The sequence below is a fragment of the Camarhynchus parvulus genome, chromosome 21 (assembly GCF_901933205.1).
Source record: "Camarhynchus parvulus chromosome 21, STF_HiC, whole genome shotgun sequence".
Taxonomy (NCBI): Eukaryota; Metazoa; Chordata; class Aves; order Passeriformes; family Thraupidae; genus Camarhynchus; species Camarhynchus parvulus.
In genome coordinates, this window is record NC_044591.1 from 2308344 (window position 1) to 2433147 (window position 124804).

General features: G+C 51.5%; 1 protein-coding gene across 1 annotated transcript; it reads right to left on the minus strand.

Annotated features, from left to right (window-relative positions):
- Window positions 1-10006: 10006 nt before the first annotated feature.
- EPHA8 (EPH receptor A8) lies at window positions 10007-64861 on the minus strand. Its single transcript, XM_030963880.1, has 17 exons — window positions 64691-64861; window positions 51496-51560; window positions 41287-41950; window positions 28762-28917; window positions 26491-26826; window positions 22675-22799; window positions 22387-22549; window positions 21532-21628; window positions 20826-20893; window positions 20227-20352; window positions 19294-19479; window positions 18624-18685; window positions 18040-18249; window positions 15943-16092; window positions 14015-14205; window positions 12879-13034; window positions 10007-11559 (listed from the first exon to the last, which is right to left on the minus strand). Exons 1-17 carry the CDS (start codon window positions 64773-64775, stop codon window positions 11445-11447), a joined length of 2955 nt encoding a protein of 984 aa, XP_030819740.1. The 5' UTR covers window positions 64776-64861; the 3' UTR covers window positions 10007-11444.
- Window positions 64862-124804: the final 59943 nt, after the last annotated feature.

Sequence of the window (124804 nt, forward strand, 5' to 3'; positions counted from 1 at the left end):
TATGGCCCAACCTGAGGCTGTTTCCTCTTGTCATATCCTGTCCTTCCATATGGCTCAGGGATGCCATGGAGATGGTGTGGAGAAGCAGCTGATTTTGGTGGAAATATCACTGGTGCTGGCCCAGAGCAGCCCGTGGTTGTCTGCAGGACATTCCGTCCATTCCACCACTGTAGGAATGTGCCCCCCGTTGGCAGAGTGAGTAAATTATTCTTTGTCTGCTTAAAAAGGCAAAAAGCCCAGAAGTTTCTCTCCCAGTTTGGTACAAAGACACCTCATAGGACCTTTGGGACTTCACCTCAGACCTGGGGCTGTCAATTGGACAGAGGCCAAGAGGTCCCACCTAGGTAATTCACTAGAAAATGAGGCAAACAGAGGAAATTGGTTTTGTGGGGTGTTTTAGCAGGAGCAAGAGCCTCTTGCCCCTGGCTCAGTTTTCCTCTGTAAGAGCTTTGTTATTTTTTCTTTTATTAAACCTTTTTCTGTTTCCAACACTACCTCAGAATCCATCCTGCTAACTTTATGCCATTTGGGGTGGGTGGGCTATCTCGGGTGTGATGGGTTCTCTGAGAGCTCATAGGCCCTGTCTCAAGGAGAAACCCATCACAGCCCCTTCCAGCCCTGCCTTACTTCCACTCCTACTCCAAGCCTCTGTCAGGAGCACAAAAAGCAGCAGAGATCCTCCTGCAGTTCAGTGGCAGCTGGTGGATCCTGCCCTCCCCAAGGTGTGTCCTGGCCACCAGCCAGGTGTCCTGAGCCCTCCAGCTGTGCTCCAGGGGTGACCAGGCTCCTTGCTGTGGCCAGATATGCGGTGGAAGCTCCAAGAGTAGAGTGCAGGCACGTGCCAGTGGAAAACCTGGGGACCCCTGCACAAGACTGCTGTCTCCCTGGGACTGCACCTGCTTTCAGCCAGAAGGCACCTCCTAGGCTCCCAAAGCTTTCCATCCAAAACTGATGACTCCTTTTGGCACCAAGGGCACTGTCAGGCAGCTCCCCCCAGCTCTGTGGTGCCAGTGGGTCAGTGGCAGGAAAGACAGATCAGATCAGTCTTGCATCAGGAAGACACTGAGGCAGGAACTTTGCCAGGCAGGGGTACCAGAGCTGTGCAGGGGCAGGGAGACACCATCAGGGGGAAGAGCAAAGGAAGGACTGGCAGGGGCAGCCACCGAGGCTGGGGCTTACCAGGGTTTGCCACGAGGCTGTGGCATCCCTCACGCTCCTCCCAGGGCCACAGAGGTTGCTAAAATGTTCAGGGGTAGTGGCTGAAAAGGTGACTGAACCCTCCAGACTCCAGGCCTCCCGCTGGTCTAGGGTGTTAGGCAGCATCCCACACTGTGACCTGTGCACAGGGAGAGGGCTGGAACTGAGAACCAACAACCCCACATGTAGCAGGGGGCTCACTTGAGGGCAAACCCAACCTCCCGGAGGTGACCAGGGCAGGGTGTACCTGTCTTGGCCCCGTAAGCTGCAGGCTTGCATCCCCAGCTCTGCCCCAAGGGAAGATACTGAAACCACAACAGGGAAAAGGAGGAGTCAGGGCAAACAAACAAAAATACCAGCAATTTCCTGCATGGCCTCTCCAGATGGAGCCTTCCCTACCTCCTCTTCCCACTGAGTGTAAACTCACGATGTGTCTGCTCTCATGTCCTACACTTGTGCTTCCAAACCCACACAAACACACAGGCACAGGGAGAGAGAGCCACAGCAAGGTCTGTGGGCAGTCAGCACAGGTGCCTCCCATGGACACTGAACATTCTTTAAAAGCTGTGAATGTCACCCCAGCTATGATGCTGGCCCTTGAAAACCTGACCTAGGTGCCAGCCCATGTACCAGTGTACCCTTTCCACTGCTCTTAAATTCCACAGTGTCCCCCAAGCCCCCCAACAACCCTTGCAAAGCTCTGGGATGTAGAGAGGCTTGAAAAGTAAATGTGGATATAGACATGGTGGTGGACCTGGAAAATTGAAACAAATGATGCAGGACTAGAGAGTAGCAGCTGGTACAGAGCCTCTTGTCTTCCAAGGCTGTTTTGTCAGGCTGGTGGAGAAATGGGCCTGGTGCTGCTCATCCTTGAGTTGCTTCTTTTCACCCCAACAGCTTGATCCTCAACACTGGCCCTCCCCATCGAATCACAGAACCAACGAGAAGTTTGGGTTGGAAAATACCTTGAAGTTCATTCCATTCCACTCCCCACTGTGGACAGGGACACCTTGACTGTCCCAGGCTGCTCCAGCCCCGTCCAGCCTGGCCTTGGACACTTCCAGGGATCCAGGGACAGCCACAGCTTCTCTGGGCACCCTGTGCCAGGGCCTGCCCACCCTCACAAGGAAGAATTTTTTCCCAATATGCCATTTAAACCTAGTCTCTTTCAGTTTGAAGTTTTTCCCCTTTGTCCCGTCACTCTCTGCCCATGAAAAAAGTTAAAACCCCTCTTTTTTTTTAAGCCACCTTTGAGTACTGGAAGGCCACAATGAGATGTCCCAGTTACAGGCTGTGAGAATAAAGGTTTTTTCAGACTGCACTGGAGCTCTGGAACAGAACAGGATCCAGCTGTGGATTCTCAGCAAGGGCAGGGCGGGCAGGGAGGGCTCAGTCCCTGTTCCAAAGCCGTCATGTCAGGGGAAATGAGGGTGTGTACAGGCTGAGGATGAGATTTTGTCAGTGGTGGGGAGAGGATCAGACTGAAGGCACAGCTTTGCAGGGGCAGGGAGCTGTCAACTGTCAGCTCTGGAGGGCTCATCAAAGCTCCCGAGCTCCCAAAGCACACCCTGAGCATTGCTCAGCCCAGCCACGTCTGTCTGTCCATCCTGTCCTCCCAGAGGGGGGCGTCTCTGACAGGCTATCTGCAGAGAGAAAACAAAACCCAGCTTCCCCCAGCCCAGGCCCCTCCTGAATACATGTGCAGGGAATTTCAAATGTGCTGCAGCTCTGCTTTTGCCAGGAAGGAACTCTGTGCTGCCATCCTCTTGCAGGCAGTGTATTGTCCCTGTCACAGCTGTCCTCCCTGGGCACTGCCCTGCTCACAGGGCACTCTCAGGGAGGTGGAACAGGACTCACAGAGTCTGAGACTGGGAGAGATCCTGCCATGGGCAGGGACACCTTCCACTGGCCCAGGCTGCTCCAAGCCCCATCCAGCCTGGCCTGGGACACTGCCAGGGATGGAGCAGCCGCAGCTGCTCTGGGCACCCTGTGCCAGGGCCTCCCCACCCTCAGAGGGGAGAATTTATTTCCAATATCTAATTCTAATATCCTAGTATCTATCAGAATGTCTAAAATCACAGAATCACAGAATTTCTAGGTTGGAAGAGACCTTTAAGATCATCGAGTCCAACCCATCTTCTAACACCTCAACTAGATCATGGAACCAAGTGCCAGATCCAGTCTTTTTTTAAACACATCAAGGGATGGTGGGAGCAGGACTCAGAAAGCACCAGGAAACAGAGGCAGGAACAGCACTGAGGAGATTCACACCTCCCGTCAGGCTGGATGTCCCTTATCCTGACAAAGCCTGAGAGGGGCTGTGCTGGGAATGACAAACCATGTCTGTGCCCCTTCCCTGAAGTACCAGAGCGTTGATAAATGAAAGGGCCTGGAAAAGCAAGGATTCAGAGAGGAAGGTCAGGTATTGATAGGAACAAGGGCTAGGGTTTTTTTGCTTGGTGAGACATGCACAGGAATGTGCCCATGGGCAGAGAAGGGGCCACACACCAGCAAGTCCCATCCTGTTTTCATCTCTCTGAGCAGAGACATCAGAGATTTCACTAGAGCTTTTGTTTCCTTTGCAAAGCCTGTGCTCAATAAACTTTTGCCTCTACTTATGAAAAGCCCTTTTCCACACCAGGCACAGCTTGCCCTGGGCTCTTATTTCAGCTACTGCCCCACTCAGGCCTACCTTGACTTCCTGTGTTCCTCGTCTCCCTTTCCTCCTCCTGCCTCAGCCACATCCTGCTTCACCTGAATCTGTCCTATCCACCTTCCTGTTCCCACCACCCATCCCTCCATCTCTCCTGAAAAACTCCGCTCCCTGAGCAAGGTGCTTCCATGCAATGTTTCCACCTCTCAGTGACAGGACTGCAGCAATGGAGCTGCTGGTGGACTTGTGTCTCCTCTGAAGTATCTGGAGTTAAGGAGGCTGCTGCTCTGCTCCTGAGACGCTGCAGAGCCCAGAGATTTCCAGGTCCCCAGCAGTGGGAACCTCTCCCCACAGCCCAGCAGTGTCACATCAAGGAGCACAGCATTTTTGTTTAGGCCCTGTTTGAAGTTTGCTGCTAATTTTTGGTATGCACAGAGTGGTGTTTGGCTCCTGCTTGTTCCTGGAATAAATGCTCATTGCATTGCTCTTAAATGATTGGAGACCTCTGTCACAGACATTTCTTTTATGAAAAATCCTCTCTTAGGATTTTCCTGCTGAAGCTGAGAAGTTCAGCAACCAGACATAAACAATAGGTTATCTGCTTCTGTGGAATGCAGCAGGTCAGTTCTGGATTGGCCCAGATTGAGTGTTTGGAGGTAATGGCCAATCCAGAACTGAGCTCTCTCGGACACAGTCCGAGAGAGCAAGGTTTGTTGATCATTCTTTACTTTCTATTCTTAGGTAGCTAGCAGCTTCTGGAAACTCTCCTTTTCTTTTTCTTTTTAGTATAGTTATAATAGATGTATATATCATAACTTAATAAATCAAGCCTTCTGATCATGGAGCCCATCTCGTCTCTTCCTTCACCCCGAAAACCTTGTGTCCAACCGACGACAGACCTCCAATTTTAATCTTTTATTCATAATCTTCTTCCAGCTCAGATACAGAAAAAACATGTAAATTCAAGACCTGCAAGAATTGAAAATTTCATAAGTGCTGCTGACCCTTCACTGGCAGCTCTGAATGTGAGAGAAATAAAGGAATTGTAATGAGAAACCTCATTTTTGATAACAGGTTTAGAGGACCCAGGCATTAAATGGGGTTTCACATGTTCCTGCTGTGTGTCCATGAGAGATGTCATCAGTCCTGCTGGGCAGGGACTGTAGTCCTGCTGCTCCTGCCTCTCTGTCATCTCCTGCCTCTCCCTCTCATCACCTCTGCACTGAGGTGTGAGCTCGCCTGGTGATCACTTGGTGACTTTGGGACATCCCTGCCTGTGTTGCCTCACCTGCTGGTCGCCAAGCTCACGACCCAAAGGTCACCAAAGCCCATCCACCCAAACTGCCTTGGTCCTGCCATGTTCCCTCAGCTCCTGTTCAGGCACGAGGGCCACTGCTCCACATCCCTCACCTCTCCTTAGAATCATGGAATGACAGAATCATGGAACATTCTCAGTTGGGAGGGACCCACAGGAATCATCCAGCTCAGCTCCTGGCCCTGCCCAGGACACCCCAACAATCTCACCCCATACCTCAGAGCTTTGTCCAAAGGCTCCTGGAGCTCTGGCAGCACCGGGGCTGTGCCCATGCCCTGGGGAGCCTGGGCAGTGCCTGCTCCCTCTGGGGAAGAACCTTTCCTGATCTCCAGCCTGAACCTCCCCAAGCACATCTTCTGCCATTCCTTTGGGTCCTTGGTTCACCCATCCTCTGCACCATTCTGTGCTTGGGAAGAAATATTACCTGAATATTACCTGTTGTTAACTGCTCAGTGCCACCCCCTGCCCACTCCCTGCAAGGACCACTTTTCAGCACAGCTTTGTGAGAGGAGGTTTGGAAGGCAGGGAGGAAATGAGAGACATGATGAGTAATAAGAAATCTTTAAGAGTAAAAGACTCTGGCATCAGGCAGACAACAGTGAGTGCTGGGAACAATTTCACCTTTTTTCAGCATTAGCAAAATAAAAAACTTGTCATGGCTGGGATTCAATATCCACAAGTTCCAAAGCCTTTACCCTTTCCACAAATTTCCCATGTGGCGTGCAACCCCTTTGTCCTTTTAACTCAGTAAACAAATTCTTCCTTTTTGTTTTTTTCTTCCTGAAATGAGGATGGTGTGTAGGGAAGTACTTCCAGCTCTGTATCCAGAAACTTTTCTGGCACTTGCAGATTATCTGCACTTCTATTCTAGAAAGACCATCATAAGCAGGAGATGTGCACTGGAGTTTCCCAAAACACAACTGCCAGGAGTTTTCACCCAGGAAAGTGAAGAGGCTTTGTTGTTTGACTGCATACTGGAGATTTTTGACAGCCTGTTCAGAAGAGGTTTCTGTATGAGGGCCCAACAAACTGCTGAGGGTGCAGAGATGAGGATCCTGCTCACAGGCACAGCAAACCCTGCCATGCCAGGCTGGGACACTGGTCCCTGAGGAGCTGGGCTGTTGGGCTGCCCCTGCACTCCCTGAGGAGTGGATGCTTCAGGGAGCAGTGGGGCTGCCTGGGCTGTGCATCCTGTGCCTGCACGCTCAGCCAGGCTCCTTAGTCCCGGGTTACACCCACAGGAGAGGGGATGAAGGGCCATTGCCTTCGTCCTTTTTCCTGTCACAGCAGGTGACTGCTCTGAGACGTGAGACCTGCTCTCCTGATGTGAGACCTGCCTCTCTGCTCTGAGTCCTGCCCACATTCCAGGCCTGCAGCAGAAGTCAGGGGAGCTGCAGTCCCTGCTCATCTCTCCCCAAGCCTGGCTGGCTTGAGGTGGGGAGACATTGGGCTGGTGGCAGAGCAGGCACTTCTGTCATCCTGGGATGAGCTATGATGGAATCTTAGTCTTTAATGGTGGTTTTCAAGATATGACCTATAGGACACTTCAAAACCCATGCAGAACTTGACCCATAGTCCTTCCACGAGTTAAAGCAGCAGTTGGGGCTGATATTTCTATCTTATATCAAATTATCCTGAGTAATTTATTTGGACATGATGCTAAATGACTATTCTAAAAGCAAGGAGAGAAGGTGGTTTGGGAATACAGCCTTCTTGGCAGAGGAGGCTGGTGTGTGATCAGACAGGAATCGTATCAGGAAATCCAAAGCCGAGTTCACCATCTGTTCCTGCAGCCCCGGAACGCGTCTGACCCTGCAAACCTGCGCAGGGCTGGCAGCGGCCGGAGCGCGGGGAGAGCCGGGCAGGGCTCAGCAGGGCTCGGCAGGGGCTCCGCAGGTCCAGAGTGCCACCTCCAGGCACACGGAGCTCACAGAGCCTCCCTGCTAATGACACAGCCAAACCGGGCGGGCAGCGGCCAAGGATATGCTTCCCAGAGGAGTTACTGGAAGCCTGAGGTAATGCTGGTGTGAGTAGTAAAGAAAAGCTGTTTTACCAGGGAAAGACCAGCTCCCAGTGTGCAAGATGGGATGAAATCCTCTTGGGGGACGTTTAAGTAGGTGTGAAAATCCTGAGGTCTCTTTTGGTACAGGAAGGGGTTTGTTCGCTGGTGTATGTGAACCAGGGTGTCCATCACCTCTCCTTGGATGGAGGACTTTGCCTCTGGACCAGCCCTTTCCCCAGGATCCTCTTCCCAAGGGGATTCCTGCTGAGCCAGTTTCTCTCATCCATCAGGATCCTGATGCAGCCCTGGCCCCAGCCTGGCCAGATGGGAGTGCAGGAGGTCTGAAAACATGGTTCTGTGTCCTGGAGAAGTGTCTCCAGTGATGGACCTTCGCCAGGATGGCAATTTCTTTTAAAATGACACAACTGTGCCTCATCTTCCTGAGGCTGTGAGCAGAGTGATGCCTGGGCATGATGCTCACAGGCTTTGGCAAAGTGACGCTGCAGTGGCCAGGCCCCTCCCTACACAAAGCCATGCACAGCAGCCTGGCTGAGTGCCCCTGCCCCTGCCCAGGGAAGGAGCCAGGCACCAGCATCATCCACCCTCCCAAATGTTTGATCTAAGAAATGTAAGAAAATCTTGCACGTTTTGCACAATGTGGACACTGGCTTTATTAATAACTGAAATACAGCAGTGAAATGTGTGTCCTCAGTGCACAGTAACAGGTTCCAGCATGCCCAGGCTGTCCCACTGTGCACAGTGACAGCACTGGACCATGAGCAAGGGATGATGCAGCTGCTGCCCCTGTCTGCATGATGTGATGAGGCTCTGAGCAGAACCTGCACAGGTGTGTGCGCTGCACAGGCACCTGGAGGGGTGGGATGAGGTGACCTTCAGAGATTCCATCTAACCATATTTATCACAGAATGGTTTGGGTTGGAAGGGACTTGAAAGCCCTTGCTCCCCACCACGTGCCATGGGCTGGGACACCTTCCATAATTCCAGGCTGCTCCAAGCCCTGTCCAGCCTGGCCTTGGACACTTCCAGGGATGGGGCAGCCACAGCTGCTCTGGGTGCAGGAGAAGGGTCTGGGAGAGAGTCAGGGTTATAGTGATGGGAAATGCAAATACAGAAATGGGATAGGTGAAGGGGAGTGCAGAGCATAGGACTTGTAAGCTCAGCCTCAGCACAGGGGACACTGACCAGGAGCAGCTTGTCCAGCCTGGGGCCTGTGCTTCTGTAAAGGGGCACCAGAGAGGGCAGTGGGAGGGGGCCTGTGAGGAAGGCAGCTCTGGATGGGCTGGCAGGATAACCTGACAGTGTGCAGGCAGGCTGGGCTAGGACAGAGCCCTGGGCTGGGGAGCAGAGCTGGGGGCAGTGAACAGTCACCTCTGTCCTTGAAGTGTGGCAAAGGCTGGGAGCACATGAGCAGGCAGTGGCAGCTTCAGAGCCAACCCCACCCTGTGCTGTGGGGCCCTTTTGCTTTTATAGAGCATTTCCTGAAAATGGTGCTTTCTTTGTCCTGCAACTCATTTGCTGGTAAATCCTTCTCTGAAGGGCAGCTGGAACACAGCTAAACACCTTCAGGAAGAGTTTTGCAGGCAGACCTACAATATACTTCAGCTCAGACTTCAGGCGATGAGGGCTGAGGTTTTACTGGTTTGGTTTTTTTGGTGTTAATTTTTTTTTTTGGTGTTAATTTTGGTGTTCTTTCTAAAAAAAAAAAAATCTGCATCTCCAGAAGAAGGTAAGGCTGAGTCTAGGAAAACCTGTAAGACACCCCCGAGGTTGAGAGGAGCACACAAGATATTTTGTTCTTGCATCATGTCCTGCATGAGATGTTCCTACATAGCAATGACTTGGTGGTTTTGGGGTGTCCTCTTCCAGCCCACAGCACCCCTCCCTGGGAGCCTACAAACATCCTCTAGGCTGTTCCTGTCCCTGTGGGCCCATCCCATGGATGCTCCTGCTTCGCAGGGAAGCATCCTTCACTTGTGGGAGGCTTTTCTGGAGCAAGGGAGGTGGTGACTAGCTGAGCATCTCAGTGCTGGTCCCCCCGAAGCAGCTGGGGTGTCCCCTATCCTCACTGCAAGTGGTGACAGCCCAGCGACAATAACAGGCAAGGAGATGGATCACGGAAAGAGGGATTTTTATTGTCCAGGGGGAAGCACACACTCTGAACATAAAAGGAAAACCCTGCCCCACCATCCCCACAGCCAGGAGCAGCCCAGGGACCCCACACTGCAGGATCTGACTCATGAAGCACCTGGAAAGGGGCCACTGGCAGCTCCCGGCCTCAGATCCTGCAGCCCACCTGGCTGGGGTTGCCCAGCAAACCCCAAGGACACAGGTGTGGCACTGCTCTGACCTCTGCTCTCACCAGCGTGTCCATGACAGAGTCCCAAATGTTGGGAAGAGAGGACAGGACCAGCACTAGCCCCGTGTGCTGCAGGGCTTGGATGCGCTTCATCACATGCTGGCTGTGGGGAGGGAGTGTGCCAGGGCTGAGTGCAGGATGCAGGGTGCAATACAAATGAAACAACACATTGCATCTGTCCCCCTCACAAAAAGCTTCCATAGGAAGAAGTAAAATACCCGCCATAGTCAGAGAATCCATCAGCACACAAGTGCTCTGCATGGAAAGCCAAGCCAGCCCCGGACAGGCTGGTTTAGCCAGGATTATTGCAGCTGAGAAATGGCTTTAACCCACCCCCCACCCCCCTTGTGCCCCAACAGGCCTGGCAGGAGCAGCCCTCAGGCCACATTCCACCAGCACCTGCACTGGAGTGATGCTGGGTTTGCTGTGCCGTGGGAAGGACAGGCTGCTGTGGGTCAGGCTGGACCCTGCAGGCAGTGAGGCTCCTCTCCAGTCTCTCTCCCCTCCTGCCACCCCCACCCCAGCCATGCTCCCAGCAGGTGTTTTTTTGCAGTGAGTTCAGCCCCACAACTGAGGCTTCTGTGCTTTGAGACCATTTTGTGTACCTAACATCCTACTTCAGTAAAACAGCTCCCAAACCCATAGAAAACTGTATTTACACCAAAAGGAAACTCCCAGCCCACAGCCTGCCCCACTCTCCAGTCATCTGCACCTCTGCACCCAGCTCAGCCTCTTGGACCAGCTCCACACATCTTTGGAGGCCACTCCTCAGCACCAGGCAAGCTCACCCAGAGAGATGCTCCTGTGGAGGACAGACCACTCTCCCAGACACTGGGGTCACCAGCAGGGAGATCCTGTGCCCAGAGCCTCTGTCCCCAGCCACAGGATGCTGTGATTGCAGCTGGAAACATGGCCAGGACCCCTCCTGCAGGTGATCCAGCAGCCCTGGGCATGGCAGCCAGGTAATGGCACAGCTCCTGGGTTTCTCTAGGACAGTATAAGAACAAAGAAGAGCTGTTTCTCTGTCCCTCTGTCATGTGACATGGGAGCACACTGTCCCATTCCTCTCTGTTCTGGGGGAGGCCAGGACGATTCTGCTGGCAGAGAAACCTGAGCTTGTGGCCCTAGAAAATATGCCTGGGCTGCCTGGAGGGCTGTGCTGGATCCATGGAGTAGTGCTGGTGGCTTAAAGAGGTGGAGAGTGTCCTGCAGCACTCCAGGGCTTCTTGAGTCTCCAGGCAGAAGGCCCTGGACAACTCTCCTCCCAGCTGGGAAGGATGGTCTGAAGGCAGAGCCAGTTGCTCCTGGCACTGCCACCTTGTTTTCTGTCCCCTGGCCTCCTGCTCTTGGTGGAGGTGGAGCATGAAGTCACCTTCAGGCTGGTGCAGTTTGGGAGGCCCAGGCTGGAGTGTGCTGGGAGGTACAGGGAGCAGGGCTGTCCCTGCTGTGTGCAGTGTGTGGAGCCTGCTCAGTTCAGAGGTCCCAGGAGCTCCCCAGCTGCCTGATCCAAAGGAGCTGTGTGGCACGGCAAGCCCAGCCCACTGCTCCTGGTTATTGCTGATGTGTCTGAGGCCCCTGCACCTGCAGGAGCAGCTGGACCATCCCACTGGGTGAAGGGGTTGTCTCCTGTCCTGCACAGCTGTGGGGAGACCCCCAGTTCCACAAGGAAATAGCAGAATCATGATGTGTCTGCTTGGAAGGCTGCTCCCCCTTCACCTGGGGGAAGGAAGCAGCAGGACCACCAAGGTATCTGGAATGCCACGTTTCCACCAATGCTGAAATCACAGAGATGCTGGCAGGGCTCCAGCTCCTGGCGCCCCTGTTCCTGCTCACCACCCTGCAGCCCCTTTGCCAGGGTAAGTGTTAAGGAATGCCTGATGCAGCTCTGCAGAGCTTTTGGTCAGAGATGCCTCCTGGGGCCATTTGTGTTCAGCAGCTGGGATCTCATGGCCTGGATGCTGCTCAAGATCTTCTTCTGGTGGCCCATCATGGTGATGCCCAGACTCCGAACATCCCTGGAGAACAAAGACACTGTCAAAGACACCTGAGCCAGGCCCCAGGGAGACAACTGCACCCATGGAGCAGCCCAGGGCCTGTGCCTGGCTCTGCTCCACGTGCACATCAGCACAAGGCTGGTCCTGCCGAGGGGCCATGGACATTCTCCCAGGGACAGACAGACTGCCATTCTCTTGGACATGTCCTCCTGACAGGCCGCTGTGACAGCCCTGTGGGAGCAGCAGCAGGAGCAGGATCACTCCTGACAGGCTCGTAGGTGACAAGATCGATGCTGTGAAATTGGATTCAGTTTTAGTGAGATGCCCTCAGATAACCCAGTCAGAAGGATGAATGATGAGCCTTCCCCATTCAAAAGATTCTCTGATGTGCATGACAAACAAGGATCACTATCAGCTCAATCCCAGAGCAAAGGCCCCATGTACAGCCCCAATCAATGCACATGACAACTCTCTGTGTCTCTCTGCCTTCCCTTTCACTGCCACAGGAACCACTGTCCAGCAGCTCCCTGCCTTTGGACAGGGAACAAGGCTCCTTAGAGGCTGAACAGGCTGTCACTCCTGGTAACAGCAAGGGATGAGAGATGTAAGCAAATATAAGGGCATGAGCTGGCATAGTTGCCTTCTTTTCTGGTACTGCTTGGATGCTCCGCCTTGGAAACTCCCTAGACAGGTGGGAAATCAAGTTCTTTACAGCAGGAGGGTGATGAGACAGATCTTCTCCAGCTCTATCTACTTAACCCACCCTTGGTAATGTGTGAATGACCTTCCAGTGATGTCTCCCTCCTGGCTGCACTGAGCAGGGAGCCAGTCCTGTGCACAGGGGTCTGACAAAGCTCCAAGGTAATGCCCAGCTAAGGTTGTTTCCCAGTGATCCTAGAGAAGTTGTGCAGAATAGCACAGCCACAGTCTAGTCCAGAGGTGCCTTTGGCAGGGAAAACAAAGATGAGAAGCACAAGGAGACAGCAACCTCCTGCCTGACCCTGCTCTAACCAGGAGGCTGGGTCAGCAACCCAACCTGGAGCACCTTGCAACCTGAATTACCTCCTACGGGCCTATGGTGACATTGGAGAGCCACCACAGAGCACTGGAGGTGACTTGGAGCTCACGGCCTCTCAGTACAACTCGCACACCTTCCCTCAAAGCTCAGTGCAGCCTTGGACATTGTCCCAGGTCTCACCACCGTGTGCCTGGAGATACCTCTCCAGCACCAGGGACCAACCAGGTTGAGCCAGCAGAGGCAGGAGGTCACTGTTTGGGGCTGGCAGGTTGGTGTGGGCCTGGGCACACCCAGACAGCGCTGTTTGCTCCGTGCTACTCACTCGATGTTCATGTGCATCACCATGCCCAGGGAGGAGTACCCAGCCGTGGCGAAGTTGTCCCGGTAGTGCCCCAGGCGGATGGAGTCCAGCCAGTCCTCCACAGTCAAGCAGCTGGTCAGGTCCAGCAGACCCCTGTCCAGACGTGTCTGGGTGAACCTGGGAGCAGAACGGAAGGGGTTAGATGACAAATGTTGGTCCAAGGTGAGCAAGCTGTGAGGGCCACCTGAATGCACCTATATAATCAGGAAAATATTAAGGTTGGAAAAGCCCTCTAACATCATCAACTCCAACTGTTGACTCAGCACTGCAAGGGCTACCACTAAACCATGTCCCCAAGTGCCACATCCACACCTCCAGGGATGATGACTTCACCACTGCCCAGGGCAGCCTGTGCCAGGACCTGACCACCCTTTGTGTGAAAAAATTTTCCCTAATATCAAACCTAAACCTCCTGTGGCACAACTTGAGGCCATTTTCTCTTTTCCTGTCTCTCATTCCCTGGGACCAGAGGCCAACTGCTGCCTGGCTGCCCCCTCCTGTTGGGGAGTTGTGGAGAGCCAGAAGGTCCCCCTGAGCCTCCTTTTCCCCAAGCTGAGCCCCTCCCAGCTCCCTGTCTGGAGCCAGCATGCTCCAAACCCTTCCCCAGCTCTGAACATACTCTACCCCTCCATTTTTGTCTTGTCATCAAGAGCCCAGAACTGACCCCAGGATTCAAGGTGGGGCCTCACCAGTGCCCAGCACAGGGGGGAAATCACTGCCCTGGTCCTGCTGGCCACATTACTCCAGATGCCATTGTTCTCCTGCCCACGTGGGCACACAGCTGTGACACAGCTGATCTGCAGATCGTGCAGAGCAGGACACAGAGAGCCCTAGCAGGCAGGTAAAGGCAGGGATGCTGCTGCATGGGCACTGCTGCACTTCCTTGGCCTTGGCATGGGGATGCCGTGGTGGGAGCAAGGGGATGAAGTGCAGGAAGTTCCTCCCTACCCACCACAAGCTCTGTCCACGGGCCCCGTGCATGTCCGTGCTCCCAAGGGCAGCCACTGGCACTACAGCCAGTCAGAACTGCAGCCCACGTGCTCTGAGCGGTATCAAGTCCTTAGGCCCTGCTCACACAGGGGCCAGGGAGCCCTCACCTGTTGATGGTGCCTGTGCACTTGAGGCTGTCGGGGTTGCGGATCAGCTTGTCCAGGATGCCGACAATGTGGGAAAAGCGAGGCCGCTCGCTGCGCTCCTTCTGCCAGCAGTCCAGCATCAGCTGGTGCAGGGGGCTGGGGCAGCCCATGGGGGCAGGCAGGCGGTAGCCTTCCTCCACTGAGGTGATGACCTGCAAGGAAGCCACAACTGCAGTGGGGCTGCACCCCCATCCCACTCCAGCCCCACTGATGGGAAGATCCATGGAAGCTGCTGGGGCCGCGGAATGGGAAGCAGAGGGATGTGCATAAGCTCCATGCTAAACAAGTGAATGGCTGCCTGCAGGCTCTGTGCAGAGCTGGCAGCGGGCTGGACTGTAGCAGACCCCATAGAATTGTCTAAGACCCCGTGGAGGGCTGAGACTTAACAGTAGGAACTGCTGAGTCATGATGAGATAGCAAAATAAGCTCCTGTCTTCCGCCACTCGGACCCCAGCTTATCTCTGTAACTTCATAGGCCACTTTCCCCTAACCCTTACTATTGGGCAAGTTTGGATCCCTCTGTACCCCATAAAAAGGGGGTTTTAGTCCATTCGGCAGAAGAAGAGCTGTCGCTGGAACCCTTCACAGACCCCTCAATAAAACCATCACTGTGGAACCACCAGGACCTCTCCTTCTCCTCTCTCTTGTCTGCTTCTCCCCCTAGCCGTCCGGCACCTTAGCAAGCAAAGAGCTGAAATCATAAGAGAGCTGATAATCACTAAAGAGCTGAAATCCACTAAGCTTGCTTAAAGTAGCCTCGGCTACGAGCGGCCTGGGTATTTGGGATAACTCTGTGTCCAAGAGGGATTGAGCTATCCGGATAGGACTGACTTGCTGGGAGGCAAAGCCTGCTCTGCAGGCAGGGGAGACCTTTACTGGACATCACACACACACAGGAAATGAGTGCTATGACAAAAGAGTTGTTTAGTGATCTAGTGGCCTAAAATACAGCACCTTCCCTCCAGCAGAGAAGCCATGAGGGCTGCACTCACACAGTTTTTCTACAGCTGGGGTGTGGCACTGGTCAGCAAGGCTGGAGGAAATGCTGCTTGAAGAAATTTTGTGGAGGAGGTAGTGTAAGCCACTGCATTCATGCCCTACTGTCACCAAAGCTACCACAAAAAAAAAAAAAAAAGAGGAAGAGAGGGGGCTCCCAGCACAGGGGGACATTTATAGTACTCATAGGTAAAAAAAGGAGTCCTGTGGTTCTGCAGAGCCAAAATACTCATTTTACTGCCTCCTTTGAAAATTTTGCCCTCAGGTTGTGGTCAGGATTATAACCTACATTTCCCTTCAGATTTTATGCCACTCTTGAGGTGAGAGTGGTTCCACACAACTCAGACAAGCCCAAAGCCTACAGCTGGGTGGTGCTAGCCTGAGGCTCTCAGCAGCCTCATTTGGACAGTGGAAGGGATGGACGCCCAGCATTGGAACTGGCAGGCTGGTCCAGTGGGGCTGCAATGATCCTAGGAAGCCCTGACCCCTCTCAGGGACTGGGAAATGTGGCACAACATGAGCTGACTCTCTCCAGCCAGCAGAAAGGCAGGATTGTGGACAGCCACAGAGCACACAGACAGCGTGGCAGCGATCTCCCTGCCTGCATCTGTACTGGGAACTTAAGTCAGTGTCCCCAGGAATGGGGCAGGATTGGGAAGGGCCAGCAGGTAGGTCAATATATGAGCTCTGGTCACTCCTGGGTGCCACGGGACTGCAACGGCAAAGGCTGTGCAGTGCAGGGATGGAGCGCCGTCGGCACAGAGGGGACATGCACCCTGCGCACGCCCTGGGGGGATGTGAAGAGAGGCAAGAGCTGATCCCTGGGCCCCTGTTGCCAGCCCCCACCAGGCTGGCTGGGAGGGCAGGAGGAGGGGCAGCCTGGCAGCACTCACGTCACGGTTGGTCATGTTCCAGTAGGGCCGCTCGCCGTAGGCCAGCACCTCCCACATGACGATCCCGTAGCTCCACACGTCGCTGGCCGAGGAGAACTTGCGGTACGCAATGGCCTCGGGAGCTGTCCAGCGGATCGGGATCTTCCCACCCTGGAAAAGGAGTGAGAGTGGAGGCTCAGAGCAGGCAGGGCTCAGCATCCCGAGCTCTGCAGCTGGGAGAGCTCTTGGACAAGCTGGCGTGGCATCTTCTAAAAAGGACTGAGGAGGTAATCTGCCCAAAAGAAGCCCAGAGGTGTATGTGAAGGACAACTTCAAGGTGTTTCCAGCAGAGCGTGCTCTTTCACAAGGTCTTCATGCACAATTTGTTTCCCCTGTGCTCAAGAGACAAGGAATTCAAAGTGATGAAGAGGAGCCCTGGGCTACCAAAGCACACAAGCAGAGACCTGACTCTGTGTGCAAGCAGAGAGCCTGACCTGAGCAGACAGGGAGAGTGATGGGATGTGCTCCCTGTCCTTCCCTGCTTTGACAGGCAAGGACTGAAAAGGCAGATGCATTCAATTAAAGGACCATGCAGACAAAAATCAGCAATATATGGACTAAGAATGCTTTTAGGTTGGAAATGTGGTTGCCAGCCATCAGAAGAAGAAAGTTGCAGTGTAGGGGACATTGGGGACATTGGGTGGGCTTCCCAGAGCCCTGGGACAAGAATGGTGTGCCACCACCATTCAGGGTTACCTGTGTAGGGAGAGCTGCCTCTACCCAGCTGAGTCCTGCCTGCTCTGGCACATGCCTTGGTAAGGACTGAAGATGAACAATGTGTCTTTTGGGAGAGTTCCTTGGGTGAACCAATCTCCTGAGCACGTTGAAGACAACACAGGACGAATACAAGTTTCTGAACACAACAGAAACCGCATTTGCGGGGTACCCTGACTGAGGCCTCACCAGACATCTGACTCTGGCACTGCATCCTTGTGGTTCAGCTCTGCCCACACTATGCACTATCTAATCTTCCTTCCACTGCACCAAGGTACCTCAAAGCACCAGAAACCAAGCAGCAGGAACCTTGCCCAAAGTTAGATTATCTGGAATGACATGCTGTTTCTTGAGACACCAGAAGGGGCAGATGAATGCACAGACACACACACAGGGAGCCCCTCTGGCTCAGCTTCTCCACTTTGCTGAAGCCAAGCAAAGACCATGAAAGGCCATGTTCTTTAGACTGGGCCATGGTGCACTCATCCCTCAGAGCTACAGCTGCTCTGGGACAGGCTCAGCATCAGCTAACCCAAAGGAGCCTGAAGCTCTTTCTGCTTCTGTAGTCTTGGTCCTTCTGAGAAATGATGCCCGGACTCCTCTGCTACAGCTCCAAAGTGGCCTCCATCAGGAACAGTCTGTCCACCAGATGTGTTCCAGGGGAGCACACTAATTCTTTTCATGGCTAGAGAAGAGTAAAGAGAGCTTGATTTATTTAACATATTCTATGTATTTCGTGAAAATGTATTTCATTTTGCTCCTAATGACCTCCCATGGAGGAGGACATCAAGAAACAGAGCTGCCAGGTTGGCCAGAAAAATCTCAACAGGGCTTCACAGACAAAAGTGTCCTGCATGAAATAAAACCACAGGTTGCAAAATCAATTCCCACCTTTTCCACATCCATGAATGAAGCAGGGTCACATGGAAAAACCAGTGTGTGGCCACAATGCTGAAGGGTAGACCAGAACACCCCCCTATGGATTGATGGCTCTAGGACAACTGCGGAGTGGATGGAGCTACACAGCCTATGGAAGGACTCCAGTGGGGACAGAGGCCACACACACCCATGGGAGCAGTTGGTTGGGGATGTTTGATAACTCCCTGTCCTGCCATCCTGCTGCTCTTTGTTCACTGCACACTCGTTCTGGGATGTCCCTGTGTCAAGGACAACGCTTTAAGGCTCAGGAGCTCTTTGGGTTTGAACTGTTGGCTCAGATACCAGCAGGAAGTGACACTGCCATTCCTGCCCTACCTATTCTGACTTGAGAGTCTCTGACTTTTCCATGTGTCAGAGGCCTGGGGCAGCAACCAGCAGCAGGGACCAGCTCTGTGAGCCACCCACCGTGGTGGTGTAGGCAGCGTCGGGGTCGTCCTCCAGGATGCGGGAGAGGCCGAAGTCAGACACCTTGCACACCAGGTTGCTGTTGACCAGGATGTTGCGGGCAGCCAGGTCCCGGTGCACGTAGCCCAGGTCAGACAGGTACCTCATGCCTGCCCCAATGCCCCGCAGCATCCCCACCAGCTGGATGATGGTGAATTGCCCATCGTGTTTCTGGAAAGGAAATAACCCAGAGTTCGCTTGTGGTGCTCACCACCATCCTGTTGGTGCTGCTGTCATTAAACCAGCTCCCAGTGCCTCTCATCTTTGGCTTTGTACCTTCTCTGACCCCTCTGCCTCCTGCTTGTGCCCCTGCCCACTTCCTGCCCTCTCAGTGCCTGTGACACGTGCTCAGGCTGTTGTCCCTGCTTTTGCAGTGTCACTTCAGGCAGCCAGACACAATGCCTGGAGCCTGTGTCTGCTGGAGAGGTGAGAGCCCAGCACCCACAGCTCTCTCTAAAACAGGGGTTTCACTGGCTGTGAGGCTGAGGAGCAGGAACCAGCCCCAGGGGATGTGCAGTGAATGAAAATACAAACTCGCTCCTTACCCTGAGGAAGGTGTCTAGCGAACCGTTCTCCATGTATTCAGTAACAATCATTACCAATTTGCCTGCAGAAGACAAGGGAGGTCAAGTTAGCAGAGAAGTCACCTTCCTCCAGGAAGCCCAGTGCCAGGTTTTCACTTGGAGAGACATGAATTCAGGTCTGTGGGTCTTCTGCAGCCCCTCAGACTGGTGTCACCCCTGCACTGGGCAGGACTGGCCCAATGATGGGGATGTGGCAACAACCCAGACAGGTATGCCTCCCTCCAGGTGCTATTGACATGGCTAGGTCAGTTTCGTTACCCTGCTGAAATTTGCATGCCATTAGTGTGAGGCTTTGCATCAGAATGTGCCTTTTTGGAGGAAGACTTCAAATTATGATTCAGTACAGGCAGCCTTTAAAATAAATGCCTTTGAGTAGGACATCTCCCAAACCAACAATGATCTGGAGCACGCTGCAGAGCATGGTGTGGAACTGCCATGGGGAACTTTGTTCTGGAAGAGAAGGCAAGGGGGTGGTTGTCCCAGGTAAATGCACAAATCTGAAAAGCCACTGGGGCAGTGAAGGATGGAGTGCACCCAAAGTGATCCCTGACCCACATCTCCCAGGTTGCCCGCAGGGAGATGCATCCCAGCTCTGCTCCGCCATACACTCCCTCCCCTGCCAGCCACGTACTCCTGGTGACCACCCCCTCCAGGTGGATGACGTTGGGGTGGTCGAACTGTGCCATGATGCTGGCCTCACTCAGGAAGTCCCGCCTCTGCTTCTCTGTGTAGCCTGCCTTCAGGGCTTTGATGGCCACGGGAATCTCCCTCTTCCCTGGCAGCTTCAGGCGGCCGTAGCACACCTCTCCAGACTCCCCTGCAAGGCAAGGGAAAGTGGGGGCATGGAGAGCTCCTCAGCTTCTTGTGCTCACCCACCAACACCATGAAGCATCCAGTCTGTCAGCATACTCACAGCATGCCTCAGCCCCTCTGGGTTTCAGTCTGGATTTCGATCCCCTCCAACCCCTCCAGGATTCAATCCTCTGAAAGGATTGATCAGCTCTTGTTTCTAGTTCAGCAAGGGTGGGAACATCTGAAACCACCTCTCTCTGGTGCCTGTCACTGAAGGCAATGGGCCAAGGGCAGTGATTACAGTGGCATCATTCCTCTGGGTTTAGCCCTCAGGGTACTTCTGGTGAAGTTCCAGCTCCAGCTCTGCACTGTGTTTCCCCAAAAGTCCCTGTTCCTATGCAAAATTCCCCTTTGTTCTGAAAATGTGCCATTTTGCTTGCAATTTCATTTGCATCTTGTCACCCAGGTTTTTTCATAGGTGCATGCTGGGACACCCATGGGGACAGGCTGAGCCATCTGCTGTGTCAGCCTGAGCCGCCAGTCCCCCACCTGCTGACGAGCAACCCCCTGCACCAGGCTGGTCCAAAGGGTTTATTTCACTCCCCCAAACCCCCACTCTGTCCAAGGTTTTGATCTCACAAGGCTCAGGAGCAGACGAAGCCGTGCTGAGCACGGCTCTGATCCCAGCGGGCCAGGGGCACAGCTCAACCTCAGAGCATGGATTTCCCTGAGCAGACACCAAGCAAAGGGGCAGCTGGGCACCAGCACTCACCAGACCCGATGACCTTCTCAATCTTGATCCGGGAGGCCTCTATTTCACGGGTGAACTCATGCACAGCTTGGCAGGGGTCCTCGTATGTGTGGGGGTCCACATAGAACTTGGACTCGGGGAACTTCACTGCCGGGTTGCAAAGTGGAGAGAGGAGATCAGCACTCTCAGGCAGCCCTGCTGGGAGGAGGGACACCAGCCACAGGGCAGAGGGTGGGCAGGGGCAGGACAGGCTGAGGAGCCATGGAGATGCAGCACAAGGAACCCTAAGTCACGCTTTGGTGCAGCAGTGTCCTCAGAGCAGTTCAGGACCTGGCTGCCCAGGTGTTCTCCACATGATTGTCCCACTCCCCCACTCCTGCCCCTGGCCTGCTGCTCTCTGGGATGATCCTGCTGCACTCTCAGTGCACAGTGTTCAACATTTCAACCCCATTACCAGGATGCCCCTGGGATCAGATTGCCCTCTCAAGTCTCCTAAGACACGTTCCCAGAAGGAGGCAAGATACAAAGACCTTCCTCCTGGAAACCACAGCACTGTCAGGGGGTAACAGTCTATCTCTGTCAATCCATGGGGCTGGAGTTCTTCCCAGAGAGTGTCCTACCTTGCCCATTCTGATAATGCATCTTCTCCTCATCAGAGTCCTGGAAAGCCTTGCTGTACCCACAGTGCCTGCCACAGGAGGACAAGGGTCAGAATAGAAGCCCCCATCCCTCACTCCCACAAGCATTCCAAAAGCAGGGTAGAAGGCAGTGCATGCTGGGGCTGTAGGCAGGCAGAGAAAACACTTGGCCATCCACCAGCTGCATCCCTGCATCTCACTGCACTGACACTTTGGTACTCTCCAGGTGCTCTCCAAGGCTTGGCAGTGCTAAAAGCATGTGTGCTCCACGTGCCTGGTTCAGCATGCTCATACAAAGCACACAGTCTCCCTTGGATCTGTCTGCTGTAGAAAAGATTTCTCCACCCCTGACCTACCCACCAGTGCATCCAGTCAGCTCTTGTACTGGGAGTAGTTCTGGTACTGGTATTGCTATTGCTCATGCTACTGATATTCTGTATAACATATATTACAATACATACACTGATTTATTACTATTCAGCCTGCTGGCATGAGGGGAAGATCTGGAGACTGGCTCTGCCTCAGGGAAAGTGGTGACCCTTAAAAGTCTCTTGGCTGCTTATTAACCCTGGACCAATAGATGCTGTGGACAAACTGAAAGGAGAAAAGTTGTGCCCAAGTTCTCCCCTCCCTCCTGTCCCTGCTGGAGACCTCAAGGAAACCTCAATAGCCTTGACAAAACTCTTACCTCTTCTTGCAGATCAGAACCACCAGCAGGGTGACAAGGCCAGTGATGAGTGACAGGCAAATCCAGACAATCGTCATTGTGTCGTACTGGAGAGACACTGGAAAAAGCAGGGTAGGAAGGGGGTGAGCTGGAATTCACTGCTGAGCTCAGGGTCACATACCCACCCCATGGTCTTCAAAGACAAAATCTTGGGCTGACAATGCAGTAATGGTCTTCAAAGACGAAGCACTATCCCACCTATTCCCAGTTTTGAGCCTCTCCCCGTGTACAGGGACTATTTACATATGGGGAAATCAAGGAGAGATCTGAGAAAGCCATGGTGACACAGCAAACCAGTACAGAGAGGAGACTGGAGCCTCAGGACCTCTCCAGGTCTTCCCTGCCCTAACTGCTGCATCCTTCCTCCCTTTTCTTTCTAATGTATAAGCATAGAATCACAGAATCATTAAGGTTAAAAAAGACCTCTAAGATCACTGAGTCCAACCATTAACCCAGCATGGCCAAGGCCATCACTTAAACATGTCCCCAGGTGCCATATCAACAGATTGATCGAGCACTTCCAGGCATGGTGACTCTACCACTGTCCTGGGCAGCCTGTTCCAGTATCTTCTTTCAGTGAAGAAATATTTCCTATTATCCAACCTGAACCCTATTTCAACTTAAGTCCATTTCTTCTTGTTCCAAACGTGTCAGGAACGCAACCTGTAGCAATCCCTGCAGGCTGAAACACTGGGGGGATGTGCTTTCAGGTCCCCTCCCTGTGTGGCAGAGGAACAGTGGCCATGGAGAAGGGCATCACCAGGCCCCAGGCTCCCTGCCCCACATTTCCCACACCCCACACCTGCACACACTCACCCGGCTTCCCCGTTTCCACCTCCACAGTCTGACTGAACCTCCCGCAGCCAGCAGAGGTGCGAGCCCGCACCTGGAAAATGTAGCGGGTTGCAGGCTTGAGCCCAGAGATGGTGGCAGTGGTGCTCTTGGATTTCAGAGTTGAGTAGCTCTGCATTTCCTTGTCCTGGGGAAAATCAACAACAAAACCTTCTCTGCATTAGCACAACAACCACGCGGTCTTCCAAAGAAGCCCCTTGTGCAAGGCTGGCTGATAGCAGGGGGCTCTCTGAGAAACAAGCTCAGTGTTACCTTCTCATAGTACTTGATCTCATACTCCAGGATGATGCCGTTGGGCTGGTCCGGCTCTTGCCACAGCAAGGTGACACTGTTCTGGCCTGTGCTCTCCTGATGCACCACCACCACCTGTGATGGGGCTGGGGACCAGACAGGGGTTAGGTGCCTGCTGAGGGGGGCAGCAGGAGACAGCAACAGAGAAGGGTGGAACCAGAGCCCCAGACAGGACTCCTGGCTTAAACCATGTTTCTGGTTTAATTAAAGCCATGTGGAGATGAGTGCTGTGATGGGGATTGCAAACAGGCTTTTCCTTGTTTTGGCTGCATCAGTCTCTTTCCCATGGAGTAAGGCAGCTCTGAGAAGATGAGAGAGGAGGGCACTGTCCCAGCACAGGTAGGAGGGGACACGGGTGATTTGCTGTGATCTGCAGCCAGAAAGGAGAAGGACCAGTGTGGTTGCAGGTCATGGAGACTGTGGAGGCCAGTGGGCCTACACAAAAAGGGTCCATTACGGTTCCTTGGACAGACAGACCCTAAGTTGGAAAAATCTCCTCTGTTCAAGGCAACTGAGCAAAGCCCATGCCAGGATGCTTTGCTGTGTATGCAAATGTGCCCCAGTTCTACCACCCTGGTTGGCCCACTGGCCTCTCCACCCCTTTTTCCTTATGTGTATATGCCCTAGAATGTTCTCCCTTCCCTGCTTACCCATTGGCCCCATATTGCCACAGTGCCCCGCCCCCTTTACCCTATTGGCTGCCACCCCTTGTCCTGCCTCCGCACTGCCCTGAGCCCTCAGCCCATTGGCCCTGATGCTCTGCTCTGCCCCCCTTGTCCCCTGTATTTAAACCTGGACTCCGTAACGTCGTTTTCTCTTTGTTCCTGGACCCCTTCATGCATGGTTGGAGTAAACAGCCTCCTCAGAGCTCCATACACAGACCCTTTCCACTTCTTTGTCATTGGTGATTCTACAAGAGCCACCTGAAGTGTGTGCTGGAGTGACGGGGGGAGGTGTGTGTGTGTGTGTGTGCGCACGCTGGAGTGACTGTGTGTGTGCTGGAGTGACGGGGTGTGTGTGTGTGTGTGTGTGCCGGAGTGATGGTGTGTGCGTGCTGGAGTGACTCTGTGTTTGTGTGCTGGAGTGACTGTGTGTTTGTGTGCTGGAGTGATGGTGTATGTGTGTGCTGGAGTGACTGTGTGTGTGCTAGAATGACGGGGTGTGTGTGCTGCAGTGACTGTGTGTGCTGGAGTGACTGTGTGTGTGTGTGCTGGAGTGATGGTGTGTGCGTGCTGGAGTGATGGTGTATGTGTGTGCTGGAGTGACTGTGTGTGTGTGTGCTGGAGTGATGGTGTATGTGTGTGCTGGAGTGACTGTGTGTGTGTGTGCTGGAGTGATGGTGTATGTGTGTGCAGGAGTGATGGTGTATGTGTGTGCTGGAGTGACTGTGTGTGTGTGTGCTGGAGTGATGGTGTATGTGTGTGCTGGAGTGACTGTGTGTGTGTGTGTCTGGAGTGATGGTGTATGTGTGTGCTGGAGTGACTCTGTGTTTGTGTGCTGGAGTGATGGTGTATGTGTGTGCTGGAGTGACTGTGTGTGTGTGTGCTGGAGTGATGGTGTATGTGTGTGCTGGAGTGATGGTGTATGTGTGTGCTGGAGTGACTGTGTGTGTGTGTGCTGGAGTGATGGTGTATGTGTGTGCTGGAGTGACTGTGTGTGTGCTAGAATGACGGGGTGTGTGTGCTGCAGTGACTGTGTGTGCTGGAGTGACTGTGTGTGTGTGTGTGTGCTGGAGTGATTATGTGTGTTTGCTGGGGTGATGGTGCGTGCGTGTGTGTGCTGGACTGACGGGGTATGTGTGTGCACTGGAGTGACGGTGTATGTGTGTGTGCTGCAGTGACTCTGTGTGTGCCTGTGCCACCGAGTGAGCGGCTCCGTTACTGGAGACGTTTCTGGAAGGTCGGGCACTGCTGCCTCTCGCGCCACTGCCAACGGGCCAGCGGCTCACAGCAGGAGATCCCTACTGCACAGTCCCCTCTTGTTCTACCTGTGGTAAAGGGAGAAGGGCAGGGGAAGAGGGAAAGGGGAGATGATAAGCGTGGTCAGGGTCTGAGCAGCAGTCTAAAAGTGCCTGGGGGTGCTCTACTGCCCTGGGATATTTGTCATCTTCCCAGTCCTGAGCTGGGAGCCTGTGAATCTGTTCTTGTACCTGTAGGCATGCCTGAACTGTAGCTGTCCCAGCTGAAGGAACCAACTCTCCAGCCTCTTTTCCTACTGAGAAAATATCCACTGGGAGTTCCCCAGAGTGTAGTGGGTGCTGTGATGGCCAGGTGCAGCCATAGGGTCTGACTCATGGGAAGGTTTCAGGCCCCACTTGTGAGCTTCATTGTCAGGTGAAAAATGGGATGTGGCAGCTCTGGGGAAGACAGAGCTGCAGTGGCCATGGCTGCAGTGCAGGGGTGTCACCAGAGCAGCACAGAGACCAAAAGAGGCCACAGGGACTGCAGCAGCAATTTTAGTTCTTTGGGGCTGGCTCCTCTGAGAAGCAGAAAATGCTACTGATACAGAGCACCCTGTACCAGATGGGGAGATGGGACAGGGTGGGATGGTGGGAATCAGTTAAACTGCATGAGCATGGGCAATGCCTTTCCTCCAAACAGCCCAGAGAATCTGTGCTGCACCTGCCTCAGCCATTGGGGCTGGGGGGGACAAGGGTGACAGCAGCCAGGAGGCCCCCTCACACAGTGTTGGGGTCCCTCAGTCCCCTGGAGGGCAGGGGGCTCTGTCATGTGCAGCAGCTGGAACACAGAGCTGAACTACTAAATTCCCAACCCCGCTGCTTTCACAGCACCTGCTCAGAATCCATTTTGCAGCTGAATGGTCAAAATAGGAATACTCAGCACTTCCTGAGAGCATATCTGTCTGAGACATCAGGCTGAGGCAGCTCATCAGCACTTGGAGGGATTGTGAGGGATCAAGCCAGCAGGACTGAGCCATTTCCACATGCTGCTGAAGTGCTACAGGCTGGCATTAGTGACAAAGGAACCTGTTCTCATGGCAGCCATGAACTAACCAGCAAGTTTCTCCCACTGATACCCCTCTCATGAGACCAGAAGGGGCTCAGCATCACGGGAAGTTCTTGTGGGCTCATTTCAAACTGGGAAGACTGACAAGGAGGGTCAGTCCCTGCCCTGATCTCTCTGCTGACAGTGTGCTCCATGGAACAAAGTCCTGTCCTACCTGGGCTAGAGCACTGCTCAGAGGAATTTCCTGAGGAAAGATCATTTTGCAGTGAGGGATTTGCAAAGGTGAAACATGCATGAGAGAGACTTTTCCCAGCAAACATTGCTGTCATTTGCCAGGGGCTGGCATTGGTGTGAAATAAGAGCAGAGTATGAACTGCTGCCTGGCCCTTTGGGAAGGGACAAAAGGCTGGAGGATCAGCCTGAAACATTCAAACTCCCCTTAGTGTCCCTGTCAATAAACAAGTGTTCTCTGTGTCCCCTGTCTCTTGCAGAAAAGGAGCCTCCAACAGTGTCTGCAAGCTGAAGTGAAGGGAACGGAGAAGGGAAAAGGACCCCATGAAGCAGAAGCAGAGTAGGGTAAGAGTTATCTTGGGCAGTAATTTATCCCCAGCCCATTCCAGTTCCCAGAACCCACCTCCAGCAGCATAGAGGACATGGGTCCCATTTCTTGGCTGTCTGAAGCCCATCACCAAATCAGCCCTTCACTGCTAGAGCAGGTTCTGGCTCCTGCAGACACTGCCTGGAGCAATGTCGGAGCAACATCAGCATCACCCCCACAGGCCAAGTCTGGGGGTGGGTCTGCTCCTCCTACCTGCCTGGTTTGTGGTGATGTTGGCCACCGCAGCTCTCCTGGACTCCAGGCTGAGGTCGGAGACGCCGTTGACGGCCTCCACCCAGAAGGAGTAGTTGGTGTGTGCCAGCAGGTTGGTGACGGTCAGCGCTCCCTGCACCAGGCTCATCTGCTGCGGCACGAAGCGGATGCCGCTGCCGCAGGCCTCGCACGGCCCCGCGGCGCCCGTGCAGCGCCGGCACCGCACGTTGTACACGACATCCGCACGGCCGCCCTTGTCCAGCGGCGGGCCCCACTCCAGCGTCACCGAGGTGCCGTTCACACTGGAGATCAGGTTCACCGGAGCAGAGGGGGGCCCTGCAAGAGAGGCGGGGATTCAGGCAGAGCGAGCGCTGCTGGAGTATTGAAATGGTGGAGCGTGGGACCAATGGATGTCGGAACCCAGGAAATTCCTCTGGCTGCCCTGGAGGACTCCAGACCCTGGCAGGGGGCTCAGAGACCTTGGCACAGAGTCAAAGACACCCGTGCCTTTGATTTTAGGCCATGGAAACAATTACCAACTTTGTGTGAAGATGCACAAGCCACAAGAGTTTGAGTAGAATGATAGTGAATTTACCACAGGGTGGAAAAGTAGAATTTTGGGGTTTTTAGAATGGAGTTCAAGAGGCAAGATGGAGGAATCTGAGTGTGTTCTTTCTTTCTCCTTCTTCTTCTTCTTAGCCTCCATCTTCTGCTGTGATGGTGGCACTTTTGGATTGGTTTAGAGACAGACTGTCTAACATAGGTGATAGGTATTGGAAAATTATTGTAAATAAAGTACACGTAGTTTTTAGTATAAAAAGATAACACCGGCCTGAGGGCGGTCAGTGTGCCACAAACTGACCTGCCAGACAGACCTCAGCGGGTCAGATAAAGAATGTTATAGATAAGGAAAAATAAACAACCTTGAGAATGAGACCCAAGGAATCCCGTCTTCTTCTTTGGTCTCGGGGCTGGGAAAAAGAGACTTTCTGACACCTTGGGGTCATCTCGACACCAGAGACCCTGTCAAATGGAGATGTGCCTTGGGCAGCAGGACCTGAGCTCACAAACACTGCTGCAAGGGACACAGAACTGCCCAGAGCAGCGAATGTGCTGGACACGAGACAGCAAAGACACAAGCAGGGCACAGGGTGAAATGCCCTGGAGGTAAAACAGTCAGGATCAGGATGCCAAATGCCAGACAGCAAGAGCTGGTGTTAGCTATGGGGGAAGCAGGAAGCAATGGTGAAGCATGAAGATTTGTGGGGAGAGCCACAGTTGATGAGCTGGATATGTTCACCTAAAGGGAAAGGTGAACTCACATTTCCTTGGCAGATTAATAAACTTGGGTGGATATTCCTTAGGGAAACACAAATCAGGTGCTGCTTATCCCTCCTTCACCCTGGCCTCAGCTAGCAATGCCACACCTGTCTGTGCTCCTGGACCAACTGCAGAAAGGAGGACTCCCCCTGGGATGTCCTTGTCCCCTTTTAATAGCACTTGGCCCCTCGCAGCAGCATATTGCAAAGCTGAGCTGAGACCGTATGACAAACCCTGGTGTCACCCACAGAGGAGGAGAGCACAGCAACACTTGCACTGACCCCATGGCTTCCCAGGGGTGTCTGACCACCCAGTTCTGGGAAAGGAAAGCTGGGGTGGGGGTCAATCACTTCTCCCAGGTAATAAGTGACAGGGTAAGAGGAAATGGCCTCAGGCTGTCCCACAAGAGGGTTAGATTGGGTATTAGAGAAAATTGCCTCAAAGAAAGGACGGTCAGGCATTGGAACAGGCTGTCCAGGGAAATGGTGGAGTTACCATCCCTGGAAATGTTCAAAAAAATGTGTGGATGTGGCACTTGGGGGCATGGTTTAGGGGTGAGCATGGTGGTGATGCTGGGCTGATGGATGGACTTGACAAACAAAGAGGCTTTTCCAACCTTAATGATTCTGTGACTCTCTGACCCTGGTCAGTGGCGTTTGGAGAGCAGCAGGATGGGGCTGACACAGAGGCAGTGAGGGAGTGCAGCTAAGGAGGGCTCTCAGCTCACATGCCAGACAGCTACTCGGGGTTGTAGGGCTGGTGGAGCCCCTTGGGCAGCAGGTACAGGGCCAGGGGAGAGTGCTGGGCTCAGCCAGGAGCAGCAGCCGAGGATGTGACACTGCCCCAGTGCAGCACAGTGGGCACACGACAGCCAGGGGTGTTCAGGGGGTACTCAGGGGATTCTCAGAGGGTACTCAGGGGGTACTCAGGGGACACTCAGGGGGTACTCACGTGTGCAGGCGGCCGAGGGGGGATCCTGCACGGCGCGGTAGAAGCTGCTGTCACAGTGGCACACACGAGCTGCCCGGCTCTCCGAGTGGCTGTGCAGGGGACATTTGGCACACAGCTGGTCCCCAGGGGCTGATTTGTAAAATCCCAGCTGGCAGGCTGCAGGGAGAAGGGCACAGGTCAGAGGGATGTGCCTGGATGAGGATCATCCCACAGCTCAGCAGATTGCACCAGCACAAAGCTCAGCTCTGCCCTCATGTAGTGCACAGCAAACCAGCCTTTGTCCCCTGCACCTGGGCGAGTCCCCTCCAGCTGCTTGTCTGGAAACTGGGCTCTGTGGAAGCTTCTGTTCCCCCAGCTGCACTTACTACCATCCTGACACCCGTTCCCCACTGCTTCACAAGCAAACTTGGGTGCCTCTGCTGTTCAGGAGCTGCCTGCAAAGCTCCAGGTATTCTTGCCCCTGTGCCTGCTGTCAGCCACTGTCTGCCCTCAGGACAGAGAGCATTGCAAGGATCAAACCATGGAAGCACTGGAAATCTATTGGCAACTACTCCAAAATACCATTTATGGGGCAAATTTACAACACAGTCCTCACTTCACGGTGGTTGCCACAAACACTGGCTATGCCCAGGTTCCCAAAAGCATCTATGTGGGAAGTTTCAGAAATTAAATTTCCACATCTGGAACATGGTACATGTCCCTCTGCAAGACCCTGGGGTGCTGCCACACAGAGCAACAAGTTTTCTTACACCAAAGGATAGAGAAAGAGCCTCTCTTGTTGCACAGTACAGCAAAAAGGCACTGCACACCTGCTGCCCTCCCTCTGGAGGCAGAGGGACATTCAGACCAAATGAGACAGCCTTGGAAAAAAGTTTTTTCTGACAATACAACCTGCCTGCAGTTCCTCTGCCTCCTCCTGATGCAGGAGCTCATCCCACACCCATTGCTCTGCTTCATCCTACCCCTTCTCCCAGCAGCCCCTCAGGTAGATCATTTGTCACACAAACAAACAGCTTGTCTCTCGTTAAAAATCGATTTCTTCAAGAGTGACATGTGGCATGTCAGGTATCTGTCTGGGGGTGGAAGGATCTGCCCTCTCCTGCAGACTTAGATTCCAAATAAAGGAAAGCAAGCTCTGTCTGGGTCCCTGTACTCGTGAGGTACTTTTAGGACCAGTTCTAGTGATTCAAGGATTATTCCTGACTCTGACTCATCTCTGTTTTTTCCCACTGAGGTAGTAATACCTTCATTTTCTCATCTTTACTTCCAGTGGCCAGATTTGCATACAGCCTCAATCTTTGCTTTCAGGCATGTAAAAGGGTTTTTTGTGATCCAGCATCCTCACTGGGCTGTGTCCCTCCATGCTGTTTGCTCTGTTTCAAGGTGCTGATTTGTTTTCTTATTAATAACACTCCTTTCCTTGCCACACATCTCCCTGGACTGATGCTACCAGCACATTCCACCTCTCACACACTGTACAGTGACACAAGGGCCTTTTTATAACTGAGCTACTCTAGCAATGGCAGCTGAAGGCAGTGCTCCAGTCGTGTATCCCTGGTGTGGGGAGCACTTGCTGGTCCCTCTCTGGGCTCTGTCACCAGTTTCTGTGGCACTTTTACACCAAATGCTCTGTTAACAGCAGGAGTGATACCCCTGGCAGGACGGACATGTGCTGCATGTGCCAGAGGTGGTGGCACAGGCTGGTGTCACATCTTGGTACAGCAAAGGCCAGCAGTTCCAGACTTTGTTCCTAAATTTCTGCTTCTCCACTCCCCAAAGGGCATCAGGGCAAGGAGCAGAAATGCCCAGAATCGGGGATGCAAGGGAAGGCAGATGTGACATTGCAGCATCTTGGGGCTGGTTTTGTTCCCCAGCTCTTCTGGCACCTTTCACCTCCTCAAGGGCATCAGGAGAGGAGAGAACACAGAGGATGCAGATTTTCAGGGGATTTCATGTCCTCCCAAGGACAGCCCGAGACATTTGGCAGGCTCTGGTGCTGACTGGTCCTGAGGATACCAAGGGATTCAGGGACTCTGCCCTTGCCAAGTGCCCCCTGATGCAGCACCCTCCAGTCTGCATCATGTGAGCACAGACACACCCTGTTCTCATGTGGGGACAAATCTGGGACGCAGCCAGCTGGTGAAAAAAACCCCAACCAAACTCCCAAAATAAATCATAAGAAAGAAAATTTCCCAGTTTTCCTGTGTGGGAAAGGATGAAGACACTGCATGAGCACGGATGGGAGCTGAGCAATGGGACGGCCCAGTCGGTGCTGGGCAGGTGCAGGACAGGAACTGCTGCCTTTAACTTGTGTGAATGTCCCTTGGACCTGCAAACCATCATCTCCACCCATGCAGCAACCAGCCACTTGTGGCTCCAGAGGCACTGGAGTGCTTCCCTCCACCACTATTTAATTAAGGGCAGAGAAATCAGTGCTACCTCAGGTAGGAAAAGACAGGCAGCAGGAAGGATGGGAACATGAAGCACAGCAGATTTGCAGGGAGCAATTGTAATCACTTAGCATTTAATGCTGTAAAAAACCCATTAATTACCTCTAGCAATGAGTCACAATTATTTTAGATGCACTCAAGGGGAAAATTATACTAAATGACAAATTACAGGTGAATTTGTGCACCAGGGCAGAGCCATCAGGAGCCAGCTCCCAGCACATGGACAGCATGAGCACCCAGGGAGGGCTGGGGAGCCCCTGGTTCTGGGACAGGCACTGCTCAGGGGGTCATGCACCTCCGAGTGTCCCAGTGCCCACTTTCGAGGGAAGCAGGACATGTGCAAAGCCTTCACGGGAGAGGGCACCAGCTCCAACCTGCACACAGTATGAGACACCTTCAGTACAGGATGCCAGGCATGTCCTGTTCTGGACTGAGCTCTCTCATGCCATGCCAGTGACATGTGAAAGGCCAGGACCTCCCAGGTCAGCTCAGGGAAGAGCAAACAGCAGAGCGGTAGGAAAAATTCAATCAAATGCACCAGGTCTAAAACACACTGGGCTCCACAGTCGTGGCTGTGGCACACACAGAAGCCTCCCAAGTCTGCAGCCATCCAGCAGAGAGGCGCAGAGTGGTTGTTCTGCTGTTTTCATGGCAGTCAACTATGGCCACCTGCCAGAAGTGCCCTCCCTGGAGCCCTGGGGAAGGTGAGGGTTTCTTTTATTCCTATTATTTTATGTAGTTGACACCCTTGCTCTGAATCTGAGGATCTCAGGTCCTGCCTCTTTGTGAGCCACCAGAAATGCTGCAATGCCCCAGTGCCAGCCCCAGCTGCCTGTCCCTGCAGTTTGATCTCACATGCACAGTGGGACAGGAGCAGCCCTTCACCTGCCACTCAGCCCAGGACTTGTACACCTGCATTCTTCCTGCAGCCGACACCTGGGTGATCCTGGTGCCACCAGCAGAGCCTTCAAACCCCAGGGCTGAACCTGTGCTGGGCAGAGCACATCTCTAGCCCTGTATTGCACAGGTGAGTGCCCCGTGATCACTGCAGATCTGCCTGGGACTATCCCATGGGGCTTGCAGTGATCCCCCCACCCTGCACTGCACACCTTGCCTGTTTTCCCAGCCCACCAGCCCCACTGTCACATGTCACCTGCCCAAAGGACCCTGCAGCAGCAGGTTTGTCTCAGGAACAGTGAACGTGGAGGGCCCTGCCAGCCATCTGGAGTTCGGTCCATTTGTTTCACTCCCCCTCCATCCTCTGGGGACAGGACAACATCTGCTAATAAGCTGGCAGAGCTCAAGAGATGATGGATGGACCTGTCAAGGATCCGCTAGCAGGGAATGAGCTGCTCCTCTCCCTCTCAAGTGCTGCCTGGAAGCAGAGCTCTGCAGGTGGCCCTGGTGGGACCACCAAGGGCTGCTCCAGCAGGGCTGCAAATGCGAGCACTGCCCTCATGTCAGTCTCTCCTGGCTCTGTCCTCTGCCCAGGAGCTCTGGGCAGGGTGAGGGCATGGCTGAGCGTGACATGGGGCAGCTCTGTGACACTGGTGCCATCCTTCCTGACCCTTCAACAGATCTGGGCATCTGCAAGCAGCAGAAGAGCAGCCATGTGTCTCCCTTTGGCCATGCTGGGAAGAGATAGAGATGGAAATAAAGGTGTCACAGCCACTGTGACAGCCAGAGACAGGCACCCGTCCCAGAGCCCCCCAGGCTGCACAAGCCAGCACAGAAAATCCCAGCCTCCTTTCAATCCAGCTTCAGCATGATGCCTCAAATCTCAGCTCCCATATGACACAGACACTGAAACAGAAGCCAGTTATTCTCAGTCATGTCTTAAAATGACACATTTGCCTCATTGCCCAAAATCTTCTGTTTTAGCAGGGCTGTGCTCCCCTTTCCCTGCAATCCCAGGTCAGCCCAGGCTCTGTAGCCTGGAGGGAGTTTGGGGGCCTGGCTGGGCTGGTGCTCTCAGTGATCTCCTGGTCCAGAGGTCATGCCTTGCCCTAGGGCCCTGCTGGTGCTCACACACCCTCCTTGTGCTGCTTGTATCCACTCTGCCTCAGCCCTGGTCACCTCTGGCCCCTGGGCACCACATTAGCCTGTCCACAGCCCCAGTCCACCTTGCAGCCCCTTTGCATAGATCACAGATCCTCCCACCCCCAATACAACCCATCTCACTACTACACACCCCTGAACTTGTCTCCTGTTGCCCCAGACTCCAGCTCACATCACTTCCCCACTTCTTGGCCCTTCTTCCCAACCTACCCCAAGTTAACCCACTTCACACCCCACTGTACCCCTGAATCTTTCAGAGTGGGAAACAGGAGGAAGTTTTACCCATGAAAGCTTTGCAAAGCCAGCAAGACCCTGTGCTTGGGGGTCCCAGCAAAGGACACTCTGCATCCTTCTTGGTGACACCCAGATTTCACTGCCACCAGAATAAGTTGTATTTAGGAGGGTCCTGGCCTTCCAAGTGGAGTAATTCCACTTGTAGTGCTGGGAAAACTGGAACTGCAGTTGTACAGACTGGCTGCATCCCAAACTGGAAATCTGCATGATGCTGCCATAGAAAAATCAGCAGGTCTTAGAGTCACAGAATCACTTAGAAGCACACCTCTAGCATAGAATTCCAGAATCCCAGAGCGGTTTGGTTTGGAAGGGACCTCAAAGATCATCCAGCTCCCCTGCCCTGCTATGGGCAGGGACACCTTCCACTAGACCAGACTGCTCACATTCCCATTCAGCCTGATTTTAGTACTGTTGGACACACACCTGACACTCTTCTCTTTCCCACATCTAAAAAAAAAAAGAAAAATAAAAGCAGGAAACACCCAAGTCCCAGTTTGCTATGAGTGCTGCTCTGCTGCCTGGTGCAGACATCCTTCTGTGGGAGTGGAGGTGAGGCTTTGAAGACTTGTGTAGGTGAGACACCCTGACGTGCTCAGAGCAAAGGCTTTTTTATAAAGCTTATCCAGGGAAAGGCTACAGCTTGCTGGAGTAGGATGGAAACAGGCAGCTTAGTGCCAGAATTAGAAAAAAGCTGTTTCCCAAACTCAGTCTTGTCAAAGAGTTTTAGACAGAAGTATCCAAAGCTTCTGAAAAAAACCCACAGATTTCACCAAAGCAGAAGCAAACCCAGAAAACCCAGTCTAGAGGAAGGGGTGTCACGCCTGAAGGTGACAGTGCTGGAGGTAACTCCGTGTCCATTGCAAGGCATGAAAGAGGAAAGGACACACAGAACACCCAGAGCTCCATCCCATCCCCGGCAGGAGCTGCAGTGCAGTTTGGGGGGCATGTGAGGAGCACATCCATATGGCTGTGGATGTGTAGAGGGGCTGAGCTGTAAAATGAGGGTGCCCAAACATGCCAGGGCCAGCACAGCCCTCGCCCCCCACTGCTGAGCTCCACCAGCCTTTGGATCTTTCTCCTTCCTGCAGAAGTGGCAGCAGCTTGTTTTCAGAAGGGGAAGAAGCCCTGACACAAACAGTGACACAAGCGGCATCTGGAGCTCCTGCCAAGGGCAGAACAAGTTTCTGGCAGGGCCCTCTCCTGCTCTGCGGGATGAGGAGAATCTTCTCCACGCAAGGCAATCTCCCCAAGCCTTTGAATGTGCTGCTGGGGAATTTGAGATCCCCGCCCCGCACTGTGTTACACTATCCTCAGTGTAAGGACTGGTGCAAAATTCCAGGTCTTTCTTGTGTTCTGTGTCCTAACTCCCTAACAACAGCTTCCCAGGCACCTGCACACTGGAAATCCAGAGGAACAGCCTGTGTTCACCACCCAAAGGCAGCCAAGTTTTATGGAAGAGCTCAAAATAAAAATCCCCTGCAAAAAACCCACATTCCCGAACTGGTGAATGTCCTCATCCATCATAGCCCAGCTGCTCCTCACCACTTCTCAGAGGGACACAGAGACCTGCTAAGCACAAATAAAATTTGATTAATCCCCATCACTACCCTGAACTCCAGCTCACTATAATTCTCACCCTTCATTTCTGTCAGCACCAAAACACAGAAAACTCAGAGGAAAAGTGGCACACAGAATATTCAGCCAAGGACAAACCCTATATTGTTGTGTTGCTGAGATATAGTGGAGCTCTGCAGGCAGCTCCATCCTTTTGGTTTGTTCCTTAGCAGAGAAATAAGTAAATGGGTTCAGGTGTTGGAGTTCTGCTTTGTTTTGTTTTCCAAGCAAATGCAATTAGCCACTGCATTTTAGAGGTGGGACTGATGCTGGAGATCCTGGGATCACCCTGTCCTGCCTCCTGCCTTCTCCAGTGATCTCACTGGGCTGTGCACACACACAGCCCAGCACCCCTGAGCTCCAAGCCTGAAGCCAGGTCTGTGACAGTGAGCTGGAGGTCCTGGTATGAGACAAGTGTGAACCCAAGGGTCCCACCCCGAGGCTGGATAAGCCTCTAGAGGAAGAAGTCTTTCCTAATGAGAAAAAAAAAAGAGAGCAGGTTTAGATGGCATATTGGGAGAAATTCTTCCCTGTGAGGGTGGGCAGCCCTGGCACATGGTGCCCAGAGTAGCTGTGACTGCCCCTGGATCCCTGGCAGTGCCCAAGGCCAGGCTGGACAGGGCTTGGAGCAACCTGGGGTACTGGAAGGTGTCCCTGCCCATGGCAGGGGCTTGGAAGGAGATGAGCTTTAAGGTGCCTTCCAGCCCAAACCTTTCTATGATTCTGTGCTCCTAGATAGTCACAGCTTATGTGTCTTGGAAGACAAACTGGCTTTTTTCTTTCTTTCTTTTTTTAGGAGGATACAGAGCTTTGGGATAACCAGGGGGTGACATGATCTCACCAGCCAGTATTCCCTGTATTTTACAGAGCAGCTGATGGCCTTGCAAACCACAATGAAAATCTTGCAAGTCACCAACTTTTTTTGATTCTGTTGTCTGGCATCACCGGAAGTTTGCATAACTCCCACAGCACCACTTTGGAACTGTTTCTGCTCCTGGCCTTGGAAGCTTTGTCTTGGTAGGCTCATGGCAGAGCCCCTCTGTGTGGGACACCTGGGCCATTGGTGCCACCAGCTGTAGGTACCAGGTACAGCCTGATACCAGACAGCTGGCAGAGGATGCTGCAGGCAGGTAAGGCTGTGGCTTGGGCCTGCCATGTTTGTGCTGGGACTTGCACAGAAATTCCTCTCGAAATCCACACCAAGAAAACTGAAACATCTGCCAAGATGTTTGCTTGGAGCTGCCATAACAGGGTATTCTCATAGAATCATGGAATCACCAAATGGTTTGGATTGGAAGGGACCTTAAAGCCCATCTCATTCCACCTATGGCTGGGACACCTTCCAGTAGACCAGGCTGCTCCAATCACCATCCAGTGCCTTCTTCTGGCATGTTTCTCCTCAGGTGTTTCCAGGGCTTTCCCTGCCCCTGTTCCAGGCTTTGCCCCCAGCACAGCACATGGGGTGCAGCTGGATAGGGTTTCCTTTCACACAGCTCTGCTCCCCCCTTGCCCCACCAGCTGTGGGACTTCCTTCATAAATGTCTATGGATACAAAACTGTATTCACAAGCACATAATTACCAAGCTGGGTATTTTCTCCTCTTAATTAGCAATGCCGTGGTGCTTTAATTGCTCGATTAAAGTTGCCCACAAGGAAGTTTTAAGGTACATTAAATCTGCTGATTGGTTCATCAGCATGAATCCCACCAACTGGAAAAAATTAACTGGCTTCCAGATTGCTAACCAGACCCTCCAGATCTATTTCCACCAGCTGTGTACCACAGGAGGCACGAGAGAGCTCAGCAGTCCTTCGTCTGTTCCCTCCTCTCCTTCATTTTGCGGGCTGGAGGGGAAAGGGTCCCAGCAGTGGCAGTATCCCTCTCCTTTGCCCAGAGGAACAAGGCCATTTTCTTGCTGAAGCAGAGCTCGGTAAAATCTAACCCAGGGCCAGATCCTCATTCAGCCACACACATCAGACCTGTGTTTGGTGGCTGTTCTCACTCAGGCTACAAACACCCATCCTCATGCACAAATGGGCTGCTGGAGCAGGAATTAGGAATTGCTCAGCTCCTGCTCCCTCATCACCATTTTCCATCTAAAGGGAACAGCCAAACTGAAGGTCCCATGAATGGAGGGAAAGCAGCCAGAGCAACCAGAACACCCAGAGGATAAGATGCCTGTTTCCAAACTTCAGACAGAAATGTCTGAACAGCTCCTGAAAGCCATGGATATTCAACAAAGAAGCTCTTTGGGAGTGGCATTTCTGCCACAGGCTCATCCACCCACTCTGACAACAGGAAAGAGGGCCTGCCCTCTGTTCCACTTGATTATTAACAAAAATCCTTCCTGAGAGATTCTGTGCTCCTGGGGGTCCCCTATGGCTGGATGCTGGATGGGTTTGTGTCAACTCCCAGAGAGCAGCACCATGATCTGTAGCCATGGCACTGCTGCTGATGCTGCAAACAAACTCCCTCTGCGTGTACAACCTGTGAGCAGCCGAACAGATTTTAGCCCAACTTGAAGTTTTGCTCACTGATAGCTGGTGAGAGATGGAGCCCAAGAAATAATTGGGACTTGACTCAAAAGGGGGAGCCTGATGCAAGGACCATGGATTTACATGGTCAAGGACCAAGGTCTGTCCACCAAGGACCACCACCAAGGGCCATCACCAAAACCCAAGGTCTTGGTGGCTCAGAAGCCTGACAGCCCTCCCCAAAGAGGGGCTGACCAAGGGTGGTAGGAGGGATGTGGCTGAAGAGCCACTGCCCCCACCTGCCTGACCCTCTGTGTCCACCTCTCCATCCATCCACACAGGACAGGGTACCAATGCCCCAGCTCTCAGCCTTTGGGGAGGTGGATTATGTACCCTTCCCTGCCCAAAGAAGCACAACCAGGCTCCCCTTTCCCATCCCTCTAATTGCACTGACCTTATTGAAATGGGTATCTATGTGTCCTGCACAGTAGTTGCATATCAATAAGGCGAATTATGCTGATTGTCTCCTTATCTGATAAATTGCTGGGACAGATCCCTTTCCCTCCTGCTCTTGCTTATTCTGCTGTTTAGGCAGAGCAGTTGTTATTTGCTGTGTGTGAGAGATGTTAATGTGTTGTGTGTGGACTGTTGCATTTCAAGGAGGAAAGAGCAGTCCGAGGCTGTGGGTTAGGGGGCGAGGGAAGAAAAGTCCTTCAGAACCTTGAAAACAGAGGGAAAAACAAGTGGGCTGTTCTGTGCCAGGAGGAGTTTTATCCTTGGGGTGGCTGTGGCACAAGATACTGTGGGGCTAAATGCTGGGAATGTTAGGAGCTGGCAGACCCCAGGATGTCATCAACAGATGTAGGAATTCCAGTTCAAATCCCATTTCTGTCCAGTAAGGTACTGTAGCACGTGTGCCCAGTCCCAGTTGGAGAAGGGGGTTCTCTGGAGAGGAAGCTGGCAGAGGCATTAGGCACAGATTTGGGGACAAATGTCTGGTGTGTGGGGGCTGTGATTCAATGCCAAGCCAGCTGGCATCCTCAGACAATCCTGATCCCAGTGCCCCTCACATCCTTATTGCAAACAGCAGGACATCAAAGCAAGGCAAAATGTGGATCCTGCTGGGATAAGTGCAGGAGTCAGAGAACCCAGCCACCATCCCCCCACCCCAAAAAAGGGCAGTGAAGGATCCAACATGATAGATGACAGCAAAGCCCCATCCCTGCAAGGCCAGGCTGGACAGGGCTTGGAGCAACCTGGTCAAGTGGAAGATGTCCCTGCCCATGGCAGATGGTGGAACAGGATAAGCTTTAAGATCCCTTTCAACCCAAACCAGTCTGGGATTCTACAACTCTGTAATGGGGATGAAAGGCAAAGAAGTTCCCGATGTTTCTATACACCATTCACCATGTCTCACCTCACCTCTTCCTTCCCAGGTCTATGGCACTGCCTTACTTCTCCTCTGAAGGGCTGGGAACAGCCCTGGCAATGGTCTGGTTTCCTGAGCTGTCTTCCATCACTCTGGCAGGCCCTTAGGAAAATGAATGTTAAAGAGGAGGGGAAGAAACCTCCACTGTTCAAATATCTTTAGCTTTGACAAATAAGGCGTCTGGCTGTGAAAGGCAGAAGGAAATTAATTTGGAATCATATTTTAAACACTGCCATAGAGGCAAAGTATCTTCTCTAATTTCTCCCCCTCCACACCTCCTCTCCCCAAGCAAAAAATGAATTTCCCTGATATTTATAGAAAGATTATTAGGGCCACAAGGAGTGATTTATACCATCTCATCCCTGTGACCGAGAATGAAAAATTGCTGGGGCGACAGCCACTGGAATCCTGCTTTTATCCGCCTGACAATTAAAACGGCTAATTTCCAACTCCAACAGATCTGCTGGGCTTATAAATCATCCCCAAAAGGCACTTTTCAGCCTGAGAAATGAACTCTGCCCCAATCAGGCACAAGACCGGAGATTTGCATCTGTTTGCCTTCATGTGTAAATACATGTCCTGCTGCCCCACCAAAGGAGATGCAGGAAAGGAGGTGCTGCCCCTGTTCACTTGATGTCGGGTCATCAAACTGTGCTGGAACCAGAAAAATGGTACAGGGAAGGCAGGAGGGTGAGACAACACCCATGTCAGAGAAAGTCCAGTGACATTTCTGTCCTGTTTCTGATGCCACAAGGCTTGGAGAGTTTTACCAGAGAGCATTGCTGGGTCTGAGCCATCTGCAGAGCCACCTGGGGACCCATGCTGGACCACACTTCCTCCTGTGCCATGCCTGTGGTAGGAGCAATCCCACCAGAAACAGGCAGGAGGGCAGAAAAGGGGCTCTGCCATAACTTCGCTGCCAGGAGAGAGCAAACCTATCCAGGGAATCACATGCAAATGAGGCAGGCAGAGCCCAGCACCAATGCCAGAGCCTTGCTCAGCCTCCTGCCTTTGGGGTGGGGATGTCCTGGGGCAGAGTGTGCAGTACAGCACTGCTGGAGGGGAACAGTAGGAGGGGCTGTTTTGTCTGTCTGAGCCAACTTGCAGCTCCTTGTAGTGGTGGGGCTGGCACAGCCAACCAGGAGGCCCATGCCAGTGCCCTCTCCTGCAGTAGCACACGCCTGGCCCCACATACATCTTGCACCCACCCTTTAACATGATGGAAGACCTTTTCTGAGTTATTAGATCTATCCCAGGACAACTTTCAAATCGACTGTCACAGACAGAAGGAGTTTCAGATAAAAACATTTATTCTGCCCATCCTTCCCACTCTGTAACTGGAGACCTGCAGGAGCCAACGTGGGTCCCAGCAGCCCCTGGATCCATTCCAGTCTGGTGTTGGACGCCCTGACCTTGAGCCAAGCCTCCCTAACTTGACGTTACCGTGAAACTCAAACAAAGGCCCCGCACTCATATTTGTGCTGCTCCCCCTCAACACATCCCATGAAGAAACAGAGAGCAAACAAATCTGTGTGGAGGGCTCTCCCGGGGAGCCCGTGCTCTGTATGCACACATCCCTGTGCTGCTGCTGGTCACCCCACTTCCTTATCACAGTTTGTTCAGTTGGCAGCTCAAAGCTGCCCAGTGGCACTGAGGGCCCCTGGGAAGGCTCTCCACACCCTGCATGAGGGGCTCTGCAGCAGCCCTGGGAGGTGAGAGATGGAGGCAATGACCTTGTTCCATGAAAGCTCAGTGTTTTCCTTTTTGCTTTTCTCCCTTTTAAACCCATTCCAGCAGTGGGTGTTTTGGAGAGGCCAAGTAGTGCCTTGCTGGAGCACACCAGAGATCTCAGCACCAGTCAGAGCTGCTGGGGGCACTGAGCTGGGATCTCTGGGCCAGTGATCCATGGTACAGAAAGATGGAACCAGAGCAGCCCCTGTCCTGATGCCAGCCAGTCCCCATCCCAAAGCCCTGCCCTGTGCACCAGGACCTGTCAGAGCCACAGGAACTCCCAGGGAGTTTGTCAGTCATACCAGCCACATATTTTGGAAGCATGAAGCCAGCCAGCAAAGGCATGGACAGCCCTGGGCCTCCACAGAGACTGGCTGTCCCAGTTTCTGTGAGCAGGCTTCTCTCTTCAGCCCTTCCCCAAAGAGGCAAGAGCCCCTTGCAGCCACCCCTTCCCTTGCAGGCACTGCAGGCACTCACCCATGCAGGAATCACGCTGCTCTTCATAGCCAGCGCTGCACACACACTTCCCGATGGGCACCAGCCACTCTCCCTCGGCACTGCAGTACATCTTGGGGGTGTCCCTCTCCTCGGAATGGCCCACGCACTCTCCCCGCACTTCCACCAAGGAGGACGAGTCTGCCCCGGTCACGGCCTCGGAGAAGGACGCCAAGTTCCTCACAGTGGCCGGGCACTTCTTGTAGTACACACGCACCGAGACTATGGCAATGCAGGCCCCGATGTCCTGGAAGGCCAGGTAGAAGCCCCTCTTGCTCAGCGGCCCCACGCCCCGCACCTCCGTGTTCAGCTTCAGGCGCCGCACGCCCAGGTCCACGTTGGTGAAGCTCTCGTCTGCTGCGATCGTGTCGATCTTCAGGAACTGGCTCTCACGGGTGCTGGTGCCCAGGTCCCGGTCAGACTCCATGTAGTAGAGGTTGAAGGTCTCCTTGCAGGTGCCCAGCACGCCTGGCATGCTGTTACAGTCCCTCAGCGTGAATTTGATCTCTGCGTAGACCCGCCGCGCTCCATCCCGCTGCACCCAGTTGGTCCGGAGCCAGTTGTTCTGGTTGGGGGTCATGACGTTACAGACCTGGTAGGTGTGGATGGGGCTGAAAAACTCATCCATTTCATTGATCGAATCCCACTGCAGGACAGAGAAAATGGGTCATTCCAGATGTTCCCAACCCCTGGGGGAGCAGGGAGCATGCAGGGGTGTGTCCCATCTCTGCTCCTGTGTCTGGATGGGAGGTCACTGCTGCCAGAGAGCAAAGGGAAATGAGGAGCACTCATTAGCTGCACTAATTTGGGCGGTGACACCCAGTTGTAGCACTGGGGGAGGTGCAGCCCTGCTTGAAGAAAGGAACACTAGCTGAGGTCCTGGCAGAAGCTGATGGCAGTGTGTGTTTGGGAGGGCTCCAAACCCTCCAGGTCATGTCTGCGAGTCCCTTTCCTTGGTGCTCAGCCTGTCATTTCCAGCAGCAGCAGGAACCACCTGCCTTGTGCTCACCTGGATCTCCACTGGCTCGTGCACTGTCCATGCACAAACTAAACTGTGTGCTTTCCATCTGGAGAAGGAGTTTCTGGGTGGATACCAGAGGGTGAAGGGGAAGCGTGTACTGAACACAGGACTGTCAGCAAGAAATGTGGACTCATGGGGGCTCACAGGTCTCTTCTTCCCTGCAAGGTGGTGCCAGTGTGGCTCCTCAGTGTGAGCCCACAGTGCCCAACCCAGCTGAGAGGCTGGATCAGGGCTGGCTCTGGGAACCAGAATGTTCATGGCTTGATAGCTCCAGGGTGAAAATTCCAGGTACTTGTGGCTGCAGGGCAAACCTGGGGAAGAGATACTGGCAAAAGCAGGTTGCAGCAAGCAGGATTGCAATGGACGGTGGTCTGGATAAGTTCAGAGGGACGGGCGTCACACAAGGGAGGGATGCTAAATGGGTTTAAGTTATTGGAAATGAGAAGAAGTAGTGATATTTTGGATATCAGTTCCATAGGTGAGGAACAAGTAGAACTTAGCTGTTGGGAGCTACATGACACTTCTGGGGGCTCAGTCTTGCCTGGCATCTCCCTCTCCACTCTCACCAAATGCCTCACCAGCACACACAGACTTTTGCTGCACTGGGGGGCTTCTCATGACATCTTTAGCTCACATAACTGCTCAAACCAGGTACTCCAATCATACCCCCATGGATGGCTCTGGGACCCCTGAATTCTTAGGAGAGAAAGGGAGGAGAAAGAGGAGCAGAGGAGAACTTCAAACCATCTGGCTTTCCCCCAAACTTAGAAACAGGCTTTGAAGTTCCACCCCCATGCCCAAGTCCAGCTGTAAGGGACAGCCTCCGATGCAATGCTGCAGAAACTGGGGAAGGCTCTGGCACTCCTGCTCCTTTGCCTTCCAAATGATCCCCACCATTCCACCGTCAGCATCAGCATCCCCCTCCAACACCTTCCTGGGATCCTGGCTCTACCCCGAAGCTGGCAGGGAGAAGCCCCCACCTCAGCACCTGTGTGTACCCAGCTGTCTGTGGGGGCTGGGGGAGCCAGGTAAATCCCCTGCACAGAGCAGGAAAACAAATCTTTTAGGCAGCATTTTAAGTACTTTAAAATAAACCTCTAGGCTTGTTCTGACAGGGCAAAAATGGTATTTTCTTATGTGAGTGGTGAATGTGTTTCATTAGACACAAACCAGCAGTCCCAAGAGAAGGATGCTCTGCTCAGAGGAGGTGAACCTGCAGCCTTCACCCCGGTGATGTGGGAGCTGACAAGGATGCAGATCCCTGGGACCTGCACCTGCCAGCCTTGCTGGGTGGCTGCCAGCAGTGCAGGGACAGGGCACAGCTAGGAGAGGGCAGCACCTCCAGAACATAAGAGATACAGGAAAGAGGTATCAGTGATACCTGTAAAACAGTCCACTCCCTTCTCCCCTCTCAGATGGGAATGTCCTTCCTTGTTTGACCTCCCTGACCTGCTACTTCTGGGGACGTGTTGTCATGCCTTCTGCTTGTGTGAGGGTGATCAGAGCACTCAATGCAGTCATGTACATCTTCAGTTTTCTCCAGCATCTCATTTTCTCCTGCATTTAGGAGAAAACTCTGCTTCTCTGTCCTAAAGAGCTTAAAGCAACCTGGAAAAGGCAGCAGCTCCAGGTGCAAACTACAACGGAAGCTCATTTTAAGGGGAATATGCTGACAAAGGGGGTCAAAATCAAACCATTCCCAGGGAAGAAAAATGTTTTGGGATGCATTTAAAAATATTTTCTTCTGCCCAGAAATGCCCAGGTTTGTCCTGGGATCACTGGGAACATGCCCTGCACTCCAGTACTCAGGTGGACAACATGGAAAGGGGCCAGGATACAGGTCTGCTTGGCCAGAGGGATGAGGGCAGCAGCCCTCAGCTTCCCAAGCCCAGGGACGAGCCTGTCAAAGGAGCTGTGACACCCAGGACCCTGCCCTGCTGCTTGGCCGGGGGGCACAGGGGTACTGGCGGTGTGTGCCAGCCCCTGGCAGTGCAGCAGAGCAGAGCAGTCCCCAGTCCCACACCCACTGGTGCTCAGGCTGCTGCGGTGCTTCCGAGGGGGTGGAAGCCACTGTCGAAATTAATTGAGCACAAATTAACACCAACATCTGTTTCCTGTCTTTTCCCTGCTGAGTTTCCCGGGGGAAGGGAAGCAGAGCTGTGCACGGGAGGAGCCACACAGTGTGAGGGCAGAGCTGTGGGGGTGAGCAGGGGTGTCCCCACAATGCATAGCCATCTCCCCTCGGCACTGCCTGGGCGGGCAGGGCTCTCTACGAGGGTCTGGCAAGGGAAAGATGAGGTTATTGTGAGCACCAAAATGCTTTGGATCCAGTTCATCTGGTTGGTTTTGGTCTCCAGACATTCTCTCCTAAATCTGGCAGAGGAGATGGAGCTCACTACTGCCACGTCCCCACATGGCAGTCCCCATGTGGCAGTCCCAGAGCGGGCAGCATCCTCCCTGTTGACAGAGCAGGAGATAAATGCCCACCTCCAAGTACCAGCAACAGTCAGTATCAGCCACACCTCCACCCTCTGGGGTGAATTCGGGGAGTTTGTATATGCACCATCACTCTTTCAAACTTAGTGCTGCTTTGCACAGCAGCTGCACTGTCAGTTCTGTCCCACGGTCCCTTGGGATCCCAGTCTGAGACCAGCCCAAAATGCCACACTTGGCCTGCAGGGAAAGTGTGCTAAGAATGGGGCAGGCAGGCTACCTGAGCTCAGATGCCACAGATTCATCTTCCCAGCGTGTCACAGGTCAACCAAGGTCCCATAGGCCCTACCAGGTCCCAGGAGTTACAGGGTCTTTGGGATCACAGAATCCAAGAAATTATTTGGATTGGAAGTGACCATCTTGTTCCAACCCCCTGCCATGATCAGGGACACCTTCCAGTATCCCAGGCTGCTCCAAGCCCTGCCCAGCCTGGCCTTGGACACTGCCAGGGCTGGGGCAGCCACAGCGTCTCTGGGCACCCTGTGCTAGGGCCTGACCACCCTCACAGGGAAGAATTTTTTTCCCAATATCCAATCCAAATATACGCTCCCTCAGCTTAAAGCCATTATCCCTTATTCTATCACTGCTTAACCTTGCAAAAAGTCCCTCTCCAACCTTCCTGTAGGCCCTTTTAGGTACCAGAAGGGAGATGAAAGGACCTGCTTCAGGAATCCCCATGACTGGAGGGGTTTTTCTGTTTCACCTTAGTTCCAGGCTCTGTGGGCAGGAGGGGACCTCTGTGACACTGGTTACCACTGGTTCAGGAATGCCGGCAGCATGCACACCCCAGGCACTGCTGGCTCTCAGTTCATGGGCTGAGGTGGTTTTCTGAACCAAAGATCAGCTGGGCCCCACCAGTGTGATAAGATCCCCCAGCGAGATGGAAATGAGGACATCATAATTAACGTGGCGAGCGCACGCGCTGGGGGAGGATGTGATTGCATCTGCATTCAGGAGTTTGCCTAATAGTTTAAATTAAAGTCAACACCAGTTATAAAATATTTGCCAGATTATGAAAGGCAAGAGATGCAAACACCAGATATCTGGGCAGCTGAGTAAGGTCTTATAAGTCTCCCAGGGCCTGTGTGGCACAGCAGAGGAGAAGGAGGAGGAGCAGAGGAGAGACTGTGTCCCCCTGGCAGCAGCTCAGCCTCCCTCCATCCTTAGTGCAAAGGAATGAGTGTCCCCAGCCCTGGGACAGCTTCCAGGAGGGATGCCAGGTCTGCCTGGCATAGCAAAGCTTTTGTGGCCACTGAGACATCCAGCACTTTCCTTCCCAGCACGCCATGGCACCTTCTCACACCATTGTCACTGGGAGAGGAAAAAAAGAGAAGGCTGTTATTGAAGCTATAAATCATTAGATGGGAGGCCTTAATGGAGATAATCCCCATGAAATCAGTCACTGCTGTGCCTAAGGAGGGATTTGTCAGGCAGTTAACTACCCTGAGCTTCACTGCAGGTGATTAACTACTGGTAGTGACCAACATCTGGGGAATTAGCAATAACCCAGGATTTACTGAACAAGCACTGGGAGATGAGCTTTTATCTCAATTACCAGTCTAAATCTTTATTTTCCAACGTTCCTTTCCTACGTTTTTTTCCCCAAAGAAAATTAATTTCACTACAGCTTGAGCTGTAACTTGCTGGTACTTCTGGACCCAGGTAGAGGCTCCAGCTTGGAAGAGAAGCCCAAGAAATACAACAGGGACACCAAAGTGAAGGAGAGCAGAGACATGGTCTAGGCCCATGGGAGATCCCCAATATCTCTTGGTGGTCTGAGAAGAAGAGATGAATCTGAAGGGGGGTGGAATAGCAGGGACACAGCACAGCTCACACTGAGGATGGGATTTTACAGAGTGAGCTTGGGGCAAAGGGAGACCCTGCTTCATGACAGATGGAGCTCTTCCCAGCCATGAAGGCTGGGAAGACTGGCTGCTGGCTGCAGGATCAGACCCAGGCAAAAAAAGTCCCCTGGTGTGTAGGCATGGCTCTGCAAATAGCTCAGTCCAAGGGCTGAAATCGCCATTCTTAATGCACAAATACTGCTAGGAGACCATCCTGTGGCCATGTCTGTGCTTTCAGCTGGGGGTTTCAGCAGATCTGGTGCCTTTCTGACAGTGTTCTCTCTGGGTACTAAAGGATGAAGGAGGAGCACCCTTGGCTAACTGTTCCCAGGGGCTTCAGGATACATCTCTTTCTGAGGAGCAAAGGGACAGGGATGGGGAGATCCAAAGCCCTTTGAAGTTCTTTCCTGATTCCCATCAACAAAGCCAACATGGAGCATGCCAGGTGGGATTGCTGGGGATTGTGCAGGGCCAGGAGTTGGACTTGATGACCCTTGTGGCTCCTTCCAGCTCAGGGCAGTCCATGACTCTGTGTTGGGGCAGCTGCCTGGGCGGCAATGCCCAGCAGCTCTCTGGGCTGACCCCAGACCCTGCTGCAAGAGGGAAACTGTAGGGCCACCACAGAAGGTGCTGGTGGGGGTGGATGGGGAGGTCATGGGCAGCATGGGGGGCCTTCCTCCAGCACTCAAGGTGCTCCCATTCTAATTAGCTTTTGCAAGGCATCATTCAAGCTCCTTAGATGCCCTGTGTCTGAACAAAATAATTTCCTGTTTGACTTTGTAAATCAAAGTAGACGATACAATAATTATTAATAATATGTTGACTTATCTCATCAGTGTTTTAATTAGTCAGTAGAAAGGCAATTTGCAAAGGGGCTGATCAGCTCCCTGTGATCCAGCAGGTCACGGGCCAGGCAAGGAGAAGGGAGAGAAGGGCACTGGGGCGTTTTGCTGGGGAGAACTGGGATACAGGAGGCATGGCAAGGGGAGGGGTTGACCACACTGATAAGAGTTTAATTTTCAATGCAAAGGGAATTGTTCTGGGAAGGGAGCGAGCTGCAAAGCTCCTGGGAGCCCTTTGAAGTTATAATTGAGAGGAACCGCAGCCTGCGGGACAGGGATGCTCCCGGTGACCCTTCTGCTTCCTGCACGTGTCTCTGGGGTGACGGTGAGGGGGGGGATGCAATTAAACCCCTGAGCAGCAATTACAGCCAATTACCCCTCAGTTAATTGTCTGTCAAGAGAAAATGTCAAAACAGGCTAGGCATGGGTCCCTGATGGCCTGACATTCCCCAGGGCCCACGGCACTGCTGACCCTCACTGTGCCCGTTGCTCCCAGCTCCTGCTCCTCTGCTCTTGCTGGCCCTGGCAAAGCCAGACAGGGAAGTAACCTTCCAGTGAGGCAAGTAAACCTTCCAGTGAGGCAAGTTCACCCTGCCCACAGGTGTGATGAAGTGGTACCCGTCCAGTTTTGCCTTGGCTGTGCAGGTAGCTCTGGGATCTCCCAGTCAGAGGATGAAGCCTCTGAAGCTGCTGCCTTTCCTCTGGATCCCCAGGTGTGACAGGACCTGCAGGTGCCACAGGGCGAGCCATAGGGCACTAGGCAATGAACTAGCAGACACAAGTCCTCTTCAGAAGCTCCTCAGGCTGGGGACCAAGGCTCTGTGCTGCTTAGTGCCATGAGAAGACCCCGGAAGAGCTACCCACCTCCTACTGTCTGTCACCCATGTGGTGGCCCTGGGGGGAATGGAGATGTGGGTAAAGCAAAACAAGCATGACTTCAGCCAGCAGTGCTGGACCCTTGGCAGGAGGATGCTGCCTGTGTCTGCCCACGGATGGAGCTGACACGCTGTGGGGAAATCCTGCACTGTGGCCCAGGCAGGACAGCTGGGAGGTAGCAGGAATGGGGGGACACTGCCACCAATCTTTCAGCTAGAGTATCAAAATTAAGGAAATGGCAGTAAAAATAAACTACCTCCATGAAAATCTGGCTTCACAGTACAATGCCTCTATACAACCCCAACCCAAAGCTACAGCACAGGGCAGGGACAGCCCCAGGGACACCCAAAGCACTGGGCACAGATGGTGACCAGCAAAGGGAGTTCCTTTCTTAGTGCAGGGATCACACCAGATCTCTCCCACCTAAGCCTGAACTGCACTGTAGGGGCTGCTTGGGAGGCATCTCAAGCTCAGAGCCAAAGCATTGGCACTGCCAGCAAGGGTTCTACCCCAGCCTCCCTGAGACACCAGCACCCTAATGCAGCTCCTGTGACACCAAACAGATCCCAGCCCAAATTTCCTACTCAGAAAGGGCCTGGAGGTGAAGGACCAGCAGGGAGGGAAAGGAGTGAGATGTGCTTTCCAGATTAGTGATATAATGGCCCAGGGAGGAAGAACCATGGTCCAGACCAGTGTTTAGAGGAGCCATTAAAACATCCAGCTGGAAAAATATATGAAAAGTTGAGGGTGTTCAAGACAGTTTCCACACAGGTATATGGTCCTCCTGTTGGTAACAGGGCCAAAATTTGGGTAAAAGCACAGGGTAAGTGCACAGTGGAATTACCCCACGCCTGACTAAGGTCCTGTAGCCTCAGCAGCATGGCCAAGAGGTGGCTCTGGTGTTGGGTGTTGCACAGCATTTAATGTTGTGAGCCTTTTTGGTTTTCTTTTACTTTTTTGGCATCCAGTATTATAATTTTGTTTTATTCTTTGTTATATTTATTTACTCTTTTTAAAATTTACTTACTGTTTAATTTATTAGATATAATTTATTATATAGATTATTCATTATATTATTATTTATTTTTAATAAACATCACCAATAAGATGGAGAACTCAGATGTACTGGTATTCAAGAGCTGCTGGTGAAGGACTGCTGGGCATCTGCTGTAGAGAGCCCTGAGACTCAGCCCCAGCTCCTGTGGTCACCTGACAGTCACAGGTGACAGTCCAAATGGGGTGGGGCTCTGGATTCATCCCTGGATTTGTCAATGTCCAGCACAGGATACTGCACCTTGGCTGGCCAAGGAAGTCCCTGGTGTGCTGAGAATGAGGCTCCTGTAGGCTCAATCCTTTTGTCTGCTTTGGGAGTGCGAGGCCCTGCCCAGCACAGCCAGCCCAGCGTATTCACCCTCACCCAAGTGACCTCAGTGATGCAACGGATTCCACCTGCACTCCTGACAGGGACCAAGGCCTGGGCACAGGGACACCCAGAAGGATAATCCTGGGCAGTCTGCAGGCAGCAGGTGGTTTGACTATGGGGAAGAATTGCCTGGGGAGGGGTTAAGGACAGATGTGGACAATGGAAAACAGCCCTGTCTCCCAGAAAATCCCAAAAACATTCTCCCTTGCAGGAGAGCAGAGGAAGCCCTGAATGTGTGTCAGGCTCCTCCAGGATGCCACAATCTGGCAGCAGGGCTGGGATGAGATGACAGCTGATTAGTGACAGGACAGCAGTGACAGCCAACGGCAGCCATGAGGAGGACAGCATCTGCCTCATGCAGGCAGAGGCAGAGGAAGGTCCCCGGGCTGCAGACCAGAGGCAGGCAAACCCTCGTAGCGATCGGTTTTAACAGGGGCACGTTAACAGCATCGCCACAGGACCTGGAGGATTTACCAGCACCAGCAATTTTGCAGCCAAGGATGTTTTTTCCTCAAAGCTGGGCTGCTCTGAGAGCTGAATGAATTGACAGGTCTGAAGGCCCGTATTTATGCAGGAGATCACATCACATTAGTTCCACAGTCCCCTCTGACCTTGTACCTCTCAATCTCTTACATTCCCAGGATACTAATCATTGCAACAACTAACTGCTAAAATTAGACTTGAGTTAACAATTTAATATATTTACATATATGATAAAGTCTGATAGAAATCTGATCATTGGTATTATTATGAATTCACTGTTCTGATCACTCCTGCTCAAGCAGTGCAGGGACTGAAAGTCTCAAGCAACAGATCAATGAAAATTATTAGAGACCTGGGAAGATTTCTGTGGGAGGTGGAATTGAAAAGATTAGGACCATTTAGTTCAGAGAGAGGATAAAAAGAATGGACATGAAAAATCAACACAGCAGCAACAGCCAGGTAGGCACCCCAATTTTGCACATTTTGTGCCTGCAGAAAGCCCCACTGTGCCTTGCAGTTGGTCCTGTGGGTATTTATGGGATTGTTGCTGTTCACTAAATGAATGAGCAAAATCCTTCCAGCCAGGTCACCCTGACATCTGAAACTTACTATTTCCACAAAGCTACTGTGTCAGGAAAACCTGGGCATGGAAATGCAAGTGAAGGGAGAGTGTGGAAAGGATCCAGCTGGTGGAGATGGCAGGCTCACGTGGGGGTCACCACGCCACCATCCCTCCTGGACACGCCACAGGGCTGTGAGTTTGCACCCCCATTCCTGTAAGATATGATCTACAGGGGAGGCTCCCCTGCCCCTCCTGCCCAGTGCTCACAGAAATTCCTTGGATTCCAGGTGGTTGGGAGCTTCCTGGTCATTTGGGGCTGTTCCTCCTGATGCTCACCCAGCGCAGTGAGGAATGAGACACTTCTTAGCATGTCCCAGCTCTTGAGTCCCTTCAGAGTTCAGGACCTGGTGACGGCCTGGTCCTTATCAGGGGACATGGAGGGTAAAATGGCATTTCCAAAACAGCTGTATCCCTCTGCCAGTCTATCAGGCTGGCATCTTCCCAACAGACATGGTCTGTTTGCCTCATCAGCACTGACTTGGGGCTGAGATGTCCATTCCCTACTCATCCCCTGACCCCTGCCACAGTGACCCATGGTGACCCATCCCACTGGGGTCCCCCTCTGCCAACAGTCACCTCATACTTACCCCATGTGAGGGATAAGTCATCCAGCCCCAGTCTCCCAGGATTGCTGACGTGTCTAGCAAGTTCACTGGAAAACACAGGAGCAAAAGCTGTGTTAGAAAGCTTTGTCCCCATCCCCAGGGAACAGAGCCACCATGAAGAAGCCCTCTTCATTTGCCATTTCCTTGAAAATGCCCCCTACCCATCAATCTTTCTTCAGGGACTGCCTGGCTGGATATGAGGCAGGTATGGAGTTTGGGGATGGCAATAAGGGATGCTCACCAGAGCTGGTGGTTCAGGATAGAGTTGAGTCCTGGCCCCAGCACTGAGAGCAGTGTGACCTTTGGGGGAGAGGAAGCTGCAAAGAGCAGGTTGGAGGGAATGCAAAGCAAGGAAGGGTTGTGGAAACAAACTCCCAGCAACAGGTTGTCCACCAGTCCCACCGTGGGCCAAGACTGATGCAACTGGAGCATCATTCCTCAGCTGGACACTTCTCCTCTGGAAGCCCTTTAGGCTCAGCTCCCTCTCGGCATCACTGGTTTGAAGCCTGCACTCCAGCAGCTGCTGTAATTGTGCACTGCAGTGCCCAGCTCCAGCACAAAGAGACTCCCCATGGTCCTGGCTGACACCCCACTGGAGAAGTCCATCAAAGCCAACCCCTCCAAATCCCTGCCACCACCAGGAGCCCGACTTAAAGAGGAGGCAGAGGCAAACTGCAGGAAGAGGGGAGCAGATTGCGTGGTAGGAGAGCTGAGGATGCCTTCCAGTGTGCTCAGAGGCTTCCTGTGGAAACCTGTGCAGTGGCAGCAGTGGAGGAAAGCAGGATGCCATGGAACTGCTGCCTCTGAGCCATCTGAGCCCCACGCTCAGAACCCACAGCATCAAGCTGAGGAGAGCCTTGCCTTGCCTGATAAGCTCGAGTTGCTCAGCACCTGGGGAAGGAGCCCCAGCCCCAGCTCCATGGTGCAGACCCAGAGGGATGGAGGCTTGGGGGAGGCTGCCAGCAAGGTGCCTTGACCCTTGGTGCAGTTGGGCACCAGGACCCTGATGCCTCAACGCCCCCCAAGAGCACCAGGCTCCCACAGGGAGCCCCAGTGCCTCCAACTTTCCCCATTCCCTTTATCCTGAAGCCACCCAGTGAGGTCAATGCTGCAGGAAGCTTCATCCTTGCTGGCTGCCTTTCGTCACCCTTGAGGAGCACTAAAGTGGACCTGGAGGCACCTTGTCACAGCACCCCTGTGCAGCAACAGGGCTGGGCTGGTCCCTGGGCTCAGGAGGGATGGTGGTCTTGTTGCCAGGACCAGCTTGTCACAGCAGGGACAGGGCATATCAGGACAGTGGCTCCAGTCCCTGCAGAGCCTGGGCTCAGCATGAGGCTGCTCTCTGTAGCCTGAGGAACGGGTGCCACTTTCATTTACTATTACCAGGCAGGGAAGGAGAGGGGAGGAGAGAGCAGCAGAGACGTGAGCTGGCTGTGAAACACCTGGACATCATGCTCCTGACAGAGCAGATTAGGAGCTTTTGAGGCATTTATTAATGTTAGCAGAACAATTTGAAAGAATTTCCAGGGTTTCTTGTGTGGTTCCATTGGCCCAACAGCAGGCCAAGCCCCTCCACTCCCTGTGCAGCACTGCTCCCACTGCTAAAGAGGCCCCTTGCCCTCAGCACAGAGTAATTACCTCAGAGATCTCAAATCCATTTTTATTTGTTATTGTTAATCTGAAGATTTTCTGCCTATTTTCCCTGGGTAATTCACCCAGCAGGAGCCCAGGCTTGGGAGTTTCCCTGTTCACAGTGCAGGACCACAGTCCTGGTGACCCTCAGCAGGCAGGTTGCAGGGAGGAGACAGCTTTTGCAGACCCTCTCTCCCCCCCACCGTGGTCTCTGCACCCTCTTTCCCACGCTGGGATGCTCAGCAATGGATGTGGCTGCCTCCCACTGCTCTGCAAGCAGCAGGAGGAGCCTGCATGAACTGGTGTCCAGCAGGATCATGGCATTATGAGGAATGATGCTGAGAGCATACAGTGGGGTGTACCCCAGACTTGTCTGCCAACAGTGTGTGGGACCTGGAGCCAGCTTGCTACACCCCATCCCACCACCCTGACCATGAGGTCATCACCCAGTCTCACGGAGATGTTGTCATGACCTGAAGGAGTCTTCTCCTTTCAGTTGCTTTGGTTCCCAACCTATGCCAGCTTGCATCCCACCCATCGTCAGATTCCTCTTTGCAGGAAGAGGGGTAAGTTTCTTTTACTCCCTCACTTCAGCCAAGTGCACAGAGCCCTGCATTTTAAGCCCACACAGCAAACTGCACAAACACAAAGGCACTGGGTATCCTAGAGCTCCTGTTAACTCATGGATAGCACACCCCCTGTGGATCCCAGTGTCCATCCAGCAGCACTGTGACGTGCTCTGATATGGGGACACCAACACTCTCCCAAAACCCAGCTGGTTACAGCCCAGGTTACAGCCCAGCTCCAAGGGAAGCTGCCGCCCCTGCTGTGGCCAGTGCCTGCTCAGCCCTGTGCAGAGAGCTCCCGGCCGCGCTGCCTCTCGGGGCTGATGCTCCGAGCCCCCTTTAAAGCCGCAGAGTGAACAAGACCACCACAAAGGACCCCTTTCAGCTCAAACATTTTTTCAGAAATGTGCTGGTTTGGGAGACCTCTCTCCTACAGCTGGGCAATTCTCTTTGATGCTATGGACTGTCTGCACGTATCAGTCTCAAACCGTGAGCTCCATTTTGTTTTCCTCAGCACCATTTTGTCATTTCCCTATTCTGTGCCTTGGCCTTGCCTCGGCGTATTGAGCCAAAACACCAGGAGGTGTCAGGGGAAATTCTCGCCCTGGTGGAAAAGCTGTCAAGCCTGATTGCCCATTCAAATGTAAGCACCTAGGAGAGAGCAGGTCGTTTCCCAGCACAACTGGGGTCTGCAGACAGAGCCTCACGTAGGGCAGACCCTCATGCTGCATAAAGTTGCATCGTGCAATGGTGCATGAGTAGTGGACATTACAGCCTCTTAGATACAGACTAGGCAGGAGTCAAAGTGCGCAAATCAGTATATGATGTATGTATGTATTGTATTTATACCTATATCTCTACTGTTGGATCTATATCTGTATCCATTTCCATACCCATATCTACCAAATCCTATATCCTGCTTGGGATAAGTGAGTGTTATATATGGTAGATTAATTCATGCTGTAAAGTTAGAAGTAAGTATATATAAAATATTAGGAGAAATCAAACCCTATGCTGGTGACTACTCGGCCGGGAACTGCATTCTATTCACATTCTAACCAGTTCCCGGACAACACTAAAGATAACATCAAGCCAGTTACCTTATGAATAAGGCCTGCAGCCTCCCTGACTGAGGACAGAGTTATGCATATGGTAACCCCTTCCCGGAATGAGACTGACTCGGGCCATCAGAAGGGGTTTTCAGGCCATCAGAAGGGGTTTTCCTGTGGCACCATGCATGAGAAGATATCATCTGGACCTTCCCGGAATGGAATGTCCTGAAGAAGCTCACAAGACCTGCACCTGGAAAGGATTAGGTCTATGCACTCAGGAAATATACATCTTCTGCCTGGGTACTCAGACATTCACCTGAGTTTGGACTTTGTCTGCTTTTACACATGTATAGGTCCAACTTTACATGTAAAGAGACACAAAGAAATATGCGGTCATCTATGCCTCAGGCAAAATAAACTGTATATAAAGTAGCTCCTGTGAGCACTCGGGGTGTCCCTTCGGGGGAACTCTGTCACTCTGTCAGCAGGAACCCAAGGGCACCCAGCATCTGTGTCCGGGGCAGATGCTGTCTTGGATGTGGTTGATTTTTGCTTTTTCCTAAAATTCTCTTTTTTGTTAAATTGACTTAATAAATCTTTGTTGATTTTTTTGATAAATTGGCTACAGATTTGATCATTTATAACATGAGGGACCTGAGACTGGGACTAGCATCCAGAGGATGTGAGTTTTACTTGGAACCATATATCTCCTGCCATATATCTGTATATATCTATATCTATATCTATATCTATATCATCTATATCTATCTATATCATCTGTATATCTCTATCTATATATTTATATCAATATCTATATTTATATCTGTATAATATATATCTATGTCTATATCATCTATAGTGAGTGCTTAGATACCTTTCCCAACACTTTCACTGCTGGCCACAGCTCCTGCAGGGATGTATTGCATCCCTACAAACAGATGTGGGAGCACATTGGAATCTCACATCCAAGCATCCTGGGCTCAGGAATGGGCTTGTGGTATCTAGGGGAGCTTGTGCATCCTCAGTGCACCCCGGCTTCATGGTGGGGTGGTGGAACAAGCCTGGGGGTGACACACTGGTGGATGCATTGAGTCCCAGCCTCTGGAAAAACAGTGGGGGACCAAAGAGGGCTCTGAGCACCCTCACTAATTGTTAACCCACTGTGGCCCTCCCTCTAATTACTCCACCATCTCCCTCTTAGGCAGGGGCTTTGTAGCGCAGGCGTGGGGAGGAAGGGTCACTGGGAGCAGCCCTGTTCCCTTGGGCTTCAGTTCCTCTCCATCAGAACTTCAAAGGCCTCCCAAGATTCACAGCAAGGCACCCCCCCCCCCCGCCCCATGCAACAATGCTTTTTGCATCGATAATTAAACTCTTACCAGCACAGCTTGGCTGCTCCCCACTAGCCAAAGACCAGCAGGCTCAGCTCCACAACGCCAAGCAGGTCTGCACAGCCCACAGCAGCCCCACAGCCCCAGCCCCTCTTCATGGGGGAGTGACACAGGGAGGGTTATGTGCCCGTGGGAAGAGAGGCAGCAAGAGGCTTCCTGAGAGGAGGGGAACAAGAGCCAGTGGCATTCATTTCTTGTAATCTGGGGCAGAACTTGGAAGGGGCAGGTGGGGCCAGGGTGGGTCAGCTGTTTGTGTCCCTCCATTTAATGCAGGGGCCAGCTGAATAGGCAGCTGTGACCTTTCCAAATCAGGAGGCAAAGCTGAGACACAAAGTCAAGTCTTACTGGCCTTGGAACATGGCAAGAGGACAGGATGGGAAGCTTTGCTTTCAGCCTCCTGATCCCTGGGACAGCATTTATCTTTAAGGAATGAAAAACAGCCATTTATTCCCCAATATATGAGGCCAACGGGTAGGGCTCAGAGGGAGGAGCAGCCTGCCTGGAGGGCAGGTCAGCTCCCTCCTTTCGGGAGCTGTGTGCAGGGGTGTTCCCCACAGATCCAGGTCCGCAGTGGGTTGCTGCTCTGCCAGACCAGCAGCCAGATTCAGGCAGGATTTTTCCTGCAGCTGCTCATCCACAAGGCTGCACATACTAAAGTCACAGCGGGGATGGGGCTACCCTTGGCACCCACTGGCCTCAGCTGCCCAGAGAAAGAGTTTAGAAAAGCAGTGCGGGTAGATCCAGCAAATATCATCAAATCTGGCAGGAATTTTGGATTTCCACACTTCTGGAAATGCCAGAATCAGGCTGGAAAAAAACAAAACAAAACAAAACAAAAAAAAAAAAAAAAAAAAAACACAGAGAAGAAAAATACCAAACAAACCAAAGAAAAAAAAAAAAACACCAAAAAAACCCCACCCAAAATACAACCCACCAAGCTAAAAAGAAACATTTTCAAATGAAAGCAGTGCTGCTTTTTGGCTGTGCCCTAATTCCCATTTCAGGATTTCTTCTCAGACCTCCAGATTGTTGCTGTGAACTTTCTGCATTTAATTTTATATCATTTTGTAATGCATCAGGAGCGGCAATGCCCATAAGGACTGCCCAGAGGGTCACCCCTTTTCACTATACCCAGAGCAGGAGGTACTTTGATGTAGGAAGAAAGCTTGTTTGTTCAATCAGTGCTAACAAAAAGCCTCAGTTCAGGTTTTAAAAATAAAATTATCAACCTGATCCTTCCAGCCCCTGCATGATATCATGTAAGATAATGTGCAGTGCAAGGGCACATTACCTACCCGTGGTAGGACTGAGGTGTTGTGAAATAATGCAAAAAATGAAACAAAACAAAACACCCTGAACAAAGTATTTCTAAGGCTAAAAACCTTGAAATTATAGGGCAGGTTTTTTCTTCCCAGAAAAAAAAAAGAGCACATCAAAAGCCAAACAACAAAAAGATGTTCCCTCTCAAAACTACAGGTGAGAAAATAGAGATGTAAAATGGTCATGTATCCTGCTCGCTTAGAGACTCCCTGTACTTGTGTGCAGGGGGACAGACAGGGAGAACTGGGCATGCTGGTGTAGGAGACCCAAATTAAACACACTACCCACCACTGGGCAGGGTGTTACAGTACAGGTGTGCAGCCCCAGTACAGGTGTGTACCCATCCCCAGTACAGGTGTGCAGCCTGGCACTGTGGCACTCACTGGTTCCAGTGCAAGATGAAACTGGAAATGCCAGGATGCTCCGGGCTGTCCCAGGGCTCGAGGATGAGTGTGCGGGGCTGGACAGGGCTCCGAGCGAGGGTGAGCCCACACTTCCGTGTCCCTGGTCCTGGAGCCAGTGGGAAAGGAACTATTTCAGGCTCTAGGGGTGGCTAGGCTGGTTGTAATTGAGGGCAGAAGCCAGAGGAGGAGGTGGGAAGGCCCTGGGGATAGGGGTGTGAGAAAGGTCAGGGATTCAAGAAATTCCATGGAAACAACCAAAGTGAGCAGAGGAAGAAGCAAGACTGCAGTGAGGCTGGGGATGGAGTACTGGGTCCCGGTGGCCCTGGAGGAGGCACAACTGGTGCCCCCAGATCTGGATTTGGCCATCTGGGAGTCACACATGTCTTTTCTTCCACAACATCTCCAGCCTGAGGAACAGCACAATGACACGGCCCTGTCCATCAGCAGAGAGGAGCTCGTGCCTGGCACAGCCACCCCTTGATATCTCATCTGGCTAAAGCCCTGTGAGAACAGAACTATTCCACTCCCACACCACCAAAGAGTGGCTCCTGGCATGCCTGACCAAAGCCAGAAGCTTGAGGAACAGGTAATGGACCTGCACCCAAATGGGGACTTCCCTCTGAGCTGCAGTTCAGGTACAGGGACAGCCTAAACACCTCATGGTACCAGTAATGCAATATTGTGACAGCCTTTAAAAATTACACAGGAGTTTTCTAACACAAAATAAACGTCGTCTGCTTGCAGTCAGCAACACCTCTGTGGTACAGATTCCAAGAAAGGGGAGCTGTGTCCAGAGGGGTTTGTCCCAGTGTCCTCACACTTGTCCTGACTCCTTCTTCTCTTTTCTCACATCTGTTTGGTATAATAAAACAGACACAAATGCATTTTCAGCTTTAGTCACCAAGGTTTCCAACCTCTGCTGCGTTTTCTTGGACATTGAAGCTCATGCCATGTATGCTGCTAACAATGTCCTAAGTCCTTTTCCCAGACTGTCTCACTCCCCACACGTAAGCTGCGTGTCCCCTCAGTTATCTCCTGCCTGTTTGGGATCTGGAAGATTTCTTATGCCATACTGCCACTTCTTCCCATGCCACCCACTTTGACTCAGGCAAACCTGGCACTGGAGATCTGTGCTTGTATCAGAGCCAGGGCAAACCTTGCAGCACCCTGAAAATGCCATTCTGCCCTTCCCACCGATCCCTGTGTCCCTGCAGTCCTGGTAAAGCTTTGAGTGTTATCATCTCTGGAATCCTCACTAGGGAAACACAGGTTTTACAAACGTGCTCGCTTATCTGGATTATCTGGAGGGGCTTTGCACAGCAGTTTTTCAGGCTGTTGTATGCTTTTTCCCTAATTTCTCTGAGGACATCTTTGCTCTTGCACCAGTTGGCCACCCTAAACTGTGCTGAGCTGTTTGTACCCCAATGACATTTTTAAAGCAAGATAATTTCTTTTAAAGGCTTTTGCCTTTGCTCTCTTAAAAATAACTTTCTAAAATGGAACCTTTTCACAGACAAAAATACCAATACTAACTGCCTTTGAGGGGACAGGCTGAATATCTCATACCGCTGGTAATTAATTATCACAAAAGTCTTTAATAATTGCATGGAAGGTGCATAACACAGAAGGTATTTCATCCAAGGAAAGACCCTGGAACTTACGGCATCATTGATGCTGGGATGGAGCTGGGATGGATTCATCTATCCAGCTGCAGCCAACACTGTTGTCATTCACTAATGCGGTAAAATAAGCACTTTAAATATGAGAAACTGGACACAGAGCAGAAGATACCACAGGCACAACTATGATAACCAGGGCTGGAGGTAAAGAAAAATCACAGAAGGGAACCTGCAGAGCCCAATCTGTTCATGCCCACAAGGGCTGTGAGGTGCACAGGTTGAGTTTACCCCTTTCACTGCCGAAAAAGACGGGCTCTTTAATCCTGCAGGAAAAGCCTAACAAGAACAAACGGCTGGAAGGTGAAGCCAAGGAAATTTGTATTAGGGAAAGAGGGGCCTGATTTTTAAAGGCTGGGGCTGATGAGCCCTTGGAAGGGATTATTAAAAGCAGCACTGCCTTTGCCGATGTTTTCAGATAAACGGTGAATACTTTTCTGGCCACTATCCCTGGGCCAAATACACTTCATTAGGCTTCATTGGTGTGCCTGGATCTGATCCATTATGGAGTTACATCCTTAGGCTTTATTGGTGTGCCTGGATCTGATCCATCAAGGAGTTCCATCCTTTACACAGTTGTTTATGACACTGAGTATCGCGCACCGACACGGGCAGGACGGGGGGTTTTGTTTCGTTTTGAAGGTAATACAAGTGCATTATCTGACCACTGCCTTCGGGACTGGTAAGGCTGAAGGGGTTAATCGCCTCTGTGACAGAGGAATCATTTTGAGTGTTGGCCAGGCAAACAGGCTGGGTTAGAAGAATGAACTATCAAAAACTGTCAGGGTATGAATAGAGTTATCATATGAATGGATGTGCCCCTGGAGATAAAGGCAGCACCGAAGACTGCCAGCGAGGCCAGCAGGGACAGGCAGAACACAGGACCCGAGCAGAACAAAGAGCGGAGGTGGCGGGATGTCTCCAGAAAACCAGCGCTCCCCAAGCCCTGCCGCCGGCACCCAGCACTGACCTGGGATGTGTGGGATGGGCTTCCACCCTTCCTGAGCATCTTTGGGGCTGGGGTTTGCTGCTGGCTTGTTGAGGTTTTTTTTGAGTAAAATATTTTGCTAACCACCTTTCAGCAATTGAAAAAATAAGGAATTCTTTCCTCCCTGAAGCAATTCATCAGGTTTTCAGTTGTACTTAAATTTGGCTTCATCAGATCCATTTCCACCATCACCAAAATGGGTGCTCATTTATTGTCACTGGAAACAACCCCTTGCAATTTCAGGAGACAAGAATTCAAGGAGAATGAAAAACCTGCCAAAGTAGGTGTGTTTTGTACACAGGTGTGTTATTTTTCTGCAAATTTTGGAGGTTGATTTTCCAGAAGTTTTATAAGCTATTAATACAAGAGGGATGGAAATGAAGATGGCACCAGAAACATATCCCTGTAAGCCTACCTAAAATTATGCAAATATTTGCTTTATATCAGCATTTTGGGAGCAATCAAAAAATTAAATACCCCCAGATTTTTTTTTCACTAATGTAGCCTAAACCAGCTCCCTGTTTTAAACCAATGCTTCTCCATCCCCCATCACAAAAAGTCCATAAGCTTAAACACTCTTGCTTCCTATCCTCAGAGAGGAACACAGACCCCCACAGCCTTTTTAAAACGGAAAAGGCGATTTCCTCTCCCTTTCAATGTCTTGCTTTTCCCGCAGCCCCGACTTCGGCATTGCTGCAGAGAAGTAGGAAAGAAGCATTGAATAAACATGCAGATTAGTTTTTACCTTTTTTTCTGTTTGAGCAGAGGGGCAATTAATGAGATTACAATGAGAGATTAGCGGGGGAGACCCCCATGAACCTTTCCTGTGGCCCCCGTTTCAGCAGTGCAGCAAGTGGCTGGGTTTTCCCAAGGATTCTGGTGCTTTCCCGCACCCCATCCCTGTTGAGTGGAGGAACAAAACCCCATCACTGTGGTACAAGGAAAAGATGAGCATCCTCTCCTCGGCTCAGCATCCTCCCCTGTACATCACCCCATCCCCATCACCTGCCGTTTGCCTCAGCCAGCCCGATGTGCCCCAAAAAGCTGGGGGAAATGTCCCCAAATCCCCCTCCCCTGCTTCACCAGGTCCCCACATGGAGCTCTCCAAGCTCACCCGCGGGCCATGGGGTCCATGTTGTGATGGGGAGGAAAGTCACCCGTCTCATGGACGGAGGGCAGAGCTGAGCTGGGGGCACCACCTGGGAGGGAGTAGACCCCCAGCAGCCCCATTTGAAATGCCATTTTTTGACAGAAAATACAATTTTGTTACCCCCCACCTGAGTTCCAAATGTGGTGATTTCTGCTTGTCTGATTTTCTTTCAATTCAACAAAGATATTTTGTATTTTATTATTTAACTTCAATTTGTGATATAATATAAAATACCTGCTTTAATATTTTCACCTATGCAACTCAGTCTGCAATAGTGTAATTATTTTTAGTCTCTCATACTTCATATTATTGAAATATCTTATATTGAAATATCATATATATTGAAAATATTTTTCTACCTCCCTGCTCTAAAGCAATTAAATGATTTCAGACAATTCTTTTTTCAGTACTCCAAATAAAAATCTTCCACATCCTGCAAATTTTTACCCCTCTTTAAAAAAAAAATCTGAGTTTTGCCTTTCAATGCATTTTGCAGTGGCTGCCGTGCTGAAATGGGGGATTTCCCATGGAATAGCGATTCCCTTTTCCTCTTATTTCTTGGACACGCCTGTACACAAGGCTGAAAGGAATAAAAAATATAAGCTTAAAACTTCTTGGAACAAATATTTCAGGAAAAAGAAAGGCACTGGGAGCTCTTGGCAAGAAAAAAAACTAGGGTTGAAGACGGTTTTTTGAACAGGTTAATACATGTTTTTATACACCAACTGCCTCCCAATACATGCAGGCAGAGTGTAGCAAACTGTGGCCTGAAATTTGCTTTGTGGTTGTAATTTTCCACCTTGTAGTTCCCAAACGAGCACTGGGTTTGCTCGGCAGCACGGCCAGAAATGCAGGGTGCTGAGAGGCTGTGGAGCAGGCAGAGATGATGGGCAGCCAGGCTACACCCTCACGCCGTGCCCGTAGCTGCCACACGCTCTGGGATGGGGCAGCCAAGCCTGGCACAACTGGATTGTGGCATGCACCAAGGCTGGGTTCTGCTCTGCAGCATCTCCCACATTTCCAGTCCCATCCCATGCCAGGGTGCTCAACGACCGCCACCACAGCCGATCTAGTGCGGACGCTGCTCCCAGCCTATCCCAGCACTGGCGCACTGGGAACTGGCAGAGCCCACGGCCACATCCCAGCTCCACTGCTCACATTGCAGACCTGGCTGGCACTGAGTCCCCCATGCCAGGGCACAGCAGAGCCCCAGGATCCGCGGGGCCATGAGCATCATCGCGGTGGTGGATGGAGCACCAGTCGATTTCTGCAGGCTCCCACACCTTTTCTTGATGCCATTCAGTGCCTCCTGTCTGGTCTAATTGAGATCCAGCCTGCTTGGTCTGCCCCAGAGCCCAGCACATCCCCAGCACACCCCAACCTCCTGACCAAGGCTGTGATTGAGGATAGCTTTCTTTTCCAACAAATCTTGTGGGAAAGCCAGGTCTCTCCCAGCTGGCCACAGCAGTGCAGGGCCTGGCTGTCCATGCAGACACCATAAAGCCCAAATCAGCATCCAGCGATCTCCTCCGTAGAGTACAGCAAGGAGGCCCTTGCCTCACTTGTCAGTGCCCAGCATGCGCCAAGTCCAGGCAGGGCTGTTTGGCTTTGCGGGGCTGCAGCACTGAGAGCCTGGCACTGCACAGGCAGCATCCTGCACCACTCCCTGCCCGGGGCATGGGGCAAAGGGCAGCTGCTGCATCCCAGAGCAAAGACCAAGCAAGGGCTGGGAGTGTCGGGGTGCTGGGGCCCCATTCTGCACCGTCACAGCCCATCCCCAGCAGCGAGACCCCAATGCATCCCCCTGTGTGGGCAGCAAAGCAGATGGGAAAAGGAGCAGGAAGAAGGCCAGGAAGTAGGCATTTGGCAGAAAACAGAGTTAGGACCAGCAAATAGCTGGAAATTGGGGAAAAAGTGAGGAAAATGCTGGTGGGTGTTGGACGATGGCAGTAAGCACAAGGACCCAACCCAGCAGGGTTCTTCAAAGTGCACGAGGCACAGGGGTGGCAGCCCTTGGGCCCCAGCGTGCTGGAAGGATGGCAGAGATGCAGGGGCAGGAGAAGGGAGAGATGCCACCACCTCCATGGGGCAGGGACACGGGCCCCGGGGCTCGCTGCAGAGCCTGCGCCGTGCTGGCCGTGGTTCTCAAGCACAGCAGAAGGGAGGAAGGATGCTGCTGCCGGTGCCAAGGACATGCTCGGGAGCGGGAACAGCAGATCCCTGGCGATGAAGATCAGCAGACCTGGGAGCAGCCGTGCCGCCGCTGCCAGCACAGAGGGAGACAGGCGAGCGGGTGGGTGGCAGGAGCAGCACTGCCGAAACCCAGGGGGGCCTGGAATACTGGAGTAGGGACACGGACGAGGGCCAGGGATGAGGGCAGCCGGCAGCTGGGTAGAGTGGCCGGCTGGAGAGAGCAGGCCTGACGTGGCTGACACCAAGATGTCGGGAGAGGATCCTCAGCTGCATCCCTGCTTCCTACTTCAGAAGTTTCCAGCCCTTTCTCTCACGAGAAGTTTCCCACCTGAATGCTCTTTCCAGCTCCCCTCATCCTCCGCATCCTGGCATCACCCTGTGCACACCTTCCTGTGCCCACCCACTCGCTCCATCACAGCCCACGCTGCTCGGCCAACGCACCCGGCCCCGTGCTGCTGCCAGCTCCAGTGATGGGGATCGCCATGGCTGAGCTGGTGCCGGTGTCCCTGTCCTCTCTGCAGCCACCCCTGCATGCTGCAGCAGAGCCCGGGCAGAGGAGAGAGGCAGAGCTGCCGGCATTGCTGCAGAGTCAGGTTCTCCTGACCAGCTCCGAAGTTTTGCCTCTGGTGCAAAAGCTCCAGGATTAGCAAACTCAGGCAGGCAGGAACCTGGAGCTGCGCTCCCCTGGGAGCACAGAGAAGCAAGGCCCGGTGGGGCTGAGCCCATGTGGGCTCATCCAAACGGCCACAGCGATCCCGCGGGTGCCCCTAACACTGCCCCGTCACTCCAGGGCCACCCCGGTTCCTACCTTCGCTGGTGGTGGCCGACAGGCAGGCAGCCAAGGTTATGACGATGGAGAGCGAGGATGTCAGATCCCCCTGTGCCCATGCCATGGTCCGGCGGGGGCCACCAGCGCAGGGCCACCTCGGTTGTCCCAGCACCTCTGCGAGCGAGCTACCTCTGCCCAGAGCTCCGGCAGTGGCCGGTAATGCAAAGGCACTTTGCGCACATTGCTCGCAGCCACACGGGCGGGCGGCAGGGAGGGAGCAGCCTGCCCGTCACTGCTCGCAAGCCAATGGGCTGGGTGGGCTCTGCAGCGAGCCCCCCTTTCCGCGCCGCACGCGCTCGCTGTGCCCAGAGCCGGCGTCTGGCCTCGGGCTCCCGCTCCCCGCTGTCCCGCACCCCCCCGCCCTCGGGGAGCTCCGACAGCCCCCGCTGCACCTTGTGCCCCCCATCCCGCTCCGCTCTCCTCACCGGCCGCGGCCAGAGACAAACTTGCAGCGCTGAGGGGAGCCCTGCACTCGGCCGGGGTCAGGTGTGAAGGGGATGGGGTTACCCGTCCCTCCCGATGTGCAAGGAGAGGAAAACCCCTTGTAACTGCTGCCCTTGCTTGTCTGAAGGAGACAGGTAGGACACCCCCATCCCGATGCTTTCTGTGCCACATCGTTCTGGGACAGACACTCTGCTCACAATTGACCTGTGGTGGTGGGAGCAGGGGACAGCACACGGGGCTCACAAAGCCCTGTTTACTGTCACCTGACCGAGGGTCAACCCTTTCCAAAGCAGTTTGGGAAGACACAGCAATTGTGCCAAGGCAGAAAGGCTGGGCACTGGGCAAGGGTGTCCTGGGACAGGCTCCTGGGATTACCTAGGAAACACAAAGCATCCTTCCCACAGCTTCTGCATCCCTCTTGCTTGGAGCCACCAGAATTGCCAAGCCAGGTGAGTACCTTGCTCAGCATTAAACACTCGACATCTGTCAACAGACCCCCTACAGCCACTACTGCTTCTCCATCTAAATGCTGAACGATCATTAATACCTGCCCGTGGTAACCACAGATGCTGACTCCCATCTACGCCACGTGCAGTGACTTATTTGCTCCTGCCTGCACTCACGGCCAGTGCATTGTGACTGCAGCTCTACCCTGCCCCAGGAACTACCCCTGGGCAAGGCACACAGGGCAGGATAGGCATCTCTTCTGTTGTCTGTCAGGCCATCCCTTAGAAAAAGCTCATCCCAGAATTGCTCAGTGGGGACAGGGAAGGAGAGGGGGTGTTGCACACCCTCCATGCCACTCTGTGTACCCTGTATGTTCCCTGGAGATGCTAGACCCCATGCTGGGGCACCCCATGGTGCTACCAGCAGTTTTCTGTGTGGCGGAGTGAGAGGAGCTCCCTGCCCGCCTCCCAGCGTGCAGTGGTAGCAATTTCTCATGCAGAATGGATGAGGGCTGTACCTGCAGGGACGTGTCTGCACCACTCATCACCAGGACCTGGGAACAGCACAGAACCTCGGGTCCCTCCAGGTTTTGTACCCTGCCTGCCTGGGAAGCAGTCAGTGCAGAAACAGTGCTGGAGAGATCCTGTCATCAGCAGGATCACAGGATGGGCTTGCAGGGTGGCTCAGGCAGGAACACAGCTGTGCCTCAGATGACACCAGACACTCCCAGGGTAGGAGCCGAGCAGGGCTGTCAGGTGATGGGTACAGCTACACAGGGGACTTTGCAGTGCACCTTGGAGCAAAGGTCAGGGCTGATGGCCTCCAAAATCACAGCAAGCCACCAGGAAGCCCCCCATGATGCCACAGTAGTTGCACCCCTGCAGCTGGTGGGAAAGCAAATTTTCTGCCAGCTATCACATTGCTACTCTGACCCAGACATTTCCATTTGCTGAAAGGGCTTGTCACAGCTCAGTGCTGGATCATTCAGCTCTCTGCCCCACAGTGCCCAAGCAGAGCCAGGCTTTCCAGAGGGATGATATTCACACTGCCACCATCTGCCTGGCTCTTTTGAAACCCCCCTGCAGAGCTACCTCCAGCTCTCGTGCTCATCTGGAGAAGAGAAGGCTCTGGGGAGTCCTTATAGCCCCTTCCAGGGCCTAAAGGGGCTCTAGAAAATGGACTTTGGACAAGAGATGGAGTGATAAGGGGAAATGGCTTCACACTCATACAGGGCAGGGATGGATGGGATATTGGGAAGAAATTCCTCCCTGTGAGGGTGGGCAGGCCCTGGCACAGGGTGCCCAGAGCAGCTGTGGCTGCCCTATCCCTGGCAATGTTCAAGGCCAGGCTGGGTAGGGCTTGGAGCAACCAGGTCTGTTGGATATGGGGTGGAATGAGATGGTCTTTAAGGTCCCTTCCAACACAAAAAATTCTATGATTCTGTGATCTCAGTCCCAAACTGGAAAAAGCTCTGGGGAGGCAGAAGCCAGCTTTGGCCTTCCAGCACTGAGTGGTTCCACTCCCAGTGCCATGCCCCTAACCCTGCAGACCTTCAACACATCCCAGCTACCCACATGGGCTCTCCAGTCCCCTGGTGCCCTCCCAGCCCCGTGTGTGACAGGACTGTGGGTCCTCTGGGTCTTGCAAAGGGGACAAGAGCCAGCAGCTATTGCACGTCCCCCCAGGTTTGGGTTTGCTGTGCTCCAGGACTGCAGAGAAGCTGTGCTGGCTGTTCCACACTGTAAAGCAGCTTTGCAGGAGCCAAGACACAGCCACACCAGAAATGCCCTGAAATCCCTGCCAGGGCATGGGAGGCCTCTCAGATACACTGTCAGCTCTGGGGAGAGGGGATGGGTGTAATGGGATGCCTGCAAGCAGAGGTGGGTGCAGCAGGGAGTGGCGTCAGTGTGAACTCTGTACCACAACACAGTGCACGCACACTGGGCACAGAAGGGCTGTGGGGGTAGGGGCAGACATTCTGGTTTCCCTGGACACTTGGTTTCGTGGTCAGGATGTGCCTTGAGTGCATAATCGATGCATGTGCATCGAGGCTGGGCACTGTCAGGGGTGTTGGAGCTGGTACAGGATCAAACACCTTTGGGATGCTCCTGGGTAGGAATGCAGATCCCTTCCACACCAGGATCCATGTGCAGCCACAAGGGGTGGTCACAAGGCATCCCAGGAACCCCAAAGAGAGCAGGAAAGAGAAGCATGGAGGGCATCACACCAGGATCCGTCCCTCTCCCCACCTGCAGCTCTCCCCAGGCTCCCATTCAACTATCTCTGGCCTGAGCCCAGCTGCCTCTCCCTTCTTGCTGAGTGCTGCTGCCTCCTCTCCTTGATGAGTCTCTTGCCACGTCCCTCAGCCATGGTCCTGCACCTGGCTGTCACTGAGATGGGGAGGATATTTATAGATGCAGCAGAGAGAGGAGGGTGCAGCTCAGACAGATCAGCAAAGGAGAGAAGCGAACCTGGGTTTACCCCCTTTTAGCAGCTCCCAGGTCACTGTGCATTTACCAGGGAGGCCACAGCCTCCTGGTTAACTCGGTGGCTCTAACCTGAGTGGTTGTTGCCCTTTGCATCCAGCTTTGCACCCAGGGATTGCCCATTGCAGCCCTGAAAGAGCAAATCTGTGCCTGGACTGAGGAGGGCAGCCCTGTCTCTGGTGTTCCAGCACTTCTCCAGCACATCCAGGCACTTCTGCTCTCCTGTAGCATCTGCAGGACCATGTGCCTTAGGGTCAAGGCTGGTGGAGGCACTACTGGCAGTCATCAAGGGAATGGGACCATCTCCACACCCATGTCACTCTGTGTTGGGACACCAGCAGAGCCAGGACTCTCTGCTCCAAGCCCTGCAGAGAAGGAGATGCTCAGGGCAGGGACAGAGCCATGGTGCAGGTCTCCATAACCCCTGACACCTCTTCATCCATCTGTCCCCTGCTGTACATCCCTTTCTGAGGAGGAGGAGACAGGATGGGACATGGTGCCCTCTCCCAAACCCAGTGTTCTTCCTGCTCATCAGGTGTCTGCAGAAGGACAAGGACAAGCTGTGTATGTCCCTGAGCAGTAACAACACTGCACAGAGGTCCAGGATCTTCCCAGAAAAGCACTGATCATTGTCGGTAGAGGGGCAGGACTCCTGGGGGACTTTCTCCACCCAAATAGCCTTAAAGTATGCTCCATCCATGTCCTGACCAGGCAACAGCCCTGAATCCAAGGAGCTTTAAAACCTGAGGTTTAAGAAGTCAGATTCCTGCTGCCTTCCTCCCCTATCCTGAGTCCTCCATTGTGGCTCTACAGCAGAGCCCCAGAGGTCACAGGACAGAAGGGGGGTGCTGGACCCATGTAGGTGGGACATCCCCCTCTACACTTCTGGTGGCTGTGGCATCCCCCAGTAAAGTTTACATTTGATGCCCCAGCCTGAGCTGTCAGCAGGAATTCCCAGGGAGCTCCAGTGTGCCCCATGTAAGGATGCCAGTGGACAGCCCTTTAAACTGGCATCTGCTACATAAACATGCTGACAAGTTCTCTACATGCATATAACAATTCACCTGAAGCAATCTGGGTGCTAAATCACTGTAATTCCTTGTGCTGTGTCAGGGCTGGGACAGATTGCTCAGCTGCAAGGCTGAGGATCACAGGGACCATGTTTCACCTCCTCCCTGCCTCCTGGGCAGACTCAGGCTTTTTTCCCTTTCCAGTGCCTTGGGGTGGCACTTTTCCTAATGTGCCAAGATCCTTTTTCAGCCAGGTGCCTTCCCTGCTTGCCCAGACCTCCCTGGGGTTCACGAGTATTCCCATCATTGCCTGGCCTCTTGCGCAGGGGAGCAGCCATTCAGCCAGGACCTTTCATGAGATGCCATGGCTGAAGATCACCTCCAGTCCTTCAGCACAGCCAGGTGGAGGGTGCTGCTCCCTCTTCATTATCACAAGCAGGTGCCCAGGTTGTTCCATTAATGTCAGCAGAGAGGGCCAGCCCTTGGCATCACTCGTGATGAGGTACAACTGTGGGAACCACTGGCCAGCTGAGCAATCAGCACACAGTTAATTCAGGTCAAGGCTGGAGAGGATGGGCATGCCTCTCCCTGTCATTATCAGAAATGCTGTGCATTAATATCCTTTATATTAAAAAAATAATCTCGTCATAATTTTTCCTCATTGAAAGAGACAGTTTGGAACTGGAATTGAGACAAACACAAGTCAGGAGAACCAGCTGCAGAAGGGGAGAGTTTAAGAAAGGTCTTTTGGTAATATCCATCGTTCCCTTATCAGTGAGGATATTAAATGTATTGAAATGCTAAGCAGCTCTTTAAGGGCTGTCTCTGATTTTCATTAAACAAGCAGAGGATGAGCAGGAGGGAAGGTGATGCAGCACTGTTCTCTCTCTAAGAAATTCTGATTGCTGGATATTAACAGCATTAGTCCTTTTATCCAAGAGCGCCAGGGTTGCACTTGCCTTCTTGCCTATTCTGTATCTTGCTGAAGTGGAGCTAAGTCTCTGCTGTCTAACATGGGCACACAATGGCTTTGGAGCTGTTAGGGACCAGGGCTGTACAGAGATGCACAGCAAGAGTCTCCCAGGGATCATGAGTTGGGTCCCTGTATATCCCAGTCCCACCATGTTCCTACTGCCCAAAAGGAGATGTTAGGTCATGCCTTGGCAGGGCAGTCTGGTGTTGAGAGGAGATGGAGATGAGCAATCAGAAATTTAAACCAAATGAAATCACCCCAACAGCCCCAGGCCCAAGGTGGAAGCATCACCTGAGGGATGGTGAGGGAATGGGCTACACCCTTGAAATGTTTCTGGCATTGAGTCCTGGTGATCCCCAGACATCTCCAAGCATGGAGAAAAATGCTCCTGTGTCGTGCCTGAAGGGAGGCCTGGGGAACACCTCTGCCCCACTCTGGGGAATGCACAATGCTGTAATGACTCCAGAGACCATCCTTCAGCTTCCCAAATGGGGACATTGCTATGGGAATGTTGGAGGGAACCACCACAGCACGCAGTGCTACAGCATGGGTCAGCAGCAGGGCTGGGGCCACACAGGGCCACAGCAGAGGGGTTGGGATCTGCAGAGGGTCTCAAGTCTGTCTGCAATGCTGGCATGGCCAGCTGAGCACTTGCAGGAGCTCCAGCCAAAACTGCAGCTCTGACACCCAGGCAGGGCCGTGACAGCCTCTGGATTTCTCTGCCAACAGCCCAATGATGCTCTGCTGGCTGAAGAAGCAGAGGTGCAACACAGTCAAGTCCAACCACTTCAAAGACACATCACAAAACAAAGGCCAAGAATTAGGTGCTAAAATGGCACAAGTGCCGCAAGTACACCTCAGCACTCTTAATATCTTTTCTTTGCCTTCCAGTTTCTAACATTGGCATGCCCCTGGCTCTGCTCTGAATGGTCATAGAGGCCAAAGGCTCTGCTGCTATAACCACAGGCCTCCAGGAGCTGGGGCTTGACAGCACGTGAAAATAACAAGGCTGCCCACGGCATTTGTGAGAGACAGCAGCTGTGGAGGAAGGCAGGCAACCCCCATCCAGTGTACATGCATTTGGAAAAGAAAGGGACACAGGGACAGCCCCAGAGCTCTCTACAGAAGAGCTGGTACAAACAAACAGAAATTAGCTGGAGCTAATAAAACAGGGGCTGCCACAAGCCCAGGCGTGTGTTTAACCCCAGTCTCCAGAGCCACGCAGCTCCGATATTGCCAAAGGGAATGGCTTTGTGGGCTAAGCAGGTGGTTTGAAATGCTCAGGCTTTGGGAAAACACAGGGTCCCTGCAGGACAGCTGGAATCTGCAACCCAGCCCGCTACCCCTCCCACACAGGACCCTGGCATCACCCTGCTCTGGGCCATCCCTCTTGCGTCCTTGGACCCAGCTTGTGCGTCTTTCCTCCCAATTTATTCCACACTTATCTTCACTCCCTTCTGTCCTTGCTTTTTCTTTTCTTGTGCATGGTTTGTTCTGTCCTGTCTCTGAGGCTTTATCCCACGTGGACAGATGAACAGCTTTGTGCCTGCCAGATGGCTGTGGCACCTCCGTCCCCATCCCCTGCCACCCATCACCGCCTCCTCTGTTCACAGAGCTGGTCACTGCTTCCAGAGAATCCCGGAATAGTTTGGGTTGGGAGGGACCTTAAAGCTCATCTTGTTCCAATCCCCTTCCCCTAGACTGAGTTGCTCAGAGGTTGCTTTGCTCCCAGCTCAAGCTCACCCTGCCTGCACCATCAGGCTTCTCCAGCAGCAATGAGACAAGTGTTCTCCAAAGCACCCAAAACTCCTGATATTTGTGTCATGGGATACAAATCCCCCACAGGATCAAACGGGGCACTGCCATAGTTGCTTCTTCTTCTGGTTTCTTGACCAAAATTCTTCAGACACTGTCATGAGATGGAAAGGAAAGCAGGACAACAACACCAGTCACCTCTAGAGTCCTGCAGCCCTGCCTTGGAAGTACATTACAGCAAGAGTCACCCTCTGGCATTCCCAGTCTCTGCAATCCCAAGCTAAAGATCTCTGTTTGGCCCCAGATCACTGGTGCTAAGGGGCAAAGACAAGACAGGCAGAAAATACCTCTAGCCCCATCTCAGGTGACCCTTGCACAGCCAAGAGAATGCTCTGATGCTGTTGAAACTGTCAGCTTCACTTCAAGCACATTGTTTCTGCTGGAAGTGGAAATTTCAAAGATACTTAATTACAGAGCTGGGCAAACCCAGACATAATCCTTTTGAAAGCTGACAATGAGATGCTGTCCAAAAATAATTTTGATGCTACAAAAATAACCAAACAAAGCTGCATTTAAAATGGGATGAGTAATGGGGAAACAATAGCAAAACATATGGGAACACCCACAGCCACTTCAGAGCCCAGGCAGGGTTTCCCTGTGCAGAGGGAGGTACTGGTCAGGCAGGAGCTGCTCCTACAGAGTGGTACCCAGGTCCTACTTACCTGGGCTGTGCTTTCCCAGAGCTCTGTCTGTGCTGTCTGCCCCTTCAGGGAATTTGGGAAGAGGCCATCAGCATGCAAAGGTGGGGCTGGCAATGGTAAAGGACAGTCCAAAACCACAATTTTCCCCTCTGGTTTTGGTTACACATCCTGGGATCCCCAGCTGCAGCTTCAGGTTTAATATTTGCTCTGTCCAATGACAAAGTTCAGCTCTAGCAGGGACCACCATGCCACCACCTGGGCCTATTTATTACCCAGCATAGGTCTCTGTGTATGCAGTGTGAAGCCAGCCTCCTGCCCAGTAGCATTTCTTCATGTGGGATGTTGGATGCAGGAATACTTCGGAAGAACTGGAGCTATGCACCCAGCCCTGGCTATTGCAGAGTTATAAATAACCAGGTTACCTTGGGTAACCTTTCAGAATTGCAGCCTAATTTCTTCAAACATCCACCCCTCCACCTCATGTCACTGAGATTTAACTCCCTGTGGGGTGTGAGGGGTCAGTGAAAAGCCCTTCATCAGTTCAAGAAGAAGATGAAAAAACAAATTGAAATTTCATAAAGAAAGTGTATTCAATGAATACTGTCTCAGGAAATAATTAACAGATTCACTTGGAAATTGTCCAGAATATAACCTGTGTTTTAACAGAAGGTGGGAAAGGGTAAGGGAGGACACATGTATTTCACACTGTTAGGGCCCAGATCTGGGACTCAGATGTGGACAAAGCCCAGCCTTCAGCCTGGAGCTGAGCCTTTGCTGCCCCACAGAAGCACCCTGTGTGACCAGAGGCAGGGGAGAAGCCACAGTCTCCTCTGGAGCCCCGCCTGCCCAGGCCAGCAGGAGGCTGTTTGCTGCTCCCAAAGGTCAGTGCAAGCAGCCCCGGCTGCACAGAGCCAGGAGCTGCTGAGCAGTCACAGAAGCCGAGGCTGGCAGCATCTGGCACCACCGGCTGCCACCCCACAGCCTCCTCACCGCCAAACCCTCCACCATACTGCTGGGTCATACCACAGCTCCAGCATTAGAGACCAGCTCTGCCCCTGGAGACACTTCAAGGGCTCGACCAAACTGTGTTGTATTGCTTCCTGCTCAGCTGAAGGCAGTGAGAGCAGCAGCCAAGTCAGAAGCAAAGGGTCACATTGCCAGATTCTGGCAGCACTTTTCCCCATGCCATGTTTTCAAACATTGTGAGATTTTCCTAGCCTGCAGCATGGGGGAAGTTTATTTCTCGCCTGGTTTGGGGAATTTGGGCTAAATTGAAGTCAAGTGACTTCAGATGAGAACGTTATCAAACTCCGGATATTGCAAGGCCTGAAATGAAATGCCCAGGAAGAGGAAGGACAGACACTCCCCAGTCATCTTCCTCTTGCTCTGACTGACAGTAAGCTGTCTCTTATTTTTAAATATATACATTTTTCCCAGTCTGTCTTTGGAAACAGTCTCTCCATAAGGCAAAATGAACAGAGCTCCAAGCAGAGTTGATTTAGTCACTCCAGCCTCCCCCATGGCTGTTCTTCTCTCCAGTACCCCATCCCAAGGACACTGCAGCAAAGCTCCTCACTCACTGCCAGCAACCCTGGCACAGGCCCTGTTGTGCTGTGTGAGGTCCCATGGGCACCAGGCACTGGCAAGAGCCACTCAAGGCTTTGGTCTGCCTACAAGGCAAGACTGTCTCCTGCTTAGGCACCTCAGTCCACCAAGGCAGCACCCCTAGGTCCATGCCTTCTTTCTAAGCTCTCATTGAAAATATTTCTCAACAGCATAGTAATTCTCCTTCTCAACAGTGTGTCTGGGGTCTTGAGGTGCCCTAATTTAGGCAATGGGCTCCCTTTGAAGGCAGCTCTGCTGTCAGTTGCACTTCTGACCGTGTCATGCCCTGAGGGTCTCTCATCCCAATCTAGCCACTGAAAGCTTTGCAGTAGACTCCATGCCCCGTGTTTCTGTCATCTGGCTATGCAGGAGGACATTCCGTAACACATTTAATTCCTTTGGTCCTCCAGTTACTGCACTCAGGTGCTGATGTTAGCAGAAATAGGTTCTTATCTGGTCAGTGGCACACTCAGGTGATGTTCACACATAGCAGAGACAAGTCTCTTCACCACTCTCAGAGTAGCTCCTTTTGTAGAGATACTTTCTGTTTTGCTCTCAAATATCTGTATTAAAAGTAAAGCTAGTTGCCTTGACCTGGATATTTAGAGTCCGTTTGCCTTCTGCAGCAGCTCTTTCCCTAGCTGCTTTGAAGAACTCATCTGAGCTAATAGCATGGGCAATTTCGTCTTTATCCTCCCCGTGCATCTGCTGGTGCTCACAGGCTCTTGCATTTGCTGCCTCTCCCAGCTGCGGGTGCTTTACTTTGGGTGCTTATCAGAGCCCATGCAGTATTCAGGGGCTGTGCTGGCTTCATCCCTGCTCTCAGATCTGCTCTCATCTCTGCCACGGGTCACTCTGGTGGTGTCAAGTGTTTTCAGCGGTTTATGAAGGTTCCACACTGCTCACCCTTCAAAGGTGTCACTCTGGACAGGGTGACTTCTGCCTGGCAAATTCTAATTGCTGTGCCCCAGCTTTAGCTCTGCAACCACACCTTGCTCACTGCCTCTGCCTCCCTCTCAGCTGCCTGTTCTCCAGCCACACATCAGTCACCAGCTCTTCTGAGATTTCCCTCTCTTTCAGTCCCCTTTGATTAAAGCATGTCTTTTATATGTTTCATTTTTTCCCATGGTGTTCCCACATGCCTCAGGTTTCTGTGCCGCACTCCTGTAATTAGCTTCCTCAGCCTCAGTCAGCTGAACGCTACCAGAGAAATCAAATGGTTCAGAACCAGCCGGTGTCAAAAATAAGGCCTTGACACCTTTGTTTTTACCACAACCTACTACTTCCAGTAGCTGTGAGAAAGCTGCTTGAAGCTCTCTTCACATGCCAGGGAACTCCAGCATCCTCCCATGGACCTCAGGGCACAGAGAGGCAGGTCAGGAGAACAAACACTGCAGGCATACTGACCAGCAGACTCACCTGTGCTGTGGAGCACAAGAGTCACACCTCCCTCTGCCCAAGAGGATTCAACCCCCACCTTTAGCCTCTCCAGACTGTGCTCCAGCCCTTCACAGATGGTGCATGGCTGGACCCCTTGGGCAGATGTGAGCCTTGAACACAGAGCCTTGTGCAGCAGCTCATCCTTCTGCAGGGCTTGGAGAGACAGATTTTGCCCCAACAAGGTCCCTGGAGGGTCAGATGTGGAAACCAAACTCAGAAGACCACTCTGGGGTTAGGATCAGACTTAGAAAGAGTAGAATTTTTGGCTTCTCTGCTTTTCCCACGCTCCAGAAGACACCAGCCCATCTTGGCATTATTGCAGGTGCCTTGAACTGGGAAGGCGGGTTGCACCAATCAGGCTGGTTTTGTGAGGCCAAAATCCCATTCAAAATGTTGCCTCCAGATCTGAGGCACACGAGAGTGAACTGTACCACGCTCTAACCAGCCAAGTAAAAACCTGATCTCCCTGCTTGACTGGGAAGCTCAGTCTTGCACAGCAGACCATCCATAACATGATCAATGCTGAAGATTTCCAGACCATATTTTTCCTCTACCCACAAGAAAAGGCTGCTGTTCCAGAAGTTATGAAATAAAATTACTGAAGAGGAGAGAAGGGTACAGAGGGGACAGAACTGCCTTTGCAGAGCAGATAGAGACCTGGGTCCTGTTCTCTCCTTTGCTTGCAGGTTTACTCCCCATGTCTTGCCTTGCCTTGTCTTAAAGCCCAGGCAGCAGATGTCCTGTCTCAAGTTCTTCCGCATGCACATTACATGGAATGCTCTTGTCCTGCCCCATAGAGTTGGGAAATTATTTTATCCACTCCCAAGACGCTGTGAGTACTTCCCATGCAGCAGAAGAGAGGAGATGAGGACAACCTACATCCAGGAGTGGCAGATGTCCTAAAGAATGGGCTCCAGCCTGGCACCAGGGTCTCCCACAGAGGGGACAATTTCTTCAGTGGATGTGTCTGAGGAGACAAACCTAAACTTAAGCCAGAACATTTCTCCTGTCTAAATAATTTGGTGAATGTGGATAAGACATACACACCACCAAGGAAAAGTTTCCAAAATCAATGGGTGAAGTTAAGGACCGGGCCAGGTACTTTCTACATGACTCTGCTGGATCCACTAACACATCTCCTTCCCTGCAGGAGAGCTGATGTCCCAGTTATCATCCCAGGGCAGTGAGGGCACTGCAGTAGGTACTGCTGTTCATGGGAACAGCAACACAGAGCAAACAGCTTTAAACTGGAGTCAGAATTGTTATCTGAAATCAGCATTAATAGCCCTGTAGCTTTTTTATCTTCAGCCTGTCCCACTCCGGCACAAAGCCGTTGAACTTCCCACAAAGGCATTGCCTGCTCCAGCAGGTGGTGGGGAGCAAGGACAGGGGCTGCTGGAGCTCTTTGCAGACACCTGCCCGATTTTCCGAGCCTGGGGAGGCGGAGCAGCACCCCCGCAGCTCAGGCAGTGTTTCCAGAGGGCGGAGGAGCTGATGCTGGGGGAGCTGAGGCTGGGCGGTCGCTGCCGCTGGGTGTGCTGGAGCTCAGCTCTCAGCAGGGCACGCACTCAGCCAGGTGGGGCGTCGGGCAGGTGTTCCCAGCACCGCAGGGAGACGGCCCCTTCCCCTGGAATGGCTGCCAGACCTTCCCTGGCAGACTTGTCAAAGGCAGAGCCCGGGATGGGCTGACGGACAGACGGACAGAGCCCGGGGTGAGCGGCAGCGCCGTGCCGGGGCCGCCAGGCTGCTCCTGCCGCGCCCGGGGCTGGAACAGCGCTGTCGGCAGCACATCGACTGCAGCACGGGCCCGGCTGATGCCGGCAGACACGTCCGGATGTTCCTGCACCCAGTGAAAAACAAGTTCCATCTGGCCCTGCAGAGGGATGAGGTGCCTGCACAAAGGTGCACAGCCCAAACCGAGCCGTGGTGTGATGCTGCCTGCATCCACTTGCCCTCCTCCTGTCCTTTGCCTCCTCACACGCAGATGCTGAAATCCAGCTCAGCGCTCACCACTGACAGGTTTGCTCTGGGGAGCTGCTGTCTGCCCACCCTTGGGGCAGCCCAGGGGCTGGGAAGCCTTGGTGGAGTGCTCCCCGGACGATGACAGATCTCCAGCTTGGCTTAGGGGATATCCCTTGTGCTCTTTGCTGCTCCACCCAGCAACGAAGAAGTTCAACCGGGTTAAACAGAGAGAGGGAAGGGTTATATTAGATAATGTGAAGAAATCCTTCCATGTGAGGGTAGTGAGGCCCTGGCACAGGGTGCCCAGAGAACCTGTGGCTGCCCCTGGATCACTGGAAGTGTCCAAGGCCAGGCTGGCTGGTGCTTGGAGCAGCCTGGGATAGTGCAAGGTGTCCCCGCACATGGCAAGGGGTGGAACTGGATGGGCTTTTAGGTCCCTTCCATTTCCAACCCAAACCCTTCTGGAGTTCTATGATAATTACAAGTGATAATTTATTCATTACTGCTTTACCTGTTTACTCTAAGCCTGTTCCCCCTGAGCTAGAAGACAGGGCCAGGGAGCAGAATGAGACCCACCATTATAAAAGGGTTAATGGTCAGCAAACCACACCAGAGAGATTCACACATGTCTATGGAGTCAGATGCGATCTGAGGGATCTGGTGGAAGTGCTTATCAAGCCACTTTCCATCATTTGTCAGCAGTCCTGGCACACTTGGGAGGTCTGAGCTGTCCCAAAGTGGTGTTCCCCAGGGCCCAGTAGTGGGTCCAGTCCTGTCTAACATCTTTACCAATTATTTGGATGAGAAGATTGAGTGTACCCTCAATAAGTTTACTCACAACACCACAAGCTGGATGGGAGTGGGATCTGCTGAAGGGCAGGAAGGCTCTGTAGAGGTATCAGGACAGGCTGGATTGATGGGCCGAGGCCAACTGCACAAGGCCAAGTGCCAGGTCCTGAACTCAGGTCACACCAAACCCAGGCAGTGCTCCAGGCACGCAGAAAAGTCTGGAAAGCTGCTGGGCAGAAAAGGACCTGGGGGTGCCGAACATGAGCCAGTGTGCGCCCAGGTGGGCAAGAGGCCAAGGCAAAGCAGGACCAGGGCAGTGATTGTTCCTCTGTGCTGGCCACTGGTGAGGCCCTGCCTCAAATCCTGGGGTCAGTTCTGGGCTCCTCATGACAGGAAAGACCCTGAGGGGCTGGAGTGTGTCTAGAGAAGGGAATGGAGCTGGGGAAGGGTCTGGGACACCAGGAGCAGCTGAGAGAGCTCCTGGAGCAAAGGAGGCTCAGGGGGGCCCTTGTGGCTCTGCACAGCTCCTGACAGGAGGGGACAGCCGGGAGCGGGCTGGGCTCTGCCCCCAGGGAACAGGGACAGGAGGAGAGGGAACGGCCTCAGGCTGGGCCAGGGGAGGTTTAGATTGGATATTAGGAAAAATTTCTTCACTGAGAGGGTGTTCAGATATTGGAACAGGCTGCCATGGCAAGGGTGGAGTCACCATCCATGGAATTGTTAAATAATGTGTTGATGGGGCATTGGAGGACATGGTTTAATGGTAAACGTGGTGCTGGGTTGATGATTGGACTCAATGATCTTAAAGGTCTTTTCCAGCCTAAATGATTCTATGATTCTAATTAGAAAACAGGGAACCAGCTGCCTGACCTGGGTGGTCTCTCTTTTCCATCAGCAATGCCCACTGCTAAGCAGGAATGGAGTTGCAGGAGCCCTTCCCTCCCAGCCCAGTGGTGCAGGAATGAGGACCTGGGAAGGAGCGAGGGACTCTGGCTGACTCAGGGCAGCCCTCAGCGGAGCTGTGCATCACAGAGAGGCATGGGAGGCACCTCATTCATTGTGGAGGGACCAGAAAATCCCAGAATGGTTTGGGTTGGAAAGGACCTTAAACCTTATCTCATTCCACCCCCTGCCATGGGCAGGGACACCTTCCACTATCCCAGGTTGCTCCAAGCCCTCTCCAACCTGGCCTTGGGCACTTCCAGAAGTGTGGTTACGCCTTCTCTGGGCACCCTGTGCCAGGGCCTCACCACCCTCACAGGCCCACACCTCCTTCACAGGGAGGAATTTCCTCCTAGCACCAATCAAAAACAGTCCTCAATTAGTTTAAAACTGTGTACACACACCCCCGTGTTCTGTCACTGTCTGCCTGTGCGAAAAGTCTCATTTCCTCCTTTTTATATGCTCAGCTTATCAAAGCTGCAGCTGCTTTGGATTAGCAAAGAGGAGAGGCTGAGAGAGACCCTCCCTATCAGTAACATGGTCAGTGGCTGGCACAAGGGAGGCCCTGAGCCCCTGGGCCAGAGCAGGAAAGCCAGTATTGATGCAGCTGGCTGTAGCAACCAGAGCCCATCTAGAATGGAAATGAATAGAATAGAATAGAATAGAATAGAATAGAATAGAATAGAATAGAATAGAATAGAATAGAATAGAATAGAATATCCTGTGGTGGGAGGAGTCCACAAGGATCATGAAAGTCTCCTGGCCCTGCACAGACAACCCTACCTCCCTCTGCATGAACAAGGAGCTGTTCCAAAGCAGTGATGCCTGGGATCAATGCCAAGAGTCCCCCCTCCTCCTCCTCCTCCTCCTCCTCAGGTCTTGTTCCCTCAGCTGCAGGATGGCCCTGCAGGGAGAGGAAGAGGAGGGATGTCTGGTTGCAGCAGAGCATCAGGAGCAGGGCTCAGTGCAGCTGCCTGTGCCTGCAGCTCCCTGCTAGGCCACTGCAGTGGAGCCTGGCCTGCAGCAAGCTGCACACAGCTGCCTACACTGCCAGGCCTCCTGCTGGGTACCAATCTTCATCTCTTTGAAATCCATATTAAAATACATGAGCCACACTCTGGCCAGGGCTCCCAGCACTGGATAATTGCCTTTTAAGTGCTTTCTAAATGCAAACTGCATGTCATTCTTACCACCACTGCCACCTCCCCTGTACCAAGTCTTTGATCTGCTACATGTCATGACAATATTGCAATTGCCATGTCAGTGTGGGGAAGTGCAGGCACTCCCAGATGGAAAGTGCAGGGATATGCTGGACACTGCCCTCACAGCTGACCCTACAGAAAAGGGACTGGCAAGAGTCCTGCACACTGGCTGGACTTGGTGGATCCAGAGGAGCACGTGGGGGTCACCAGTGAGGAGCACCAGTGTAGATCCCCTCAGGTAACCTGCTGTAGGCTGAGGCTGGAAAGGCAGTGCATCCCTGATTATGCAATGGATCCCTGGTGATGAGATGAATCCCCTTGTAAGCTGTGTGCAACTTCCTGGCTGTGTCCTTCCTCTGCAAGGCATCTGCAACGTCCATGGCTTTTAAAACTCAATCAGATTCTTGCCTATGTATCCTTTTTCCTCAGGCATATGAGCCCAAGATCTGCTGCATGCTGAAACAGCAAAAATCACTCAATTCACCCCAAAACCAACTTACAGTCACAGAATAATAGAATCACTGGGGTTGGGAAAGCTCTCTAAGATCATCAAGTCCAGCTGTTAACCCAGCACTGCCAGATCCATCATTAACCCATGTCCCTAAGCACCACATCTACACATTTTTTAACCCTTACAAAGACTTTTTCTGTCTTTCTGCTTTGTGGGAAATGCTGAAGGAGAGAAAGAAAAAGAAAAAAAAAAGAAGGGAGAAAGAAGGCAGTATCATTCTGGACTGGTTCCAGGTGTTGATTTAAAGGTGCTATTCCCAGACTTGGCAGCAAACTGAACTCTGACCCACCCACCACATCCTGGGAGGACACAGCTCTGAAGGCAGCAGCAGCAGGCTTCTCCACAGCTCACTCCAGACTCTGTGCCAGCATCATTCCCAGCTGCTGGAGGGCTGCTGGTGGGAACCTGCCCCTGCCACCACCTGCAGCTGCCCAGCCCTGTCATCCCCACCACAGCCAGACCGCGGGGCAGGGCAGATCCTTTGCACAGAGGTGAGACAAGGCAGTGCTGCTTGCTAGACTGTGGCTCTGAAGACCTTCGGGGATGCCATGTGGATGCACTGAGGAGCCCTGGGGTCTTTTCCTTCCCCACCTGTTCCATCTGGCCCAAACAGGGATGGTGAGGCTGGGACACAGGTGGTGGTCCCCAGCAGGGATCATCAACTGGGATGGAAACAGTGTAGAAAGAACCTTGCAGTGGCAGCAGAGCCTTTTGGACTGTCACGTCAGCAGACCCAGGAAAAACATCCAAAATGATCCTAATACAGCTCTGTGGGAGCAACACGCACCATGTCACTGTCCACAGCATCACCCTTCTGCTGTCACTGTCACCAGGCAGGGTCAGGAGTACACGGCTGTGGACTGGCTCCTCCACCAGCTTCCAGTATGCCCAGTGTGCCTGGCAGAGCAGTGCCCCGGGGAGAGGGCACAGGGAGTAGCAGCTCCCATCTCCATAGGAAAAGGACAGAGCAACTCCTCATCTATGGGAAGCCCCAGAAGGCACGTTGCTGTCTGACCCTGGAGAAAGGGGACAAAAGCAACATAGAAAAGACAGTATTAATGCTGCTTTCCTTCCTCATTCACTCTGGCTGGGTAACTCCCTTCTGACTGTTCCTAAATCCTACAGGGATCCCCTGAATACCAGTTTCCACATCACATACACCTCTGAGACTCAGTGCAATGTAGCTCCCCCACAGCCATCTCCCTCTCTCCCGCCACCTTTACTCTGGAGTGCCCCACTACATCTCAGGCAGTATTTCCCAATTTCCAGAGCTCCTCGCCCAGTCAAACATGCACTGAGTGGCCAGGACTCAGCAGGGAACTGTCTTTGAGCTCACCTCAACTTGTATTCACTGTCTTGGGGTGCAGCATGGTTGGGGATGTGCATCTGGGATGTGGGCACTCCAATCCCCATGGGTGTGCCCACTGTGTCTGCAGTACACAGTCATTTCATAAGACATTTGGTGCCCAGCACTGGATTTCATGCCTGGCTGACTCATTTGCAATGTGCCAGGGCCCTGTGGTCAGCACCACAGTCTTTGTGCCTATGAGTGGCCACAGCCACAATCTGCTTGGTGTGACACTAGAGGGAAACACCACACTAGGAGCTGCTGGGCATCTCTGCCATTTGGAGACAGAACAGAGCAGAGATCCTGCCTTGCTCAGTGCTGGTGAGAAGGTGGAAAGACATGGAGACATTGCAGGCAGAAATGAGCTGGTACTTTGTCCTCTGCTTCCTGCTGCCTTGGACCCCACAGGTCACTTGAGCCCTGCTGCCCCAGATTCCACAGACAGATCACTTGAACCTGGAGAAAGCTCCTTCCTGCATCCATTTGCAAGAAGGGGCCTTTCAGCTCCCCAGGCACCTCTTGCTTTGTTGAGAGTGGCTGGTGGATGCTTCTCCCCTGTCCCATTCATTATTCTATCCATCTCACCCTTTCATTCGTCCCTTCTCAAACTTAATAGCTCCTTTCTCCTCTCTTCTCATGTGGAAATCGCTCTCCACCCATTATCATTTTCATGATTTCACTTTCTGCTGTATCCACTGTGATGAGACACGAGGATGCAGCAGTTCCCTGTGCATTTCTGGGTGCGTGGAACATCTGCCCTCACGCTGGTGTGTCTTGTCTTAATGCATGTGGAAAAACTCATTTCCTCCCTTTTAGTGGTGATACAGTCCCCTGGTGAGAGCTCATTGCTCTCTGTTCCCAGGCCCTGTCTCAATGCAGGGGCATTGGAAACACATCTGAGGGTCTTGTTCCCAGCTTCAGATGATCTTCCTCTCAGCTGTTGCACTGCTGTCTTTAACTTCCTTCTTTTCATCCTCTCATGGTGCTATAGGAAGATGCACCATGTACCTCCCCATGATTCCTCACCAATTTGCTCCTGGATATCAGGAGCGTGGCACCATGGCTATCCCTTCAGAGGGATGCAGTGGCTTGGAGGCATTTCCAGCTGTGTGTCATGTGTGTTGTGGTCCTGTCCCAGCCATCAGAGAACTGCCAGCACTGTGCAAACAACAGGCCAGACTCACACTGCATGGCTCGGCCTCTCCCTTATATCCAAGAGAGCAGTGCAGGGACCCAGTGCAGGCAGGGCCTCTGCCAGCTGGGATCCAGCATCCAGCCCCTCCAGCCCCTCCAGCCACTGCCAGCCTGGCCACTCCCAGAGTCAGCTGCTCAGAGAGCTGAACAAACACTTGGGCTGGTACGCTCCTGATAAGGCTCTTTTTAATTCTGCAAAACAATGTCATACTTCTTATCTGACACAAATCCTCGTGTTGCTCCAGTAGCTCTCCAAAGCAGCAATTTAACCCCAGACACATTGGTGTGAACTTGGGTAATTATAGCTGGGGCTGCCTCCAGCTCTGCGAGGGCTATGGGTGTTCCAGGTGCTCTGTCTCAGCAAGGTGAGCTGGATTAGAGACATCATCCTCCCAGGAGAGGGGAGCTCAGTCCTGGAATATAAATCAGCCTCTTCTCCAGGCTGACATGTCATTTTCCTGACCCCTAGGGTGTCGTGCACTGCTTTACACCAGTTCCCCTGTGACTAACCAAGGCATTAGCAATGGCAGCTGGGCTTTGCAGTCTGCCCATTCATGGCCAAGTGGTTTTTATATGTGATTTCCAGATGATGACCAGGTGTCACACCAAGCCTGACCAGCACCACCAGCAGAGCCTGGAATGGTGTGGCTCAGGGGGGCTTCTCCTTCCATTCCCCTACTCTCAGCAAAATTCAAGACTGAAAGCACAGGTGAAGCCTTTCCACCCTGTCCATTTCCTGTAGAGCCAGGCCAGGTAAGGAAAGGCCACCACCAACTGTCCAACACAGAGAGGAATTGCCAGCCTTGAGGACAGCCCAGGGAGGTGCCTCCCTGCCCGAGTGCTTGCTGGGAGGAGGGAGCCTTTCTGAAGGGCAGACCTTACAGTGAGCAGCGTCCTGGCACTTCACAGGTGATCAGAGAGCCTAGTGCTCTTCCACAATGTGGGAACAACCTTTGTGCTGTTTGTCCCCAGCTGTCCTTGATGTCTGAGGCTACAATCACCATGGGCAAATTACCTGGGCTGGGCACAGTGAGGAAGGGGAACAGATTCACACCATGGCCCTTGGGGTGAGCCTAAGGGACAGTGACATCTGCAGGGGCATCTGCAGTAGCACTGCCCCACTTGGGTACCAGCTTGAGACCCTGGGCAACTGGAGTGGGGCCACACTGGCTCTGCTCAGAGCCCTAAGGCCACCTAGGCACTGGCTGCTGGTAGGGACAGCAGGGGACATGGCCAGGATGGCGGACAGGACAGAATGACCATGATGCTGCAGTGACATTTGCAGCCTGATCCCAGGAACGTTCTCAAATCCTGACACATCCCATAGCCACCGTCTGGTGGCAGACCTTGCTGCTTGAGAGAAAACCCACTCATCCCCCAGGCTGTGGGAGAGAAATGGGGATTTCCAAGGGTATAGGACAAAAGGATGTGTAAGGACTGGAGCATCAGCATTGTGCATCGGTCTGGGACAAATTTCAGGTCTGATCTCCGCATGTCTAATGGAAGAGAAGCCTCCCCACATAGGCTGTTCCACTGCAGCAGGGACAGGCTCAGATGCACGCCAAGGGAGGCACGTAGATGCCAGCATAATTAGCCACAAAATAGACTTTTCAGTATCACACAATGACAAAGGGAAAAAAAAAGCTCTGCGTGCTGATAATTCCTCAGTGCGCCTCAGTGACAAGGAACTGGGACAGACCTGAGCTTCCACTGAGCCAGAGGAAAAGGTATTTTTAAAAAGCAGATTATCTGGTTAAACAGAGGGCAGGGGGCTGAGCCAGGAGATAATGGGGGTGTCTGTGACAGCTTTATTAGGAAGTGCCTACCGTCGGAGTGATTTCACAGAGGCTTTCAGAGCAGAGGCTAACTCTGAGAGCTGGATCCCCACCAGGGAGCCTTGGCAGCACTGTCACACAGGCTTAGATGGCAACTGGCCCCAGCTCTGTGCAGCAGGGGTCAGTGGGAGCAGCAGGGATGTGCTGTAGGGGATCCCCACCTGCGTGTCCTCCTGGGGTACTGCCTGAGGGTGGCAATGGGCGAGTGCTGTATCCATGAGCCATCATCAGTAGGAGTAGCTCTACTATGCCAAAAGAGGGGAATACTCAGAAACACAGGGGAATTCTATTGCCTCCATCATCAGGACTGGCAGTCCTGGTCCAAACACTCCCAGGCTTGGCAGGGGCAGGATACAACCCTTTACTGGCCTTGCAGCTGCCATTCAGGACATGCTCACCTCCTTTTCGCAGGGTTTTCTTGTTGCTTCTGTCTCATTCCTTGCTGTATCATGTTCCCACATGATGCAAAGACCCCTCAAAGTTGGCATGGCACTCGTGCAGCTGACCCCAGTCAAGGGTGGTGGGGCACTGCCCAGCTCCCCAGGGAATGGTCATGGCCCCAAGGCTGCCAGAGCTCCAGGAGCATTTGGACAACACTCTCAGGCAAGGGTGGGATTGTTGGGGTTTTCATGCAGGGCCAGGATTTGGACTCAATGATCTTTCTGGGTCCATTCCACCTCAGAATATTCCATGATTCTATGATTCTCATCACATCTCCAGCACCTTTTGCATCCAGGGTCTGCAGAGAGTTACTATCTCCAGCTTTCAGGGTCCTTCTGCCCATCCTGGCAGCACACCATGTCTCACACAGACACCTCCCAGCACTGACCCCTATAGTGCTGGGCTCCCAGAGGTGTGGGAATGCACAGCTCCAGAGTGCATGGGCAATACATTGATGTGATGGGTGCATGGGGATGCAGCACATCCTTTCCTTCTCCAGGCTCTTCTGTCAGGGCAGGGGCCCAGCCTGGCATCAGGGTGTCACCGATGTGCACTAGCAGGACGCTGACCACTGAGAAAGCCAGGCTGTGATCATCCTGTTCCCAGGGACCAGCCAACAATGCAGGGCACCAGAGGAAAACAAGGCTTTGCTAGCGTGACTCCTGGCCTAGATCTCTGGGAGCAGCTGTAACTGGGAACAGGGGCACTTGAAGGCGTCTCTAATCCCAGATTTTACATGAGCTGAACAGGTCCTGCCACTTGCCTGGGGCTTACAGTGGGATTGACAGCCACTCCCATGCTGCCCGTGTGCCCTGGCCAGCCAGAGCTGCCCCAGGTGGCTCCCGTCATCCGGGCCAGGGCTTCCCTGTGAGAGAAGGGCAAGCTCAAATGCTGGGACTGGCCCTGAACATGCCCGGCCATGGCTCTGTCCACAGGCATCAGAAGGGGGATGCAAATCCGGGTCCCTGGGAACAAAAGGCTGCGGTGCCTCTGCCCCTAGAGCTGCCAGCTCAGCGTGAGAGGACTCCCCAGGGCTCAGGGCAGCCATCAATGAAGCTGTCTCTGACAAGGGAAGCTAAAGATGTAAGAGGCAGCATGAAATCACAGGTGACAACCATAACAGGCAGCTCCAGACATGCGAGGGGGAGCAGGAACTGTGCTGCATCCACCCGGGAGGCACAGCCATGACTGTAGCGAGCGGTGCATGGTGGTGGGCCGCAGGACTGACACAGGAGGAGATGGAGACAGGCCCTGTACCTGCCCCATTGCCTGGTGATGCTCTGTCCTGGGTCTCAGCACAGGGACTGGGTGACATGTTGTCCCAATCCCAGCCATGATTCCAGCTGCTGGATCTTGCTGTCCGATGCTGCAACCCTGAATGAAATGTATTTAACACAAAGGGGATTGCAGCACCCAGGGTGCTTCACCTTGACTGGGCTGTCAGCCTGAGTGCCCAGCTAGGACAGAAAACACTTGCTAATTTTCTTGTGAAAGTATTTCTGTTCCATTATCAGTTTTACCCAGAATGCCTGAGCCAGTGCACCATCTTGTCAAACCCTGGAGCTGCAGACTGCCTGTGCAAGCAGGGTGCTGCCTGTGCTGGGATGTTACCTGGGCTGGGATTTTACCTGTGCTGGGATGTTACCTGGGCTGGGGTGTTACCTGTGCTGGGGTCCTGTCCAGCTGCTCCCATCACTTCTCACCACCAGCTCCACATCTCCCCTTTGTATGCCTCTGCATAAGAGCACCAGAATTTAGACACCCTCTCTTTCAACTTTTCCCCTCTCTTCTTCCCCCACTCTGTAACAAATCAGTGAAAAGAGGGAAGAGAAGAGGCTCCAATGACAGATGGAGCTGGCACTATCATCTCTCTTAACTGTCACAGAGAAAATCACATGGCAGCCACTGAAATTCAAATTAGAGTTTTGCTGAAGCTGCTAAAACTCATCAAAAGATATCTTTGAAGTCCACTGTCAGGCTGGTCATTTCTTTTAAATTAGTCCCTGTTGAAAATGAAATTGCAGGGAGTTGGTGTATTAGCATATTGGAGTGAGAGAGACAGCATAATGCTGCCTTTCCAGGGAGCAGAGGCAGTTTGCTCCCGCACAAAGCCCACACTCAGACGGGGCTCTTACTGCATTAGTGTAAATGAGCGAGTCCTTTCACAGCTGCCATTAAGGGGCCGGGCTGGTGCTCACGGGGAAGGCGGCAGAGCCAGGTCAGCTCTGTCCCTGTGTCTGTGCCCTCCCAGCTCCACAGCACAGCACCATGCAAATGAGAGCTGCCTCGTTAGAGGAGCAAATTGACACCCAGGGGACAGGGGTCCTCTCCAGTCCCAGTGCAGGGACTGGCGTTTGCCAGAGCTGATGTGGTGCTCAGGACATGCAGCTCATCACAGCCCTCTGGGGGGGTGCAGAGCCTGGATCAGTCCCACAAAATCAGGGACAGTTCCCTCCCCAGGCTTCTTCTACATTGTGCTTTATTCCAGCACCTTCCAGACAGACTGGAGTCAGCATCCTGCTGTGCCCCAAGGAAGGGCTCTGGAGAACTCCAGACCCCACCTGGAAAGCTGCAGCAGCACCAGCAGGAGCACCAGGCAGACCTCCTCAGAAAATTTGGCCCTGAAAAAAAGGATCAGTCCCAGCAGCGGCTTCTCCTCACCTGAACCCCAGGTGCCTTGCATCCCAAAGGTGCCTACTGGAGGTAAGTGCAGGCATTCATGGCTCTTGTGAGCCACAGATTGTAGTGGGACTCCCCTGAGACATGGGAAACCAGTGAACTGGATACTGTGGGATGATGGTGGGCAGTAGCTCCAAGAACAGCTGCCATTAGCAGATTTTTTTCAACACAGACAAAATTGGTCTATCAACCTGCTCCAACCCAGTCCAAGGAGGATTTGCCCAGAAATACTGATTTTTAGGATGAGTACCAGCCCCCTTCTCATTTCCCAGGCCCTGCACCACACCACTCTCCCCTCCCCTGGGAGACTGAGCGCAGCATTCTTTCTCTTTAGGAGGTAGCCAGCCACTGCTCCTTCTTTCCCCAGCTCCACTAGCCCAGAACATATGGTTTCCTTTGCCTGCCCTGAATCTCTGAGCAGAGGTTTCCCTATCACTCTGAATCCTTAGGCAGACAGTTGCTGTTGGATAGAACTGCTTCTTTCATTCCCAGCCTGATGTGATGGGATTTAGATTGGCACTAGTCACACTCTGGTGTCTTGACACAGAATGTCTTCGACCCAAGAGCTATTGGCTGCAGATTTCACAGGGCTCAGTGATGGGTTGGGAGCAGGTCAAAGGTGGAGAGTGTGGCCAATTCCCCCCTGAACTGCCAGAGACAGAACAGAACTAGCCCCAGAGCATGTAACCTGTGACATTTTCCTGAGCCAATGCAAATTGCACCAACCCCCAGGCAGAGGAATTCCTGCTGTCACCAGCTCACTTGGCACAGGCTGAGCAGGGGCTTTTGCTGAGGGTTTAGTCAGAAAGGTCACACAGTCCATATCTAAGCCTGTCCTCCAAATTGTTAGCTCCTTCCTGTGATTTTCCCTGGATTTCTGACAAAGAGGCACAAGGAGGCAGATCCAATCTAGCAAATACACCATTAGGGTGCATAGTGAGGAGGTTTTTCTCCACCCCCTTGGCTAGTTTATGGCATTTAACTGCATTTCCCAGCCTTGACTGGGCTGAACACTGAAGTGTTGGATGGGATGGGGACTCTGAATGTCATGCAGCCTATGCTGTGATATAGCCCAGCATTCCAACATCCCAGGAAGGAGCAGCAAGCAGAGAAGCCAATGCCAGGATTCTGAGTGTGTGTTTCTGACATGCAACCCTAAATCCCCTGCATGGGAGGAGGCTTGAAGCAGCAACTGCAGTTTGGCCAAGGTCACCAACCTCCAACTTGGAAGGAAAAGCAGTTCCCAGGAATCACTGGGAACATCCACCATGGTTGCTTCTCATAGTATCATAGAATCATGGAATCAGAGAATATCCTGAGCTGGAAGGGACCCACAAGCATCGTCAAAGTCAAACCCCTGGCCCTGCACAGACTTCCTAACAAACCCACCCTGTCCCTGAGAGTATTGTCCAATGTTTCTGGAGCTCTGGCAGCCTTAGGGCTGTGACCATTCCTTGGAGAACCTGTTTAGTGCCTGACCACCATGTAGGAGAAGAACCTTTTCCTGATATCCAGCCTAAGCCTCCCAAGCTTTGATAAGCAGGTGGCCAGTTGGTCTGCAACTGGTGGGATCACATCCCAGTCACCTCCTGCAGGGCACTGAGCTGGAAATTCAAACCTCCAATCCCGGTTTTCAGGATCTCATCTCCACCCCTTGCATTTCCCCAGAAATCCTGTCACTTAGCTATCAGGAAGAGTAGTAGGATGGCCAGAAAGCCATGACAGAAACAAAACTTCTTCAGCTCTGGACTGTTAGTTGTCCTCTCTAAAATGCCAGAAGCTGGAATACTGTAGGCTCCAACTGCTTTGCTTTCCCCCAACAGCTCTTCATCCCTCCACAGGCACCAGCAAGGCCACCAAGAGTGTGCCTGGGGCAAGGGCAGCAGCCTCCTGCCCACCTGGGCCAGATACCTCCATTGCTCACCCCAGCACCAAACCCCATCAGTACCTGCTGAGCTCCTTTCTGCTGCCCCTGGGGCGCTTGGCTCGGAGCATGGCTGCAGTGGGAGGGGAGAAGGCAGCGCAGGGGCTCTGCTCCCACCCCAGCCACGGGAGGATTGGGAGGATCGCTCCTTCCAGCTGCCCCATGCGCCCAGAGCAGCAGCTGCTGCCTCGCCCCACCCACCCCTACCCCGCTGCCTCCTGTGCAGGCAGACAGCCCCAACCCAGCCATCCAGATGTGGTATGGATGGGGAGCAGAGAGGGTGGGAAGGGCAGAGCCCAGAGCCTGCAGGGCACGGCCGCTGTCATTAACTTCTCCTTGTGTGCTTCTCTTCCTGCTAGGGAGAAAGGCTTTAATTGTCACCATTTTCTGCTGTAACAAACCAAGAGGTGGTGACGCACAGAGCAGTTCTTGAGTCTCAAGCCCTGGTCAGGTTTCTGGCCTGTGGGCATTGCAAGAGCCTACAGGGTCCCACCAGCCTGGGCATCAGCTCCCAAAATACCCCTTTTCTGAGCCCAGAGAGCCTTGTGTGTGGTGGGAGGCTCTTCTTGGGGTATTTCCTGAGGGTTTTGAAAAGCCCCTAAGATGGACAGGATTGTTTCCTATGGAATCACAGGAGAAGTTAGCTGGAGGAGGGGAGTGGGGAACTCATGTCCCAGACACAGACACATATCAGTCCAGGGACCAGCATGACAACATCCAACAGGGCTCCCATCTGAAGTGATCTTGACACTTCTCCTTTTAAACCTGCTTGTTTTACCTTTTGGTAAGATCAAAAGTGATGTAAAACCTCAGTGGGAGACTGCATTGGGAAAGGGATTTATTTAATGTCCTTTCCAGCATGAACCCTTCCACTTGCCCTCGGCACCCAGCAGTGTCCAAGTGGTATGAGCAGAACCCCTTGTGTGTGACAGAAGGGACACAGGATGTCAGTCAATGTACCATCCCCAGCAGTACTGAAAACAAACTGGTTTTAACACCTTTTGGGAAGCAGTGGGGATTCCAGGGTCATCTCTCACCTCAGGATCTTCCTTATCCCACCTCACAGATCATGGGTCCAGTCACTGCCTGTTGTGTTGGTCGTTGTGTCCTCATTCTGCATGGCCATAGCCACTGCCAGAGGTCTTTGCCAACTGACCCTCTGCTGCTGGCTGTTCCCAGGGCAGGGCACAAAGGCTGTTTTGCAGGATGGATACAGGGGGAGAAATCCAGGTCATGAGCTGTTTTCAGGGCAGGGATCTGGTCTTAGCCCTGTGGGGAAGGAAGAACTAATCTGAATTTCTGCAGGTTGGTGAGGATTATCTGCTGCTCCAAGGGGACGTTCACACCAACACACACAAACTGCAGAGCATCCCCTCAATGTCTTGCCCAAAGAAAGATCTGTCAGAGAGGCAAACATAGTTTCAAGTGTTCATGAACAGCTTTATCATCCTTTTGTATTTGTCATCTGCCTTTGTGCCTGGTGGTGAATAATCCAGGGTCCACTGAGGCAGTTGGAGAGACACAAATTGAGTGACTGCCCCAGGAATGCAGACAGGTAAGTAGGAAACCAAGAACTTTTTAATGCTACCCAAGAATCACAGGAACCTTAGAAGGAACCTTCCTTAGAAGGAACCTTAAGGCTCATCCAGTCCCACCCCCTGCCAGGGGCAGGGACACCTTTCACTGTCCCAGGATGCTCCAAGCCCCATCCAGCCTGGCCTTGGACATTCCAGGGATGGGGCACCCACAGTTTCTCTGGGCACCCTGAGCCAGGGCCTCACCACCCTCACAGCCAGGAACTCCTTCCTTGTATATATTCTAAATCTGCCCTGATTCAATTTAAGGCCATTATGAAAGAAAGGAGCCACATTCTCTGGAAGGATTAATGGTAGGAGTAGCTCGGTCTGTGATGGGCTGAGGGAATCACTCTCTCCTCTTTCTGCTGGGCTCTGGCATTTTGTCTGCATGGGGACAGTTGGGTCTGGGTGATGGATGGCCTCACAGCGAGCTTCCAGAGCTACATGTTCTTTGGGCTGGATCCCTATAAGGAAGTCTGACAGCGCTGCTCGCACTGCTCAGGTCTGCTCTCCTGCTCAGCATTATCTTAATGAGGGGGCACATAACAAAGAAAACTACATATATCTAATTTTTCCATTCAAGAGATAAACAATACACAAATGTGAGTGAGCAGAGTTTGGAGAGGCTGGAGCAGAGTTTGGAAACACTGGTGCAGACTCTGGTGCTGCATAGACAGGCTGGTGCAGAACATCCCAACTCTTCTCACTGGAACTAGGTCACTGTTCTCTTTCCAGAAACAGAAACAACATCGGCAAAGGGCCCAGCAAACACCACAGTGCCCACAGGCATGTGAATGACTGTGAAGGAGTTTTGCATCTCCAGGCAGGAGCAGAGGAATCAGTTTTACTTTTTAAAGCACAGAGCAGCTCTGAACAAAGAGATTTTGATCTTCTCCAATCTTGTGGCTTCCAAATGGGTCATGTTAGAAATCTGGAACCTCCTGAATCCCACATTTTTTCTAAAGAAGTATTTTTTCCCAAGATAATTTTAAATGTCTTCAAGATTAGCAAAACAGCATTTTCTGTGGAAAAACCCCCAAACTGTCCAGCCCCAATCACCCCCCTGCATCCTTGATCCCTCTAAAGACACTGTCAGATCCAGGAGACACAAAGCCTGAGGTGGAAGCTTCCACATCAGTACCATGTGTCAATGCAGAGTTCACCAGATGTGTCACCAAGCATCTCCTCATTTCGTGAAGCCCAGGACACAACAGTATCTTAGACTTCTCCTTCCCACTCTTGCACTGCTGAGGGCTATCTCAGATGCTTGTGTTCTGGCTTTCTGGAGTTGGCATTGCTGAGTGAGGCCATCAGCCCTGTCCCCACTGCCCCTGCAGGGATGGGGACCACGGTGGCCCTTGAAGCAGCCAACACCTGAACAGGCTGCTAATGCCAGAGGCTGCTCACACCACACATCCCTCACATGATGGCAGGGCCAACCAACACGGTGGCTGCTCCTCAGCCATCCCTGGCAGGCAGTGACAGCTCTCCCAGCATCTCTGCCAAGCAGGGAGGCAGCAGGATGGATTAGGGACAGTGTGACCATGAGTGGTTCTTACCCTGCTGTGCCACCCACACACTCACATCCCAGCCGTGGAGCAGCAGCTGCCCTGTGCATGTGGGGATCAGGCCCTGGGACCAGGTCACATCCTGCCACACGTGTGCAGCTCAGGGCTGTGTGGAAGGAAATCATTGGCTTGCGCAGGGGCCTTCCCAAACCTCCCCACCCATATGATCCCCACTCAGACCATCCCTTCCCAAACCTTCCATTCCCAAATCCTCCCTGCCCATTCCCTCCCTACTGAAACATTCCATTCCCAAATGTTCCTTTCCCAAATCCTCCCCCATGCAAAACTTCCCTTCCGAAATCATTACTTTCCAAATAATTCTTACCCAAATTATCCCTTTCCCAAACCCTCTGTGCCAAAACATTCCATTCCCCAAACTTCCATTCACAAACCCACCCCACCCAAAACTTCTCACAAACCTTCCTTTCCCAAATCCTCCCCACCCAGATCTTCCTTTCACAAACCACGCTCCCTCAAACCACACCTGCCCAAATCAGCCATTCCCAAAGTATCCCCACCCCAACCACAACTGCCCAAATCAGCCCTTCCCAAACCTTCCTTTCCCAAAAGCTCCCTACCCAAACCATTCCTTCCCAGATCATCTGTACCCAAATCATGCCTTCCCACATCCTTTCTACCAAAACCATCCATTCCCAAATCTTCCCTTTTCCAAACCCTCCTGACACAAACATTCCCTTCCCAAACCTCCCCACCCATATCATCCCCACACAAATCATCCCTTTCCAAACATTCCATTCCCTAACCTCCCACTTCCAAATCCTCCCCACCCAAAATTTCCCTTCCCTAATCATTTCCACCCAATCATCCCTTTCCCAAGCCTTCCCTACCAAAACCTGGCCACCCAAATCATTCCTTCCCACAGCCTCCCTACGGAAACATTCCATTCCCAAATGTTCCTTTCCCAAATCCTCCCCACCCAAAACTTCCCTTCCCAAATAATTCCCACCCAAATCATCCCTTTCCCAAACCACCTCACCCAAATCATCCCTTTCCAAACATTCCATTCCCAAATCCTCCCCCCTGAAAACATCCTTTCCCAAGTCATCCCTTCCAAAATCATTCCCACCCAAGTCATCCCTTTCTCAAACCCTCCCTGCCCAAAAAAATCCCTTCCCAAAACTCCCCCACTGATATCATCTCCACCCAAATAATCCCTTTCCAAACATTCCATTCCCTAACCTCCCTTTCCCAAACCCTCCCCACCCAAAACTTCCCTTCCCAAAATATTCCTTTCTGAAATAATTTCCACCCAAGTCATCCCTTTTTCAAATCCTCCCTGTCCAAACCTTCCCTTCCCAAAACATTTCTTTCAAGATTCTCCCCACCTAAATCATCCCCTGCCAAAGCTTCCCAAACCATCCCCACCTAAATCATCCCTTTCCAAACCTTCCTTTCCCAAATCATCCCAACCATCGCCCCCATCCAAATAATTTCTTTCCTAAATCATTCTTTCCCAAACCCTCCTTACTCAAACATTCCCTTCCAAGATCATCCCTTCCCAAATCATTCCAAACCAGAAATTCTTCTCACAAACCTTCCTTTCCCAAATCAATCATTCCCAGATCATTCCTCCATGCCAGTCTCTGGAGAGGCAGCAGAGCCTGTGCTGGTCCCTTCTCACAGCCCACAGCTGCAAAGTTGCCGTGGGCATCATTTGCTCCTTTTTCCTGGGCTGCCCTTGAAGATGGGAGAAATTGGGACATCTCAATTATGGAATCATGGGATGGTTTGGGTGGGAAGGGACCTTAAAGCTCATCCTCTTCCACCCCTGCCTTCCACTATCTTAGGTTGCTTCAAGCCCCGTCTAACCTGACCTTGGACACCTCCTTGAACATCTTCATGACTGTCCAACCTGCCTTGAATCTCCATGGACCACCAGAAGAGCTGGATAAGTGGATAAATTCCATTGTTTCTCCCTAGAATGCCATCCCTGGCTGCAGCTGCAGCCCCTTAGCTCCCTTGCCTGTGGGAACCCAGCTGGAAACCCAGTGCTCCTCATCGTCCACAGTTTGGAGCCTTCTCAAAGAACTGGGAGAAAGGGTTCAAAATCTTTCTGAAAATTTCCCAAGCCCTGAATTTTTAAAAATCAATACATGAGTTTCAGGAGGAAAAATGTAAATAATTTAAAACTTCATCCTTGTCATTATTTTAAAAGTTTCTTATTTTGATATTATTAGAAATTGGTAATAAGTTTATTACTAATTTTATTTATTACTATTTAGTAGGACTCATAAAGCCAATCTGTCTTGGTTTGAAAAGACAGGTGTCTGCTAAGGAAGGTAGGAGCCCCCCTGGAAATTCAAAATGTAAACCTCCTCCATCCAGATTTCAAGGAGGAGGTTTACATTTTGAATTATAATTTCAAAATTAAGGGGCTTTCAGGCAAAGGTATGGGAGTAGGAATAACAGTTCTTTATTAGGGAAGAAAATAAAAATAAAATTAAAAATGCAATAATATAAAACAACACTGACAGAGTCAGAATAGGACTTGACCCCCTGTGTGTCAGGCTGTTGGCAGCAGTCCCATTCCATGGTGGCTCAGCCCTCCTGCAGTGCCAGCTGTGGTTCTGCTGGAGCAGGGAGCCTGGACAAGGGTGGAGTTTTCCTCTGAAGGTCCAGTGGTGGTGTAAATGGGCCTGGGCTCCCTCTGGGAATGCAGGGCAGAAAAAAGCTGCTCCTCTGGGAATGCAGTGGGCAAAGGCTGCTGTGCTGCTCCAGGCTCAGATTGGATCCAGGTAGGAATGCTTGGCTCCTCCCCTGGGCGCAGCATCTCCCCATGGGATGATGGAATTGGATCAGCCAGGCAGGGACACTCAGTGGCCATGGACAGCAGAGATCTCCTGGAGGGAGGATTGGTTGTGGAAGAGATAAAGAAAACTGCCCCATGGACAGAAGATGGCTGCCCCACCTCTAACAGATGGTGATAGAATAGACACCCTCAGCTACATCTTCCAACCTAAGACACCTTCCTAGGTGGAAAACTGCTTTTCCAACGAAGTTCAAGAGCAGGAATAGTAATAACAGACCAGGAAAAGTGAACATTTTTTATAGCAGGAATTCTGCTCAGGGAGAAGCTCTCAATGAACTGACCCAATCCCAACTTTTGAAGGTTCAATTGTCAAAATCCTGGATTTGAAAGTCCACTCAGGAGTACTGGAAATGGATGGTTCCCTCTGCTCTAAATGGCAGTTTGTAACTGGGGATGAGCAGTGGGAAATGCAGGAGACTCCCTGGACTGACATTGTCTTCCAGGTGTCACCCTCTTCCATCCTTTTCCAGAGAGAAATTTTCAGTTGCTCCACCTCATCTCCTTCCATGGAAATGCTGTTCATATTCCTTACAAATGTTGAACTTTTGTGTTCCCTGTGCAGAACAAGCCTTCCCAGAATGTTTGGCACCATTTCATCCTCTTATCTCCGGAAGATTCCCTGCCTGGGAATTCAGTAATCACCGAAATCCCTTTTTCCACATAGAAGTCACTCAGACATTCATCCAAATCTGCAAATAATGCAAACAATTCCGTAGCACCAGGAAGAGGTGCTGACTCCAGAGAGCTGGGAATCAGGGCCCAGTGTTGGTTTAAACACTCTGCATCTGATTGTGGAGAGAGGAATGAGCCAGAGCAAAATGGAAGGAAAACATGGGGAACTAAGGACCTCAATATGTTGATGGGCAGAGAAGAACTGTCTGGAAGTAGAGAACAGGGAAATACAGGTCCTGGACCTGCGGACAAACAACCACCCCAGGGTGCGGGGGACCTGCTGGAGCAGCTCTGTGGAGAAGAACCCAGGGACAGCAAGGTGTCCCTGCCCAGCAGAGCGACCTGGGTACAAAGAGCCAATGGGATCCTGGGGACCATCAGGAAGAGCATTCCCAGCAGGTCAGCCAGTGATCCTGCCACTCTGCCTAGCCCAGGGACAGGGAGCTCCTGGAGCAGGGTCAGCAGAGGCTGCGCGGCTGAAGAAGGGCCTGGAGCATCTGGGTGCCCAGGAAAGGCTGAGGGAGCTGGGGCTGCTCAGCCTGGAGAGAGGCCCTCAGCCCTGGGTGTCCCTGTGCGCAGGGAGGGGCAGAGCAGGGCCCAGGCTCTGCTCCAGGAGCCCAGCAATGGCACCAGAGCCACGGGCAGGCTCTGATCCCAGGAATTCCCCCTGCACAGGAGGTAGAACTTCTTCTCTGTGCAGTGCCCAGCCCTGAGTAGACACCAGAGAGGCTGTGGAGTCTCCTCCCTGGGGATATTCCAGAGCTGCGTGAACATAATCCTACGCCCTGTGCTCTGGAATGGCCCTGCTGAAGCAGGGAGGTGGCACCAGTGACCCACTGTAATCCCTCCAATCTGACCCATTCTGGAGGATCCCTCTTCCCATTCTGGAAGCGCAGTGGAGCCTGTGCAGACCCTGGAGCCATCGGAGCTGTCCTGCATTCCCATCCCTCCTCTCCTTCCTCACCTCCTGCAAGGAGAGAACAGCTGTGTTTTCCTGCCATCTCTTGGGGCTCTTTCATACCTCACCAAATATCATTGCAGAGAGACAAATTACTGTGTTTACAGCGCTCTGTTCACAGAAGATGCTCTCAATTTAGGGGTTTTATTATGATACTTTATTTTTATGGCTCTCCACATGATCTGTTTGCATTAATCTGAGTCAAAGGTTTCATAATCTGATTATGGGAAGCAGGGTTTGGGAAGAACTGATAAAAAACTCAGAGTCCAGCAATGCACCTGCATTCCTGGGCACTGGCTGGGTTTGCTCCTTGATTCTCAACTTCTTCCTTTCCCAGGGCTTTTTCTGGAGAAGAAGGGTTCTGATGGATCTGTGGTCAGGAAAAGGGACAGTAAAGGCATTACAAGAAGGACTTTGAAGACTTGTTCCTTAACTTTTAAAGATGTTCCCTGGCCATGCCCTGTGACCCAGAACCTACCTGTTCATGAGTTTAACAGGTCCACAGTTATAAAGCAGAGTGATGCAGACTCCCCAGGCAGGTGCAAGAGAGAACTCTTTATTGCAAAACCAGGACTTTTTAAGCAGTTAGGCCTTTATCAGTTACATTCCATTTAAGCACAACAAATGTAATTCAACTAATCACCATAAACCACAAAGTGAACATGTAGTAGTTATATAATTTTTTTTTCTACCTCTAATTCATCTGAGTCACTTTCTCTAGTCATAGTCCTTTTCTACTTAGTCAAAGTAATAGGCCTGAGCCATATTTTTACAAGGGTAACAAGGCCCTTATTTTGTAAAGTTTTACCCATATGTAACATCTCCCCCTTTGTTTTTTATGCGAAGGGTTCATGTGCCCTAATGCCAAAACAGTTGGCACCTGTAAGGCCATAATCTTATTAAGACTATTACTGTTCATCTGCTGGACACAGGATAAGATACAAGGAATACAGATCACAATCAATAAAAAAACCATCAAATATAAGCATGCCATTGACAAAGACACAGCAGAGGAAAACAAAAGATGGTGTCCAATGTCCCCAGGAAGTGGAAAGAAATGGCTTCTGTTCCAAAGTTCATATGGCTGGAGCTCAGAGGCCGTGCTGTTTAGGTAGGAGGAAGTCCGTTAGATGGAAATGCTGTCTTTGACATTACTGAATGTCCTTCTGGAAGCATGGAACAGGGAATAACTGAAAAAGGTCAGCAGGAACACAATAATGTGACGGTGGGTGCAGTGGGCCACAAGCAGGCTGCCTTCATAAGCTTCCAGACAAGGCCATGTCCTGGCAGTCCTATCCCTGCTCCTGCATTGGCACGAGGGCTGGATTGTGATTAGGTCATTTCTCCTCTCACTGGGCCTCCTCTCCTCGGAGGCAATCAGTGTTTGTCCAGACAAGCAGGTAACCACTTTAGACCTGTTGGCAATAAAAACACATGCCTATGTCCTCCCATAGGTTAGTAAATCAGCTCGGCCTTGCAATTGCACATCCAATTGTGGATCGTTATGTAAAACTTCTAGAAACTGGTTCTGTCATGGCCAGCATTGTTCAGAGTGCTGCAACCTTCCCGAAGAAGTGTCTTGAAAAAGACACCTTGGGAGCACAGGCACGTCTGTGCTCACATCAGGTGATTTCAGCTCTTCCATGATCCAGGCAATGCGGAAGGAGAGACAGGGTCATGGTGTGGGGTTCCAGGGAGAGCCTTTATTGAGCTTCCTCCTCAAAAGGATCCAAGACCAAAAGAGCCACTCCAGCAGGGAAAGCAAGGGTTTATATAGGGATCTCGAGGGGTGGGACAGAACACCAGGGCCAATGGGATGAGGGCACAGGGGGAAGGGGAGCAGGGGGGAAGGGCCAATGGGATACAAGGAATCAACATTAAAAACCAAGGAGCGCTGGGGATGCTCTTTTTGCTCACCATAACCAAAGGGGTTGTGGTGTAGGGGTCAGTCCTCTAGGGGAGTGCAGCAGGCTTTTGCTTGGCCAGATTTCCAGCCTCCACAGGTTCTGTATCTGCAAATCTTCAGAGCAGTATTGCTCTGCCGGGGATCAAAATTGATGATCTGCTTTCAAAAATTCTTGTATAAGTATTGCATTATCTAAATGTTCTTGAGGAGCCGTATTCCCCCTTGTTTTTTTAACATGCGCGTCTCTCACTGTGAACACGAAGGCAACATAAAAGTAAAGCAATACATGTGGCAAAGCAATAAACCACACCAAGCAAAAATAAGCAAGGTAATACATGTAATAATTAGCACACAAGAAAAAGGATTGTTTTTTAGAATGATGCATTATCAATTGCCTAAATCCTGTACCATCACCTAGAGTCTGCAATAGCTGGCAAACCCTGATTCACAATGAGGACCCAGAGAACTATTCCTGGGAAAAGTTTCTAGGTTTACCTCAAAAGGGGGTCCAGCTTTTATAAGTCCAAATTGGCAAGTCAACGTGACCTGAGTACAGTTTTAATGCAGAAAACACCTGGGTCTGTTGGCATACTTCCAACCAGCTAGGGCTGGGGCTTGGCCAGGGTGAAGGCCTTAACTGGAAGGCTTTCCCTAACATATCCTATGAACAAGCCTCTAGTAATAGCAATTGGGAAAGTTCCTTAAAATTATACATGTCCTTCAGATAGCTACCAATGGTATGGGAAAGTTTGTAAAGCAGCTGGCATTGTCATTCATCCCTAGCTAAGTAGTCAATGGTACCACAAACATACTCCAAACAACCAAAGCAATGCATGTGTCAACCTCAAATAATATCCTATGGATAATGCCCATTATGAAAAGTCAGTGAATTCACACTGTGACATGCACAACATATTCAGAATCATTAATACATCAACAGTAACCATCCTAAGAAGTTGAGAGTATATTTTTACCCACATCTATGCATATATGAAAATAAAGCAAAATAAAAGCAAGAACCAAAGTTCTAAACAGCTTACAATTAATAACAGCCATAATTTGGAATTGTTACTCATTCCTCTGTGTTACCTATGGAAGATAAAACAGCAAAGATTGTAATGAATAATTACGTTAATTGATCAATGTAGAATGTTTAAACCCATAGAATTTTCTTTGAAATTAAGGATCTAATAAACTGCAGCCTCACATATTTTTACACAACTTAGTATCTTATATTTTTAAACAGTTGCTTACCAAATTCTTCATCGTAATTGTTCGTCAGTTCCATCTTATCTTTATAACAAAATAACTGTATCTTGTAATTTAAATGAGCACATTTCAACAGATCTTAAACTTAACGTCACCCAAACATAACAAAAAGTACCCCTAACAAAACTTAAAGTTAACATTACTGAAACTGAACAGAAATTAATCTTAATAGAAATGAAACTTAACAGAGCTTAAAATAATGGACTGAAACTTAACAACACATAACTTCACTTAAACTTGACAGAAACTAAACTTAACAGAACTTAACCTTAACAGGACTTAAATTTAACAGAACCTAAACTTTGCAGAACTTAAATGAATTTAAAGAACTTCAAATTAACAGAATGTAAACCTAACATCACTTGAATTTCACAACACTTAAACTTAACAGAAATGAACCTCAACATCACTGAAACATAACAGAACTGGAAATTAACATCACTTACATTTAACAGAACTAAACTTAGAGTTGGGAGTGTTCCTTTAAAAGTTTCAGATACGGAAGAATTTAACTAATTTTGACTCCATCATTACAAGAAAGCTGTTGAAAATTTGTTGTACAACAGTTAAGCATCAATGAACAATATGCAGGAAACCAACTGATTTGTAACTGAAATAGCAGCAACATGGATTTACTAGAGAGATTATAAAGGTGTGGCAAATGCATTTATGATGCATTAAATGCCTTAAATGATTTTATATGATTTATTTTTGAGAATAGCTCATGGTAAGTGCAAACAATTTTTAAAATACTTGTTCACAGTCAGGACTTTCCTGGTGTAAGTTTGCCAGGGTTTATTCAGGTGCAGCTTTACTCAGAAAAAATGACAACAGTGTATATCTTGCCAAATTGTACTTCAAACCTGTTCAGTTCCAAGATGGTAAGACAGCTTTTCAAAACCGTCTGTACAATAGATTTTGGACTATTAAAGGTAATGAGATATAAATATTTAGGAATAAAACATCAAGGACCTATACAATACTGCCATGAGTTTTGCACATGTAGCTCAGTTAGGTCAGTGAGTGTGTAAGACTGACATGTAGAACTAAACTGCTACAAAGTCATGGTTTCAGATTATTCTAAAGGAGTGAGCTACTGTTTACTGTACTTGTGGTCCATCAATTTAAACTGTTTTAATATCAAGTCCAATTTCAATATATAAGTGGCAAGGAAGAATAACTATGTTTAAATCACTAAATAGCTGTACCTAACCAAAATGCTGTCATGTGTGTCTTCATGGCAAAAGATTCACAGTAAAATTATTTTATCAAAGCTGTGAGGTAAAAAGCAAGCAAACAGGTGAAGCCAGCACAATTCTGCCTGATTTTACAGTGGAGAGTCATGAGCTAATTATATCTAATTTTCTAATAGCTTCTGCAGATAACACTCAGTGTTTGCCTTCAAGTGAGCACAGGAATGCCTGATTTATGAGTGGCATTAATTGCTGTGGCTTAACATTGTGTTACATTCATATCCACCTGAAATATTTCCAAGGAGGGATCTACTGAATTTTCTAAGGAACCACAATATCTTACAAATATGAATCTTCCTGTCCACAAACTAAAACATTAGCCACATAGTGATAAATGTGGCTCTGAGTGTATCGACTGGCAAATATATACAGGTATACAGGTATACAAATTTCTAATTTTCATGGTAACAGCTAACATCATTATAACTTAGCAAATGATTGGTATTAATTCAATCCAATCAGACTTTTAAATCTAAATTCCTGAAAAGGCAGTATTCATCCCACATGGCAAGTTTTACCAATCTTGCACAATATCAGCATTTCTGTTGAAGAATTTAGACCTTGCTAAGCAGCCTCAAAGCAAGAAATTGCATAATGTGAACAGCATGTGGAATGACACTACCTTCACACATCTAGCCTTGCATCTCTCCAGTAAACAATCCTGTCAAAATCCACAGCTCACTGAAAAAACAAGGTTAGTATTAACAAAGTTCTGGTAATGATGTCTGTGTTCTGGGGTTTGAGTGTGCAGCATCACCTGTTAACTGAATGACAGTCTCCTGTCCCACTCTCCACAGGTCTCTGATAACAGAGTAGCCTAAGTCCTTGTAAGCAGGTGGGCACACAGTAATAACCAAGAGATCTCCATGTTTCAATGTGTCCTCTTGCCATTCTGACAGATGTGCTGCAGCATCAGCATTCCGGGTAGGCTGTAACTCTGCCATGTGCCCCTGAGTTACAGTTCCAGGAAGAGTAGGCTGAGACAGGAGCTACATGGATGCTGTGTTCACCTGTGTGGTGCTCCTGAGACACTCATTGCTGCACTGAGACAGAGCTTCACAGAATCACAGAATCACAGAATTTCTAGGTTGGAAGAGACCTTTAAGATCATCGAGTCCAACCCATTTTCTAACACCTCAACTAGATCATGGCACCAAGTGCCAGATCCAGTCTTTTTTTAAACACATCGAGGGATGGTGACTCCACCACCTCCCTGGGTAGATGATTCCAGTATTTGATTGCTCTTTCTGTGAAAAATTTCCTCCTTAATTCTAGCCTGTATCTCCCTTGGCGCAGCTTGAGACTGTGTCCTCTTGTTCTGTCTGTTGTTGCCCGGAGAAAGAGACCAACCCCCAGCTCACTACAACCACCCTTCAGGAAGTTGAAGAGAGTGATAAGGTCACCTCTGAGTCTCCTTTTCTCCAGGCTGAACAACCCCAGCTCCCTTAGTCGTTCTTCATACGGCTTGTGTTCCAAGCCCCTCACCAGCCTCGCTGCTCTTCTTTGGACATGCTCAAGCATCCCAACGTCCTTCCTAAACTGAGGGGCCCAGAATTGGACACAGCACTCAAGGTGTGGCCTCACCAGTGCCGAGTACAGGGGAAGAATGACCTCCCTGCTCCTGGTGGCCACGCCATTCCTGATACTGGCCAGGATGCCATTGGCCTTCTTGGCCACCTGGGCACACTGCTGGCTCATGTTCAGCCGGATGTCAACCAGCACCCCCAGGTCCCTTTCCGCCTGAGCACTGTCCAGCCACACCGTCCCCAGCCTATAACGTTGCAGGGCGTTATTGTGGCCAAAGTGCAGGACTCAGCACTTGGACTTATTGAACTTCATCCCATTAGATTCTGCCTATCAATCCAACTGTTCCAAGTCCCTCTGCAAAGCCCTCTGTCCCCCTAATAGATAGACACATGCTCCCAGCTTAGTGTCATCTGCAAATTTGCTAATGAAAGACTCTAAACCCTCATCCATGTCATCGATAAAAATATTAAACAGAACTGGCCCCAGCACAGACCCCTGAGGGACACCACTGGTGCCTGGCTGCCAGCTGGATGCAGCACCATTCACCACCACTCTCTGGGCCCGGCCATGCAGCCAGTTCCTAACCCAGCAAAGAGTGCTCCTGTCCAAGCCACGGGCTGCCAGCTTGTCTAGGAGTATGCTGCGGGAGACAGTGTCAAAGGCCTTGCTGAAATCCAAATAAACAACATCTACAGCCTTTCCTGCATCCACTAGGCAGGTTACCTGGTCATAAAAGGTGACCAGGTTGGTTAAACATGACCTACCCCTCCTAAATCCAGGGTCTGATACCCTGGCCATCCTGTAAATTCTTTGTGATGGCACTTAATATAACCTGTTCCACTATTTTGCCAGGTACTGAGGTCAGGCTGACTGGTCTATAATTACCAGGATCTTCCTTTGCACCCTTTTTGTGAATGGGTATCACATTGGCCAGTTTCCAGTCATCCGGAACCTCACCAGTGAACCAGGACTGTTGGTAAATGATGGAGAGTGGCTTTGCAAGCTCATTTGCCAGCTCTCTCATTACCCTGGGGTGGATCCTGTCTGCTCCCATAGATTTATGAACATCCAAGCATTTCAGTAGTTCTTTGACTGCCTCCTCTTGGATAATGAGGGGACCTTCTGCTCCCTGACACCATCGACCAGCCCAGGCGGGCAGGTGTCTTGAGGCCACGACATCTTTTCGCTAAAAACTGAGGCAAAGTAGGCATTAATCACTTCTGCCTTCTCCTTGTCTCCAGATACTAAGTTCCCTCCCTTGTCCAATAAAGAACAACGGCTGGTCTTACCCTTCCTTCTAGCATTAATGTATTTGTAAAAACATTTTTTATTATCCTTTACAGAAGTCGCCATTCTAAATTCAAACTGAGCTTTGGCCTCCCAATTTTTTTTTTCTGCATACTCTAGCAGGCTTCTTGAATACTTCCTTAGATACCTGACCCTCCTTCCAATGCTGATACATCCTCTTTTTATTCCTAAGTTCCTCCAAAACCTCCTTGCCCAGCCAGGCTGGACGTTTACCCTGTTGGCTGATCTTTCGGCACACAGGGACAGTCTGTTCCTGCGCCCTCAAGATCTCTGTTTTGAGGCGTGCCCAGCTTTCCTGAACTCCTGTGTTTTTAAGGGCTGCTTCCCAAGGGACTCTCTGAATAAGTCTCCTAAACAGGCCAAAGTCAGCCCTCTGGAAGTCTAATGCAAGGGTCTTACTGGTGCTCCTCCTGACTTCACCAAATATTGAGAACTCTATTATTTCATGATCACTCTGCCCCAAGCGACCTCCAACCACCACGTCTCCCACCAGCCCATCTCTATTTGCAAACAGCAGATATAACATAGTCCCTTCCCTGGTAGGTTCACCCACCAGCTGCAACAAAAAGTTGTCCTCCATACATTCTAGGAATTTCCTGGACTGACTCTTTACTGCTGTATTAAGTTCCCAGCAGACGTCTGGTAGGTTGAAGTCACCCACAAGAACAAGGGCTGATGATCTTGAAACATTATCTAGCTGCTTAAAGAATAAGTCATCTACCTCTTCTTCCTGGTTGGGCAGACGATAACAGACTCCCAGTAGGGTGTCGGCCTTGTTGGCCTTCCCCTTAATTCTTACCCATAGACATTCAACTCCATCTTCCTTAGTTTCAATTTCTACAGCATTGAAAGTCTGCTTAATATAAAGGGCCACCCCTCCACCTCTTCTTCCTTTCCTGTCTCTTGTGAAGAGCTTGTATGCATCCAGTGCAGTACTCCAGCTATGTGAGTCATCCCACCGTGTTTCCGTGATAGCTAACTACATCATAGCTCTGCAGTTGCACCATGGCCTCCAGTTCTTCTTGTTTGTTGCCCAAACTGCGTGCATTGGTATACATGCACCTCAACTGGGCTACTGACTTCACCCCTAACTTAGCCTTACAACCCTTGGGCCAGCTTACAGATAGCTCAGGTGCTTCCCCTTCCCCCTTCAAACCTAGTTTAAAGCCCTCTCAATGAGGTCTGCCAGTTCATGAGCTAAAAACCTTTTGCCCTTAACTGAGAGATGTACCCCATCTGGTTCCAGCAGACAGATCCTGTAAAAGTTTCCCCATGATCAAAGAATCCAAAATTATGCCGATGACCTCAACCCTTAAGCCATTTGTTGATGATGCGGATTCTACTGTTTCTTTCATCATTTTCCTCCGCTACCAAAGGGACTGAGCAGAACACTATCTGAGCTTCTGCCCTACCAACTACCTGACCCAGTACCCTGAAGTCCTCTCTAATTGCCTTGACACTCTTTTCAATCTCATCACTGCCAGCCTGGAGTATCAGCAGTGGGTAATAATCAGAGGCCTGAATCAGCCCAGGGAGTCTCTCAGTGATATTTTGTACCCGGACCCCAGGGAGGCAAGAGACCTCCCTGTGGGATGGGTCTGGTCGACATATGGGGCCCTCAGTTCCCTTCAGAAGGGAATCACCTACAACAATTACCCTTCTTTTCTTCTTGATGTTAGAGGTAGTGACCCGTCTTACCTTCGAGGAGGTACAGCCTCTGACCAGGGGAAAGCCTCTTCCCCAAAGGGAGAGATGGGGACAGGAGGCGGTAGAGGATGAACCAAAGCAGTGGTACTGGTTCTGGAGGCTGGGAGGAATAGCTGCAGATGTAGTTGGACTGCATCTCTCAGTGCAAATCCAAACCAGTGCCAACATGTAACACAAACACACTCCTGCTATTGCAGCTACATGACGTGGAGAGAGACCAGCAGCAACACCATCAAGAGTTGCCCAGGAGCTGTTTGAGAAGAGGCTGCAAATAGTGCCTATGGTCTTTGCTGCTAAATGAGCTTTTGCTGCTAAATTCCTAAGGGCCTCCTTCTGTGGCCCTTAGAAATGATAAATTTGGCATTACTCAGCAAAGAGCCCCAGCTTTTCCCCTGCTGCAGGATGGCACATGCCATCCTGGAGCTCCTCTAAGGGGTCTGCAGCTGCAGAGCTGCATCAGCAGGGGGGTGTTGAGAGAAAATAGAGTTAGATGGGACGGGTAAACTGCACCTACAAGAAAAGTCTGGAATGGGCTCCCCCCAGGACCTATGAGCACCCAGAAGCAAAATGTGTAGATTCCGATTAAACTGCAGAAAATTGTTTAAATGCAACTGAGGTCCTTTGCACAACCTAAAACATAAAAGACAGTTTTGGACACCAGGTTTCCAGGTCACATTCTGTGGGAGAAGCAGAGGTATCTTTCAGATCCAGAGGATCCTCAGCTGCAGGGAAATGGCCCTGGGAGCCTGTGATACTGGATCTCAGTCCTTTTGGGTTGCCTGCAGAAGCAGGGGAGAGAGAGAGCAACATGTAATCAGCAGATTAACTTTGTGTCAGAGCAGAAAAACCCCTGAAGCAGCTGCTGGTCCACAGCTGGAGCAGAGAGCCTGCCCTGAGCAAGGCAAACTTTGCTGTCATGCTGCAGGCATCATTTGAGGCTCACTGGCTGGGTACCGTGTCTCCCCCCCATCATTTCAAGAGAGAGAGAGAGGAGATGGTTTCTTCCTCCTGAAAGATAAATGCCTCCAGATTGCAGCCACTCGACAGGTCCACTGAAATTCATCAGTTCTGACTTGAAATGAAAGCTGTAATAAATCTCCCTGTTGAATAGGAGATCAAAGGCAGATCGTTAGAGTTCTTGGATTACCCAGTGAGAGTGCACTTCCATCAGCCACCGTGCTGCCAGTCCCGCATGTCCAGAATGACCCCTTTGACAGTGCAGCTTTGACTGTAAAGAAAAGGACAGCTTTCCTGTGAGAAGATCTGGGTTGTGCCCCTCTCCTTTATCCACCTGTTCCCTGACTTCTGTCAGACAGCTCTGCGAGGCTTGTGTCCACATCCTTGGCAGCCACAAGAATGGAGTGTGACGTTGCTCCAACCCACAGGCACAGCAGAAGAATTTGGTATTGGCCAAGGCCTCAGTGGAAGCCCTTCCTCACATCAAAAACTTCCTGCATCTTCTTTCCAGGGAAGGGAAGTCCTCCCAAAGACTTGGGAACTATCCCAGCTCAGCTGCTCTTCTTTAATTAAAGACAGACCTCAAAACTGCAAGGTAGAGCCCAGCAACCCTTCAGTGGGACCAGGTGTCCATGTCACTCCTGTCTCTGGAGGGATGTAGGATGTTGTACTGATTTTCCACTCTGTTCTGGGGATTCCCAGCAGGAATCAGGAGCAATCTCTATCTCAGCCTCTCAAAATATATTTGTTGGCAACAGCCTAAGATATGGCCACAGTCTCAATAAGCTCCTTGGGGAAAACACCCCCCTTTCCCAAATCTGTGTGAGTTAACCCCTTCTCTCTGCTTGGGCCATGAGATCCCAAACTCAGCCAGCCCCCTGGGCTTCCTCCTTTCTCATTTCAATCTCAGTAGCCATGTTCACACATCCAAGCTGGCATCTGTATGTGGGTGCAGGGGAAGGTTGTGCAGGACGAGCATAAGGTAAGGAGGTTTCAAGCTGCAGGTGGTGGCATCCTATCAGCAATACAGCTGCTGGCCCACCCTTCCTGGCTCCTTGGTCCTGTCAGGGAGGATCTTCTCCCAGCCTAATGCTGATCTGGTGAGACAGCTGTGCCTAAGCCAGCTGGAGGATGCTGGAGAGCAAATTCTCTAAATACTAACAGCATAGGGCAAGTAGGTCTTTTCCAATGCCCTGACCTGTGGATTGCTAGATTTTCACCAGAACAAGCTGGAAAACATCATCCGATGTCCCTGGCTCAGCACAGCTGGGACACAGACTTTGCTTCACTGCAGCAGAGCTGGATCTGGGCTGTGGGCTGTATGCCCAGCAGCGCCTGGGGACAGCAAGGGGACCAGGCCCTGCAGAAGCCACACAGAGGGAACTTTATCTCCATGCAAAACGTGTTGCACACAACAGAATGAATTTCATCCCTAGAAAGATTTTTTTCCCCCTGAGACCAGGTTTGCTGAGCTTAGGTCTGAAATGAGGGACCATAATAAGTCCATTAGCTTCAGAGGAGTTATCCTGAGCACATAGTTCAGCCTGTGATCCTTCATTTTACAAAGGGCTAAACATGGAGAGGATATAGCAGTGGAAGAGAGAGAACCTCTGCCATTTTGCACGGCTGTGATGTGAAAATCAGTGCTGGGGTGAAAGCGGGGTTATGTAGGACTTATTTCACTGACTGAAACACGTGATCCTGGTAATCAAGCCTCTCATGCTGTAGCTGCTCTTCTGTTCTGCAGGATGGGGCATGGGTGTCTTACACCAAAGGGTGTCTGGGGACATGGAGTATGTGTGTTGGGGGTGTCCCATGACATCGGAAGTCCTGAAGTTGGGTATCCTGTGATACACCCTACCACACAAATTATCCTCAGTTGCAGGGTATCCCAGAGAATGGAAAGTCCTGACAACACAGATATTGAAACAAGACATTGAGCACCCTGAGAAGAGACACTTTGGGTGGACTTTTACTGGATACCAGCCTGGCTGGCTGCAGGGAAATATCTGCAGCTGGGCAGAAAGCCTCAAAAAAGGTCCCAGCACTGGGGCTCCGATAATGAAGAAACAACCCTGCAATTTGTATCTGAGCCCAGAGTTTTGGAAGCCCATTGTCTGATTTTTGAAGCACAAACCAGCACAACACCCCCCATTACCCAGCTCACCCTGGGAGCAGCCCCAGCCCTTTATGTCGCCTCCAGCACAGAAGGTTTCCTGGACCCCCAAGCACAGCTCCCGCCGGACACTCACACAGATGAAACTGCTGAGCAAGATCAAACACAAACCATTCCCCAGGCTTCCCCCCCCCACCCGACAGCTCCAGCTGCCTGATAATCCCTCTGACTGAAAGGGAACCTGAACCTTGAGTGGTTTTGTGCACTGGGAAATGGAGCTGAGCCCCTAAACCCTCTTTGTGCTGGGATAATGGTCCCAGTGCCCTCCATCCCCACACTGTCTCCATCCCCACTGGCACTGACCAGCCAGGAAGCCAGGAAGATGAGCTCTGAGCTGTCACCACTCTGAGCTTCAATCCAGCATAAACCAAACTTTTTGTTTGAGGTAGTAGTTTGAAAAAAAAAAAAAAGCATATGTCTTTGATCTTGAATAAAGCTTTTATCACAGCGCCTTCAGTCCCGGTGAGCGAAGGCGATTATCTTTCTTTCGCACAAAAGTTCACCTCCCAGTGCAGGTCACGGGAGGAAGATTTCACTGGAGTGGGAGGCGTTTTCTCCAGGGCATTCACCTCAAGTCCAGCAGGCAGCTGCTCCCAGGGAAACCTTTTTATGAGCTAACCTACTGCCTCAAATCCTTTCACATGCAAAGGGAACAAAAATAAGAACCCTCCAAAAGAAAGAAGTAGACACAAACTCCCTGACAATCACTGCCAGCCTCATTTAGCAGCAAAGACCTCAGCTCAGCACCCTGCCAGCTCTCCTAACTCCCAGGGAACAGCTAGGACTCAGGGAAGTCACTTGAGACAGTATCCTGGCCCAAATCCAGCCTGCATGCAGCGTAGGGATTGGATTTAGCCTTGTGCAGGGTCTGCTCTGGATCTGGCCAAGGGTGTCCCCATGATGCTGCTCCCCATGTCAGGCAGGCTGGATCCATGAGGATCATCCCTTTACCCACAATAGGTTAATGCCAGAGGTGTTTGCTGCCTGGAATGGGGCTCATTACCTGAGCTCTGGGCAGCCTCCCTGCCCTCACCTGCCCTGCCTATGCATCAGACAGGCAGTGCTGGATAATGGGATTTACCAAGAGTGCCTCAAAACTGCTGCCTGTTCCCGGGGGCTGGCAAGAACTGGAGGCAGGAGGCAGCATCACCAGCACACTGTAACCTGCCCATGGGGGCACACAGGTAGGCAGGGCTGCCTGAGGTGCAGCACCCACCTCCACTCTCCTACAGCCTTCAGGAGCCGTGGGGAGCAGGGTGCTGCCTGGTCAAGGAAGGGTGCTGTGGTGGTAGAGGCCCAAGTTCTCCCACTCCCATGGACAGGGACATTAATGAAAGTGACAAATAAGCTTTGACATCAATTATGTTGCTTTCTTGTTCAGCCAAGAAGTAATTAACTTAAGTGAAGCAATTAGGTAAACTTATCAAGTGAAGTTTGCAGCACCTTAAACAAGCAGCTAATTGGGATAGGAAGGAGTGGGGATAAAAGGAGATAGGATGAAACTCCCAAAAGGGGCCTGGAGGTCCCCAGGGGCTGAGGCTGCTGCAGGCATCAGTTCAAGGGAGAAATTCTGCGACGGGGATGTCTGGAATGAAACATCCCTCCTCCCATCTGTACCTCTGAAATTGTCCCTCCTGCTCTTCTCAGGACATAAGCAAGAGGAAAGACACAGCCCCAGGAGTCTGCTAAGAGCAGTGGTAAGAGATGAAGTGATCGATGGGGACCCCCACTGTGTACAAGAGACTGTACAAGCAGGGCTCAAAGCATTTGCTGATAATAACAGGTAGGGCAGAAGATGGACATGGACACTCAGTGATGGACTCCCTGCAGGGACAGCAAAGACACAAGAGACTGTGTCTCATTCTCAGCCTTCTTCACTAGAGGAGCAAGAAGGTCTGGGGTGTTCTGCTGGGACAGATGGTCACAGGGCTCTGTCCCATGGAAAGGTGGGACAGAGGCATGGAGAGAAGTGTCATGGCCCAGAAATACTCCTGGAAGCCTGTGTGCTCCCAGGACCCCATCACTTTATAAAAGACATAAAATTCTGAAAAAGGTCCCTCAAGAATGACAGAGAATCAGCACAGCCACACTAGGCACCAGCCCCATCTCATGTGTGGAAACGGATGGCGTCCCCCAGCCAGTGCCACTACCTCAGGCAGTTGGTGCCACCATATCCTTCTGCTGTGTCCAGTCCACAGCCCTATCTTTCAAGTCGATGAGCTGCTAAATTTTAAGATCTAATTTCCAGATTTCAGAAGAATCCATGGCACAATCCACTTTTAAAGGTTGCTAAGGTGTCAAATCAACATGCAATACTATAAATCATTAATGCACCCCTGTGTTGCAATGAAGCTGGAATATTTTAATCACTGAATAATGAAGTCAATACTCACAAATCTCAGCTATCATTAGAAATTCACATGCCTCTGTGCACCCTGCTGGAGAGGAAATTTTGCAAGTGGACTGGATTTACCCAGAGGAAGTGCAGGCAGAAGCACTGCAGCAGCGGTGGGACACAAGTGGGTGGGTTTTGCAGCTCAGTTTTGCGCCCAGCAGTGAGTCAGCAGGCTGCTCTGAGCAGCATGATGGACTTATTACAAGGGCATCTAGTGATAGGACAAAAGGGAATACCTTTAAACTGAGACAGAAAATTTATATTATTAGGAAGAAATTCTTCCCTGGGAGGCTGGTGATGCCCTGGCACAGGTTGCCAGAGCAGCTGTGGCTGCCCCATCCCTGGAAGTGTCCAAGGTCAGGCTGGACAGGGCTTAGAACAACATGGGAGAGTGGAAGGTGAACACAGAATGGGATAAGCTTTAAGGTCTTTCCAACCCAAATCTCTTTGAGATTCTGTGATTGCTAAAAGAAAGAAACTCGAGCTAACCCCTGATGTGGTTCCTGGTAGAAATAACAGTGGCTGGAGCTTTTACAGCTTGGATGAGCACTGGGGTTTCGAAGTGAACACTACTGGACTGCTCACTTTGGTACCAGGAGAGTTTTGTCCACTCCCATTGAGGACAGCCAGAGTGGGAATGTCCTGCATCCAGGACCAGACACCATCCTAGAGCTGGAAAAGTCCTGGAGACAACAGTGTGGAGAGAACCAGAAAGGGCAGATCTGGAAGGTGGTGAACAGAAGGCAGAAGGGCAAAGTTAGAACAGTTCTGTGAATGCTGGGACATGCCTGCAGGCAGCAAGAACCACTGTGTCCCTGGCACAGATGGAGCATGTGGCTTGGAGCTGCAGCAACTGTGCAGGTGGGAGGAGGGTTGGCCCTGCCAGGGAAAAGAGGAACAGGCATTAGGCACTACTGAGTAACACCAGCTTCCTCAAACAAAGGAAACCTCTGGAAGTACAGCATCAGGATGGAAAACAGCCACAGCCAGCACAGAGGCTGAACACAGAGAGAAGTGCTGATGTTTCTGCCTGCCCCAGTTAGGATGTTCACAGTGATGCACTGCTCAGGTGTGTGGTCCCACCACTCCTAGGACATACCTCATGGTGTGATAACAAGCCCAAGGCCCCAGCATTGCCATGGGGCTGCTATCCACCGGGATGTCTGAATACTCATGGAACCTGCATGGTCAGATGAACATCACCAGGACAAGAGGAACACAGGGACAGAGGGACAGAGGGACAGGACAGAGGGACCTATCGCTTGATACTTCCAGAGCTGGGTCCAAATCACATTAAGACAGAGATGGTAGGACTTGTGGGAAGTGGAATAGGTGAGAAACTGCCTCTTTGTTTCATCATAAAAGGAGGAACAGTCATAACAGTGCTCTCACAGGGTTGTTGCAGTGGGTACAGGGCTGTCAAATGGTCACCTGAACCACAGGACACCTCCCTGTGGCTCTGCACAGAGTAGACTGAAGTACTGCACACCCTGGATAAGTGGCATAACTTTGAGTCAGATTTTCCTCCCTCAAGAACCTGGTGAGACAAACTGTCCACCTTGAGCTGTCCTGCTCCAACCTGTCTTGGCACGAGGATTGCACTGCAGCCCACACTTAAAAGTCTTTTGGGTTTGCTCCGTGTCTTCTCTAGCTGAAGAATGGAAGCAGCACTCTTGAGTTCAGGATTTGCTTAGACTGGAGAGGGACATTTTCAGGGGCATTGTAGTGACAGGACAAGAGGAAATGGCCTTAAGGTGAATGAGGGTAGATTTAGAATGGAAATTAGGAAATTCTTCCCTGTGAGGGTGGGCAGGCCCTGGCACAGGTTACCCTGAGAAGCTGTGGCTGCCCCTTGATCCCTGGAAGTGTCCAAGGCCAGGTTGGACGGGGCTTGGAGCACCCTGGGATAGTGGAAGGTGTCCCTGCCCATGGCAGGTGGTGGAACTGCCACTGTGGAACTGGGTGGGCTTTTAGGTCCTGTCCAATCCAAAACATTGTAAGCTTCTATGATAGTTCTCTGTTCCAGTTAGAGAAACACAGCTAAAGCCATGGATTCAATCTTCAGGGGGAAAATTGAAGAGATATGTCAAAAATTTGCAATCACAGAATCACAGAGTAAGTGGAGGTTGGACAGAAGCTCTGAAAATCACCTACTTCACCACAACACCTTGCTCAAATCATTGCTGTACCTTTTTCTCCCAACCTCACTAAGCCCTCAGAGATGGCACGCTGGTGGTGCTGGTCACATCTCAGGGTGTAATAGCACAGAGGCACAGCAGGACACACAGCTGGCATCCTTCTATGGGTGACATCAACATCAACAGTGCCCATCAGATATCACTTCTGATTTGCTCTTTTTGAGGTAATGATTTAACTGTTGGAGCTTCCTGAAACTGCCCCCCTAGATAAGGGGGGCCTGGAGCAAGTCCTGCCAACCAATCCCTAAATTAATTCCAACCTGGACAACACCATAGGCTTTGCAGCAGTGTAACAAGATTTGGCCCTCCAACAGTGATAGCCAAAATATTTACTTAAAATCTGAGGGGATACAGTGCTCCAAAGGGATTTCTTTCCCTCTCAGGCTGCTGCAGAAGTGTTCATGTGGGTGGCAGAGGATTTTCACCTTTAGTGTGTGAGTCCAGTCACCTCTGAAGAGGGGACCCTGAGTGAGCTGGACCAACATGGCAAATCCCATTTCCTCATCGATTTTCTTGAAGGATGCTTTGGAGGTAGCTGGGTGTATCTATTTGTGTGAGCAAGGGATATTAGAGACTCATGCCGTGAGATTATAACCAACACCAAATGTTGTTCTCTCCTAAACCCCTCTTTTAAGGCGTTAACGACTTTAAAAAAACCCAGCTCTTTGTGCTGGAGATGTCTCAAGCTTCATCACAGATTAAAGGGTTTTTTGGGGAAATCTGAGCCAAAATCTCTGTGGCTGTGTTCGGCATTATCTGAACTTGCATTAAAAAGAAAAAAAAAAAAGTGAGGTGGGGAAGCACACCCTGTTAATACTGTTTTTTGTCATAATCCTCTTCTTTCATCATCCTGCCCAGCAACAGCCACCGGGGTCTGCCCCTGCCCCTCCTCTGAGAACAGGCTTGTGTGTGCACCTTCCTGCTCCCCCCTTTCCCACTGGAGCCATCCAGTGCCCTGATCCACCTGGGCATGCATATAAGATGCCCTTCTAGACCATCCCTTGAACAGGCAGCTGGGAAACTCTTGACCCCCCATCACCTCCCTGCTGCCTCCAGGGCAGAGTGATCACGTTGAGTCCCCGTTTTCAGTGCCAACAGGGCCATCAGCAATGCCAGGACAAGGCAGGAAGCAAAGAGGCTCAGCAGACGGGGGAATCATGCGGGCCATGATTCCACAGGGTTGTGAGGGGAAACCTCATCCAGCCTGTCCAGGACATGCAGTAAAGAGCATGGAGGAAGACTCAGCAGGAGAGCTCACTGAAGTCAGGGAGTGACATGGCACGGTGAGCAGGGCCAAAAGAAAATGGAGCAACCCCTCAACGAGCAGAGACCTGCCCCAAACACACAAGACCAGAGGGTGGAGATAGCTCCCCTCAGAGCAGGGAGGAAGACTGCGCCAGCCCTCATCACTGCCCCAGATTAAACAGCTTCTGCAGTTGAAACTGCCAAAGCCTTGCTCAGGATCCTCAGAGCTCCAGCAGTGTTGTTTCCTCCAAGGCACTACCATCAGTGCTGGGGCTCAGTGGGGCACAGGCCCAAGCCAGCAGAGGTACTGAGGATCAGAGATCACTGGAGATGCCAGTGTCTGGGCCAGTGTCCCGAAGGGATGAGAAGATCCTACAACTCCTGGTGAAGCCTATCACCAGCTTAGGGCTCCATTCATCCCCCTCACCTGCAGCCATTGATTCCAGCTGCTTTTGGATTCTTTTTGCTTCCCATCATGGCAGACATCAGTTTCCATACTTAAACCAACACCAGTTAGTCCCCACTCAAAATACAGCCAGGGGAATCCCTCCAGCCCAGGGGAAGGGATTGTTCCTAACAGACCTCTCCCTGCAAGCACCTGGCCTGAGCACAACCCCAGGAATGAGCTTGTGACACAGATAAAGGAAATCGTGTTCGATCGCTCTGGCAAGATGAGCTGCCTGCTCCCTGAGGGGAAAGGGGAGCGCAGGATTCCTGCCGGTGTTGCAGGGTTTTGGAAGGGGGAGAGGACCCAGGCAGACTCAGGGACAGGAACACAGCATCAGCAGTGTGTGGGGCTGTCCCAGGGCTGTGTCCCACATCCCTGTGTGGGCTGTGGCTGACACATGGAGAAGTGCAGGGACCTGAGCACCCCGTCACTTCCCAGAGCTGCTCCAATATGCTCAAAATAATCTCTGGAGCATCTGCAATTCTTTGCCAAGTGCTGAATCATCTTCCTGCAATGTTTGCATTAGGAATGCAGGAGTGGTAGAGCCCTTTGCAGAGAGCCAGGGAGGCGGGGACAGGTACTGCCACCCAGCAAAGAGAGTATCAGCAGTAATGCACTCTCTGTGCTACCTGCTCTGCTGGCCCTCCTAAGTGCCAACACTTGCAAACAGCTGGGCACATCCCAGAGGGATACAGGCTGAGTCTTGATGCATGGCAAGCCTGAGGGTTTAGTTTCATCACTATTAAATGAATCATTGTCAACCCCCAAAGCAAGTCCACTCTGTCCTCATCCTCCACTAAAGCTGTAGGGAGACCCCACCTCACTTGCGCAAAGCTCCTGGAACCCCAAATCCAATCCCCTACCACAGATTCCCATCAGCTCGTGGCCTGCTGTACCACCAATGATGTGAACCAGCTCACTGGGGGGAACAGCAATGCCTCGCCTTTAAAACAGAAAAATCCTCAGAGCCACAGAGAAATGGATGAGTAAAAGCGGTGCATTTATTTAGACTTTGACAGAAACTTTGATAAGAATCCTACACTGAGGGATTTGAAATCTTTGAGCATATCCTGGTTACACACAAGGACACAAGAACTCGTGTGTATTTAATAGATCTACTGAGATGTGGCAGATAGCAAAGGATTATCTGGGTTAGTCTGTGTGAGAGGCTGGAGGGAGCTGGGGAGGGAATTCACTGTTCACAGAGACCAGTCATGTGGCAAGGGGAATGCAGTGGTGATGAACAGGAGTTCACACTCACCATGGGGATCATCTGGCTTGCTCCTGAGTGCCACCAAACTCACCATCATCTATAATCCCGCTGGAGAAAGCCCCATGTCTACCAGACAGCTCAATAATAACAGCTTTACATGCTCAGAGATGTGTTGGTTTGGAAAGACAGGAGTCTCCTAAGGAAGGCAGGAGCCTCCCCTGAAATGGAGACTGTAAACCCTCCTCACCCCTCCGAATTGCTACAATTTTAAATTAAGGGGCTCTCAGGCAAAGATATGGGAGCAGGAAATAACAGTTCTTTAACAGGGAGAAAAAAAAATAAACAATGCAGTCCACTAGAACAACACTGCCAGAGTCAGAACCCAACCTGACACCCTGTTGGTCAGGGTGCTGGTGGCAGTCCGATTGAAAATGTGGCTGCAGTCCTCTGAAGTATCAGGTGTGGTTCTGTTGGAGCAAGGGGGTTCTGTAGAGAAGGATGTAGTCTTCCTCTGAAGATCCAGGAGGAAGAGGTAGCTGCTGTTCCTCTGGGGAATCTCGTGGAGAAATAAACTGAAACTGCAATTTCAGAATCTTGGAGTATATGGGGTAGCAGTGCTTGGCTCCTCCCTCTGGGCGGAGCATCTCACAATGGGATGTTATAGTTCTTATCAGTCATGCAGTGATATTCAATAGTCTGTTATCAGCGGAGGTCCCCTCCAGAGGGAGGTCTGAATGTGGTCATTCAAAGAGAGAGATAAGGCAAACTGCTCACTTGACAAGGTAATCTGCCATACAGATGGTAATGGAAAACATCTTGCATGCAATCTTCAACAAGAGACAAAAGAAACAACTTCAGATCTGAAGTGCAATGTACTAAACCAAGGTGATGTTAGCACAGCATTAAGGATCAACAGATGGGGCAGCTCCACTCTAAGCAATGTCTCACTGGACATTGTGCTGGAACCTCTGAGCTGGAAGAAATGAAAAGAACACAAGTTGGATAAAGGGAACAACCCCCTCACTTGTAATTGCCAAGGTTTTTTTACCAGTCATCCCACCCATCTTCTACCCAGCACAGAGCCCTCCTTGTGACTCCTGCAGAAGGCCAGAATGGGAACTATTTACCTGCAGCTGTAGACTGTCCAGATGTGCCTCTACACATCTCTACAGAGAGCAGAGCATGGGCAGATACGTGTTGAGAGGTGCCACCTCTGCAGCATGAGCTTTGCGAAAAAGGTCTGGGTGATGGCAGACCCGGGGAATGTGGGTGGAGGGCTGGGGTGAGCGGCTGGGGACCTAGTCCAGGTGAAGGACAGCAAAGTGGAGGGACAAGAGTGGCTGGCAAGGGCTGGAGTTTAACTTTTCCCTTTCAAAGTTGTGGCCAGAAGGCCAAGGCCATCAAGTAGGTGACTTATGGCCTTGGCCTCCTTAGGCAGAGAAAGACAGCTTCACATCATACCCGTCAGCAGGCTCAGCACAGCTGGAGGGGCACAGATTATCTTCCCAGGCAGCCTGAAACCCGAGGCAGGGCTCTGCTTACCTTATTTCAGCCAAGAGGAGAAGGGCAAACTCCATCTCCAGCAGGAAGCCTCCAGTGGATGAAAAACCTATGAGCGGAGACAATTTTGCACAGTCCCAAGCTAGATCTAATCTATCCAGACAGACTCATTTGTTGGCAGCTCCTTTGTGCTGCTAGCGAGGATGTGCACACCAGACCCATCCTGGCCAACCCTCCCCATCAGCAGGAGGTTCTGGGGCCAGCAGAAAAGAGGCACACAGAAGAGCTTTCCATATGCTGCAGGCCTCTAAGCATCCCTGATCCATGGGATGAAGGAACACAGGCCAACAAACTTGACCCTGAGCTCCCTGGGAGCAAGACACGGACTGACTACTCCCATTAGAGGTGGAAAGGTCACTGTCTGGACTGCTTGCAATGCTGGACATCTCCAGGGTGTCCAAGACAAAGGAAATAAGGTAAATCTAAGCATTTGTGCTCTGCACAGATCAATCCTGACTAGTGTTGATGCTCTTCAGCACTTGCCAGAGAGCAGAGATGGCAGTAAGCACCAGCACAGGGGCAAAGGCTGCCACCAGTTCACTCCCCAAACATGCCAAGCAGCGTGAGCTCCTTCACTCTTGTACTCTTTGGCAGATTTCCCACCTCTTGACTCGTGCTGGTAGTCATTTCCTGCACAGTCTCCAGTTTGTCATTTACATGTCTTGTGCTGCTATGGGTGAGCAGCTGTAGGCAATGACATGTCACTGCAGCAACGCTCACAGCAGGGGCAGCAGAGAATGCCTTGTGACGTGCCCAAAGCAGCTCCTAAAGCCCACAAACATCGCTCAGGACTCTGCATGCCTCTAGCTCTGACTAGCAGCCCTCAGGATGCGGTTACATGTCTGACGAGTTCCCTCCTGTCCCCATGCAGCCAGCATTGCTTCTTCCCAGGCACATGGTCTGACATTTAACAGTGCTGAGATGCTCAACTGTGCCCATGTGCTGGGCAATTCAGATCCTACTGCTCCTTACTGCTCCTTCAGCCTCTGTCTCAGCAAGGGCTTTCTGTTTCCTTGCAGGTCACAGAAACCAGTGCTGTGGCCCAATCCATGGGTGTCTCCCATTGTAGATGAGAGCTCTGTGCCACAACTTACAGAGCATCCATGTGCCTGCTATTATATGGACTAAGAACTACACTTTATCAAATTTGCTTAACATGATTAGAAGTCTGGGTAGATTTCCTACCTTGAGTCATCATAAACAGTGCAGGGAAAGAAAAGCAAGAGTTTCTGCTCCCAATAAAAGGAATTACTTAACATTAGTTAACACAGGAAATCAGGAATTGTGGTGACTTACTGAAGGGGGCTCCATGTGGCTGACAGTACTGGGGGTTCAGGCACATAAATTGGAGAGGCAGCTCAACACCCATCAGCCAGCCTGCTCCTCCCCAGGACAGAAGGTCACCAAGCCCATCTCCTGGAGACATGTCTCAGATCTCACTGTCTGCAGCAAACCACCAAAATTTGGGAAAGCCCCTCTTGCTGCTGAAGCAGCTCATGTCTGTGTTGTGAAAGGGCACTTAGGTTTGCTGAGCTGGATGGAGGCCACTGGAGACATCACTTCCCTTTTCCAGTGCTCAAATTAACTGGGGACATGCTGGCAGTTTGCCAGATCAATAACAGAATTTGCCAAGACATCAGCATCAGCTGGGGCTGCCAGGGCTTGTCCAAATCACAAGGAGGGTTTTCAGACCACTGGTATCCATTCTTCTCCTGCTCTCCCTCACAAGAGGCTTCAAGAAACATCCAAACTGCCTCTGTGCTCCCACCACCGCCATCCTTCACTTCTGAGCAAGCAGCAGATCTTTGCACCTAATTACAGACAGGTTGGATTTCAAAATAATAAAACCTTAACCCCAAAACAAAGCCTAGAGCACCAAATTGGCATATACTGTGTTAAAATAGCACCTGGGGGCTGTGAAATGACACTTTACATGGGAAATGTCAAGTGAGGGTTGCTCAGGGCCACTAGTGTACCCAGAGCACTCTGCCTTCTTCCAAAGGATCCCATAGCAACAGGACAGACACCGGGTCACAAATGCGACTTGTGTAGAAAACAGACATTTACTAATGGTCACAGGCTTAGTCCTGTACCCTAAATGCAAGGAAATTGTTCTGGTTTTGGCTGGGATGGAGTTAACTCATAGTGGCTGATGTGGGGTTGTGTTTTGAATTTGCGCTGAACACAAGGTTGATAATATAGAGGTGCTTTTGTTATTGCTGAGTGGGGTTTACACAGGGCCAGGACCTTTTCTGCTTTTCCTAAGGCCATGCTGGGGAAGAAGTTGGGGGTGCAGGGGAGGTTGGGAGGAGGCACAGCCAGGACAGGTGATTCCAACTCACCAAAGGGGTATTTCAGACCACATGACATCATGCTCGGTATATAAAACTGGAGGGAAGAAGGAGGAAGGAGGGGACATTTGGAGTTACGGCACTTGTCTTCCCAAGCTGCTGCTCTATGGGATGGGGCCTTGCTCTCCTGGAGGTGTTGAATACCTGCCTGCCCATGGGAAGCAGGGAATTAATTCTGTTTTTCTTTGCTTGTGTGTGTAGCTTTTGGTTTCCCTGTTGAGCTGTCTTTATCTCAATCCACGAGTTCTCCAGCTTTTGCCCTTCAAATTCTGTCTCCGATACCACTGGTGGGAGAGTGAGCAAGTGGCTGCAAGGGGTTTGGCTGCTGGCTGGGGTTAAACCAGGACAGAGATGTGTAAATCATAGAACCATAGGATGGTTTGGATTGGAAAGGACCTTAAAGCTCATCCAGTCCCACCCCCTGCCTTGAGCAGCGACACCTTCCACTATCCCAGGTTGCTCCAATCCCCATCCAACCTGGCCCTGGACACTTCCAGGGGTCCAGGCGCAGCCGCAGCTTCTCAGGGTAACATGTGCCAGGGCCACCCCACCCTCACAGGGAAGAAGTCCTTCCTAATTTCCATTCTAAATCTATCTTCTTTCAGCTTAAAGCTATTCCCCTTTGTCCTGTCACTCCACCATTACCTGATCTAACATCCTCCACGGGATGTCACTTCCCAGTTTGTTACAGGCACTCTGCCCTTTCCCCCAAATGCATCTGGCAGCTGCAACAGGACACAGTGAAGGGCAGGATGGTTTCATGATCTAGCCTGACCTTAAAACAGATTCTCTGCTTCCTTAGAGGATGGCACCAAGGTCAAGAGGGGCACAGGACCTCCCCCAAAACTCAACAGGTCATCCAGCACCCTGGACAAGACTTGAAAAAATCAAGGATTTAAAAAATGAAGGATTTTTCCTTCTAGAGAATTGTTTCACATGAAACTCCACAGCCACATCTCTCCTTCTCCATATTTTATTTTTACAGAGGAAAAAAAAATCATAGTGTAACAAGAAATCACCAGCAATCAGTATCTCCAGTGTGGTACACACCAGACCAGGACATGTCCTGGGAAATTCATCTCCCTCCCAGATAAAACATAGGTGTTGCTAACGCTGCAATTTGTTCTGCTGTGCGTATCTCATCCATCAAGAAGGAACTGGAGTGGGGGGATGTGAGTTATTATCTCCTCATAGTAATATGGGAGATGCTCAATGGACTCTGTAAAGCTGCAGAGCTCTTGCTGGGCGTGTGCTGCTGTCAGGACTCTGCTGAGCATACGTCCACACAGGATCTTGCTGGGCAGGAAGGCAGGAGAGATGGCCCCAAACAGGACAGGTGAGCCTGAACCAATCCTGATGTAACGCCTACATTGTCCTCTTTTAACTGTGATAACACTCCAGCAACAAGGCCCAAAGGGCACAGCCAACAGGCCCCATGCTCATGTTCTGCCCTGTCTGAGCTGCCTCTGCCCTAGGACAGGACTAGAAATAAAGCAACTTCTCCTCAAGCCCTGCTGAACCTTTTTCTTCCCTCCACAGTTTTCCAGGAACAAAGAGAGATCAGATTCGCTGTAGTGCTCCCTGCTCACACATAAAGACCAGGACACCTGTAAAGCACTCTTTAACCCATTTCCCATGCCAGAGCACTCCCACAGCTTGTGCACGGTTTCCACAATTCCCAGCCCCCACAAAGTCAGAAAATGGGGAACACTTCCAACTTCACCAGCCTGTGGGACAAAATCCACTGCTTTCCTCCCAACACATCTGTTCTGGAACCACCAAGACACAGTTGCTTGTTCTGTCATTATCCCCGTTGCTCATTCAAAGTGCTATGCACAGTGCCCAGGCAGGCATGAGATGGGCTCCAGCAGTTCACCCTCTGGCCCTTCTCCTCCTGGCCAAGGGGCATCCCAGGTTTTTCACCTCTTCACCTCAGTAACAGGTGCATTTCACTCTCTCCAGAGGTGGCCAAGGCCCAGTTTCAGGCTCTTTAAGCAGTGATATTCAGGGTTTGGAGGTGACCTGTCTAGGGCTTGGAGTTTTCCTTCAGCCTGGCAGTAGCTCAAGATTTCTCCACAGGTGGCAGCCCAGGAGCTGGGGAAGGCCTGGAAAGGCTCAGAGGAGCTTCCACAAAGGTGCACCTGGGCACTAGCACTAATCCTCAAGGCCTTGAGCACCATCTCCTGGTCATTCATGGATTTAGTGGCAACTTAACCTCATTGCTTCCTCCATGTCACCATCCCCGCAAAGCTTGGGGGGACCATACATGGGAGCCCTTCAAGACATGCAACACTTCAGCAGGGTTACTTATAAGCTTGCTGCCACACACACAAAATGCCATGAGCTCCCCCAGCCCCTCTCCTGAGAGCTCTGCTGCTCTCTTCTTCCTTCCAAGTTTTAACAGGAACAAACTCTCACACTGGCACAGCCACATTGGTACGCTCCTGTGCCACCATCTCTGCCTGGTGGCCCTGAGCAGCCGGTGCAAGACGTTTCTGGAAAGCTCCAATGTGTCCCCCTCCCGTGCTGCTGTGGCTCTGGGCAGCAGGACACAACAGGCACTGCTCACAGTGTGCTCCCAGGCTCCAGGATCCAGCGGGATCACCCCCCTGTGTGTAAATATCACAGTGGCAGGCTCAACCTTTTGGCATGAGGAAAAGGAAGATAAATGCTACCAGTCCCCTCAGAGCCACAGGAACCCTGCATCTAATTGCACTTCATAATGGATTCAGCAAGCCATTAATTATCAGATTATATTTTAGGAAGCTGCAGATAAAAAAGCTTTATGAAATTTAGTCTCAAAGGAACTGATGTGCACAATGAAGCTGTTGCATTATGCCAGCACCAGAGAAGCAAACTACAGCAGGTACTGAGTGCATTTTACAAGGCAGTGCCCCATGTGCCAGGGGAAGGTTCATGTGCAGTCATAGCAGCTATTCCACACTCCAACACCTTCATTACTGCCATGCCACAAGGGACACTGGCACACAGGCACAGCTCCTTCCCTTTTTTCAGAATGCCCCTGGTGAATTAGAGGCAGATCTCAGGGCTGTTTGCTCACAGAAAGGATGGATATACCCAGACATGCCTGGGACCCTCCTTCCTAATAGACCCACAGCAAAAACATGGATGGGATTAGACCTGTGTGGAACAAGGTGCCATCCAAACAGTGCTGAAGTAATTTAGCAGAACTCCCAGGACGTCTCTACTGGAGAAGAGAGGCCCAAAGGTCAGGTCTTCAGATCTGTGCTCTGTTTTCTCTGGAGAAGTTCTCCAGCTGCACAGCA

Excerpts from the sequence above, each read along its gene's own strand:
- EPHA8 (XM_030963880.1), bottom strand. The coding sequence starts at position 64,775 with ATGGCATGGGCACAGGGGGATCTGACATCCTCGCTCTCCATCGTCATA. Across the intron at positions 51,561-64,690 it reads GTCGGCCACCACCAGCGAAG|TGAACTTGCTAGACACGTCA; the intron begins GTAGGAACCGGG and ends TGTGTTTTCCAG. Across the intron at positions 18,686-19,293 it reads GGAGGGGGTGGTCACCAGGA|GCAAATTGGTAATGATTGTT; the intron begins GTACGTGGCTGG and ends TGTCTTCTGCAG.